We start from the raw sequence: 141427 nt of genomic DNA, 5'->3' as shown, positions 1-141427 counted from the left end.
ATTTTCTTCATTCTACATAAATGCCTTCAATAGATTACAAAATCGTGCTCGATTGTTTGAAAAACACTTCTTGCCAAAAATTATGTTAGATAGAAAATGTGGTGTCATTAAAAAAAGGAAGAATGCCTCAATTCTATTAAAGTAACAGCTAACAAATTGTGTAACGAGCTTAACCATTTAATTTGAGGTATGGTACGCCAAAATAATATGACCACCCTAAATAACATTTGGTCTAATAACTGGATCTTCACGTTCCTGAATTCAATCTTGATGATTTGAGGTAGTGACCTCAAATATGTTAATTAATTAGTGCTGCCTGTAATTTAAGTTACGAAATCAGACACAAAAACGTACTTTATCTGAATAAATATACCCTATTTGCAATGGATTAGGATTTATGATCCTCAAAATATAGGGGGTGGCTGCAATCCAAGAAATATGGTACCCATAGTTTTGTCAGGAGAGCGATCCAAAGTTTGAACTACTTAATGTTAATTTTACTTTTACGTTTCTCCCCATATCTCAATAACTGTTTAAGAGAATTGAAAAATTTTTGCCAGCAATTACAAAATTCCTTTTTCCCATGATAATTCCATGCAAAAAATACATTTTAGTAAATATTTTTTTATTATTTATTTTTTTTCTGTTTCACTTTATAGTAATCGAAAAAGTTTTGAATGGTATGGTATGCAATTTTTTAAATATGTAATTTCACCTGGCAAAATACGCAATTTGAGCGGATTCGGTCAAATAGTTCCTAAAATCGAATTTTAAAAATGCGACTTCTTCTCAGGAAACTATTCAACCGATTTCTCAGGAAACTATTTAACTGATTTCGCCCGAATTTTGTATTTCGCTTTGTAATACGCACTTTAAAATGGCTTAAAAAACGGTATACCTTACCATTCAAAATTATTTTGACTATTATTTTATAAAATAAAAAAATAATAAACACTTACTAAAATTTAATTTTTGCATGGAATTCTCATTGGAAAAACGAACTTTATAATCGTGTGCAACAATTTTTAATTTGCTGAAAAAGTTCTCAAGAATTGGCGAAATACGAGAAATACCCCTCGAGATACGGCTGAAAAGTTAGAATATATCAGCGTAGGCATGGATTTTAAAAAGCAGGATGGCACAAAATACTAACATCAAATTTAAGCACAAATTACGGAATGACGCAAAAGAATACTGATATATTAGAAACGAAAGAATAACGTAAACATTAAATTCAAAACATGGAATTTCTCAAACGAATGTTACAAATATTTATGAAGCTTTGAACTAAGACAATCTATGCTTTTGTAATAATTTTTATTTTAAGTGCGTGATTGCAAATATCGTGAAATGCAATCTGAAAAATTAGAATATGTAGGACAAAAGCAGTTATGGTCATTAATTAATTGTAATGACACACAATGCTAACAATAACATTAATCACATATTTTAGAACGACACAAAAGAATACTAAAATATTGGAAAACGAAAGAATAACGTAAACATTAAATACAAAGCATAGAAGTACACAAAAGAATATCAAAACTTTACAAATGTTTGAAAAGCAAATAACTAAGACAAACAAAAATTTTGCAATGAAATATTTTTCAATTGCGAAATTGCCATCAACTGCGAAACGCAAGTTGACAAATCACGAGACGTAGAAGACTGTATTCAGGGGTTTTAAAATAAGGACTGGAACAAATTATTAACGAAAACATTAATCACACATTTTAGAATTACTCAACAGCAAATTAGACATTAAATTAGACTCACTTTATAAAGCAGCTCAAACGAATGCTAACATATGAGAAACAAAAGAATAACTTAAACATATAACACAGAACATAGAATTGCATAAAGGAATATCAAAACGTTAAAAATATTTATGAAACTTGTAACCCTGGTATCAGAATTTACCAAATCAATCTGAAGCATAATGCAATGTGAAAAATAAATATAATATTTTCTAGTGTTTTAAATGCATTTCTAATGTTGAAAATACCATCTTCCAGTATTTTAATTCATGTCGCAAAACTTTCAATCCATTAAAGTCAAAGTGTATAAGAAGACAAACAAAATCCATTAAAAAAAATCACGGAACGGAAAATCCGTTCCGTGATTTTCCGTTCAAATCAGATATTCGATCGGTTTAATAATGATACTGTAATTGAAAAAATTCATGCATGGGAGCAAAAGAAATTTTATAAGTTAGAACAGAAGAAAAAAAGGCTATTTTTAAGAGATCGATAACGTTTCAAGGCTTCGAAATTTTTATATTGCTTCTAAGTTTTGTAAAATTAATCTTCAATTTCACTGAATTTAAATTTGTTTTAAATTTTGAAAAAAAGGATTTAGAGCTCTTGTAAATTTTTGGTGTAACCCCAACGGAGCACGAATATCTAAACCCTACGAGTTTAAAAACTGTTTTTTTTTGGGGGGGAAGCATCGAAATTAGAGTTGGGTACTGATTCGGATTCGAATCACTGAATTGACTCGATGTTTCGTTTCAATTGGTTAATTGATTACTAACGATCATTGATTCGAATCCAATTGGTTTGAATCAGTAATTCGAATCAACAAAGTGAGATGATTTTATTGATTCGAATCACTCAGATGATTCCTTTTGTCTAACTCTAATTGAAACAAGACGACTAGTTATACAAAAAATTACTACTCGATACCCAAATAAATATCAAGGTTTTAAAAAAAGAATGTGTGTTTAGATCATTGATGTCAAGAAAATATGGTGTCCAGTCCATAGTGCAAAAAAAAGAGAAAAATTTAATCGATGCGATTTCTCAAAACCTAATACCTCGTTCGTATTGAAATTTTGAATATTTTTTCATGAGAACATTAACTAGTTATTGAGTAAAGGATAGGATTGGAAGGGTATTCTTATTGGAGGGCAAATATTTCTACAATGCGTTGGTATAAATTTAACCCAAAGTCGTTTTTTTTTCCTTTCGATTCAAATTTTAATTTTTTTAATCTATCGTTCCACATCCAGTCAATTGTAATATGAAGAATTGTATACATGACTTCAATAAGTAGGCTTTTTTTTTTTCCTTATTAAAACTCATATAACTCACTAAGGCATTGTGTGCATCCTGTTTGCAGCCACCAATGTTATATTATTAAACCTCCCTGTGGAAGGTTTCTTCGCAAAGCTTTTAAAAAATGTTCAAATGTACTTCTATATGCTTAGATTTGAATGAAATAGGTGTTTATTAGATTGAAAAATAATAAACAATGTACTCTTTTGTCCATGCTGCATGCATCCTGTTTTTTGCCACTTATGTCATATGTACTAATAAACTAAACTATCGAAATGTTCAAGGCAACATTTTAAAATATGTCGTTTAAATGCTCTACCGTATGATTTAAGTATCATATAGGGGAAGCTCGGACAAGATGGGACCACCGGGCAAGACGGGACATCGCTTTTTTTTCTATGCGCATTCACGGTAGCGACATCTAAAGTGCGTATTCGGAAGGAAAAAATTATTGTTCTCAATACGCACAAGTTTTTTCATCAGTTCACAAGGTGTTACCAAAATGCAAGCATTGTTTTGTTTTTCTTACATCGTGTTAAAATATTTTTCCAGGTTTGTATGCTGACATTATTTGTTTAATACATTGCAATAAATTTTTCGAATTTGTGGGCCTGCAGTGTCATTATTGTAAAAACATAATGAGTAGTGTAAATTAAAATTTATTTGTTTAAACAAATTTGCGGATATTTTTTTTAAAAAATGTACAGGGTGTTCCAAAATTATCTTTACAACTTCAAAAATTCATAACTTCGAACATAAACGAGATATTTATATTCTGTCTTTTGCATGTATTACTGCAACTAATAAAGTTTTTTTTCAATAGGCTGAAAAGTTTTAAGTGAGGATGTGGACACCACAACAGAAAGCTCAATGCGTCTCATGGCCGTATTCGCTCCAAATTTTCTGGACTTGTGCTGGGTCGTCCGGCTCCACTTTTGTGCAATACTGATCCGTTGCTCATGAAGCTTGTGTGCCATGCACGGATGGAGGGTCTGGATGGTGGGTCTCTTTGGAAATTTGTCCTGAAGTTCCGTTGAACCTGTGTATCTGATTTCGTCTCTATGAACCATGAGACGCAATGAGCTTTCTGTTTTGGTGTCCACATCCTCACTTAAAACTTTTCAGCCTATTGAAAAAAAATTTTATTAGTTTCAGTAATACACGCAAAGGACAGAATATAAATATCTTGTTTATGTTCGAAGTTATGAATTTTTGAAGTTGTAAAGATAATTTTGGAACACCCTGTACTATCCGGGCAAGATGGGACAGCCATAGTAGAATAAAAGTGTAATATAAAAATTAAACTCTCCGGATTTGGCAAAAAGCATAAAAAATAGGGTAATATTAGCAATAAAAATATGAACTAGCAAATATAACTTAACAAATTATAAACTTATATATAACTATATATAAGTTTATAATATAAAATATAACTTAACAATTTATCTTACAATTTACAATTTATCCGCATCTTATGCAGTAACTGTGATGTTTGAGAGCGTTTTTTTGTCGATTATTCTTTTATTTTGACATTAATTTCTGTGATTTTTAAAATATAATTATATGTCCCATTTTGCCCGGGTAGCCCGGGCAAGATGGGCCAATGTTCTATTTTTGTTTATGTAAAGTTATTATTGCTTAACTTTATTATTTATTTATTTTCTGCATGAGATATATAAGAGCAATGTTCTCACTATATGTTTACAGTGTAAAATATATAAAATTGCTCTAGTTTACTATTTTTTAAGCCAAGTTTCCTTAAGCGGTTCATCTTGCCCGCTCTTCCCCTACTTAGAAAAATTAGTAAAGAATTTATGTTCTTATGCCCTCAACGTTTTAACCTATACTACCCTCCAATGAAACTCCAGCGCATGCATCCTGTTTTCTGCCATAGTTATAATTTTGAAAAACACAATAAAAGTTTTTTAAAAGTTCAAATATATACATATATCATACAATAATATTCAATATGCAATATTAACCAATAAAAGTTAAAATATATAATTTTTTATGTATTGTTTTTCTCTACGCTTATCAAGTTCAAATAATTAGATGAGATAATTATATTAGTACAGTAAAAAACATTAAAGAAAGTGCTCTTTTTCCTCCCTTTTAAAACTCATACAACCGCTAAAGCAACTCCATAGTACGGCTTCTTGTTTTCTGTGGGCAATGTTAGATTATTGATCCAAGTAATAAAAGTTATCGACTTAAAATTTTAAAAAAATTAGTATAGTTCTTCCATACGCTTATGCAGTTTATTTAAAACAATTATTTTTATATATTGAAAAAATTAGAGAAAAATCTCTTTTTTTTTCACCTTCGAAAATCTTACAACCGCTAACGCAAGTCTATAGTATGGCTTCTTGTTTTCTGTGGGCAATGTTAGATTATTGATCCAAGTATTAAAAGATATCTACTTTAAATTTAGAAGAAAAAAATATTAATGTTATTCGTCCGTATGTTTATAAAGTTTAAACTGAGATAATTAATTTTAATGTATTAAAAAATAGTTTAAAGAAAGTGTGTGTTTTTTACCCTTTTGAAACGTGTATTACCCCCTAAAGAAACCATTCCGTCGCATTGTTTCCTTGATGGACGCCCCAATAAAAGATTTCTAAATAAAATTTTAAAAAAATACTTAGAAATATAAAAATTTTATAAGCTTTTCACTAAGTTAATAAATGTTACCTGTGTAAAGAAATATTTAAATGTATGAAGAGAACACAAGGTAATTAAATGTTTGTTCATTTTTTTAACTGTGACATTCATTGCGTGATGGTATTGGTCATTTTAACATTGACTTAATGCCATTAATCCGTAAAAGAATTTGATAAGATTGCATCAGAAAATCAAACACAAATTATCTATAATAAGTGAATACATTAACCCGAAAATCTGATTGGTTTCTTTCACAATAATCTTTATTTTATTGTTGAAACATATTATATCACTCTTTTAATACTTGTCTCTTGAATGTGATCAATCAAGTGTGAACATATTTGTTTATTACTGCATTTTGATCGCATTGCGATCGTTTTGATTTATTCATATATAAATACAACTCTCATTTTCACACAGTACAATCGTTTGAACATTCTAGCAATCAATATGATCGCTCAGGTAATAATATTTCAACTTTTGTATTATGTTTCCTTCTCACATTGTTTCAAGTTTGAACATGGCAGAAATTTCAGTACTTATTATTTCACTGTATTTTAATTTCGGATTTAAGATTTGAAATATTCTATATGAAACTTTTATGGTTATTGATTGTAGCATTTCAAATTACTGAAACAAAATAATGTGTAAAATATTTAATTATTTATTTCACTTAATCCCTTGATGCACATTAAAATAAATATGTCTTTTATATATTTTTTTCTGATGCCCTAAAAACAAGCAAAGATGTATTTTGGTATTTTTTTAAACATAAAAAATCTAATAGTTACTAAAAAAATCCATTAGATTGTTTGACTTATATTTGTACTAAAATATAAAATCCAAAAAATGAGTTTAAAAACAAGCAAAAATTTCATTCCTACTCAAAAATGTATCAATAATTGATTTTGTAAATTAAATAAATTTCAATGATGAATAAATGTTTCTCTAAGTTCTATTTAATTACAAATGAGAATTACTAAGTTCTATTTAATTGAAAACTTGAAATGATTTTAACTTTAGCGCAGAAGAAGACACCGGTAATTCATACTGTAATTCATAACCATAAATTATAAAAATGCTAAATACAATATTTTTTTACTTATTTTGTTAAATTAATACAAAAAAAATAATTTTCTATATATTTTCGTTACCAAAATTGCATAAATTATAATCACTGATCAATTTGAAAGTTAAAATGCAGAGAATAAAATACAAAGAATAAAATAAATTATATAAAGGTTATACTTATTTAATAATTTTTTCCACACTTTTAAAATTTTCATTCTAAAATTATGATAAAATGAACGGCAGCAGTCTGTCCATTCAATTAAGAGTAAAGTTTACGGTAGAGAGCATTTTTTTTTTTACGTTTACAGTTTTGAAACCGTTTACAACTGGTATGAATACAAAAATTCACGTTTTTTTAAAACATTTACAACTAGCATGGTTTCAAAACCCTAAAAAAGAATTTAAATGAACATTGGAGATAGTTTAACAGCCTTATGGCGCTGTCATCTATGCGTGAATGAGAGTATCGTATTCTAATAGCCCAGGGTCACAAATAAGAGAGCGTAGGACACTGGAAATTTTTCATGTGATGAAAGTAATATTTTGATGTCATCGTTGGGGCTCAAACCCCAAGAACTGTTGATCATTAGATTGAGTTATTAGCCCTCTCTGCTATATAAGAACCCATCTGCAAGGAACAGAGTTGTTTCATTAAATGGGTCTAGTTGATGCGATGAATTCTAGTTGCTTAAACGTATTAGGAACAGTTAATAAACAGTTTTTCTCGCAGTCAGCAGTTTGAATACTATATTTATGATAATTTGACTGTTTTGTTTGAATATAGTAAAGTAACAATTACATAAATTGTTATTTAACTATTTTTTTCCGAGAAATTTCTAACAGTGCAGAATGTTTTTCGATAAATTTGAAGCATTTATACATTATATAGGTACATTATTTTTCAAAAAAATTTGGATCAATTTAAAATTGAAAAAAATTGGAAAAAATTGAAAAATTTTGGAATGATTTGATTCAAAATTTCAAATAAAATACATCACAATTTTTCTTCTAAGTTTTTGAATAAGGTATCGTATGTCATTTATGGAAAATAAGTCTTTCAATAAATAAATTTAAAGAAAAAAAAGTAATTTGATATTAAGTGAAAGAAAACTATAATACTTATGGAATGACAGTTCAGTTATTTTTTTTTTCATTTTTACCCTATTATTTAATCTTATTAAAGATGCACATTACCATCTAAATGAGAAAGAATATGGAAAAGTAAAAATGTATTGAACAATTTTATTTCAAAGGTTCAAATGCCTTTAAAGTGTGTCTTAGTTTGATCAAAATTATAACAAAAGATTTCAATGATATCCTGTAGTTGGTTAGTCATAATTTCTTTTCTTTTTTTGTCGAATTTCAGTTAACTTCTAAAAAAAAGATTCCAGTTATATCCTGTATCCTGTAGGTGGAAGATCATAGATTTTTTCTATCAAATCCATTAGTTAACATGTAAGAAAGATTCAAGTTATAACGCATCTCTGAGTTATAGAACTTGAAGTGAGAAGTTATAGTTTTCTTTTATCGAATCTATGATTCTAGGAAAGATTTTAGTTTTATTCAGTAAGTGTCAGGACATAACATTCTTTTATTGAATCTATTAATTTACTTCTACCAAAAATTCTAGTTATATCAAGTAAGTGGAAGGTCAGAGTTTTCTGTTATCAAATCTATTTATCGAATTGAATCTATTGATCAGATCTATTTATCGAATCAAATCTATTGATCAAATTTCGAATCGAATCGAATCTGACAGTTTACTTCTATGAAAGATTCTAGCTATATTCAGTAAGTGGGGGATCATTGTTTTCTTTTATCAAATCTTTTAGTTAACTTCTACGAAAGATTTGAGTTAACTAGTAGATTCGACAAAAGTCCAGTATGCTAGATATTAAAGGTTTCTCTTATAAAATATCTTAATTAACTCCTACGAAAGATTCTAGTTATATCCAGAAAGTGGGAGGTAATAGTTTTCTTTTATCGAATCAGCCATATTTTTTACGGTTTTGTAAGACTGTTTGTCCCAGTAGATCACCGAAATCAAACATCACTGGTTGATGACAGTGAGCGGTTGGGTAACCGCTTTCATCAGCCTGCTAAGGGACAGAGGATGTGTGGTATCGGTCCTGATTGAACTGTTATCTCGCAAAGTGATTGTTTTCAAGTGTAGAACGTCGGGCTTCCAAAGTGGGGAGCCATCCTCTTGCCGATTTCGTTTGTAGTTTGCTGGTTGGGAGTTCAAAGTTTCTTTTTTATCGAATCTATCAGTTAACTTACACAAAAAGATACAAAATATATTTTGTAGGTGAAAGGTCATAAGTTTCACAATCGAATCTATTAGTTAACTAGTACAAATGTTCTAGTTATATCATGGAAGTGGGAAAACATAGTTTTCCTTCATTTTTCTATCGAATCTATTCGGCTGTATTTCACAATTTTTGTCAATCCAAGAATTCGTATATTAATTTTTAAATATAACTTTTTAAAAACAAACTTTTGTCACTTTCAGGTATTTCTTCTGACTGCTTTGGCAACTATTTCTCTTGCCCACCTGCATGAGGTAAGTTCAATTTAATAAATATGGGTATTCTTAAAAACGTTATGTGTATACAGAAATATAACTGATCGCAAATTTTGAACGTTTTCAAATATTTAACATTCCTTTTGAACTAATCCCTTATTAATGCTTTATTTTGATAAGTAACCGGCATTGAAAAGTCTGCCCTATATTGAGTTCGCGGATTTTGAGTTTACGAATGTATTTATTAAGCCCTGCGTACTACATTTATAAAATTGAGTCATTCATTTTAAGTTTCTCATTGATGCATCTTTCAAACATAACATTTCGATCAATATATTTTTTAGTGCATAGATTTTAGAATTTGTATCAATTTCAGCCCATTCACCATGCACCAAAACCATACAAATTTGGATATAGTATCAAAGACAAACATGGAGAACAACACAGAGAGGAATCCGGTACAGGAGGACACGTGACTGGCAGCTACGGGTTCACAGATGATAGAGGCATCAAAAGACAAGTAAACTACGTTGCTGACCATGCTGGATTTCGAGCTCAGGTCAAGACCAACGAACCTGGAACCGCTAATCAAAATCCAGCTGCCGTTCAATTGATTTCCGATGCCCCTTACACCGGTGGTGAAGGATATTTGGGTGTCCCTGCAGCAACAGCCGGATACGGACTTGGTGGTCTAGGTTACGGATACGGAGGACTTGGTGCAGGATATGGTGGAGCTTATGGTGGATATGGCGGAGCTTATGGTGGATATGAAGGGGCTTATGGTGGATACGGAGGAGCATATGGTGGTTATGGATTAGGCATCTTAGGTGGTTTAGGCTACGCCAGATATGGATATTAAATCATGTAATAGTTATGTTAATTAAGATACTTGAAAAATAAATATTTTGAATTATTGAATTTTTCTTTTTAACTGTGTAGTTTATTTTTAAGTTATTTTTCCTAGTTCTACCGAATCCAATTTGGTGTGATTAAAATTCATTAAAAAAGGTTAAACTTTTCTAATAAAGTTGTTAAAATTGGAAATAATTTTCAAAACTTTTCAAAGTTTTACATCTAGAAGTAATTTCCTTACTTAAAATATTATTTACAGTATTTACGATTGAACACAGCATAATTGATCATCGGTTCTTAATTTTTATAGTGTTTAGTTTTTCAACAGTTTTCAAAGCAAAAACGTAAAAGTTTGAGGTGTTTGGAATAAGGCTAATTAAAAACAAATAATAAATCACGTGTAAACATTTAGTTTTAAAAAAACCATTATAAGATTCTGAGTGCATTGTTATAACACTCAAATATAAAAAACATTTTAAAAAATTTAAAAAAAAAAAAAAAAAAAAAAAAAACAAGATTACTGTGTATAAAAGTGCTATTAATCACACTAATCATACTACATTCTTGAAATAAGCAATCATGCTACAAATAGTTAAATTCCTGATACCCTTACAAACCATGGTGATAAAATTATTCATTGATTAGTCGCGTCAGAACATGTTATTTTCAGAAATATTTCGTATTTCCGTCATTCATACTCAGTGTATCATTGACATCTTTACTCACCAGGTAAAATAAACCTGCGATTACATTTAATTTTATAACTGGCGCTGAACATCTGACCGAGTTTGGAGTTTACGATTATCAATGTTCAACTCTGAAGCCTTAGGATTTTGAACCCAAGCAAGAAGACAAGGGAAATCCAGGATCAAAGACAAGGGAATTCCAGGGTGGAACGGCTTAGCATTCATGGAGAAATTTTTGCCAGAACTAATTCGTTTTTGCGCTACATCAAGAGGAGAACCATGAAATCCACCAACGGTTAGCCAGATAGCAAAAGGATTCTATAGCATAAACCGTTTACTACTAAGGATATTTTATATCAGCCGTGTAGTTGATCCAACGGGCTTTTTTGCACCACGTAAAGGTTAAGCTTTACTGCAGTTAACGCTTGATATCTATAGTTAAAATGAAAACGGACATTATGACATGGTTACGTTAGATCATATGTGCGCAAAAATATCATAATTAATTTCTAATATCTGAAAAAATCTAGAAGTAATACTGAACAATGAAACATATTTTAAGAAGAATTAGAAAACTAACAGTTTTATTTCGCAACTTTAATTTCTTTTATATTAATACAAGCGTAAAAGAAAAATTTGAAACAATATATTAAGGCAAAAAAAAAACATAAAAAAATAATATCCTGTTTCCAATACATTAATATATTTAATATTATTATGTATTGATATCAATCACTATATTAGCTAAACTGTATTAACTAAATAATATTTTTGTTAAATGACATTCGTCCAGATGACAACAGAGTCGAAACAAACTCCAGCACATGAAATGTAATTATCACTTGTCTCAATTCAAACAGAAACCACACAAGGGAACTAACAATTTAAACACAACAATAAATAAATGAATAAAATTTTCAAACAAAAAAAAGTACGATTGATAAATTTAAAACATCACTTGTTAATTTAAAACATCACAAAATTTACATGATTGTAATTTCACTAGATCAAAATTTTAACCTTGTGATTGCATGATGACTTTCGTCTGACTTTGCAAATTGATTGTGCAAATTAATTCATATTTCACTAACTTTTTGACCATAGATAATAATCGCTCACTTAGGGTAAAAATTGAAGAAGAAGGGTCGTGTCACTCTTTCTACATTCATAAGGAATTCCAGATATTACACGTTTTACATGTAACGTGCTGTGACATGGAAAGAAAAGTGGCTTAAATAATCCCTTTGAAACTTAGCTAAACCGAGAGACTTATTGTCAATAAGAGCATTTTGTATGGATTATGTTTTCTAGGCTAAGCTGCACAGCTATAGCTCTTTACTGCCTATACGTCTGGGTTACTGTTTCCAGTGTTTTGAAGCTATACAGCTTGGCGTCTATGAGACGTCTCATAGCATGATCATTGTGTGTATGAGACTCTTTTGAGTAATATTTCGTGTATGCGAGCATTTGTTACCTGATATATTACTTGTATTTAAAAGAATAATTATGATAATCATCATTTAAAGACCTTTCACTCATCATCATGACTCTTTCATCATGAAAAACCTGAGTTCAAATGATCATTTAATAGCATGTGACGCCGCCTCTGGACTGGATTCGATAAACGCCTAAATTTGGTTAGGAAATGTGTCCACAAGGCTTTGCAGGTACGTCGAATCCAGTATTAGCCACTCTTTGAGGATTTGATAGCTCAAATCCACCAAATTGCATGAAGGCTGACTTTGGCGTTTTACCCGTTGTTCCAATATGTCCCCCAAATTTTCCATGGGATTCAAGTCAGGTGATGATGCAGGCCATTTGTGATGTAATTGAGTGTCTGAGTGATCATAAAACCATTCACATATTCTTACAGTCTGATGAACTCAGCTGTTGTCATCTTGAAAAAAAGGGATATCGACAACACACTCTTCATAAAGAAGTTGACTGAAAGTCAACACCTAATCCTACGGAATGCTCAAATAAGTTTGTTGGTTCATGTTAGTGGCCTCTTTGCACACAGTCAGGATGGAATGCTTCATCTGCTCTTCGTAGCACTCGACGACGTACGTCCTTTGAATAAAAGCAAAAACGCGATTCGTCAGACCATAGTTTATTCCGCCAGCTAGCAACTGACCATATTTGATGACTTCTAGCTCACTGAAGTCGCGCAGCTTTATGTGCCTGTGAGAGCAATGGCCTCTTACTTGATGTTCGACTCCAAATGTTCATTGCATGCAGCTCCCGTCGCAATATTCTCTCACTAACAGGTTGGGATGGACCTATATTTACTAACTGAAGTAATTCCTATCGGGTTTGGAAGCGATTTTGATTGACAAGTCGTGAAACACGTCTCCGGTCCCTTTCATGCAGGATCTTTTTCCGACCACAATTCTGGCGTCATCTTTCATGACCACGTGTACTACATTACTGCTTTTTGACACGTTGAACAGTCCGCATCGAAATACTAACAAATAAAGCAACACTGCGTCATCTAACGAAACGGTGAACATAAACATATATATATATATATATATATATATATATATATATATATATATATATATATATATATATATATATATATATATATATATATATATATATATATATATATATATATATATATATATATATATATATATATATATATATATATATATATATATATATATATATATATATATATATATATATATATATATATATATATATATATATATATATATATATATATATAGGATCTAAATCATCTCTTTGAAAATATCGACCCGCAAAGTAAGATGGTTGTAAACTAAACGGCTGTATACTTTTTAACCGGAAGTTGAGCAGGTCAAGAGCTCAATAAATAGTATTGCTGTTTACATTTATATTGAAAACACCAACCATTGAAAATGCGCAGATGTTTGATACGTATTTTCAAAATAATAACCCAAGAAAAACCCAAGAAAGACCAGGGAACCCAAGAAAAGCTTACATTGAAAGAAATGGTCCAGTGTGAGGGTAGTGACAATAAGTGTAAAAAGATAAAAATTGGTAGCCAAGTTATTTTCTTACCACGTTAAAAAATTATTTGTGTCCTTTTCGCCAATCTGGCGGAGGAAAATGAAGTGAAATAACAACGGCAATTTAAAGTGTGAGAATCGCATTCAGTAAGAATGGCTTTAATAATTTTCGAATATTCGCGCCTGGCAAGTCTTGAAAATATGTGCTAATATTTGAGCTCTTGAAACTTTCTTGGGATTATTTATTTAACCATCCTTCTTCTTCCGCATAGATCATTATCCCTGCATGCGAGAAACTCGCCAATCAGGTTCTCTCTCGCAACTTCGAATACACATTAGTTTCAGTTCTTAATCCATGAAAGCTATAAGTGCCAATATGACTCAACAATAAACTAAATTAAACTGATGTCATATCACGCTCGAAATTTGACAGAGAAATTGAATTTTATCATACCTGTTAAACCTATATTGTTCCATAAAAATGGAACAAGATAATTTCTACAAGTCATTAAATCGTGTGCTAACATTGTTGATTGATAATAAGCTTCGAGAAGACATTGACGATACTTTGTTGGAAAAACTTTTAAATGTATTGAAAGAGGGCATGTCAATTGAAAGTATGTGGGCACAAATTATGGAACTTAAAAGGAATATGTATAATCTTTAATGTATCATAAACTTAGACAGTGATAAAATCTTTAAAGGTGAACTTGCGGGAACCGATATATTACTAAAATATTTGGTCTAAGTGACGAATCAGGTGCTTTTTGTATGATGCAATGAACGTCCCAGGTTTCACTGCGTATAAAACCTTCGATTTTCCTATTATTTCTACCTTTATTTTTTAATGGAATTTTAAGAATCTCACTTTTTTCCATAAGAACATAAAATAATCGTCAGAAGCAACCAACTGTGAATCTTGACCAAATATTTAGTGTAAACACAAAATGTATGTTCATTTACTAAAGATTTTAGTTTTAATAATAAAAAAAAATTGCGTTCGTACCATTTTTGAATTATAGGACCTTTTTTATATTCTTAATTTTTGTTGTAAATTTTATATTATTTCCTATTTCGATAATTTTACAGTGAATTTTACATCATAGAAAAAAAATAGGTGAGAATTTCTCAGAAACAGGGTGAGATTTCAAAAAAGTTAAGTGAGATTTCTAAAAACATAAAAACTCTTGAAAATAAATCATTTCTTTAATCATAATACATTTTTAACATCTTCTATTTTTTAAAGCATAAATCTATATTTTTGGTGCATCATCATAGAAGATTTTGCCTTTACAAGGTATTTGTCCATCTTACATAAGTGCATAAAAAATTTGAACGTCTTACATGAAGAAACCTACCTATGGTAAACATGTACATGGTTGCAGAGAAATCTGTTCTGAAAGGGGTTCCGTCAGGGCCGGATTATACCTTTCGTAGGCCCTAGGCACAGAGCCGGATTATACCTTTCGTAGGCCCTAGGCATAGCCGTTTTTGCCCCCCCCCATTCCTCCCCTCTTTCCCCGCTAAAATTTTCTTGCATATTTTTTTTTTTACATTTTTATTAATATGGGTTTTAATTTACGAATTTGTTTATCTAACTTTATCTGCAATACCGACATACTGCCGATATTGCAGTTGATATCGATAATACCATTTTTGGTGAAAATTTACTCTTCCGATTTAGAGGAAAACTTTGTAGATGAATTTTTACTATTTTCAAATTTTTATGAGCATAAATCTGCACAAGAAATGTTGAAGGCTCAAATTAAAGATAAACTTGTGAATACTTTTCCTAACGTTCACATTGCATTAAGAATATATTTGTCGATTCTTGGATCAAATGCAGAAGGAGAAAGATCTTTCTCCAGATTAAAATTTATAAAAAATTATTTGCGTTCAACAATGATTCAAGATCGTTTGGCATCTCTCGCACTTATGTCTATTGAATACGACATTTTGCGTAGTTTGGAATTCGACAGCATAATACAAGATTTCGTTGAATCCAAAAATCGCAAAAAAGTAATATATTAGATCATAAGATTCTGCAAAATAATTTATTACCGAAAAATATTATATTTTTATTTGTATCTTCATAATTTTGTGCAAAATACACTTGTTGTTTTTAAAGCTAAATTATTTTGGTCAATAAATTTTTTTCTCCCAAGTTTTTCGTAGGCCCCTGAATTTCGTAGGCCCTAGGCACGTGCCTAGTGTGCCTATAGGATAATCCGGCCGTGGGTTCCGTGGTTGTGTTCTGTTGTTCGAAAAGGTTCTGAACAAAACTGGTAAATAGGGAAGCTAGATAATGGGACAGATGTTGAAAAAAATGCCTATAAGCCAAAAAATCTACAAAATTGTTATAACATTTTATACTGTTTATTTTTTTTCTTGCTGAAATTTAACTTTGACAAAAAGTAAAAATTATATCTTGTAAAAATTATTCTTCTAAAGTAAAAATTATTCTTGTACTGTCAGAAATAGTTCAAGCATTTTGTAAAATAGTAAAGCAATAAAATTGATTTTTGTAAAATAAAAAATTATTTAAATGTTCTGTTTCTTGGAAATGCTTTAAACCTTGTAAAAAACCATTCCATGGATTTTTTATTTAATATACTCAACTATCATACTAATGTAAGTCAAAAAATATTTGAATATTTTTATATTGCATTTTTATTGATTTTATACTCTTTGTAAATAAAATAGGTGTCTCAAGGTCATGTGATTCCCCACTCTCCACATTTTTCCCCTACATTAACTTGGCTAGTTTAGGAGTGATTTACATAGAAAGATCCAGTCCCCCTTCTCTCGTTGCAAAGAACGTTGTCGCATGCTTCAGAGATGATTTTCCCTCAAGTAAACTCTTACCTTACTATAGAGGATAGAGGTGGATTACTGAGCTATGTCTTATGCGATAAAATTCAATTAAAAATGGTTGCATACTGCTGTGCATACAGATTAGAAGCAAAATTCATAAAAGATAGACTTTTTACATTTCACAAAGAAGATTTTTATTTTTTAAATTCGTTTTTGGATATTTATTTTAAATTTATATGTTAGCACAAAAGGTTATAGAATGAATTTAAATGGTTTTTAGCTTGTAAAATCGCTACTATTTATTTATATGTTTATTTAAATTTATAGATTATAATGTTTTTAGCATATATAGATGTTTTTATTAGAATTAAATTTCATATTGATTTAAAATTTCAGATATTTTTTCTGCTTTTTTGATTCCATTTTGATTTGACGTGCATTGGATTTGGCACATTGTTTCCATGCCAATATTTTGTAAACAAATCTCTTTTTATTTTCACTCTGTAATTTATATTGATGCTTAGAAATCAATTTTTTTTAATAATTTCAAGTGAATCTAATTAGATATTTTTAATTGTGCATTAATGAATTAACTTTTGGATCAAAATAAAATCATCGTTTGATAAATTTCATCATTAAAGAAAATTTATGGGCAAAGGAATATATATTTTTTTATTAAATAAAATTGAAAACTATATGATTATCTTGGAACAATTATTTAGATATTCATTTTTATATAGGAAATTTAATATTATTACTGTACATTTATTATTCAGGAAAATATTACCTGAGTGAAACTAAATTTGCACGACTTCTTAAAAATACCTTGTCAAAAGTGTGACTATTTATTATTATTATTATATATTTTATTTTCATTTTTGAACAAAAAAGGAAATATTCTCTTTTTGATTATCAATAACTTTTTTTTATATTAAATGTTAATTAAGTTGATAACTCTCAATATGTCAAACAGTTGCATAGTTTATTCTTATTTAGTATTTTGTAATCATAATTTACATAAAGAGACAAATAACAAAACTAAAATTTATTATTTTAGTTTAAATACTTTTATCATTTTATGGTAAGCCACGAAACTTTTTATCAGAGGCATTGGTTAAGATAAATTATTATTGTGTAACAGGCAAAACCTAAACTATGGTATGAACCATGGTAAAAAGGGAAACTGTGGAGAAATAGAAGCCTTGAAACCTTTTTCTATTTAGAAAGAGTAGATATAATATTATTAGACAAGCTTTTAACTTATTTTTGCATTTTTTTTTCAGGTTTTATTTATGATCTGCAGAAAAATACCAAAACTTTAATTCTATTTGACAAAGCTCTTTCTGATCTAATCAAGGAAAGAAAAAAACTCTCGTCAGCCATAACAGTATTCTCTTTAAAGCTCTTTGGTTATTTGCTTCAAAATAAGAATATATTTATGGAACTTAAAAATTCTCAAGTCATTAATGATTTAGCAATTATACCAAAGTATAATATATTTATTACTTGTTCACCATCTATTCAAGATGCCCTTATTACAATGTTGATGTCTATAGCAACACATAGCGAGGGAGCTTTGTGGCTAATTGAACAAAGTAAGAAAATTTTTAGAAGTCATTTTTGTATCGATAATATTTTTATTTGTGCATTAATAGAGATGTGCCACCTTATTTTTTCCTTAAAGAAAAAGAAGCAAGAAAGGCCACGGAAAAAAAATTTGACTTTTAAGAGAAACATTAGTTTAGTTTTTGTAATAATTAATATTTTTAGATTTAGTTTTGTTAGAATTAATCACTGAGCTGTCTTTGTGAAGAACTGGGATTTGATCCTCAGTACCAGCTGCTTGAAATACCCAGATTCGCATCATGGGTACCAGCTTATCTGAAAAGTTAGAGATTTATGTGCAGTGGTACATTGCCACAATCTTGGAATTTTGAATTCAGTTATTGAATTTTTTTTGAAAAACAGTTATGAAATTGCTTTTACTATGAATGATGTTTCTTCTAATTAATATGCAGTCATTTTTAGCCTTCATTGATTGGGCTATATGTGTACATTTAGAAAAGAGTTTTTCTACAAAATCAGCTAGTTTTAATAACAAAATTGTCATTATAAAAAATATCCTTATAAAAAGGCTGGAGTTTTTTGCAATTATTCAAATAAGTGTTAAAAAAAAGTGCTGTGATAATTTCAAAATCATATGATCATAACTGCATATAATAATAAACTAAAAATAAACTGCATACTGCTGTAGAAAATCTAATGTAATGTGGTACTTCAGCAAATCCAGGAAATAGATTTTTCTGGATATTAGGTCTTTAATGCAAATAAAGATCAAAATATGCAGTATTCCATGAAAAATAGTCATTAATGTTGATTAACCTTAATTTGTGTACTGTAAGGTTTTGTTATTAGTTAAATGGCATTAATATTTAATGCGATAAAATATATAATAAGAAAAGAAAACAGATTATTTGAATTTTGCAGTTTGCTATTTGATAAATTTTCCATAAACATCAAAAATTATTAATTGCCATTGATAAAGCCCTAAAACTAATAAGAATTAATACCCCCATAATGATTAAAGATCAGTATTTATTTAAATTATGTGGAAAAAATTTAAATAATATTTGTTCAACATACAGATAAGTTGGTCTCATGATTGATTAAGTTGGCCTCATGCTGAGGCCAACTTAATGGGGAAAGCAGTGGAAAGAAGAAGTAGCAAAATATTATCTTATCTAAAAATTATATAATTCTAAATTAAGTCAATTCTAAAAAAGCTACAAAAAAAATTTTATTGATGCACATTTAAACTGTCATTAGACTCTTAAACTGTCATTACATTCAATTAGATGAATGTAAAGCACTACATGTAAATTTAAAAATTCTATGTATATATATATATATATATACTATTTTGTAAAATCCGAAGCGAAAAATTTTTTGCACATTGATATGATTTTAATGTCATTTGAAGAACATTTGGCAACAATTGTTTTCATACTGACAGGAACTACAGTATGAACTCTATTTAAAGAAGTCGCTAAATCCCGATAAAAAGTCTGTTTTATGAAAAATTCACTTAATAGAAAATCACCATTTGAAATACTTAAACAACACAAAACAGGCTTTAATTTCATTAACACTAGATATAATTAAATAAGCAATTGATACACCTTTATTTGTAATTATTATCTACTATCAAATTGTTTCAAATGATTTTAACATTTTGTCAGATGAAGGTTTTGGGATTTATTCATCATTTCAGTCTTCCTCACAATTTATTGCTGTATTGTTTTCATTTTTCACACTATCCCAAAATATCCGATTCAGTTAATGTTTCTGTGGTTGCAGCTTCAGAATCAATAAAAAGAAAATCATTAATGAGTACATCATCATTAATTCCGTGTCTGGCTCTTAGCTGTACCCATATATTTTTAAGTTCTTTTAAAGGAATGTTATTCTTGTCCTCCCCACTTTCCAAATTCTCCACGCTGACTAGCAAGACTGTTAGGAATAGTATGATCTGTAACATCATAGTTCTATGCTTTAGAAATTTCTGTTGAAATGCAAACAAAAAGGGATTTTACCGCTTTCCCTTAAAGTGGGTGCCAAAATCAATTCAAGGTCATTTCCCCCGTAAAATGTGTTTACAGGTTTGAAATGTTAGGAAGTGGGAAAATTGAATCTTAAGGAAAAGTTGGTTGATTAGAAAATTCACTTCGCTAATTGGAAGTTATTTTACAAAGAAATTTCCAAAATGCTCTTGGTTCCTCAAAATAGAGAAATTCACAAAATGGAGGTTCGTTAAATTGATGTCCGATTATATATATATGTGTTAGAGGTCAAAAGTCTAAGAAAAGCTTATTATTCACAAGTTTTATAAAATTAAATATTTGAAATCATTTAGATATTTTGAAAATAATTATTCATCTTAGATCGTTAACAGTTGTTTTTTATTTTTAGAGTTCATAGAATTTGTATTTTCAAGTTATTCTTCAACAAGTTATTATGTAAAGAAAACTAGTTCTAAGTTTCTCTACTCAGTAGTTGTGTTATGGTCAACTCCTGAATTTTCTGTATCTTTGGAAGAACAACAAAAGGATGTTCTGATAAACACCATCCAAGACATTATGACAAAACTTATTTCTGGTATTCAACCACCCAATGACAAAGAAACTGAAAATTTTTGTAACTACTGTGTTTCAACTTTAAAGCAAATATCTTTAAGTGAAGCAAAGTTACCGAGTATGCATTTGCCTCTTATCAATGCAATACTTCATTACTTTAAAAATATGGACACAAACAACAAAATTAATCAAGATGCAGCAGAACTTTTTTGTATTGTAGAAAAGAGGTAGCAATTTTATGCATATTCATATATTATTTTTATTTAATTTTATATGTTGTATACTGTGATTATTCGTAAATATTGAGACTTAATCTAAATAATGAAAACCAATTTTAAAAAATGACTGTGGCACTGTTTGTCAGGTAGCTTTCGTTCCCTCTTTTCCAGATCTAAGACTGGACTTTTGACATCTGATACACTTGATTTCCCAATGCTATTCAAGTGTTATGTTGTTTCTTTTCTTTTTTTTTTCTTCTTCCTTTCGACAATCTTTTTTTAATCTTGATCAACACATGTTTGAAAACACCTGCCTCACCTACAAAATTTATTTTAAAATAATTTGAGTGCTTCTGAGCACACATGTTTAAAAAAGAATGATGTTGAAAGCTGTTCTTTCCTAAAGGAACTGGTTCTGCTTCTGACCCTCATTAAAATTTAACTGAGTAAAATTAAAGATGGGTCTCAGCATATCTTATATTTCAGTACTTAAAAATATTAAGTCCTTTAAATGAAGACATTATAAAATTAATATGTTCAAATAATATCAGTTACTTTCAGTTAAACCAGAAATTTAGTTGTAGAGCCTTTAAAGTTACTAAAAAACCGAATGAAAGTAATTGAATCTAATCTTATATTTTTAACATGTAGATGGTAGCACTGCTTAAAAATTCTGCTTCTTGTAAGTAATCGAATCTAGTATCGCTTCGCTGTACCCGTTATTCATATCAGTTTAGTAAGGATTAATTAGCTGAATAAAGTTCTTTAACTAGTATTACTGATACCAGATATTTATATCAATTCACTGTAAATTAGTTTGAAAACAGTTCCATTTTAAAACTGACTCGCTCTCATCTTAAGCATTTTGGTTTGGATCAGTTTTAAGGACCTTGATATCTAAGGCTGTATTTTTGCCTTGTTACTGACAATCATATTAAATTTTTTACTTTGTGTTATCTTTAATCCTTTCGCGACGAGTATTTTTTTTTACAACAGAACAATTTTGAAAGCATAAACTATGAGTAGGGCAGCATTATGCACGGTAGTGCCATGTATGTTCTGTGCATGAAAATACCTTCAAAAATATTGGCAGGACTGGTGGGAAAGTCTCCCATTAGACAGGGAAGGGTTTCTGTCCCAAAAGATTTTTTTGAAATTTGCTTGGGACGTATGTGTCCCGTTAGGCTCGAAAGGGTTAAATGATTTATTTCACGTTTTTCGATTAATCATGCTCAATTGTACACAGTTTTTTGCACAATCCATTTTGTATTCTTTAGACTGAATGTTAAAGAACTATCATGATTAGTAAGAAATAAATAAAAAATATTTTATTTAGTATTATATATGTAGTTTATTATACAGAAATAATACATAAATTTGTGATAGTTATATACTGCTTGACTTTATTATAACTCTTTTGCTTTATTGAAAGTGATGATAATAAGGGTATATTAAATATGTTATCTTTTTAACAAACTGGTTTTCCTTTTCGTATTCCACTTAAATCTATTATTGTTTTATTTTAAGACCAAAATAAATCTTAAATCTGCATTTTCAACCAATAAGAATGAATTAAAATTTGATCTAATAAGAGCAAAGTAACTTTATTATTTTTGCCTTGTATTAATTAAGGTTTAAATTAGTATTGATTTGTATCTGAAACAAAAAGTATCAGGTTTTTGTTACTGATGCCTACTTGTGTCAGTATTAGTTTATAGCTAATGCCGAAACAATGGTACTTGCCAATCTCTAGAACAAATGCAAGCAGTTAAGGGAGTTCTTTCTTATTAGGAATACCAAGGGACAAAAGAAGCCATTTTTAAGCCATCTTCAGAGAATCTAAGATAAAGGGCAGATCCTTGTGGGAATTTTGAAAGTCGGGGAAAATTATTTCTTTATCAATCGATATCATTAGACAAATTGATTAATTTTCATCCAGATAGGCCAAGCTCTACTGTTCTTATTTTATCATCAAGATCATTAAGAAACATAAGTCTGCTACTCGCAAGAAAATCTGCTGCTTAAGAGGAAATTTTTTACCGCTCTTTAAATATCTGTTAAAACTACCTTTTTTGTATCTAAATAATTGTCCGTATCTAAATTAATTGTGAATCTGCTAGAATGCTTATTGTGTTTTATGTATTTTTAGGTATCATTCTGATATAACAGTTATTCGACAAATAATGCATGTACTTGTAGAAAAAAGGAAGCTTACTGATGCATTTTATCTTGCCTCATCCTTTCTTAGGTACATTTCTATTTCTATTAATTTTATTTTTTATATAAGTGTACTATTTAAGTTTTTATATTCTTTGAAAAAAGCTTTTAATAATAATGTCTAATTACTATAGAGATTGTCATTAAGTCAACAAAATTCTTTGCAATTCTGGCAAAATAGGTCGCGAGAGGTTTCAGTGCAATTTTTTCATTAGGTAAAATTATTTATATTGACAAAATCCTTTTAAAAAAATTTTTCAGTGCATAAAGCTAATTTCCAATATTTAGCACTTATTAAATGCTGAAAACATTATTAAAGTTCAAAATATTTTTATCAAATGTGCATAAAATATTTTTGAAATTTTATTCATTTGTTTGCTGTTATAATGTTATTTATTTCTAGGTATATTTCAGTGATAATTCATAAGCTATTTCATTTCTCAATTTCTTGTAAATTTTGCAAGCAACTTAAACATATATATATATATATATATATATATATATATATATATATATATATATATATATATATATATATATATATATATATATATATATATATATATATATAATGAAGTTAACACAAAAACTACTGCACAAAACTGTAATGAAATGTTCTTGCTTTAAACTACTTTTCTGCTAAATGATACTAAGTGTGGTTTTATTGATGGCGAAAAGCCATTATCTGAAAGTTAGGAAAGAACCTGGACTACCATTAGAGGGTTAAATTAATTTTTTACACGCAAGGAGTAGACATCGTTTATGCCTTTTTTTAATGTTAACTTGTAACTGCTAATCAATTAGCGTAAAAATTTATAATAAATGTCAGTTGTATATCAACATTACATTAATAATGACTTCTGATTTAGCTTAACACTCACAAAAACAAACTAAATTTTAAAACAGGTTTTATAATCTCTAATAAATAAAAGTAATGTAAATAGTTTTGTATTCTTGTTATGCTTAAATCCTACAAAAATCAAATTTCTTGTTAAAAGTTTTATTCTCTTAAAAAAAAGTTCGATTGATGTAAGCAAAATTTGTGTTCTCTGAAACATAAATGATAATTAAGGGTGTAATAAATTTTATTTGTCGTCTGTACATTACCATTTCATTTCTGTATATTTATGGTTATGTTTTCATTTTTATTATTTGATCCTTGTAATTTCATGAACACTCATTAAATTCATGAACATCATGAACTTTCATTAAACATTCTGTATAATTCTATATTTAGTGTTTGTTACAAACGTTATTTTTTAAAGCAATTTATTTTTCTTTAATCCCAGAAATATTTTAAATTAAGTTTAAAAATTACTGTATTTATGTTTAAAAAAATATTTTTTTTGTAACTTTAATGTATGATTATTCTTTATCTATTGGTAATATTTATAATTTTTTTCTGATTTGCAGTGCAGAACAGCACCTTAGGCTATTTTCTGATCCTAGACTTAGTTTCTTTTTGATGCCATTTACCATTTTGGAAGATAACATACCTCCTAACTATGAGGAAGAGATTTTCCTTTTATCTTCAGATACATTGTACAGAATTTTAGTAGAACAAATGAAGACAAAATCTCAGGGTGTGTCCCTTATAATATCATCTCTTGCAGCTCTGTCAAAGCTGGCACCTTTCATAGGGAAAAAAGTAAAAATTGTGTTTGCTAAGTCGTAATTATAACTGAATATTTTTTTTAAAAATTTTAAATTAAGGAAATACGCGAATTAAAAGTATCTAGATTTTTTTCTTCAAAATTATTGTTAAAATATAATATCTCCTTATTATATGTGGAATTGCGTGGCGCATCAACTACAGAAATGCTACAGATAATTTATAAAATGTCTTTCCTATTGTTTTGTGTGTAATAACTCTTTTTTTTAATTGAATTTTTTATTTTTAAGAAATTAATTTTTGTTTTCTGGAAAATGAAAGACTAATTGATAAATATCCCATAGAAATTTCATGGGATGAAATCTAACTCAAATAAAATATCATGAAACAAAATCAGACACAGCCAAATGATCATAGGATGGAACCAACTGTGGAAAAACAAATAGTTGCATAGAATTTCATGCAGGCAAAATATTATAAGATAAAATCTCTTTCAAACAAAATATTACAAAATGGAATCTCATGCCAACAAAATATTATAAGACTATAATCAGATGGCGGCAAATTATTGTTTAAAGAAACCTCATGTGATATAAAAAAAATTTTAACCAGTGTTACGGTACTAAAAAAGGTTTTATCTAAATACACTCATTGAAATTAACATTAAAATAGAAATTTATAGTTAAATTAGATTAACTGTAACAAACATTTATTGTGTACAAAATGTCCGACTTCAGTTTATTTCTCTGAAAATGTTTATAGATCCTGATCAAATTTATTAATAGGCAAAAATGTCCATAATTCAATAATTTGTAACATGTAACGATAAGCTTATACATACTTGTGTAGTTTCAATTGACGCTTCTTATAAATTAGACAATGACAACTCAATATTAATTTAAAACATCTAAAAAATTTTAAGTCTGTACTACATTACACTTCATCTTTACTAAATGTACTTCCATATAAACATGGTGTACAATTTCTCCTTAAACAGCTGTTATACTCTCTTATATTCTTTTTCTTTTCCACGTTCTTCTTTAAAACATTCTTTTTCCAAAAGAATCAAATTTTATTTAAACCTTATTAGCACTCTAATTTTCCAAAAACTCAACTTACTTACAGTTAGCTCATTAATTATAATTGTCTGAACTAGTTAAAAATGTTTGACCTAGTACTATATGTACCAAAAATATTGAAAGATAACAGTTTTTCTCAATTATATGCATTATTTTCCTTGATTTATAAAATATATATTGTTTAATATTTTAATTTATGACATTAAGTGGATTGTTTAATTAAGATTTTTAGATGATACAACAGATTCATTTCCGTGTAAAAACTTATAATTATTATGTGAGGGCTACATAAAAACAAAATTGACTAAATAAAAGTCCAATACAAATTTATTGGTCAGTTGGAATTTTCAATAAAATAGCGATATGATTAAAAATGTATCATATCAAAAATGTTAAAAAAGAAAAAAAAGTTTTTTAATTGTTTAATAAACTTATGTTAAAAAACACTTATATGGGTGGGGGGCAATGGAAAAATGTTTGTTTTGTTAAAAAAGGTTAGGTACCTATGATCTACAGTAATGTCTGTTTTACTTATATTTAAAATAATCATTATTTTTTACGTAATAAGAATCCAAGCATATCATTCTATGATAAATTCAATTTATTATCTTTAATTTAATATTGAAAAAGTTTTATAATGAGATATGTGGTATAAAATATTTTATTATTATGAATTTTATTTATTTCCAGCTAATTGAATCTATCCTAATCTCAGTGGGAGTAATTTTTCTACAAGACCCAGAGGATGAGAAAAGACACTATTTGTCTTGTTTATGTTTGGAAGATAGGAAAATTTGTTTGGCTTTTTTAAAATTATTTTCATCTCTCCTCTCAAAAGAAGGTAAATTTTGAAGAAAAAATTTTTCTGTTCATTATCTCTATTGTTATTTTTGATTCATTGCTTTTTATTAAAAAATACAAACATTTTTTTAATTTTAAAGAAGGTTTTAAAAAAAATTAATTATCTTTTTCATTATTTATAAAAGATTTAGCTGTATATAAACTTAATTATTATTTTAACAGATTTACAAGCTGTTTAGTTTTTAAAAAAATTGTAGGATTTATTTATATTTAAAATATTAATGGAGTGCTAAGCGTATAAAATTATTCTTTAGACATGTATTCAAACATCAGTTATCAAAAATAAAAATATAATTGTCATTACAATAATTTGGTCTCATGCAATCATAGCTATTAACTACTATAATTTGCTGGGCTACTAGTAACTGATAGTCTACTGGTTTTATTAAAAAAATTTCTTGCTTTTGCATGTTTCAAAAAAAATTTTTAAATTGTAAAAAAAAACATTAAGATAGATTTATTTACTTTGTTCATTCATTGTTTGCTTAAATGTTTAAATAAGTATTACTGCTAAAAAATATTGTCAGTCCAATTTAAAATAATCAGCTAAAATTATTTCTATATCTATTATTAAAATAACTTTCTGTTATCAACTTAGACCCTACTTTCAATAATTTCAAAGTAAATGATAAAAAAATAATTCTCTTAGATTCAAAAATATCACATGTATTTTTTTTTACGCTGACTTGATTGCTTTTATAGTTCTTATTGTTGTGCATCATTTTTATTAGTTAATTAACAGTTGGTAGTTTCCTTTTTTCTCCCTTGCTTGCATTTATATTATGATGATGTATTTTTTTACTTTTGTAGCTTACAAATGTATGACTGATCAAAGTAAGATGTTGTTGTTTAAATATTTCATCAAGATTCTACAAAATCCTACAACTGATTGCAATGTAAGCATCACTTACTGTGGAATTTATTTAACATGTATAATAAAATTGCAATGATTCAATGTTAAAGCAATTATACAAAACTTTCGAAATAATTAAATAAATTATGCAGTTTTTATTTTTAAAAGAATTTAATATTTGTAATTTTTTTCGTTAAAATATTTGTCTTTCTTATAAAAATATTTTAATACATATGAAACAAAGTGGTGCTTAAATTAACAAGTTACACTGAAATAAGAAGCCTATTTATTTCTATGCAAAATTTATACTTAAAAAGTATAAATTTATAACCCGCAATTTATACTTTCTTAAAGTGTGTGTTGCAGCACACTGAGGTATTGTAGACAAGAGATGTCGAAAGGCCGAATATACCGAATATTTGTTCATGTGCACCATATTCATCAATTTCTATCAGGCTTCTTATACCTCTTTACTACTTCATACCTATAGAAAGCTGAATTTTCAGCAATTGCACTTGTATTGCTCCTTAAAAATAAATGTGTGTAGCTTAATTGCCATTTAAAAAGTTAAGCAATGAGCATCAAACTTACCCAGTGCACTAAGAAAATTTACAATACCCTCGAATGCAGATGATAATTTATTATTATTTATATTTGCCCTTATATTTACTTGAACCAAAATGGTTCAGTGGTTAAGGCACTGAGCTTTCATTGTGAATTACTGGGGCTGGAGCCCTTGTGGCGGCTTTAAGCCTCCCCCCCCCCTTAGCTTCTGATGGATGGGTGCAGTGCTGACCACAATTTTGTGGCCATCATGCTGTTGGTCATAAAATTGTGGGGCCTTCACCTTCATGACGCCCTGACCCACAAAAAGCTGCTGTGAGAATGTGTTACTTTAGAATAAATACTTATTAACATTCTATTAATTAAAATTGAAGTAGATCAGTGGATTTTAAATTAAGAAATAAAGTGCAAAATTTGACTATGTTTTTATCATCACAGCTTATTTTCATAACTTCTGTTTCATCATCTTACACATATAACATACATAATACACTATTTGGAAGAAAGTGACGGGAGACGGCATAATCCCATATTTATTAAAATTAATGGGAGGTAGGGTCTCCTTTGGTTGCGATCACAGTTGCAACCCTTCTGGGTATGCTTTCCACTAAATTAGCCATAGTGGCAAGAGGAATTTCCTTCCAAATGTTTAACAGGAAGTTCCATAGTTCATGCCTGCTTTTGGGGAGTGGGGGGGGCAGACCCTCAACCGACAGACCAATTCGTCCCAGAGATGTTCAATTGGGTTAAGAACAAGGCTCTGCGCTGGCCACTCCATGCGTTTAACGTTGTTGTTCAGATACCAATCAAGAGTCCTTGCAACATGGGATCTTGCGTTGTCATCTTAATACAAGCAATCATCCATACCGTATGTTCCCCTCAAGTTAGGAAGGACATGATTGTCGAGAATATCACATTATCCATCGGCGTTCATGATCGGCATCAATCCTCCTCCACCAAACTTTACAGTTGTCCTGTCACTTTCTTCCAGATAGTGTATGTATGTAATAAGTATTATACTGCAAATAAATGTTAATGACTGGCGTGTTGCAGGACAATTTTAAATCTTGTAAGAGTGCCACATATTGATACAAATTAAGAAACTCCTGATCTATGGTATATTTTTAAGCTTTTTTTTTAATTAAAAAATCTGTTAATTCTGTTTTTTTTTAGGATAGATATAAAAATAAAATTTGAAAAAATCCTAAAAGCATTTTATTGCAATTGAAAGTGATTATTTTCCAAATTTGTAAGATAATAATGCATAATAATTTAATAGTTTTGTAGTTTATTATAAATAGTTTACTGATAAATTTCTAGTTTAAAATAAATTTAGATTAATTTATTTAATCTTTTGCTTTAAAAAAAATTACTTTGTCGGAGCTATATATTTTATTTCTTATTTATTTCTTAATACAGTTTTATTGAAACCACTTTCTTTTTTCTTCATAAGCTTATATTTTGCAGACCCTGCTTAAATATTATACCTTCTGAGAAATCTTCAAAGAATTATGCACACTTTTTTTAATTATTTTAAAGAAATATAGTATGCTTTAACTTCTAAATTTACTTAATATTTCTGTATTATTACTGTTGTATCCCTATTTTAAACTAAAGTATTTTAATTTTGAATCAATTTTAATCATATTCCTACCAGTGACCAGATTATATTAAGTCATCAAAAGATCTTATTTAAAATTCAAAATGCTAATTCTTATTTTGATAATTGCAAAATTTTGTAAAGACAGTTGCTAATACACTAAACTAGACTCATAATCTTGTGTTTACACTTAGACTGTTCTAACAAAAATGTTTGATATTGAGAGTGAATTTTTTTTCACTATCAATAATTACTGATATCTTAAATATAGCTTATTTTCCTTAAAAACTTAATGTGTCCCGTCTCAGAAGTCATGTGACCTAATTTTCGGTGGCCTCCCTTTGATTGAAAAGTGTGCTTTAGGATAGCTAAAATCTGTTTTATGCTTAGATTTTTATTACGGGTGTTATGAAGGTCTGACTTTTTTTCCGTGCTATCATGACCTGAAACATTTATGGGTACAGCTTTACCTGATTTTAATAATATTAATTTATCTCTTTTTTTTTTTCCCCCAGATAGTCTCGGAAGCTTTACTCCTCCTGAAATCTTATATTGGTTTGAATGCCGAGCATAAGTTTGAGGTTAACTCTGTACTAAAGGGTGAAATTGTAGCACTTATTTGTAGAAAACTCTATGGAAATAAGGAACCTATTGTTGACAGTGCCTTACACATTGCTGGAGAAATAATGAATGGTGAAGGTGATAAAAAAAATTTATTAATAATTATTACTTCATTATTTATTATTACTTCAAATTTTTATTTGTCTCTGCTATTTGCTAATATTTTTGGGGGGGGATTTAATTATGTTAATCATGTATGAAATTAATCAATATGACATTTGATTATAATTTTTTACCATTGTATAATATTATTTGCTGTTGTTAATTTTGTTATTTATGATTTTGAGAAGAGTATGAGAAATTTAAATGAATACAATTATGACCAGTTTAATACAAGCATTCTTTTGGATTTTTATTTATCTTATTTGTTGCTTTTCTTTAAATTTAAATATCTGAATAACTTTTTTTAATATTTAAGCTGTACTATCCATAAACTAATAAGTCGCTGGTTTCTATAAATAAATAACAATTTATTATTATGAAACATTTACAAAAATCCAAAATGAAACATTGAACACACGAGAGGTTCAAATGCTTCAAAAGACAAACTACTACTACATTTTACAATTTATTTGTAACTAGAGGGCGTTGATCGCTACAACAGAAGAAGCTCAAACGTAAGCCTTTATTTTTTGTGATATTTCTGAAAATGGATTGCAGTGGTTTCTGAGCTCGATGCCTTAATTATGATATGTTAAAAATCTGAAAGCATATAGCTTTTATTAAAATTTAATAATCCACGCAGTGTTATTTTTGATTGTTTTTACATTTTTATTTAAGCCATGTGTGCTACAATTTCTATTTGCATTACTTTTTATGTGTGTAAAATTTTAAATGGAAACTTCTACTATAGATCACCAGTTATGGATGGAATTAGTCATGCAGAATTCTCTGCACACAATTGTATGGGACATAGCCATTGAAAGTAATCATGATGGCATCATAAAAGCATCAGCTTTATCTGTAATCACTGTAGCTTGCTCCCGGCCATACTATTTTGATAGCATCTACTCTGCGAAAGGTGTTTCAAAAGTAAGTATTTATTTTATGTATGAGGATGTGGATCCAAAAAGAAAAAGTCACAAGAGTAATAAAGAGTATTTATTAACAATACACATAAAATATTAAATGGAATTAAAAAGCATACTTACAGATCACTTTTCTAGATAATCACCAAAGCTATTTATAGAAACGCAGGATCAACTTGTTAGGTCCATTTTGGAAGAAAGCATATCCTTGCCTATTGATTCTCGTTTGCTTCTGTTTCCACAGCATTGTCTGAATTGAAACTTTAGACATTAAACAGTCTCCAAAACAGTTATTCCTTGTTCCAAATAAGTCTTTCTTCAGTTTCAGAAACAGAAAATATGGACAAGGCTACAAATCTTTCCTGTAGAGAGATGGCTCCACACTTGAAGTTTTGAAGCATTGCTTGAATTTTGGGCCTGGCATTATCCTGTAAGAGGATGATATTATGACATCCTTTTGCAGGATAATACACTATATGATGTACTATACTATGTCAGCCATGGCATTAGATTTCTAGCAACTGTTTGCTCCCAAAAATTTATTACTACTGGTACTTGCATGTGTGACTACATTTTCAGACCACCCAGGCTTTACTATCCAATCTCAAGACCTCAGGCCAACAAATAATTTTCTCAGGGTTCTATCTTAAAGACTCTATGAATCAGTGGATCCGGGCACACTTAATATACAGTTCCAAAACTCTTACCCTTAGATAAATGATTTTGTGGGTGTGTAGTCTATCATTAATTGCTTTTTCATTATTTTTTTTTGACAAACTTTTTTAAGAATGTTTGATAAATTGAAAAGGTGAATTTTCTTTTGGAAGTGATATCTTAATTTGTGCTAGTAAGTTTCAATTGTTTCTTTTTTGAGCATCAAGTTTCTCAGTTTTTCTGTTTTAAGAAAAAGATGTCAAAACTCTTTTCAAGTTTGTTTCATGATATTCTATAAACTCATTGTTCTTGACAGTACAAAAACATGTAGGATATTTTCATTCTATTAATGGAATTGATACAAAATGGTGTAAATTTTATTTATTTTGTAACTTATCTGTTCAGCCCCTGAAAAGAACTACATTTGAAAAAAAAATCCAAGTGTAAAAGGAATATTTATCCAATTCTTTCTATAATTTATTACTATGCCACGTGAATAATTAAACTATGACTAACACTAAATTCTTATAATTTTAGGAATACATTTTAAATAGCAGAATTACTGCATGCAAAAATTATTATAAAGTATGCAGTAGCAATAAATTAGTGCACCAATAATAATAATGGAGGTGCACATGTGAAAATACTGTAAAAATTTATGCAATTTTTAAAAATGAGTAATTAGCTGCCACTGTATTAATCTCACTCATTTGTAAAATCGTTCATTTTAATTTGGTTTTCATATATAGTTTAGAATTGATTTAGATGCAGTTAATCAGACCTACTTAGCATCTCAATTGAAACAGCTCTCCGCAAGACAGCATACCTATCAGCGAATATATACCAAAGATGAAAACACGTGACCTTCCCTTTAAGGAGAAGGCAATGGAATGAATGCCAACCTTGTAAACCAGTCTTTTAAAAGCCACGTGTTGCTACAAAACAGTCCGCAAAAGTTAACCTGAAAATGCACACAAATGTAGTTCATTCAAAGTTTGGTGTTGGAGAGAATATTTTGTTGAGAGTTGAAAATGCATTTAAACGCATTTTCAACTCTCAACAAACCTTTTTTTATCATGTTTTTTAACAGATGTAGTATTAAACATTCCTTACAACCATGCAACCTATGTGAGAATATTTAGCGATGCATCTAAAATCAAACTTAATTCTGTTCTTTCGTATCAAAAGAAATTCTGGAGAATTAGTTCACTGAGAAACTCTTTAACTGGGTTTGTTGACTTCTAAATTTTTTTTGGTTACAGAAAATTTAAGATTTTTTTAAAATGCTGAAACAGTTAGTCAGTCTTTTTTAGAACAGTAGATTAATTTATTATTTTGTAGTTTTATGGGTAAAAAAAGGTATACTTTTAATTTAAAAAATTTATAAACTTATTACTTTTTTTTTAAATCTTAATTATATTAGTGTTTTGCTAATTGCACTATGCAGTGGTAACAAAAGTATCAGGCTTTATGAATTTCTGAGGTCAGCCGGTCTGGTTGACATTAATCTCCTTAAATATTCAATTATGATCAGAATTTCTGATAATCGAAATCTTCAGTAACATGAACTGATAATAATTCCAATTAGTTAAGATTAGCAAGAATCAAAGATTTTCTTCCTCCTCCCTTGTCACAAGCTAACACATTTCATTAATTTTCTTCGCCCTCTACCAAGTATTACTTCATTTGTGGATGGCCCCTTGTCATAAAAATATTGCTTTCTTTGTTTTATAAACAAAATATAAAAATTGTTTTACATTAAACCTTTTTATTTTTAATATCTTTCATAATAATTTGTTAGTTTTTTAGAATTTATTATTCTTCTTCTTCCTTATCCCCAAAATTAGCAGGGCTAAACAATGTCCATGAAATTCATCACACGGAGGAAGTCGGCCACCATAAGTGTGTTATTAAGAGTGTCCCTTTTGTCCAGACCAAGACAGTCCAGGATATGTTGGGGGGAAGCCAGCATGTTGTGGCACCTGGGGCAGTTAGGGTAGATTTTAATACCACCCTCAAAAGAAAGGGACTTAAGGTGGCCGCTGATAAGCCTGGTATGTGCAGTCTGGTCCTTGCGGTTGCACCGAACGTTGAGTGCACCTCCTGGACTGGTGCTCTGGTACCAGTGATGTTTGGGGGGTACGAGCCAGGAAGCGAGGTCTTCTTTTTTCTTTTTTGATGCCAGCTCCATGAAGGTGAGGGAATTTTGACTTATCAGATTTTCTTTCGTCCCCTCCTTAGCCAGAGTGTCGGCGATGTCATTGCCCAGAACCCCAACGTGAGAAGGGATCCATTGGAGGTGGACTTCACGCAATCGTGAGAGGATTTTAATTTTTTGTAGGATTGAAGCACCTGTTTTGTCTCTCACCTTCCTCCAATGTGCTAAGTATTGTATGGAGCTGAGGCTGTCAGTGAGGATCCAGATGTTATTTTGATCCTGTAGTGTTAGAAGAGAATCCAGGGCAGTATCAATAGCAATGAGTTCACTTCTAAACACCGAGCAGAAATCAGGATTCCTTTAGAATTTATTATGGAAAGTTTATGGCATAAAAAATGAAAAGAAACTTTTTTTAAATTGTTTTGAGCATTTATTTTCGTTTTTAATTCATACGTTTTCGCAAATGTGAACCCTTTGCTTCATGGTAGTATATTTTTAAGTATATGTCCAATTATTATTTCAGGTTGACCTGATGAATATCCTGTGTAATTATGTCCTGGATGATGATTTCTTTATCCAGAGGGAAGCCATTTTATGTGCAAGCCGATGGATGCAATTGAATCATATCATTCTGCCTGCATCCTGTAAAGATAACTTGTACTTAATTTTTTCATCTGCCATCAGAAGTTTAGATTTAGACCTAAAACTTGCTGCTTTAAAAGAATGGCAGTGTTTCATAGAGAATGAAACATTTTTCCCTCCTATATCTGAATCCGACATTAACGAGTGCCTGACAGAATACTGCTCCTCCGGGTTCGGATCATCATTGTTATATGCCATCGAAGATTACGATGAAGCCGTGAAGTACGAAGCAGCTAGAATGATGCTTAAATTGAGACAGAAGCTGGTTGATAAAGGCATCACCAAAGATTTTATATCAGAAGATGCAAAAATGTCTGAAAATATTCTCATTCCAGATATAGCCGATTCTTTTTCAGCTATATCTGTTACAAAGAAAGAGCGTGATGAAGGTATAGACAATGTCATGGCATTGTCAACCACTGAACAAATTTTGAATATCTGCAAAACAGCAGATTTTCAGTTGCACAATAATTACACTTTCACTGTACCTGATTTAGGGTTAGAAACCCTTTCATGTTCAGTAAAAGCATTCTGGAGTTCCTTGTGGTCTGGTAAATTAGATGTTATAGTTGAACCAGATGAAAAACCGACTTCCGTTTTTTCAGAATACTCATTTTCGTTGTTGGAGGACATCATTTCAGCTGAAAAAACAGAACTTATTATTTCTGTCAATGATTCTGACTGTTATTAATTGAAGATTCATCTTCAAAAGTAGATAAAATTCCTGCTACTTTGGAAGACTAAAGACTTTTTAATATTTTAATAAAGTAATAAAAGTTTTCTATTAGTGAGCTAATCAAGTAAAACTGAAGAGATTTTTATAAAATTAGTTACAATTTGTTTAAAATTAATACACAAGTATAATATATAAGAGACACCCGGTGGCTGAGCGGTAGCGCTTCGGTCTGTCGTGCCACAGGTCCCTGGTTCGAGCCTGGAGCCAGGCAATGTTGACTCAGCCTTTCATCCCTTCAGTGGGTCGATAAATTAGTACCAAGCATGCTTGGGAACTAAACACTGGGGGTTCCGCGTTTGGCTGACCTCCTGACCGGAACATCTGCTCCTGCACACCAGAGCCGAAGGTCAAGAAAACTGAGATGGGCACCGTAGGCCTTGGCCCTCTGTGGGCTGTCGCGCCACTGAGTTTAGTTTATAATATATAGGGTGCCAACTAAGTGTAGAACCACTCTTTTTAACTTTAAACGGCTTCAGTTGTAATTAAAGTGGTGTTTATGTGTAATAAAATGGCTGTGTTGAACTTGCTAAGACCTCTACAGCAGTGTTATCCACACAAAAAACTGTTTGAGAATAATTTAACTCCATACTTCAAAACCAAGATTAGATTTGTGTATTGAACATATTTAATTATGCATTCTAAAACTATTGATTGAATATTTAACCAAAAAACACTTTCACATTATTTCCAACTTTTTTATATTATAGGTTTCTAAGGTTTTAAAAATATATTAGTAAATAAAATATATTGAATTAAAGTTTTTTTTTTGCTATTTAACAGTTGGTTCAAAATTGACACTTTCATTGATGGCATGAAAAAAAAGTCCTTCCTAGAGATGTACTAGGTACCCAGAAAATACCATGACCAGGCAAATAAAATTTACTACTTGCTACCAGGTACCCGATTTTATGTTTGAAAACGGAGAACTCGGACACGCCCTATATTATGAGGTATTCAGTGCCGAAAAGATCGAGTTTATGTTCAACACTACCATACTCAGAAATTATAGTAACTTCAAAATTAGTGATAAATTCATACATTCCATCTGTTTCTAAAAAATCAATTGGAAATAACTGTTAAGACACAACATATTTTAGTTTTGTTCAGAATTCCTTGTAAAATAGGCATCTTTGGGACAAAGAAAATCGTTTGCTAAAAAGAGGTGTAGGGGGAAGAAAATGCTGAAATCTAATTTTGAAAATTATCTTTAATAAAATATATTTAAATTAATACAAAATTAGAAGTAAGGAATTTTATTAATCTTTGAACTTAATAAAATCATAATGAATAAAAATTCAAAGATAACTAGAAAAATATGGTCTATTTGTTAAATTTCTATAGAAGGATCACAGTTAAGATTTTTTTAAACCAGTAATTATTATATTTACAGTGAAATCTCAACTAGGTTGACACTCTTCAGACTGAAAATTTTTTCCGTTTACAGAAAGGGCATACTAATAAAGTAGGCTGATGCCATAAATTACTCTAAGAATAATTGCAATAATATAGAAATAATTTATGATAACTTTTTACATTAATATTTATATAAACTCAATAAAATTATAATATTTTTTATATTAAAATTATAATATTCCTAGGAATGGATAAAAATTTGATATATACATACAGCCCTTCATTTTATATTAATCCAATTGAAAAGAAAGGTGTAATAGAAGTTTGTATTTAGTCTTACTTCACTTCTCAGATTAGTTTTAATCAATAACTTTACATCCCATAACACCTCCTCATCACTTGATAGGAAACAGGACAATATCTTATGGAAGGTAATACCCACCAGGCTCCATGAAATTGTTGCATTCACAACCAATTATTTACCATGTTTGATTTATATATGAACACTTGATGACTTTTGTCTTTTTCTAACCCAGCTGTGTTAAACAGGAGAAGGGGGGGATTGATTAGAGAAAAAAAAAGGAATTTTCAGAGGGGATGGGGAATTGAGAGAATTTAATGCAACATTTCAACTTCTGGGAACTTTTAACCTATGTAGTCTTGATAAAAAAAGTCTTTTGATACAGCTGTGGGAAGTATTTCACAGGAACAGTATCACTTTCTCTTCTTTCTTTGCAAAGATAAAGGAGAGTGACATGAGAATCATTTTGTAGTTGAGAAAAAACTTAACAATATTTTTAGTTATGGAAAAGATAAAAAAAACTTTTCATGTTTGTACATATTTTATGCATGTTACAATTATGCATTTACATATTTTTTTTTCTAGAATTTAAAGTAGAAAAGTATTTTTTTTAATTCAAATTTAGATAAAGTGGGATTTGTTTTGAAGAGATTGAAATTAAGATTTTGGAGCATAAATGACTGTTCACATCCCGTTATGGAAGTGTCCGCTTTGCTAAAATGGTACATAATGATTTCACATCCTGTTATGGAAGTGTCCGCTTTGCTGAAATGGTACATAATGATTTCACATCCTGTTATGGAAGTGTCCGCTTTGCTGAAATGGTACATAATGATTTCACATCCTGTTATGGAAGTGTCCGCTTTGCTGAAATGGTACATAATGATTTATTCATAGAAGATTTACTGGAAATTAAAAAGTGTTTGTTACGTGAGATTTCACTGCATATCTAATCCAAAATTTATTCACTGTTTTATAAAAAATTTCAATGCAAAAAAAGTGTGGCTAAATTTAAACAAAAAAATTTTTTCAATTCCAATATATTGAATAAATTATGCTAAGGATAATATTTATAGAAAGATCCATAAGTATTTCTCAACAGATTTTTTAATTTAAAATATAACCAAATTCAGAAATAAATAATTATGTTTCTTTGATGATTATACACAAATAAAAGGAGGGAAGCCTCTTAACTGTTTTGTTTTCAATGTTTAGATGGATATATAGTGAGATCTCCTTATAGTGAGATCTCTTGTGTGCCTTATAGTGAGATCTCCGAAGCCAGAAAAGAGGCTCAACCGAATTTATTAACAAGCTCTGCTTTGTGTATGTTTGATGCTTCAGAACCAGCTTTTGTTTAATTCAGAGCAAAGATGAGGCCTTTATGAGAAAATTATTTACGTTTTAACTTAGTTTTGTTAACATTTAAATTAGCTACAAAATAGAAAATTGACTTATTGTCCATTCTCAACAAATATAAGTTTTTTTTTTACTGAAAACCATAATATAGCTTATTTTAGTCATTGTCAGCACCTGCATAAGTTGAGAACAAATTTCCAACAAAGTTCTGCTAGAAGTAGATGCTCAATCATTTAGGGTTCCATAGCTGAAAACAATTTGGAACTGCTATATTAGGGGACAGTTTTTATGTATATGAAAAGCTTAATGCAATATAGTAATAAGCCATATATTTTTGCATCTAACTCCAACTTACTTTCAGTACTTTACAAATTTCTAATAAATAAAAGCAGAATTATTTCCTATTCTGAGAGCATGCCGTTCAACAAAAATGTTCTGATAATTTTGTAAAAGTTTGTTTATCATTATGAACCAAATTGTGATTAATTCTATTATGTAATCAAAAGTTGTTCTTTACATTTTATCATGTTTCAATGCTAACACACCATAGTGTATATTATCAAATATATATTTTGTAAATAAAAGACTTTTTAAAATTATCTTGAATATCAATAATCAAAACCACAGACTCAATTTTAGTACTGAAAAAATCCAAATAAAAGCTACCAACCGCCTAATATGTACATTTATAATAATGCACATAAATATAACATTAATAAGAATATTATAATCTATAACATTAATAAGAACGTCTGACTAAGATTTCTGCTTTAGTTTGAGTAATAAAAGCCTAAAATGTAAAAAAAAAAAAATTTTTTTTTTAATCTGAAAATTTAATAAGTATGCTAAGAAATTTTTAAGAATAATTATACACTGGTAGAAGAAAAAGTCCTAACAAATTAGGAGATAGAAAATATTTCCCATATTACTCTAGTTTACTGAAGATAAATAAATAAAATTATGTATGGATACAGTTTATTGTGTGACAATGTGTACAAAACAACAATTAAAATAAAATCACAAGCAAATCAACAAAATTTTTGGCAAATGCCTATTAGCTCGAGTCCACAGAAGTTCAATTTTCAGGTCAAAATGGCTGTGAAAATGCTACTAGCATGGTATTTGGTCTCCTCTTACAGCATGCACAATGAGTAGCCATGTTAACAAGTTGGTTCTGAAGTGCTCTTGCTCCAGAGCAGTTTTTAACTCCTACATTGTTCTAGAAGAGGGCTGGTGTGCTACTCTCCCAAGAGCATCCCAAACAGATAGCATTAAAGTCAGAGGATCTGGCTGGCCAATCCATTCACTGAATATCCTTTACTTTATAGATAGTCAATTACCTGACAGGTGCTCCTGTGTATAAAAATGAACTGAAGGGTAATGGCACCCCTGTTCAAGGATCTCTTACCTGTAACTCTGTATTCACAAAACCAGCGTCAATCACCCTTCGGGCATTTTACACGATACCCGCCCAGACCATCACTTCTCCACTAACACATGTCCCTTTCCCTGATGTTGCTGGGACGATATCTGGTTCTGCCTTCCCTCCATATGAATACTTAACGGGAATCGGTTTGTAGTCTGAATATGGAGTCTTATGTGAAGAGGATATTAAGCTCTGAGCGATGTTGGTGTTGTATTGTAAATGTTCTCTTTTATCGGAGGGAGAGAGTAGGATGCGAAAAAGCCAGCTTTCTGGCAAAGTCCTGGATCATGGACCTTATGTCTTCCATGAAACACATGTTCCAGTGGCAGCAATGAGATGACGAGAGAGTTGTAGGCGCGTGACTGCAGGTACCAAATACTGATTGTCATCTGCAGTTGTGGTTCTCGGAAACCTTATCCTGGTTTTCTGGACACTATCCGACTGTTTGTTGTTAAACTTCTTAAACTCATTAAAATGACACTTGGTGTTACATTCAGTTACTTTGCAACCTGAGCTTAGGACTGCCCTACTTCAAGTTGACAGATGATCCTCCATCTCACACTGTCATCTTAGCAATGTGTACCCATATCACATAAAAACAACAAGACTAATCAAGAAAGGCAATGAAAGTCACTACTCTATTACAGAGTGGAAGTAGCTGAGCAGCTGGACAGACTTTTATATCTACCTCCTGCTGCCATTAATCACCCCAACTATGACACCCATCCGTGTAATGTTTTCTATCCCTTAATTTTGTCTACCAGTGTATTTTGTAAAGACATACCAAATACTATTAATCTTCAGAAAGCTCTTGAAAACAATGAGGAAAAAAAAATTTTTATGGTACCTTTATTTCAAATATTTATATTTACTTTTTAATGATTCATTGATTTTAGAAACTTTGTGCAATTTAGAAGACAAATCCTCACTCATTGATAGATAGATATGTTCTTATTTCTTCTGAATTTAAATTCTAAGCAATCTTTTCTAAGCTTTTGTATAATGTGATTGTTAATTTTAAAAAAATAAATGCTTATTTTGTTTAGAAATAGAATATGTAATTAGTTGAATATTAAGTGTTTATATGATTTTAAAAAGTTCAAAAAAAAAAATCTTATAGTTAGATGTTAATAAATCTATACTGAGATGCCCAATGTTGCAGTACTTTTCTGTAATTATAAATATAATTAACTTTTCATGAAAACAGCATTAAAAAAAAGACAATTGAAGATCAATAGGGAGAAACGGTTTATTTACAAAACCACGGATGAGAACCATTTTTCTATAATATGGCCCATTTTTACTGTGTATTAACTATCAGAAAAATTTGGGAAATCTTAGTTATAGATAAAAATCCAACTGTCATTTTGTGAAAAATGGATATAAACGATTGATCTTCAATTGTCTTTTACTTTTAAGAATTTTCTTTGTATCATATTGAATTTTCATGGTTCATTCTTCTTATTTTATATTAACAATGCAAATATTCATGAAATAGTACCACTGTTTTGTACCTAAATGGAAATGAAAGGAATTTTTTTTTCATAATGAAACTCTTTTTAACAAATTAATGACATGTCTTAACTGTTCTAGCAATAGTAGTTTTGGGAGCAATAAAACTAATTGAAAGTGTGCTAGATATTTCTTATCTCTACTAACTAATGTTTGTATTAATTTTTGAGATAAAACAATAAGCCATCTTACAATCTGAGTATTTTAAAATTATATCAGCATTTATATATCTTTTAAAACTTAGTTTGATATTTACGCATTATCAGGGGTGATTGTGAGCCCAACTCAAAAATCCTGAAAATTTCGTGAGTAAAATCATTAATGACGCATTTTAAAAAATTGTCTTTAAAAATTTAAATCATTGATATTTTCACAACATGAAATTCTAAATAAATTATATGCAGCATAATTTAAATTAATAATTTCTTATAAGTTTATTTTTATCTCTAATCACATTTATTATTCTACCAAAAAAAATATAATAACAAATGAAAGAGATGCCAAGCATAAATTCTAGTTCCAATATTTTTAAATAAAACATATAACAATTTTTATACATAAATGTGATCATTGATTTCTTGATTCTTCTGGAACTTGGATTTACGGATCGCTGTTAGCGAAAAATCCGGACTTTTTCTGGAGCACAATCACCTCTGCATTATCACAAAACATTAATCACAAAATTGATTTTAGTGACTTATATAGTTATATTCGCATAGTTATAGATTTAAAATAATTATACTAACATAACTTAACGCATGCAAGAATTATATATCCAATATATTTTCTCATAGACAAAATGGTAAATAAAAAAAAAATTACATTTTCCAACTGCCTTGTATAAAACGAATTTGACAAGGCTAATCCAGTGTGACAATCTAAAATAGGTGCTAAAGCAATATTTTGGAAAAGATGGTCAGCTGGAAAATCTATAAGTAACCTTGTTTTTAAATGTTTCACTTTAAAAATGAATGATATCAGCTTAATAATTTTGAAAAGAACTTTAAAATAGACCTAATATTAAATTATGTATTTAAAATTTATAAATTGTATTTTGTTAACTGTTTAAAATTTTCAATAGAATCTAGAAAGATTTTTAATCTACAAAAGTGAAGATTTTTGTGTTTAACTTAGAAAAATCTCATCATGCAGAATGATGCAAACAAAAAATAAATAAAAAAAATAATTTTAAGCTGAAATCCAAGATGGCAAATAAAGAAGATTTTTAAGGAATATACAAAATTTTTCATGTAGGTAATAATATAAGTGTGAAATTAAATACAAATAAGGATGTTTTAGAGAACATTTAAGAGATTTTTTAAATGACTGTGAATCATAAAAAGTCAAACTTATAATCTGGCTGCTTGATTCTATTTCGTCGCTACAACAAAGACTAACAGTTTCCATTAACTGATTTGCAGTTGCACCTTCTTTTAAAAACTGAACTAAAAGTGAATTTCAAAGAAATTTCTTTTGTACTTTACTAAGAAACTTCAGTGTTTTTGAACTAAACTATGTTATCAGTTAATAAAAAAGTTCCTCTATGCTTAGTTTATTTGTTTTTAAAGTATATTAATTTCTGTTCTTTAAAACTGTGTAAAAGATAAAAAACCTATACATTTATTAATTATCAAACAATAAATAATTTAGTTTTATGTTTTAATTAACAGCTGCTTATTATTTTTCTAAAATATTATTATTACAAACAAAAGCTTATAATAATATTTTTCAAAAAAGAAAAAAAATTCTTTATAGTAATTTCCAGATTGGAAATATCAAAGTTAAATGTACACCTTTTTTAAAAAAAAAACTGTTTAACACATGGAAATGTTACACAAAAATGTTTTTGGCTTTATTTTAATTGCATAATATTGAAGAGAGAAATGTAAAGTGCCTATAAAAAAACTCATATTTTGAATGTTGAATATTCAGCCAAATGACTATTTCTTACATATTAAACACTAAAAATGTATTACATTGCGATGTACAATAAATGACTATTTATTGCATAACAGCAAAATGTTTAATGTACACAAAATAACAGCTTTCAACTCACTAGGGCTCAGCAAGAACTTGTTTATTTGCAAAACTGCGAGAGGTAATATTATTGCCACTAATGCAAAATAAACTAGTTATGAATGTAATATCAGTATTAAAAGCATATTTATATTTAAGGGATTAGGTATTCACTTTTGTTGTTCAATGAATTGTGGAGCTTCAAAAATTATAAACCTTTTCCTATTATATTATAATTTTTTTTTAATAAGTTATAGTAAATTGCATAAAAAATATCAAATATTTATTTATACAGTTTTATCCAGTTTAAGAGAGTAAAACCCACATGTCCTGTCCAAAACCAGTTTAGGACGTCCAAACCCTGACTAACATTTTCCTACAGTTGAACAGTTGGTACCACAAAACGGTAGTAAATTTGCTCTAGACAGACCCCTGGCAACACAACAAAATATCAATATTTGGAGAAAATGGAACAGTAAGTAAATGATAAACACTAACTTAAGAAAAATTTCTGATATTATTATTATTATTGCAAAATTAAGTTACATGAATTGATGACAATAGCAGAATTTAACATAACAATTTCATTTAAATGTAATTAAATACTTTCTTCTTCAGAGTCATTATCTTCAATAGACTTTTTAGCATAAGCTTCAGCTTCTTCAAAAACCTTTTGTGGCACAAACTGGTGTTTGCGGTTCGAGATGTCACCTACCCAGCTTAGTTCGAGCTCAAAACTTTTATCCTTCACATCATCGTGCACAACATAGATTATTCTAGCAGCTTCTTTTATTAATTCTTCGCAGGTCTTATCTTTCATGTTGGTAAGCTTTTCTATCTCTGTTTTTGCAGCTTGCTTGGCTTTCCCAATAGCACAACCATAATATCCCCAAGATGTACCTGAAGGATCGATACAAAACATTTGCGGCCCATCAAATTCGTAGGCCCCCATTATCACACTACATCCAAATGGACGGAAGGCACTGTACAATGTGTACGCATGCATATACATAGCAACACGATTTTTGAGATAACTAAGAGGAATAGCATCGTGAAAGTCGGATCTATATGAAGAAGCTTCAGACCTTGCGGTTTCTACAATTTGTCTTGCATCTGCAATCAAACCAGCTACAGCTACACCGACATGTCTGTCTACGGTGAAAATTCGTTTATTTGCACCAGGCTCGTATAATTTCGAAGTGACGAGCTTCTCGACGGCGAAAACAATACCATCTTTACCTCTCAGACCAATAGCTGTTCCACTATTCTCTACTGCTTTTTGAGCGTATTCAACTTGGAAAACACGGCCATCGGGAGAAAATTGAGAAGCAGATAAATCATAACCAGTACCGATTGAACTCATAATTGTAAATATGAGCTATCAAAAATTAAGCTCAAATTTAAAAATCAAGAAAACAACTGTGTTGTTTTTAAATAGGAAAATGCCGATGTCAGGAAGAGAAAGTTGCGGTTAGAAGTATTGTGTAAAATATTGCACGGTCATTTTATTTTTTTTAAAGAACTAGAGTTGGTTTGTTTTAGCAGCCTGCATGAATCTATCACGGTAACCCTATAAATCAGCGCCTGTATCTGAAATTGAAGCGCGCCAAGGATACTCTTACCAGAAGAGTTGTCCAGTAGACGACAACTGAACTGGAGGACAGAATAATTTCAGGATTAAGTTATTTTTGTTTTAAGAAAGGAACAACTCTTCTGTTATCCAAAAATTAATATCGATTTCTCATTCGCAGCGTTTTTTTTTATTACTATTGATGTTGTGGGTTGTTCCAAAAAAACTAGGCTCATGCAATCGCTATTTTCCAAAACTGTGGCATTTTGCAGAAAAAAGAGAATGTGAGAGTTCACATTCAATGATGGAAAATAAATTTTTCAATTTCAAATGATCGCAGCATTTTTTTTATAAATAAAAAATTGGCAAGAAAAATATTACAATCTTTCTTTATTTCTGGATTGTATTTCTTGTCCGGAAAGTTGTGAAGAGGTGGATGTAGCAGTATTTTATTTCACACGAGCTAATTGGTTTCATATAAAAATTTATGAAAAATTGGAGGAAGAAGAAACTAATCAATTCCTGAGATAAAAACTAATCAATTCCTGAGATTATCCTGAAATACCAATGAAGACTAAGTAGCCAAATGTGGCAAACCAAAATCAAGAATAAGGCAGATGAGGATATAATAAACCAATGGGATTTGTCTATTTATTATACGTGCCGGTTGCGATACTCTGGTCAATTTGAAGAGCACTAGTGTTAAAGCCTACTACATTTATTTACTTGGTGTTTTACATACACAAAAGTTAACAAACGGAAGCGTTGCTTAAAAAAAGTTGAAATCATAAATCGGCTTTGTTTACAACAGTCTTACCATACATTATTTATTACGGAATAGGAACATTTTCTCCCCCATTCATGGGTTTGTGGGATTTACCGTCGAAAGAAACAGATTCTATTTGTTTTTTTCAAAATTGTGGCATATTACCAAAAAAACGAGTATGCTCCGATAACCATCCTATGAAGTTACACATTCCAGAATGCGGTTTTCCAGTTTGGAAATGTACTGCTCCTAATTGCCCAAAGTACATTTATCTAAGAATTGGCAGTTGGTTTGATGACCAAATTAATAAAATCTTATTTACTACAGCTGTTCGTTTTATTTATTGTTGGTCGAGAAAACTAACTACTGCAAAGTTCTGTGAAGAAGAGTTGGACATGCGCATTAACTGTTCTCTTCATTGGAATACGAAACTTCGTGAAGTTTGTGCTGTCGAAATGCATACAAAAAATGATCGGATCAAGCAAACCTTGAATTCCCTAGACTGGAAAAATGTGGAAAACAAAACCTCTCCCTGCGATCGAATGACGTGTATTGCAGAATTTACGTGGCGTAGAATGCAAGAAGAAAAAGGAATGGATTGCTTTGATGCTATTTTAGGAGCAATTGTTTCTCAATATCCACCGGAAATTAAAAATTGCATAGCTGAACCATGTGAGCCTGTTCTGGTAAGGAGTCCAGTAGGCAATGAACCAGATATAGAAATAAAATCTGAACCAGAAAGTGATTCTGAATAGTGAGTGATAAGTGAGTCATTATAACCTTTTCTGGAAGCGAGGCAAGTAAGCAACAAACAGGATAATGAAGTAAAATCTGAACCAGAAAATAATTCACAATAGTTTTTTGTGAAACATACTAGCCTCTTTCTGGGAAAAAGAGGCAAGTACGCAACAAATAGGTTATGGAAATAAAATCTGAGCGTGAAAATGATTCAGAATACTTTTTTAAGTGAGTCATTTTATCCTTTTCTGGTAACAAGGCAAGTAACTGATGATCAGGATATTGCTGAGATTAAATCAGGCGTTGAAAATGATTCAGAATAGTTTTTTAAATGTGAATTACTGGAAAATTATTAATTGTTTATTTTATTTGCTAAATAAATTTTTTTAATCATATGTTGCATTGAAAGACTTCATTTTTATAAATATTTTCTTGTAGTAGAACTAGGGCTCGAAAATTCAGAAATTTTACCCATCCCTGAGGACGGCTTGTCCGACAATGTACCCGTCCTCCTTTGAAACTAATCTGTCGCTTCTAAATAAATAAAAATATAATTTTCTCTTATTTATTACTAACAATTATATAAATTGCACAATGAATTAGTAGTTACTAGGATAACATTATACGGTAATAAAAGAAATACTAGGTTACTAATAGTAAAACCTAGTATTTCTTTAATGAAATAATTTAAATAACAAAGGTCAAGTTATGTGTCAATTATCATGTCAATTTATCCTATGTTACTGCGTTTTTTAAATGAATCAAATACGACGTTTGCCAGTTCCACAATCAAACCAATGATTTACAGAGGTTTCTGCACAGAAATCTGAAAGAGGTTTTTCATTTGGGTAGATGTTCATAATTGGGGTTGATGCTTCTTGTTTAAGACCAGTACTTAATGTGTTTTTTTGTAAGTTCATTGCTGAAAAGCCCCTTTCAGCTGCTGCAGTACTCCCAGACAGAGAAAACATCAATTCCACCATGCACAGTATGTTGCTGTATTTCGAGATTAGAGGATCATTTTAGAAGGGAAGAGCTAGACACTTGTAAGATAACAAAAATTGAAAATATATCACGAACATTAGCGGGAAAATGGCCGTCCGCGCGGACGTTAGATTCGAGAAATTTGTTGTCCGCAGGGAATTTTTGACCGCCGAGGACAGGTGGTTTTTCGAGCCCTGAGTAGAACACAGGTATCATAAATCAGGTATGGCAAGTTTCTTTCACAGTGGAAGAAACCATCTCTGAAGAAACAGGCCTCTTCTATTCCAAGTGTCAGAAAGAAAAATCAAATATTTAAAAATTGCAATCAGCTTTAAATAGTAGTATTAATTTTAAAGCTATTATATCATTTTTTAATAAGTGAAAATTTCAAAGCAACAACTAAAAAAATATACATGTTTAACTTAAAAATTGAAAATAACTAAATTTTTAATATTTTATGTTAATGAGTTTAGTAACATTTTATTTTATAACTATATCAAGAAATGTTAAAATAACATAATAAAATTTTATTATAACCACTAAATTAACAAATCACCTGCTATAAACATAGATGCTACTAAAATACACAAATTAAATTCCCAATTGCATATAGCATACTAAGTTTTATAATGAAATACTGCTATGTGTGCGCAATAAGTACCTAATGGTGAAAACTTAGAATTTTCTAATTCTTAATTTGTTTACATTTTAGCTATTTTTACAATACTTGATGCTAAACAATTTTATTGGTCATTTTAAATCTGTCCCATTTTACCCAGATTCTTCCAAACAAAATGCTAATTCTGTATATATTTTAGGTATAATATGTGCTAGTAAAATCATACATTTTTCAGAATAATGAACAAATCTGCTCCTCATATTGTTCTATAAAAAAGTTATTCTAGAAATCTAGCCACAAGTACCACATTGATGTGTTTAAATCTTTGCTAAGTCTTTTTTTTTTCTTTTTTAAGTGTTTGAAATATGTTTCGTAAATTGTTTATAAATAAAGAAATTATTGCTTTGAGTATATGTCTTGCTCCAACCTCAATAATCTTTTAACATTGTTATTTTTAAGTGATTATTTTATAAAAAGGACTGAAATTGGAAAAGTTACTCGATTATGGGTGAATTTTTTCCTTTTGTCATTCAAATTTTTTTTATATGACCTCCTTATTATTATCATATTTGCCTGCTGTTCTGATATGATGTAAAGTAGCAATTCTCAAAAATTCTGCGAAAAATGTTGCTACTAAGAATTTTGAAATGATTTCATGAACTATGGAAGAGAAAAGTTTAAAGAAAGTGCTATATTGAATATATATTTTTTCTTAATATTTATATATTGTTTTGTTTCATGATTTATTTAAATAACTTATCAGTTTGTAGGACTTTAGTGTATAAAAAACTTTAAATAGGTATGTAAATAATTTTAATGTTTTCTTTTTGTGCAAAATATGTTTCATACCCTTTTTCATTTATTTTATCATGATTTGAGTTGATAGGAATTTTCAGATTTTTTTTTTCTTCCTCATTCTTATGCCTGTTTTTTATGTATATATATATCATAACTCAGTATTTTCACTACAGCGCGAGAATCACGCTTATTTTTTTTCTTTCCTTGCATTAAAAAATTATTAACGCGAGAAGATCGCACACTCTATTAATCAATTTCAAAATGAGCGAATTTTGGAAAATAAATTAGTCTTCTGCCGGTGCGAACAGCAGAACACCTTTCAGAACACATTTTTCTGCAACCACATGTTCACGGAAGGTAAGATTTCTTCATGTAAAACGTTTAAATTTTTTTTAATGCTACAAATTTACTAAGTGATTCCGAATTGTTCAGCATCTGTTGCAAGGTCATTTAGCACTCAAAACCGAATTAAGACAAAATATCGTATACAAATGACTGATAAACATTTGAGCAACCTAATGAGAAAAGCTGATGAAAAAGTAGATATAGAACGTTTTCGATATGATGATGCAGCAAAAATATTCAATGCAGGGTTGGGATTTTGGACGTCCTAAACTGGTTTTGGACAGGACACGTGGGTTTTACTGTTTTAAACTAGGTAAAACTGTCCTAAACTAGATAAAACTGTCCTTAACTGGGTAAAACTGTCCAAAACCTTGAACTTTGGTAAAAGGTAAAAATTCAATAGGTCTAACCATTATACACATAATAATTACATGTATCAATAAATATTTGAAATTTTTTGTACAATTTACTTTAACTTATCAAAAGAAAATAATATAATAGGAAAAGGTTTATAATTTTTGAAGCTCCATAATTCATTGAACAACAAAAGTGAATACCTAATCCTTTAAATATAAATATGCTTTTAATACTGATAAATAATGTTTTTACATAAGGATAAATAATGCAATATTAAAAAATAATATTTTTTTTAAAAAAATACTAAATTCGTTTAAAAATTAACCTTTTATTTTTCACAATATTTTTTTAAAAATGTTATAATTTCTGCATTACAGGGTGATAAAAAAGATATCTATTTTTTAAAAAAAATTGTTTTCAAATATATTAGTTTAAATTGGAAATACAAAATAACTGAAAAATGTATTAACAGTTTTGAAGGGCATGACATCAGTTTCAGTTACTGACACATCAACACTATGCTAAAGGAATTGAACATGAATGAAATAAAAGTACTCTTGTTTAGTATTATAGATAAAGGGGCCGTTCAAAAAGTACGTACATCCCGAAGGGGGGGGATTAGCTATTATGTACGGTTTTGTACGATGGGGAGGGGGGAGGTATTATACAAAGTACGTACTTTATAAACATACACCAAATTTAAATTTGACTTTATCCTACACCCTCCGTAAGTAAATATTTAATTTTATTTAAAACATAATTATTTTAATTTTTATGAAAAAGGGGGGTAGACTAATAAAATGTACGTACTCTAAGGGGGGGGAGTAAGACCTTATGTACGGTAATGTACGAAGGGGGGGGGGTTAAAATTTCTCCATTTTTGTGTACGTACTTTTTGAACGGCCCCAAGCAAACCTGTTTATGACTTATCAAGCACTTAGTCCCTAATAGCTTAACCTGTATGGCAAGGTCAAACTTCAATTATGTACTATTGAATGAGAGGACCAATTGAACTTGATCACTGATTAATCTTCCTTTGTTTAATGTTTAAATTGAAGAGTCAAACAATATTAATAAAATATTATACTTTTAAAAACAAATATTCTGTAGTAGATTTAAATATCAATATGTTATTAGTTCTATGTTTATTTTACCTCTTAAATATTGTTCAGATAAAATTGTGACATAATTTGAGTAAAAGGGGTATTGGACAGGACGGTTTAAACCGTGGATTAATCCATTCTGTCCTAAACCTTGCCAACCCTGATTCAATGCTTTAAAAATTAGAAGATGTTAAAAATGTATTATAATTAAAGAAATATTTTTTTTCCAAGCCAGGGGTCTGTCTAGGGTTTTCTGAGAGGTACCTATTTTGTGAAAATTTAGATATCATTTGTGAAAAATTAAAAATTATGTTAAAAAAATCAACACAAAAATATGGACTTATGGTTTCTTAAGGGATACAAAAATATAATTTTAAGAAAAAGTATTTTGTGAAACTACCGTTTCTCCTAAAATTGAATTTGTGAAACTACCGTTTTTCCTAAAGTTGAATTTGTGAAGGTATCGCTAAACGGTAGTAAATTCGGCCTGGACAGACCCCTGCAAGCCTATTCGCGTTTTTTTAATTTTTAGAAATCTCACTTAACTTTTTGAGATCTCACCCTGTTTTTGAGAAAGGGTGAGAAATTCTCTCTCATTTTTTTTTTCTGTAATGCAAACACTGATAACTGGTGTTGAACAGCAAACCCAATTCTGAATTTAAGTCTACCAATGTTCATTTTGTTTCCATTTTGAACCCAGAAAACAAAGTAACTACTGGGTGAAACATTGGAGCTATCATGGAGGACTTTTCAATGGAACTAACTCACATTTGCATTAGTTGAAGAAGAAAACCTTCCATGATTACCTCGATAGAAAGAGGATTTTAACCCAGGATCAGTCTACCTCTGAGGATATTTTACTACAACACTGGTTGGAAGAAAGCCAGGAGTCTTTTACCTGTCTTTTCTTTATTTCGCAATTACAAACCTTACAAATTTTCATTCAAAAATAATTATTTTAGATGTTTTCCTAAAAATTTGATATAGAAAGAGTAGTAATAAAAAGTTTGTTTTTTGATATTTCTATGTTAACTCATTAGACGTGATTATATATGTATGTTATTGATATTATTTTGCAATGACTTTTCGTGGCTTCATATCAGCGCCGTAACTTAGAAATTTATAAGCCAGAGACAAAAAATACAATGCTCCTTGAGCCTTGAACTTTAAATTTTAGTTTGTAAATTTTTTTAGTGAAGTGCAAAAATTTTTAATGTTGTTTAAAAATGTGGTCTTAAAATTCTGTCTAAATTGGTGTGATTGATTTCATGCTAATAAAATATTATTTAGTTAACTAATAAAATTAAGCAAATATTTTATTAATAGAAATTCAAGAAATTTTAACATTAAAATCTAAAAAGCCTAGTAAATGAAAGGAAATTTCTTCCTGAGCTTTTACCAGATATCTTAATATAGTTTGTTTTGAATTGTACAGAAAAAAAAATTTATTGTTCTTCTGGTAATATGTGCTGAGTTCTTTTTAAGTCCAAAATTTTGCAATTGAAACTTATCATAGTTTTTCCAATTACTTTTTTGCAAAATTTATGCCTAAAAAGTAGCTGAAAATGAGTAAAATTTTGAGCAAAAAAACTGTATAAAAGCTAACAGATGAGAAAAACTCATGTTGTTAATGATGTGCTTTATAAAGTCATAAATCAAATAGAAATCTATTCCATTAATTTTAAAACAAATTAATCTAAATGAACAAGCAAGAAAATTTTTATTAACAACATATAATTAATAAAATTAAAAAAAACAAGCATGTCAAACATAAAATAAGTAGGAAAACAAACATTTTTGATAAAATTATTATAAAAGAAAACAAGATTCTCCCAAACATATTTGTTTATACTTGATGGTTTTAAAAAGGAAATTAAAAACAAAGCAAGATAATTAATTACAAAAAAGACAAGTTTTTTTTTCTCAAATGTTTTTTTGCTGCAGCATATAAAATTTTATAAGTCAAAATCAATTTTTAATAAGTTATCTGTGATAGTGTGCTTGACAATTTCATAAATAAATGTCAAATATTTAATAACCATTTATTTCCTTTTTATAAAAAAAGAATGAAAAATAGTTATAATTTTAAACATGCTTGTGTGTTAAAACATGTTGTGTGTAGTGTTAAGACATAATTTTAACCATGCTTTAATTCTATGATCAGATAAATCTACGTTTGATCATAGAATTAAACTAATGTATTGGAAAGTCCTCAGTACAGAGATTCAACTTTTTTTTCTAACTTTTCTTGAAAATAATGTGGGTGCTTAATCCTTTACTGGGCATAAGCTTGGAAAAAATCTTAAAACTATAATTTGCACAATATGATTTCAAATTTTAAACAATGTTTGAATAAGATGTCTAAAATAAAGTAAAACCAAATAAGAAAAAAGTTATAACTTCTCAAACAATGATAGATGCTAATTTTTTTTTAATTTATGATAGTTCTTAATGAATTGGTAAATTTAACCATATAATTAGTCTTTAAAACAAATAATTTATGCTTTTAAGTCCATAAAATTTATACAATATCTTAAACATCTAAATTACACAGAGGTTATACATTAATTTGAAAAATTGGATTTTTACTTAACTGAAATTTATTATTTTAACTGAAATTTATATTTGAATTTGAGTATATTATTCTGTTTGTGTGATGTTCACTAATTTTAACAATTAAACGATTCTTAATTCCGTAAGTATTCATATTCACTTTAACTAAAAAGTGATAAAAAAAATATCAACAATTATTATGAAATAACAGATAAATTAATAACAATTAAACAAGAAAAAAATAAAAAATAGCACTGATTGTAGTTATTAAATAGGACACAACACAAAAATACAAGGAACTAAAATAAAAAATGGCACATAAAAAAAATGCAAGTTTTGTAAAATATATTTTTAAAAAAAATTATTTTAGAATTGCCTTTTCCAGTTTTAATATTTCATAAAAACTGCACCTAACTGTACCGATGCTTAATTAAGTATAAACAATAACTAGATTAAAAAACTGGAACGAAATCTTGAAAACTTCTGGTGTATCCCTTCGTTCGTGTTATGGCAATGAGATATGTGAAACAGATTGGTATTTTTGGGATCTTTATTATTGAGATTGCATTTACATGTTATTTAATCATTTATAAGATTTTTTTCTTGTGATTTTATAACTTTTACGAAGTTACTAGCCATATATTGATTTAGGGAAATTAACATCACAACACAAGTGTAAGGTTTGCTCTGATTTTAGTGTTATCTTCAGTTTTTTATACTTATAGCTTAAGTAAAATGAATTTAAAGATTGAACAGTATATAGTTTATCATAGTGTGAACAGTATGAATACAATGATAATATAGGATGACATGTTTTCTAAGCTTTGACCTATAAATAAATCAATCGGAAGAAGTAACCTGGAACTTGTAAATTTAGGTAGGACATAAAAACCTAATAAGAGATAGCAAAGAAATTTTAATTAGTAAAAGTACTAAATAAATTTTATCATTTTTTTTTTATTAAGACCTTTTTTCAGCTCAATTCCTCCAGCAGTGCAATTGCTATTAAAGAGGTGGTTGCTTTGTTTGTTAAGCTTGCTTCTTTCACTTATTTGATTTTTTTTATTATATGTCTGCATAAATTAATGATCTTTACTATAATCCATAATAGCAGATCTTCTAAATTAAGAAATATTACATTTAATTAACATCTTCTCAAATTGGTAGTAAAATTAGCTGTTTATTACTTAGTTTCATACAAAGAAATGTAAATATTTTGTTACAAAATATGTAATCTAAACCTTTCCTAATGTGTGATGGAAAATAAAATTTATAACATTGTTAAACTGTTTTTATCCTGATATTTAAACAAAAATTAATTCAACTTTAAATAAATTTAATTTTCGCACAAATAAATATTGAGAAAATAAAAAATTTTAGAACAGTTATATAATAGTACAACTGAATTATTTCTGAATTAATAATTGAAGAAATATTAGCTTGTAACTGATTAATAAAAAGAAAAAAATTGAAGCATTTCAAGTGATATAACTCATGGAAGATAAAAGATAAATTGGTTATATTGTAATAGTATAAACATTTTTTATTATATGGCATAGAAAATTTAATAAGGCATTGGAAAGTGTTTGCACAATGCTACTAAGTTTGTCTGCTGTCATTGACATTACAGCATTGGCATTTTTAAAATTTATTAAACAGTTATTTTACATAAAATATGAAAAATTACTGCAGGAAAATATATACATAGAGAAAAAAATTCTGTTAGAATATGATATTCAAGTTCCATACTTAAAAATTGCACAAATGATATGCCTGTGTTGGACACTATATCTAAATGACTATGAATTAATAATTAGGATATGTAATGTTAGATTATTGTTCATACATCATAAATCAAAGCTCTATTTAAAATTTGATACAGTCTTAAATATTAAACTGATATAGTACAAGATAAAAAAAATAACATAATTTGAGCTGTACATTAAGTAGTTTATTTTAAATTAAACTCATCTGAACTATACTAAAAGTAATAATGGTGAATATAAACGAAATTGTAACTTCAATGTAAGTGACTACCAAAACATTCTAAAACAAAATTTTTCAAGAAATACAAATAAAAAATTTCCAGTATTTTGAGACTTTTTTTAGAGCATTACAAAATTGTCTTTATACTTTCCACAATAAACCAGCTAACAATATCTGCCACTCCAAATTTACTTTTGCACCTTCATAAAATACCACAGATTTGTGTATATACATTATACATAAACTATTGATTTATGTATAATACATAAATTACAAATTTATATATAAGCATTATAATATACTTTCACAGAAAAATTAACGACAACATTTAACACACTAAGATTTTATAGAAGTGAATTTACATTTATACTTTTATAAATATTTTATTAATTAAATTAATCTTATAGTTATTATGATTATGTACAGTTTAATCACAATATTATTGATGGATATTAATTAAGTAGTAGTATTTTTACAAAGAAAAAAAACTATAAAAACAGCCATAAATATTTAACATTTTTTTTACTAAACCTAAATCAGGTACTTTGTATGTAACAAAACAAATGCATTTAATTAAAAAAGTAACTGCTGGTATTGAAAATTGGTTAAAACCAGAATTTTCTAGCAAAATCTATTTTTACATATGAGTATATTTAAATTTTATCTTCAAAATTTTAGTTTTGATTCATAAGTCAGGAGAAACTAATTTATGCCAAAAAAGCTGAATTTTAATAGGTTCAATTTAAAATTCAGTATTTTCTCGAAGGGGTTGACCATAAATAATTCTTTAACTATGTTTTGATGTTTCTGTTTCTGACTAAATGCCATATTTTTCCCACACCTCCATGCTCTCGCCATGTCACACTATATTACACAAACACATAATACTTACAGTTCCAAAACAAAGCATTACCTGGTAAATCATATATCAGATTCAATTTTTAATGACATTTTTGAGCCATAACAATAACAATGAGTATGCCTTTAAAAATTTCCGTTTAAATATAAAAGTAGGACTAATTTAAATCTTAATCATCATTGATTTTTTTTTTCAAAACTAAATAAGAACAACAAGAAAACCAAACAAAATCACCAGCATATAACATACTTTCATCATCATTAAATGAAAATATTTAATCTGATGCTCTTAATGTTTGTAATTTAACCAAAATGTGTGATGTCACACCTCTTGCCACAGACTGTCAGAAATCTTTTTCCTTCCCTTTAAGCATGACATCATTTATAGATGGCTTTAAATAGAGATGCAAAGAGGGTAGTTGAAGTGTTAAAATTTTCTGAGAACAAGATTTATACTGGATCTTTTAATCCAAATGTTTAGAGAATTTGTAATCCAAACCCCAATTACGAATTCTCCAAATGAAAAAGAAAGGCTCACCGAAAATATTCATATTATTACTAAGTAAATGCTGATTTCAAATTATATTCAGTTTTGCCTTTTTTAATACAACTAGAATTAAAGGTATTACATTTTTATATAGTAGTTGAAGAAATAAATTCTAAAAACTATATTTGTACAAAATATAAGAATTTTGCACTACCATTATTAGAAAAGAGATAGATCTTAATATCTCATTTGCACTTATAAGCATCTTATTGCAAGAAAAGCATTAACTAAGAAACTGTCACGCATGATGCATTAAATTTATTTCCATTATCTTTTTAATTGACTGTCTTCTTAACTACTTAATAACTAAATAAATTTGATTTAGAATTTATGAATCAAAGATAATATATTAACAAAATATATATAATTGAATAATTTGTAATTGCATGTTATTACCAAAGAAAAGCTCACATATTTTTTTCTTAATTGTGTCCAGAGTGGGACTTAAAAAAAATTTCTGACTTTAATGCTTGGAAAATAGTTATCTCCATAAATCCACAGCCCTACCCTGAAATACTCATTTCTCCCACAAAAAACTTTGAGTAGAAAATTCTATTTTTAAACCATTTCTTCTTCTACAGAAACATTCATAATAAGCAATAAAAAATTACAAAAAATAAGCTTAAATGCATCAATAGACTTTACACTATGCTTTTATGAACACAACAGTGAGACTGGAAAAACAAAAGAAAAGACTTTAAATATTACTCATAACAGCAACAAATATTACACATACATTAAGCTTTAGATTTAAAGCAAAAGCAAGTTGAAAAATATTTTCACTAATATTTCATTTTAAATAACATATTTACAAATAAGTACAAAACTGTACAGAAAATAGTTTTTGTCATGTGACATTATTTTCACTTTTTAAATCCAATATGATTGACTTAGGGTCCTCAGCCAATGAGCTCCAAGAAGTTAAATGACAAGGGTCCAAATCCAGATCATGGCACACAGCTCCACCTGTTGGATGCTGAGGCTGATGGATGAAACAAGTGTCTTGGGTACTCCAAAAATTTCCTACAAGCATATCGGTCCACTCTTTCAAATCTCTGCCAAAACGTCTTGAATTAGCTAGAGCTTGTCGAAGCTGAGTACTTTTGTTGGTAAATCCCAGCAAAGTCTCGACATTACTGAAATCATGATCGACATACGGTTGACCAGGTCCGTTATGAAGGAACTTCACTTGCTCACTGGACACTTCTTGACCATTGTAAACTGATAAGGGTGTGACCAAGAAACGAGTTTCAGCTACTAATTCCCACTCGTATAAAAGCTTTAAAGTCCAAGATCCTGGACGTAGGGGAGTTCGGAAAACTGGTTTATGATATAGGATCTGCAAAATCAAAACCAATCATATGGCACAAGTTAATAGTAAAATAATTTAGTCTTATGACGTGAGGTTTCTAAAATTAAAAACTCAATATGTAATAAGATCTGTAGAAAGTGAAAATAATTATATGACAAAGATAAATAGGAATCATAAGTGAGAAATTGAATCCTAATATTAAGCACAAAGTAAAATATAATTCTCTAAAAATTATTAATTACCTTGTTAATTATATTTTAAGTTTGTTAAACAGAAAATTATTTTTGAATCTGCTGTTTTAAAGTATTTTGCATAGAGTTTACAATTAAAATTGAAAAAAATTAAAAACTTTATAACTAAATTTTAATTGTGTTATAATTTTCTGGGTATAGAAATTAGTTGAAATGTTGCTTGATGCTTAGTTTGTGTTTTTAAGGAAGAATTAAAACAAGTATAATTAAAGATTTAAATAAACAATGCATTCAAAAATGGGCTCCATCAGCTACCTTCTGAGTATTCCACTTTTCTTTATAGTTCAGAAAGACTCTAAATTTCTTTAACCGAAAGACTTTATCTATGATACATAATTAATATGTTTGATTTTATTTCTAATATCTTGCCAGGATCTTGTTTTTGATATTATTTCTTTGAAAAATACATAAGCTGGTTAAAAACAATGAGAAGTTTTGTGAAAATTATTTTTTTTTAAAAAAACTAAGATACTATTTTAACAAATTATATATAATTTTTAAAAAAAATCATTTATATTAGACTACATAAACTTTGTTAGTAAAAATAATGTAAACCACAAAATATAATGCATAACTTCATAGCTTAATTTTTGTAAATATCAAAAGAACATATAAGATGAATTAATATCAAAGAAACATTTATTATATATTTAAAAAATAAAACTTTTATTTACGCTACTTACAAGAAATTGAAATATTTGCATGGATAGTAAATAAATAGAAGAAAACAATGTGTGCTAAATTTGCAATGTACAATCTAAAATATTATAAAATTGTTCGAATGGAAAAAAAATACCTGCAGAATTAAATAACTTTTACTACCAATTCTATTATTATTAGCTATATTAGTGAAAATTATTTACTTAATGCAACATTCTTATTCAATATTTGAAGATCAGCTTTAACAAAATAAATAATAAATAACCTTTTATGGATAGAATTAGTATTCAAAATTTAATAAATGCACACCTGATTGCCACTTTCTATTTTAACTTCATAGGATCCAGCAACGGAATTAGTAGGATCTACCCAAACAAATGTAGCAGAAAATGACGTGCCAGGTCCCCACTTATGAATAAGCCCTGGCTCTGAGAAGGGTCCCAAGATTCTTCCAAAATTTCGGAACACTTGCTCTTTCAGATCGTAATCGGTGCCAACCTAGAAAACAAAAAAATATGCAAAATATTACTAAACAGTTAAAAAGTGTTGGTTAAGAAAAAATATTTAGCATTATAAGATATTGATTCAGAAAATTACCAGTAAAAACTTCAATCGTCCAGTTGGTCCTATGCTTTTATACACAACATAATGTTGAATTGGACGAACTTGAGTTTCTATTATCACAGGTTTTTTTTCTTTAGCTAATGAAGCTTCATAAAGAATTAAAAGTCCCTAATAAATGAAAAAGATAAGACCATTTTAGATCAATTTGATTGAAAAATAAATAAATATGTTTAATATATGGGGGAGTAGTGTATAATTTTCCAGATAACCTTTAACCGTTCCAGACTAACCCAACCCTTTTTATCAAAGACTAAAGAGAATTTATTTAAATCAATGTTCTTTAATATTAATTTTCTTTCTTATAATTAAAACATGGTGAGTAGAGTTTGTTAGTTGTAAAATATTTAACAAATACAACATTAATCAAACTATATACCTTAAAAATCTTCAACATAAATGGATTAATCTACACAAATATCTATTTCACAGTAAAGAAACTGAAATTTACACATATATATACACTCATGTTCTTAAATAAAGGATAAAAAAATCCTGCAAATAAAAAAGTATAAACAGTTAAAAAGTTATGATATAAATCAGAAAAGCAAATGCGACTTATTCAAAAAGCCTATTTATAAAACAAAAGATAAATAACAAGAAATATGGTGTCAGTATGATCCCATTCATCTAAATTTTCATTTTCTAATTTAATAATTACAAGTTTATTTAAAATTTAATTTTATTTTTAAAACAATTAATTGCAGTTTAATTAAACAGAAAGATTTTCCCAAAAATTAGATAAGATTGACTATTTTCAAAACCAAAAATCAATTAAAAGTAAGAATAAAATAATTAAATATGAGTAAAATTGTTAGAAGAACAAATTATTTTATTTACAAAACAATCTATTATATTTTATCTGAAAAAAAAAGCAAATTAATTTAAATCTATCATTATACATAAATCAATAAGGAATATTATTTAAATTAAATTTTTTTAAGAAATTATCTTTAAATATGAAGCAATTTTTTAAAAAACAAAACTAAATGAAAAAATATGCTTTGAGTGCTGTACACTGTAACTGCTGTATGCTGTACACCAGGCTCGCGGCCCGCATGAGGCCCGAGATGAAAATTTTTACGGCCCAGTCAATACATCTGACGCAAAATAAAAATAAAATAGAAATGTGAATTAGAAAGGAAACTAGCATATAAAATTATAATATACTTTATTTATAAACTATACGGATCATTTTAAATTGTACGTGCGGAAATGTAAAATTCTAATTGGCTTGCGGCACCTGCCATTCCAGGGATACTGCATCGTATCAAAAATAAGCAGAAAAAATTTCAAATCTTAGAACAGAATTTGAAACAAGGTTTAAAGATTCTAATTCTTTGGAAGATAAATTTTGTTTGTTTGTTTTCGTCGATTTTCTCAATAAATATAGACTCTGTACCCAGTTATATGCAAAAGGGAGTGATTAAGATTCAGTGCGACTCAAATTTGAAGGCAAAATTCATTGAAGTGGGTATGCCTGAATTTTACAAATATTTACGGGCAAGGTTTGAAAATACTTGAAAATTTGCATATGAAATTATTTCCATGTTTGGAAGTACTTATCAGTGCGAGCAATTATTTTCTGTTATGAATGGAAATAAATCTTCTGTTCGAAACCGTATTAATAACGCTCATGTTGGGTAAATTTTTAAAGTAGTCTCAGCCAATAAAATTTCTCCCGACATCGGAGAGATAGTAGCAGAGAAGAGATGTCAAGTATCAAACAATAATTTAACTTTATATATGTTTATTACAATGTACTATTCAGAATAAAAAATATTTGGTTCTATGAACATAGATTTTTTTTTTTGCAGCTCACCAAAAGCTAAGCATTGTTCATTCGGCCCAAGTTAGCTTTTGAGTTTGACACCCCTGCTGTACACTGTAAGCCACTACTGATTACTTTTATGAAACAATTTTATCACAAGGAAAGTACAGGTACCATAAATATAATTAATTAAATTAATAAATACTTCAATATACCTTAAATACATCATTTACACTATATATAGTTGCTTCCTTTAAGGAGAGAAATTTAACCTTGCAAGGTTGATGAATAGCCTGAAGTTGCTTTAAGCCTATCCTTGAAAAGCTCTCATATATACTTATGCGGGAGTCATCTGAAACCGGTGATTTGTCAAGGAAATGATAATCATTTTGCCAATAGCTGTCCATGTTGATAACCCCTAAAATAAATTTAAAATGAACTCTTCGTGCATAAAACTAAATACTTTTATGAGTTTAACATAAATGACACAGCTGATGATATAGGAATGAGATTGGCGAGAAGTGAAAAAAAAAGTAGAAATTCCACAGGAGTGAAAAATAAATTAAAAAAAGTTTAATTAAATTTCACAACTATATATGGTAAGAATTAAAAATGAAATTATGTACGAAGTACAAAAAATGGAAATAAGTGATATTTAATAAAATAATTAATAAAACAAAATGTTATATTTTCACTTTTATATTAACAGTCATATTAATCACCAAGTTTCTAAAATAAAATAAAAAAAGAACAGTTTGTGTAAATAAACAGTAACAAATATCCAATACAAATAAGAATCTTGCTTTTCTTTAAAAATAATAAAAATTTCAAAAATACATTTTAAAATGTATATAAATAAATCTGTACTATATATTTTTTAATAAAAAAAACAAGTAAGCAACATTCACAGGATAATGAAAATGTATTTATTGCTTGAAAAAATTATTATTATTCGGGAGAAATGAATATTTTCAGATTAGTTAATACACAAAAATGAAAAAGTTATTAAAATAAAAGGGTTGATGTTTCTGAAATTTAAATTGCAGGGTACATCTAAACTGCTACCATAATGTAATCTGGTTCTTCCTTTTTCTCACATCATCCAATTTTTTTTTTCATTTTATAGCTAACTATAACTGATGCATTTGTACACATACATATTATATAACAGCTAATTATATAACTAAGATGCTACGAAAAAAACTATTTCATTTAGATTGTCAAAAGTTAAAGAAAGTTTAGGTAGCCATAGCTTATAGAGTACCCATAGTCAAGCTTATTGAATGGTTTGAATATCTATGGCATATTTAGTGAAACTCTGAGTTTTAGATAATGTATTATAATTTTAAACCATAAAATTTACAAATAAATTAGTTAATTCCTAAAAAAAACAAGAAGATAACAATTTTCAGCAGCATAGAGCTTTATTTTTTTACAATTGATATATTTATATAAATTGCTACTTTGGATCATTTATAAAAGAATACTAAAATCTCATACTTTAATAATAAATAAAATTAATACTTTTTGTACAAATTATATAATGGAAAGCAACAAATACACTTAGTCTATCATAAATTAATATCCCATTTCTTAAAAAAATAAATAACTAAAACATTATTTTTATATATTCATTAAAAACAATCAGGTTTTTTAAATAATATAAGATACAAAAAGTATCAAACTCAAAATACATATATATACAAATAATTAGTTTTTTTTTCCAGAAAATTTCTTTCATGTTATATGACTTTTGTGAGCCTTATTTATATAATGGTAATAGCACTTCTAAAATGCGCAGATTACACAAATATTTACGAAAATTAATGATTACCTTTCCTAGCTCCATGAATCCACGTTTCCACTTGCTCTATAATTTGTTGATTGATAATAGGTTCAAATTTTCGAGCAAAATAATATGGACGGTCTTCAGTGGCCTACAAGAAATACAACTTAACAATGGTATGATTAAAACTTAACAGTTATTTTTTCTATTTTAAATAATTCTAACTAGAATGTCTAACTCAAATGGACCAAATATTCCAATAAGGATGTAAAGAAAGCAGCTAATAAATTGCTCCGAGATAATTTTATTTATTTTTCCATTATTTTCATAAAATAGAAAATCCATGTACAAGATGAGTGGCTTTTATTAGTTAATTTCATAACTTTGAAAATTTGAACCCAGTTAAAAAGATAACAAAAATAATCTTAGATTATTATTATTTATTTCACTTCATAACTGGAGTTGAACAGCTGACCCATTGTTTGGTTTACAACTATTAATGTCCAACTCGGTAGCCAAATAATTTTTTATTCAACTAACAAAACAAAGGAGCTCCTAGATCATGCAATCAAGCATTGGGACAAAATAGCCTTAGTGGAGGACTTTGTGATGAACTGACTGCCACATGCATTACATGGCAAGAAAAACTCTAAAATCCACCCACAGTTAGCTGAATGGCAAAGGGATTTTAACCTTGGATCAAACACTTTATTTTATTTTATAACCGGTCTTAAAAAGCCTGCCCATTTCTAAGCTTACAACTATCAACGTTCAAGTCTGTGACCTTGTAATTTTGAAACTAACTCAGAAGACAAGGAAACTCCTTGATAAAGCATTGGAACAAACTAGTCTTTGTAGAAGACTTTTTGATGGAACTAACCTACATTTGCATTACAAGGAGAGAAAACCACGAAAATCTATCATGGTTCGTCCGATAGCAAGAGAATTATAATCCATGCGTCAGAACTGTGGTCAGTGTAAACCAGAAGCAGAATTCGCATCAACTAGCTACTGCTGGAATTCGAACCTGAGTCACCTCATTGGGAGAACACTCTAACCCCAGAGCCACCATGCTTCTGGGATCAAGCATTAAGGGAAACTGAAAAGAATTTTGAAGTGAAACAACCTTTTTTTGCCTTAGTCTGAGTAGAAAACTTTTAAAAATATTGAAATATGCAAAAAGTTAAATTATTATTAACTTTCGACCACACTCCTGACTAAACTATTTTCCATATTGACGCTACCGCATAAAATTTAAAGGGTTAAGAAATGCAAATTAGTAAAAAGAAGATTATGTTTATTCGTAGAAAGTACACTTGGTGTTTGAATCAGAAACATAATTAATTAGCATATTCAAGTTTAACTCTTTAAAGTTAGGATGAGTGAGTACCATTTTTTCCAGAATCAATTACAAATGAATACTGATACAATGAAGTATTAGCAATAAAAAGAAACTTTTTTTTATCAGACACTTATCAATATAGACCTTAATACAGTGAGCAAAAAATCATCTGTTGTTTTATTTCCTCGAAACTGAAGTTTTATTGTTTTCATTCGAATGCAGATTTAAGAATAATTATCTAAAAATAAAACGGCAGAAAATAAAACAAAAACATTTTGCTTAAAATATAACATATTTAACATGTGTTTATTATTGTTACTTTTCATAAAGTAATAAAAATATAATAAATCTAAATACTCAAATAGTATATAACAGTATATCACAAATTCATATATTATAATATATGATGTCCATAAAAATTAAATGTAATACTATTCTAAAAATTTTTTATATATTTCATTATAGTCCTCTAATTAGCTGTTAAAAGAATATTTTAAAAAAATTTCATGAAATTGAGCAGGTGGAATTGAAAAATGTTATTTAAATTACACAATCAAAAATGTGATGTAAGAAATGTAATACAATTCTCTGTGACAAAGCAAAAATACAGTTTCAAATATCAAGGTCCCTAAAACTGATCCAAAACAAACTGCTTCAGATAAATGCAAGTCTAAGCGTAGATCAAGAAACCAGATCCAAAATATACTAATCTAAACTGACCCGAACTACTTTAAAGCGAGTAGATATTCATTGTTACTCATACTGAGCTGGAGAAACAATGAATAATGAGTATGATAGGAATATGGTGTAATTATTAAACTGATACAGCTACATAAAACTAATACTAAGCTCAATTAATTGGCATTATTCTGGAGAGGAACTTTCAAATGGTGCTTCCATCTAGATGTTAAATATAGAAGTTATTTTCATTTGATTTTTTATACTGAGTTCTAAAGGCTAGGACTAAATTTCTTGTTTGAAACGATACCGCATGAACTCCATCTCCTTCATTTAAAGTACTTGATACTTTTAAGTATTACTTGATACTCTTAAGTATTAAGTACAAAGTATCAAATATCTTGATAGAGACCCATTTCTACTTTAAACCATTTTGATTAACGCTTAGTTTAAGAAAATCCGATCATCAGAAGTTCACAATTCAACCAGATATAGCCTCAATGGAAAAGTTTTTTTTATCCAGTAAACCATTCTGCTTAGACGATATTTTTTGTTCAAGATAGACAGCAGACAACAACTCAGAAAAATGTCTTAAAATAGTTTAGAAAAAAATGAGAGCTTTGACTTACCTGAAGGCGGGGCCAATCTTCCGGTTTGAAAACATTAGGAGAGCAGCCACACCAATCAACGATGTGCTTATACTGACACTTACAACCCTGTTTTCTTTTCCAATTAGTCACATGAAGATTGTTATCAATGACGGTTTCACAAAACTCACTATTCTGAAGGACAGTATGAAAGAAAGACTGAAAAATAAAACATCACTCTGTGAAATAAAACCTTCCTAAGTAAAGAGTCTAGATTTTTATTTCCTTAGAAATCCCCTTTATATCTTTTTTATCTTATCTATTTTCATTGTATCTAGTCTTTATATTTATCTTTGTATCTTATTAATTCTATTCTTTTTTATATTATCTGTTTTCTTAGAAATTTTCTTAAATTTTCTCTGAATTTTTTAGAAATCCTCTTTGTTTTATTGTCTTCCAAGTTAATTCATTGGCTAGACAAGCATCCTTATACTTTTGTTATACCATAATTATTAGAAATAGAGTTACAGTTTTTTATCAGTTAATCAAATAACATACTGAGATTGATTAAAAGAAAACATTTTAAATAAGGATGCCCCATTTTTAGTCCCGAAACCTGACACTGGATTCCCAGACCCAACCAATTCTACTAATTGGATAACATTCATTTATGCTTGTCACAACCATACTTGGTCTTACAGTAACCTTAAAACTACTCATAAAAACAGTAGTAGTTTTGGAAATCTATGTATTCCTTCAGTTTCTTAATAATCAAGCTGAAAAAAAATCGAATTTATGCGTAACATATTTTACTTTTGAGAAAAATATTAATTAAGGGAAACCTTTTTAAAATGAATGCCTTCAGGACGGGACAGAGAAACATGCTCACTGAAAGTTGTCCATTTAGGAGAAGGACATGAAAATTTATAAATCTAATGCTATTTTAACTAATGGTATTTAAATCATAAATCATCTAGCTATTTTAACTAAACTAATATAGTTAAATAAATACAAAATTAAAAATAGGGAATTATATTAATATTTATTTCAAGTGTGGTGATGTTCAGTTCATCACCACACACATTAAGATAAGAATAAAAATGAATAACAATTAAAAATATAGCAAGTATAGCCCTACTTATTTTGTGATGGTGGTAACAGCCAATAAGAGTTGAGTATGCTTTGGGGGCCTGGTTAGAGGAGGTGAGAGAAAGGAGAGGACATGGTTTTGGAGAGCTGAAGACACAAAAATATGAGGATCCTCAACAGCTAAGTTATATTATAAAATTTTCTATCACCCCTTAATTAATTTTTATTTATTTTATATATATTAGCAGTGCAGCTTCATAATGTATAATTTCATGTTAAATTTTTCTATGTACCTATTATTAATTGGAGTGAATGCCTTCCTGGAACAAAATTTGTAACTCTAAATATCTTAAATGATCGATATTAAATAAATAGTTTTAACACCTTGCAATTAGTGATCATTCTAATGATCTTGTTCTCTTACTTAAGAGTATATTATTTTTAATTGTTATTCATTTTTATTCTTATCTTAATGTGTGTGGTGATGAAAAATGAATAAAACTCAAAGATAACAGCAGAAAAATTGAAACTCTGAAAGAAAACTTAGTATATGCATATACATGCATATTACTCTTATACTAAGTTTGCTTTTATCATATGAGTAAATTAAATAATATAATATGTTTTAATTATGTGGGTTTGAAGACTGAGCATTCTATAGAAGTAAAATGGAAAACTGCTGCATTTTGAACAAACAATGTATTTCAAACAGGGATTATCATTAGTGTTTTGATTTTCACTAGATACCTGGCAAAATTTTAGGACTTGGTACACCTCTAATATTTCAACTCCTGAATGTTAGTGCGGAGAAGGTTGATTTAACCCACGGTACTGAAAAAGCTTTAAAAACCTACTCACTATTTCAGAAATAATAAATATTTTTCATGAATCATTATCAATTCAGCCATGTTAAAAACAATTTAAACAAAAAAATTCAGCAGACTCAAGAAAAACTTTTATTTCTTTATGTAAGAAATTTAGAGAACTATTGTGATAGTGTAATTTGAATTTTTCTCCCATCACCCCACAAAAAAATTGGACCAGTTCTAAAATCACCTTTTTCACAAATATTCCTGAAATTTACCAAGTTAAATATTTTAAATAATATAAAATTAACTATATGAATTAAATCTTATCTTAGAAAATGCATTTAAACTATTGTTTTTCTATTTTTTACTGCCTCAGTAAAAACTCTCATTATAGACTAGTTTATTTTATTTTGGGTGCAAACTTGAATAATGTTTTTCTATTGTTTTCTTTTTTTAAAGTCATTTAATTTACATTTTGACTGTTTGAACAGAATTTTTTTAAATAAATAATACATATACTATATATATTCTTTAATAATCAACATGCAAAAAATATTAATAAAATAATAACTTTTTCAACGCGAAATAAACACATGTTATTATAATATACCAGAAAAAACATACCCTATAACATTTTTAATAATGAAAGAATAAAAAGGAAATAAACAAATTTACTTTATTAACAAAAAATTATGATACAGGGAGACATGAAATTTACAAATTTAACTGAAAACCGGAGAGCTAAAATTGCAAAAAAAAAATTTAAACAGGATGTGTTGAAACTTTCCATTCAAGACTGAGTTTCAATTAATTATTATTTCAAAAAATTAAAGAAATTTAAAAAAATTGATAATAATTGGTAAAGAGGGTTTTTTAAAAGTGTTGTGATTAAAACAGAATTTCTAAGAATCAGAATGATAAAAATTCTCAGGAGACAAGGTAAAATAAACATTTAAATGTAGAATACAATTTTTTTAAACAAATGACAAGGGTACTTAATAACATATATTAAAAAAGAAATATTGTGAAGCATTTCAAGAATTGAATGAAAATCCCATAGTGAATTTTGATATCCATGACTTTTCTCAAATATTATCTATTTTCCTGACTTATCCATGAGCTAATTTCAATTTCTTTTCAAAGTTTTACAAGTTACTAGACATCCTGATCGTCAGTTAAGATTGTCAGTTAAGAGACAGTTGATGACTTTGTGGTACAGGTAACCAGATTTGTTACAAAGCTCTATATTAAGATCAGTTATTTGTAAACAGATCTTAAAAATAAATGCTGGAATTGGAATGGTACCAACCTTCAAATGAAACTACCTTATTCTATACTAGCTGCCCTCACTTGTGGCCACAAAAAGAGCGGACAACCAAAGAGAAACCTTCAGGTAGGTTAGTTGTAAAGGATGGCATAGGAAACCCCAGCACCACAAAGGCATAAAGAGATACATGTCACAAACTAGCTTCATTTTTAAGTCTCTATCTTTTAACAGCCATTGGTAGAAATGCCGTGTAATTTTGGCCCTAGTCAGACAATATAGACAGCGCTTGAATTGGTAACCTTTCTTTTAAAACTTCCCCACCACAACCAAAAAAAAAAACCTTTTTGCCACAACAGATTTAACATGCACCTTGCTGTGTACACATGCCAGTTGTTTTGTTGGCTGCCAGGATAAAAATTGCAATTTTCGAATCTCCACCAGCGGCATGAACACGCCTTAACCAACTGCACCACCAGAGTGCTATGATAAAGTTTGTAGGGCAAGGCAAAACACATTTACTCTACATTTAATATTTATAAACTATACTTTTAAACAATAACTTCGTAGGTAAGGAACATTTCCTATAGAAAATATAGCAGAAACTGAAAAGGTAATAAAATTTGAGCGAAATCTATAATTTGTAAAATGTATACAGTACCTCTGCAGGTAGTAATGTATAACGGAAGACTGTCATAAGGCCATGTAGTAAAGAGTTGTTTTGTTGAACGACATAAGAACAGAAGCTGCGATGTAAGCCAATCCAGTCACTCCCACCATCCACACGTATACCCCAAGGTAGTGTCCTGTCTCCCAGCCTCCACATGTGAGTATCACATTCATAAAATGTTTTGTCAAGGCCTTGCTTGGCAATGAATCTGAAAGGAATGATAAAAATTGCCTTCATGTCTCTGATTATGTATATATTACCCTCAAAGTTGAATAGACAGAGAAGTAAAAATCATTCGGTAAAGTATGAAACATTTTACATATTGCTTCTTTATTGTATTAAAGACTAATGACCAGTAAAGTATGAAATATGATTATCTATTTTGAATTAGTATGATTATGATTTACTGGTATTAGTTGACAGTAATTTCTTGGTGTACCAAGTAGATTCATATTTTTCTTTTCTTCAATGTTTTCAATGACATTTAAAGCTACTACAATAGTCTTTTATATAGCTATTTTAACATTAAATATGTAAATTTGGTCTTAACGACAATCTTGCTACAACAATTTCATCTGCTGTTGTGAATTGACGTTATAACTGAGTTTTACCATATGTACAACTATATTTATCAATTCTTAACAATATTTTTTAATTCCTAATGGCAAGATTTAAAGCCAGGCAAAAAACAGGCAGAAATAACCAGCAAAAAAAACATAACACATGCAAAAAAAAAAAAATATATATATATATATATATATATACAAAGCGCTATATAGAGAACAAACATAGAGAGAGGAAAAAACAAAGAACATGAGATATGCAGTTGTAGCTACATTCTATGAATCTAAAAGTCTTATGGTCTCCTAATGGTCTTAATAAATGTTAAAATATTAACATTTCAGTGACTAAACTTCCAAAAAACAAATTTACTTCTTATAATTTTATTTTAAAACAACTAAAACTTCCACTACTGCTTATTATGTTATAACTTAAAGCAATTGTTGAAATAAAATATAGTAAATTCGTAAATGTGTAACTTTTTGCCAATAATACAGGAGCTAGAAACATTTTTCAACAAAACTTATAGAACAAATGCTTGAATTTATGGATGAATTTATGAATTGTTAAAACATGAATTTATTTTGCAGCAGAAAACTGTAAAGTATGAATCAATTAATCATACATTGCTAAAACAAAAACAAACCTTTGAGTGTCTTGACCATGAGATTTCACAAAGTTCTTTCCATTATTTGCCATAAGGAACTTTTCCAATGAGGATAATGACCTATAGTAAGAAAAATACATCCTTTTGTATTAGAAATAAGCTTACATAATAATGTTGAAAATAATTAGGAATTCAATTTTTTTAATCTATCAGATTTAGATCCAGTATTGCAATACTGTACAAAATTTTGTATTTGGAATAGTCAAGTTTTTGAACTAAATTAAACAACAAAGTCTGTCTGTTAGTGTTTTTTTCAAACATTATAAACATTCAGCTTCATTAACATTTATAGTAGATTCCACTCACTGAAGTTTATTTTTCTTTAGCTAGCTACATCATGAAGCGAAATAACCACATGAGATAAAAGTCTATTACTCACTTAACCCTTCCTTCTCGCTCCCGTGAAAATGACAGGGTGATATTTCGCATGCTATTTCTCGCTCCGGTGATATTGACGGGCTGGAGTGTTCAGTAGTGACGCACCAATAAGAATTAAATTAATTCATTTCTTTTGCCCGGAAAACATTTTATTTCCCATTTTACACACCTGATGGCAGTAACAGGATATTTTTAAGGTAATTGTAGATAGCTAGTTTATTTTAAACTAGTTGTAGCACTAATCAAATGCGTAATACAAATACAAAAGCCAAAAAAATAGGCACTTTTATGACCGTTTTCTTGAAAATTACCCGATCATTAGGGGGGTAAAACAGTCAGAAAATGTCTGGAAGTATCCAGAATGTTTTTCGAAAAAAAAGAAGTAGTGCTTCTCAAAAAGTTCGTAAATATTATTATCATTTCGTACATGAGTATGTTTGCTTGCTCTAAGAGCATCGATTTTTTTTTTTTTAAGTATACAGTTTTTTAAGTATATAAATTCTTAAATGATAACCATTTCGCTTTTTTGTTCACTAACACTATTTGTTGTTGTCTCTTTGAAGTGCAACATTATAGAAGATGTGCAGACCTGGTTTAAAAATTTTTTTTAATTACTACCTACAATTTCTTTAATATTAAGAGAAAATGCTACATTTTAAACAACCATAAATCATATAAAAGTGAGATATTTACTTTATTCAAAAAAGTATATGCAATAGATGACTCACTTAATAGGAAAATCACTTTCACTGAGATTGATAACATAATCCCATTTCCAGTCTTTAATGAGCAACAGCTCAGAAATGCAAACGAGCAACATCTGCAAGAGGCTGGCACCACCCCATATTGTAGAAAGACGGACTTCAGACAGACGTATATTAGAAAAATGCTTTTCTAAAGCTTTCAGCTTGCGGTACATATAATCTTGTCTCTATATAAAGGGAAATTTTTTAAGAGTATTAAAAATGAGACTTATTAAAGATTCAGTTTCATATTTATATTATCAATCTTACATTTTTTAACAGATTTATAACTGTTGAGGTTACGAAATATTTATTATATTGCTTCAATAAAAAAATAATAAAAAAGAGACTTTCTTACATTTTTAATTTTTAGTTTTATGAAATTTTTTTTTATTTTTTATTATTGAATTATTTTTTATTATTTTTTTATTATTGAATGAAATTTTTATTATTTTTTATTTATTTATTTTTTAGTTTGTCATGACACTTAAGATTAAGTTTATATTTTACATTTTAACAAATACTAAAGACATATTTTATTTATTATTTGTTAGCTAAAATTTAATTTGGAAAAAATTTGGTTAATTATAAAAGGAAAATTACATTAAATAGTGATTATGCAATGGTTTATTAATGGAATAGGAATACATATTATGGATATTTGTATTGGTCCATTTGTACATAATTATTAATTTTAATGAATTTTTTTGTGTGTGCATTAAAATCTTAAATTATATACTTTAAATGCTTAGAAAATAAATGTATAAATTTTATTAGCATTTTTCATTCATTTCAAAAGCAAAAAGTATAATAAAGATAAAGGTTGATAATTTTGGATATAATAATTCATGCATATAAATGATTCATACACTGAAAAATACAAACGAACATACCATATGCTTAATAAAAGATATGTGCATTTCATTTCATGAAAGTATACAATTCTTGAAACTCTATTTATTAACTTGAAAGCAAATAATATGCTCATTTAAAATTGATTACGTAGCATATTATGCTTCACATTTTTCAAAAATCATTTCTGTAACTTCATCATTATGCAATTCATGGAAAGAAGAAAACTGAAATAGTCATTGTCAGAACCATTTCTTTTATTAATCCCTTTTGTAATAATCAAGCAATATTTTTCCAGTATATACTATATTTTAATCTTATATTTATTACATATAAATATGCATACAGAATGTATTTGAAAAGTCCAAATTATCTCAGTGTGAAATTAGGTCTTTTTATGAAAAAACCCACTTATCTCAAACAAAATTGAGTTTCAAGAAAAAACCCAAAGTTAGACGAATCCTGACACTTGCACATATATAAACGTCCAAAAACAAAAGCCTTTCTTAGCAAACATTCACGAACTAGGTAACTAATATATGTGATACATTAAATTCATTCACATATTTTTCTAAATCAACTTTGTAAATTAACTAAATAAATTTGTTTTAGGAATTTATGAACTAAAAGATAATTTATAATTCATTTATTAATCTGAAATTTCAAATAATTACAATGAATTTCTGTGCTAGTGTTTTATCCATAGTTTGATTAAGCATAAACTTAAACTTATTTGGTTAAGCAAAAATATTCAAAGGTCATTAATTAAGTTTTTTTATAAGCAATTATTTAAATAATTGTAATAATACTCATTAGAGTAATACTTTTGTGAAAATAAATTTATTTCAGAAAGGAATTTTTATTTTGGCTAAAAAGAGCAATTTTTAAATTGATTGGCGGATTTCCACCGCATGACAAAAAAATCCTGCTTATGTATAACATTCCGTAATTCAAAGGACAGAAGCTTATTATAAGTACTATGAATTTTTTTTAAGTTCAAACAATAAGAAAATAATACATACTGAATCAACATGAATATAGAAATAATGATTGTGACTAAACAAAGCTTTGATAAGGCGATAGACTTGACGGACGGCACGACCATTAACAGTGAGGAGAAACACAATTCTTACTGGATCACCCTCTATGACTTTTACAGCAGGTTTGGGATCAAGTTTAACCATAGCTACAGAAAATAAACATTAACAAAAATCAATAATAATTTTTAATCAGAAATAAATAATGCTATCTACAAGTTACTTTTCAATATTTATTAATACTTGTTTCTAGATTAAAACGTTTTATATAAACGCTTATTTTAACGTTTTATATAAACGTTTTAAAAATTCCCAACAATGAGTTCTCAGAAGGTTGTAACATTACTAAATGTTTTCATTATTTGATGTAATGATATTTATTGTGCATGCTATTTTAGAAAGTTGAAGCTTTAAATCTTCTAGACCCAAATAAATAAATAAGGAGAGCATCACTAAGTAATTAAAACTACTTTGAATTATATTGATATGATAATTACATATTAGCCATCTTGTAGTCAAACTTATGTCCAAGGCAATACAAACCAGATAGTTACATACAAAGCTATTCATTATTTTGATTTTAATAAAAAAATAATTCAATTATTAATTCTTATATTAAATGTATAACACTTAACAAATTAAGTTTTAATTTTTGTTCAGGGTTATATTTCAATTGCCACAATAAAAAAAAAGTTTAAATATTGGTAACTTGGGACTGGCTAAAATAAATACCTAACTAATTGGACTTGATGTGCGATTGAATGAAACAAAGTGAAGTTAAGTCAATTATATTAATCCAGTTAAGAATTTGAATATGTCAAATGCAAAATAATGAAACAGTTAACATATTCTACAAAAAGAAAAAGACAAACAAAGTAATAAAAGTAAGTCAACTTCATGCGTATTGTAGTGCATAACTGATTTTACCTTTACAAATCAGTTATTATTGATACCTTTATTTCGACCTTAAAATATATTCTTATAATCTATTTATATTTAAAAGAGTTAATAGAGTGATATCTGGCTTTCTTTATCAATCAATAGAATCTTTCTTTATCAATCCAAAAGTCAATAGAGTAATTTTTGGGTTTTTTTATCAATTCAATTTAATAATAAATATAGGTGAAAACATTTAACTTTCTCTTAAGAAGAAACATAGTAAATAAAAACTGTAAACTGTTTTTTGCAGTAATTTAAAACTGATTTTTGCATGAAACATTTTTTTAAAAAAAAATATTGAATTCATAAAACAATAACACAGAATGTTTTAGTAACTGAGAGAAACAATTTGAGTTAACCAAATTCCTAATTCTTTTTAAAGAGATAAAAAATTTTATGTTATTATGAATAAGTAAAATTTCTAGCCTCACAGTATAAAAATAAATTATTAAAGATTTACCCAATCACTACCAAAACACTATTTTGGTACAATTCTACTTGTTTAGTTATTCAATATCATAGAAACTAAATGTTTATAACCTTAAAGGGAGGGAAAAAAATTATACACCCCATTTTTTATGTAAAAAGTTCTGGAGTTTTTAATACAATTTTTACATTTTATGAATAAATCTTGAGTATACAAATTATTTCTCATTCACTTTTCTTCTTAAAAAAACTTCCATAAGATAAATATAAGAGTAATTTTTAACACTTAATGAGCACTTATTATAAAATAGCACTTGTTTCAACAGATTATATGATCGCAAAATTCAATACTAGAGAATCTGTTACAATACTCAAAAAAATTTAAGATTATTCACTAAAAGTACCTAACTTACAATGTTTGCTTCCCTATTAAACAAAAATAAAATAAAAATTTAAATAAAAACATGCATACTTTTTTTAAAAAAAAAAATTTTATTGAAACTGTTCTAAATCAATTTAAATCTAAATTTCCAAAATAATTTTTCAAAAAATAAAAATGTTTAAAAGAAGTTATATAAATAAAAAAAATCAAACAAATAATAATAGTAAAATAAACTAAAGAAAAAAATAATAAAATAAAATAAAAATTCTCACTTGGCAACCCTGTATGGAAAACATTCATTGTGAAATAACCTCCACATTTTTCAAGTGGACTCTGAGGACATTCCATTTTACAAAACTCCTCACTTATTTTGAATTCACTCAGAGGCTTCTCTTTACCACAAAAGCATTCTTTTGCGTATTGTACACCCGCATACTGATAACCAGATTGTAAGCATAAATCAATACAATGTGTAGGAGAATTATTATTCAACTTTTTTGAATAATTTGACAATAATCTTTTTTTAAAGTTGTCTTTAAAACAACCTAAATTTTTATTTGGCACATCACCTATATAAATAAAAAATTAATAACAAAAATTATACAGGAAAAATAAGAAAATTATCAAACAAGAAAACAAAAATAACATTGAACTTTCTGGAATAATTGTACATTAATCTTTTTCAAAAGTTGCCTTTAAAACAACTTAAGTTTTTATTAATGCCTACCTTAGACAGAAATAAAAAATTTATGAAAATAATAATTAAAAATATGAAAATTAACAAGCATAAAATTAAAATGATTTTTTAAAAACTTATTAATTGAACTCATTAGCAACATATAAACATGCATCAATATTTTGGAGAATTACTATTTAACTTTATAATTCATCTCACTACAGAAATGGTAAATTACAAAGAAAAATTATTAAGCACAAAGAAGTAAACATTAAATGAAAATAATTAATTTTTAAGAAATTTTCTTAAATAACACAGATTATCATTATTCATTACAATGTTTATGAGAATAATTATTTAACATTTTTGAAGAATTACAATAGTACCTATTTTATAAGAGCTATTCATAAAACAACTTTTTTTTTCAGAGCATCACTTAAAAATTTAAAGGAAAAATATGAAAATTATTCAAAGAAATGAAACAAACATAAAATTAAAATACACAATATTTTAATTTCCTTTAAAATAATTTCAATTAACAGGACTGCCATAATAACAAATGCAGTGTTTTCATTACAGATAAAAAATGGGAGAGAATTTCTCACCCTTCTTCAAAAACAGGGTGAGATTTCAAAAAGTTAAGTGAGATTTCTTAAAATTGAAAAAAACACGAATAGACTTGGAAAAAAATTATTTCTTTAATTATAATACATTTTTAACATCTTCTAATTGAATATTTTTGCTGCATCATCATATGTAAAATGTTCTATATCTACTTTTTCATCAGCTATTATATTTCCATATTTGTTTCGTTTTGACCGTTTCTACCGACATTTGCTTCATTTTCATTTGTCCGTTACGGAGTAGAAGATGTCGCCTTAACAAGGTATTTATCCATCTTACATTCATGCACAAGAAATGTAAACGTCTTACATGAAGAAACCTTACCTACGGTGAACATGTGGTTGCAGAGAAATGTGTTCTGAAAGGGGCTCCGTGGTTCGGGGGGTGTTGTTCTGCTGTTTGCACCAGTTCTGAACAATACTGGTAAATAGGGAAGCTGGATAACAAGGAACGATGTTCAAAATAATGAAAGATCAAGGAAGAAAAGTGAAACAGATTTTATTCAAAATGGCAAAATACGAAATTTTTTCCAAAATTTGCGCATTTTGAAATTGATTAATAGAGTGCGCAAACTTCTCGCGTTAATCATTTTTTATAGCGAGAAAAGAAAAAAATATGCGAGATACTCGCGCTGTAGTGAAAACACTGAAATGTGATAATGCGCTCTAGTGTACCTAATTTCCTGAAAGAATTCCTTTTTTCTCTACAATATTTTTAATATTGTGGGAAAATATTCCAATAATATTTTTAGTTAAACCATCATAATAGTTCATTGATCAACAATTTCTCTTAGATAAAAATGAAAAAATAATAGGCTTACTTTCTTAACTTTAATGGCTAGAATCATAAGAAAGAAAAAGATTTTATTACAGAATATGCAGGTGTAGAAACTTTTAAATTGCATCTATTCAAAACTTTAGTTCAACTTAGCTTTTGAAAAATATGTTTTTAAAATAGCTCATACCTTTTAATGGACAGAAGCGAGGCAATCTCTTTGGATAGAGCATGCCCTGCTGCATAAGGCACGTTATGTTAGCAATCTCATGTTTGCACGCCTGTGTTGTGGCACGATGAATGGCAGTAACTGCCTCTTTTGTTGTGATATTGCACCATGGACGAAAATCTAATTCGTCTAAGTTTAAAGCTCCATCCAACTTATCCAGTTTCCTGGATCCATTCACACTGGCTATATAAAGTTTCTTTTTCACTTCGTCGTCCTCGGGGACAGAAATATGTCCATACTTTGGTTTATCACTATCTTTGGGAGATATGTTTCTACTACTGCTGTCTTTAAGGAGCTTCTCCCACATGTTTCCTTGCCTATCTTCATCATCTATGATATAATCATCAATACCAGGATCAATCTGATAGCTTTTATGCTGCTTGGAATTTTTATCTAAAGCCTGAAATATAAGGAAAAATAAAGTATAATTCTCAGAAAAAAATTTAAAGTACAGTAGAACCTTGTTGTATCATTTTCTCATGTAACCCTTAAGTGTAAACGATTGAGGTCTATATAAATTAAATGGCTTGAAAAAGCAATAATGAATTTAAAAATTTATGACAAATATAAAAAATTTTAATTGTAAAAACTATGAACCTAATGCAACCATATTTACAATACAAAGAAAATATGACTAAAAATATTTATTTACTTAAAATATATTGAAATTTCAGTTTGAACACACTCACGACAAATGTCTAAATTGCTTTCTCTGTACCCCAAAGGCTTCGCCAAAGTCCAGGAAGAGATTACAATACAAAATATAAAATACATAAAGCAAATACAAAAGTATAAAATCAAGATTAATACATAAGAATAATACGAACAAAAACTAACTTGAAACATGAATCCCATAACCAAATTACACAACTAACCGCCACACAGCAACTAAATTAAAATATTTTTTCGTTTATTTTAATTTAGTTGCTGTTTGGCAGTCAGTTGTGCAATTTAGTTAAGGGATTTATGTTTCAAGTAAGTTTATGTGTGTATTTAGACATTTGTTGTGCTCCAGTGTTTTCATCATAGAAAAAAAATGGGTGAGAATTTCTCACCCTTTCTCAAAAGCAGGATCAGATTTCAGAAAGTTAAGTGAGATTTCTAAAAACTAAAAAAACACAAATAGACTTGAAAAAAAATAATTTCTTTTATTATAATACATTTTTAACGTCTTCTATTTTTTTAAAGCGTTGAATATTTTTGCTGCATCATCATAGAAGATTTTGCCTTTACTAGGTATTAGTCCATCTTACATTAGTACATAAAAAATTTGAATGTCTTACATGAAAAAACCTTACCTACGGTAAACATGTGGTTGCAGAGAAATGTGTTCTGAAAGGGGTTCCGTGGTTCGGAGGGGCTGTGTTCTGTTGTTCGAAAAGGTTCTAAACAATACTGGTAAATAGGGAAGCTAGATAACGGGGCAAATGTTGAAAGATCCAGGAAAAAAAGTGAAACGGATTTTATTCTAAATGGCGTAATTCGAAGCTTTTTCAAAGTGCGAGAAATTCGCGAATTTTGAAATTTATTTATAGAATGAGCGAATTTCTTGCAGTAATAATTTTTTAATGCGAGAAAAGAAAAAAATATGCGAGATTCTCGAGCTGTAGGGAAAACACTGCGCTTTCTGGATAGAAAAGATTTTGCATTTATGGCTTCCGGAGCAGGTATCCCCTGAAGACGTCAGTTTGGTAGTCGTATTTTTTCATAATTTTCATTGTTTCAATTCCTTTTGGATTTTCAGCTGCATAGTGTGTTTTCGATCGAAAGTATTGCCTTTAATTGCTTTAATTATTTTGAATTCCTTTCCTTGACCTTGTAGCAGATTGCTGCTCTTTCTCATTAATTAGTAAGAAGGCTAAAGGGCAATACTGAGAAATTTATCTCGTGGCCACTAGAGGTCAATTTATTTGTGGGCACTTTTTCTTTCCACATGCCACCATTTATATTTGAAGTACCTTGATATTAATTTTTTTTCTAAATTGTTATTAAAAAAAATTCTTAACTTAAAAATTTTTTATTAATATTATAAAACATTATTATAAAAATATTATACTACACACAAATTATAAAATATCATGCTTTAAGGGAAAATAATACATAATAGGTTCTACTTTAGCCTTGTTTTTCTCATATTGAATTAAATTTAATAACTAACTCCAGAAAATTAATTAAGCCTCCTAATAAAACATTAAATAACCATTTTTTTTTCTACTGACACCACACCATAAATTTCAGCATTTTCATCGAATAATGCAAGACCATCATATAATTTAAAGCGAAACAAAGCTTCTCTGCTGGTATTCTTTTCAAACACTTTTAATATACAGTGTAGGAATGTTCACAGTTTATTTATCTCCCTTTTTTTCCTTCAGTCTTGCCTTTACTCTTTTATTATATATATTATTAATAACTTTTATTTTTTAAAAAAAGGAAAAGTTTTACTTATTTTGATTGCTAAAAGGCACCCTGAAAGTAGACGTTTTGGGTAAACTGACCTCAAAACATAATACTTTACTGTATTAACATTATAAGAAAAGCATTTGTGACACAACTATTAAAAGAAAATGATACATAGTGAATATGAAAGATGCAGAAAATTATAAATAAAGGATAAACTACATTACAATCTTATAAAAATACTAAACTTTAAAAACATGAGACAATAATTCATTCATGTAGTTAAAATATAGACCCTAAAAACATAAAATGTGACAGAAAAAAAACTTTTAACTTTTGATGAGTTAAATTGATCTCGGGAAACCATAAATTTTAGTGGTAGTTTGCCATACCCTAAGCAAAACTATGAAAGGTACAACAAGTTATCTTAAAAGGCATTTTGTCTTTTTTTCTTAAAAGTTTTATATAATTTGATTCAAACCTTTAACATCCTCATTCTAGCTACAATAAACTTTGTTAAAAAGAAACTAGATCTACAAATATTCAAAACAACAAATAAAAATGTGAAGATCGTCCCTTTTTTAATTTAAGAGGAGAGATTTTTGTATTGTGATCTGTTGAAGAATAATCGCCAAGTTTGGCAACTTCTGGGCAATGGCCCACAATAAACTTAAAAAAAACATAACAGAAAGGAATCAAGTTGAAAGGTATAACTCCTTGCCATCCTAGGCAAACATCTACATGTTTTTTTTTTCTTTCAAAAAATGCAACTTAAAACTTATTTGGCACCTTGGCGATTGTAGTTGGCGCGACAGATCAGGATACGGAAATTTCCCCATTTAAAAGATGTAACCAAATTAATACATGTTTGTGCAAATATGAAAATATCTCCATAATTGGGGGGGGGGACTGAATCGGAAAGAGTTTTTCTTTACCGAACAGTTTTTTATTGACTGATATTACCAGGATGGCGAAAGGTTTTTAACATATAAAAATTAAAAAAATTTAAGAGGCCATGAGTAAAATTTTTCAAGCTAGTTCCTTTCTGTTATGATTTTGTTGGTAGTACAAGTACACTAGCAAAAGTATCAGGTAGTCAAGAAAAGTTTTGTTTAAAAGTGAGTAAAGATTTTTTTTTTTTTTTAATTTTGCACAAACAAATCATCAGTCAATTAGTTATATTATTTAACAATTATTTAAAAATTACAAAAAAAAAACACATAAACTTATAATTTTATTAACAAGAAAATATTTAAACTATCAATTTCATATCCTGATACTCAGAATGTTGTTTAAGAACTGTTCAAACACTACACCTTAATTCACTTATTATAATAGAATATAAACAAATAGTAACCTGATTGTTAACTTTTTTTTTAAAAGTGGAAGTAAAAAAAAGTTCACTATTATCATCTTTATCGTTGTAAAAACTTATAGCTAAGATTAATTGAAGTATTAAAAAAGCCGCAAATATAACAATATAAAGCCGATATGTTCTGCAAAACAAAACTGAAAGCACTCGGTATGTAGCCATCGACCATTATGCAAAAATATGAAGTTTTAATAAAAGATTAATTGAAAAATAGGAAAAATTTCTAGACAGTAACCCCGAATTTAAGAATACAGATTCAGGCGAAGAGGAAAACACAAACAAAAACATAACATTTTAATAACAGATGGTCAGTTACAGTTATATAATTTTGATAGTAAAAAATATTTAAAACAAGTTAGTTGATTCAAAGTTATTTATAACCCATCCATCTTTTTTATAATTGATATTTCTTAACTTTTTAAATGATAATATTAAAAAATTAAAATTTTTCATTATTCCCCTTCGTAACTGTAACTGGCATGCAATTCTGTCATGGTGGAAAACTGAGCCAAGTTGTTTTGCTTTTCGTAAACACGGTTTGCTTCGGCACGTCCCGTATTAAATCTAAATTAATCCACAAATTTAGGAATTTTGTTTAATATATTTGATTTGCATTTTACACGTAAGTATTTTGTTTAGCCTTTTAACCTTTAATTTATGTCCATTTTATTAACATTTGCTTGTATCCGTACAAATTTAAAAATAGGTACTTGATTGGATTAAATGTATTAAAATTTTATGATTTCTCTATTAATGATTTTAATAATGATATCTCCGTTTTAATTGGCTTAATATTGTTTCAGATATAATACAAGATGGTTCGTATGAACGTATTGGCAGATACATTAAAGTCTATAAATAATGCAGAAAAGAGAGGCAAGCGTCAAGTCCTTATCAGACCTAACTCTAAAGTTATTGTTAAATTCCTTACAGTAATGATGAAGCATGGTAAGTTTATTGTGATCAAACCTATACATAAATTTTTAAACATATGTATTCAAGGATATTATTTAATAAGCCTCTTATCCACTATGATTCCTTAAAATGTTTGCCAACATTTGTATTAGTTATTATCTTACCTATATTTTGTACATTTAAAGCATCAGCTGTGGTTTTGCAATGTCTGAATAAAAAGTTTGAAATAATAAAAATATGCTGATCTTATAATATCCTTTCTAAAACCAGACTATAGTTCACTTCAGAATTGAGAGTAAAATAAGCTATGTAAGTTTGATAAGTATGTATTGCAAAGACATGATTACTTTTGTACAACTCAAGTACAACATTTGATATAAGATAATATATATAATAATTATATTGAAGTTAGTGTTCTCCATCAGTGTTTTGATCCCTCCCTTGATAACAAAGTTTTTTTACTAATATTCCATTTTTAAAAATACAACACGCTGTTTGAATATCAACTTGAAATTATTAATTTTTTTTTCTAAATCGCATGTGTATCTTTGCTTGGTGTTGACAAAGAGTGCTTAATTTCGATTTTCATTTTTTTTTAAGTGCATTATTTGGGGGGGGGTCTATTGTCTTCATAGATTACAAAAGGGGGGGGGGGAATTTTCAGGTTTTCTCTGTTATATTTATCAGAACAGTAACTAGTTATTTTATCTTGGTAATGTAATGTCTTATAAAATGTTTTTGCATTTTGTTGATTTCATGCTTATAAATGTTATTTCATGTTTTATTTTATTTTTTTACTGATTAAAAATATTTTTTTAGTGCTTACAATGTGCTTATTTTATTGTTACAAATTTTCTTGTTTTGATAAGGTGCGAGAGTTATTTAAAGATTGTTAAAGAATTTCTGTTATATAAAGTCCTGCCCTTTTTTTTATATCTTACGAGAACTCTGAAGTCGTATTCGTTTTAAAGCACCATAAAAGTTACTGTGTTCTCTGCACCTGTCACATATTAGTCTGTGGTTTATATGCAAATGTATTTTATGTATTTCATTTACAAACCAGATTGTAAATCAGATTTCAGAAGGAAAAATCTTTTATCCAAGTGCACTAATATTGCGAAGTTAATTAGATAATTCCAACAGAAGTGAAAATATCAGTAGGTGTTGCGAATTCATTTAGTTTTTTTAAAAAAATCTAATGTTTTGCTTTAGCCATTTTATTAACAAGATGGTATTTCATGAAACTAAACTTCTCTATTCTCTTTCTATCAATGTTTATTATTTCATTATTAAGTGGTTATTTTGCATGACTAATTTTTTTGCTGATGAACAAAAATCAGCTTAGTGAGATTTGAATACTGTTGTAATGCTGATTCGTGTGAGTTTGTTGCACAAGAAATAATTAAGAATATAATACCCCTTTGGCAGAATTTTTTCAGACTTTCGACATAACTATTTTCATTCAAGTCAAGAAACCCTAGCTGTAATTACCGAAAAACAAATTTGATTGTCGTAATAAATGTTGGGTTTTAAACTATGTGGAGGTCAAATACAGTAACTGCCAAAAAAATGATAGAAGCATTGCCTTGAAAAGTAAGTACTTGAATTTCCCGTATCGTCTGGAATAACAAGGATAATTAAAAGCCGTGTGGAAATCGCTAACTGCCGAAAATAAAATCAAACCACTCGATGGATTTACGATGTTATCGGCGTAATTTGAACGCTGCGGTAAGTTGTAATTTAAATGCGCACTTCAAATTTTACGCATATATATCTGCAGAAATGAAAACTGCAATTTTTTCTTCCCAAAAGAAAAATCTTTCTGCAAGAACTATGTAACGTTCTGCAACTGTGTCATCGCGATTCTACTACTGGGATAATGCCTAGCTTCCAATTGGTGTACTTTTCGCAAGATCATCATACTCTTTTTATGCAAGGTTCAGTATTTAACAATGACTAGATGGTTTCGCTCACCAACCCGTGTAATTCACATTCGTTATTGCAGACCTGCTAACTCCATTCATAATTTGCATACAGATCTGAAGTCCTTTTGATCCGTTTGATAAAGCAAGTATAACTAAGCATATACAAAGCAATCATACTGAATAGTAAATGATATTCAAGTACCAAATTTTTGTTGATAGTTTTTTTGGTTTTGTACAAGTTATGGTGGAAGATGATAGAGCTTAACACTTTATATGATATTCTAGAAATTCAGTTTTGTTCTTTTCAATGCAAAGACATTTCAGTATGTAAGTTTTTCATTCTTTCAATAGGATTAATACAAAGTAGCATAGCTGTCTACTCTACTTGATTTTTCAGTAGAATTCTAGATTCAGCCAGTTTCTCTGTATCTACTGGTTTTTATACCTTTTAGAGAATTGCCTGAAATGGAATTTTTGTGCATAATATTTCTTGCATGAATATTTAAATAAGTATTACTGATACATAAGGAAACAAACCTCATTTGTAGAGTTTTTATTTAGATATCTTTTTAAATTAATTAAAAAATTCTTTTAACTATCTTTGATGACCTATATGTCTATTGATATAAGAGATTATTAGTAAGAATAATACATAGCTGGAAAATATCACGGTTTTTCTATTTTTTTGACTAATCCCTAAAATTCCCTATGTGTAAAATAATTAATACATTATGCAATCACGAAATTTATATTATCTCGTAAAATCTACTGGATTTTTTTCCTATCTATGTTGTCAGCTATGAGAGTAGTAAAGGTCAAGATTGCTTGCCATTTTTTGCCCCTTTCTCTCTTGATTTAGCTGTCCTGTCTTTTGTTTCTGATGATTTCGCATAATCCTATTTCTGCATTGTTAGTGAGTTCTTGTTCTCATCTCATATTGGAGATTTGCGTATGACACACTTTTCTTATTACTGTCAGACTAAAAAGTGTGATTGAAATATCAAATCCAGTGTTTTAATTGTTAATATTTAAATGGTAACCAGATATTCAGTTGTTTGCTTGTGATAGTGTGTTTTCAAATTCATTGTGCATGTTTATTAGTAGTTTTATAAAAATAAAAAAAAATTATTTTTTCTGTAGGTTACATTGGGGAATTTGAAATAGTTGATGATCACAGAGCTGGAAAAATAGTTGTCAATCTAACTGGTAGATTAAACAAATGTGGTGTTATCAGTCCCCGGTTTGATGTACAGTTGAGAGATTTGGAAAAATGGACACGAAATCTTTTACCATCTAGGCAGTTTGGGTAAGTCAATTTTTAAATTAAATTTTGTTGTAAAACTGTGCCAGTCCATTTTGGTAGGAATTTATTCAAATTGCTGGAGCTCTTTTTACTGGCAACGATTTTACCAGTCTTGCACCCTATTTACTCGAGGATTAAATCCTAGAATAGCCCACCCCTTAGCGACTTTTGAAATCTCGCCAAGTGGTGATCATTACTTGGGTCAACGTTTTTTTTTTATTTTTAAAAACAATTTAATTTACTACAAATTTATGAAAATAGTTTAATATATTAAAATACAAAAAATAACTTACCTTTACTCTGATGGCTAATCTTTCGACTTAGCGTAAGTTTATATATCAATTCACCAACCCAGTTTATGAATTTTGGAGCTGACTCCAAAAAGTTAAGGCAAAGGGTAGTATGCCAAAGGATGAGTGGATGTTTCTGAACAGCCGCTGTGGTCGGCCGTTCAAAATTGACGCTCTTTTTGGTTTCGGCGTATCTCCTCTAAATATCTTCCAGGAACCTTGTCAAACTTATACCATTTCTGTCTCTTCCTTTAGTTGTCATTTTAAATAACTGTATAAAGTTTCATGAACCTAAAGTTGATATTTATGGAGGAATGGGCATTTTTATAAAGGAATGATTTTTTGTTATAACTTTAAAGATATTCAATAGATTCCATGATTCGATATTTTATAAATCTTGTTTAATAGTATGAGGTGAAATATGTATATTTTTTTAATAGTATGAGGTGAAATATGTATATTTTCCCTTATCGATTTGAGCTGGGTTTTAAAAAGTTCAAAAACTACTTAGGTTATTGGAAATTTATAAAATAATTTTATTGATTTATGAAGTATTATAAGAATATTTATAAAATTATAGCAGAAGAACAACAGAAAATGTCCATTTCTTCATAAATATTTACTATGGGTTTAATTTGTTACTTAATAATCTTAACAATTTTTTCCCTTTGAGAACTTAAGGGAAATACCACATTTATTGCCTGCCTGGTGCAGGTGGAAAAGTGATAATCTATAAAGTTAAATTTTCTTATTTTTGCAACCTTTTTGGTTTTTAAACTTTTGTGATAAGTTGATTTTAATATACAATATGTTAATGTCATTAAAGAACATATTTTGTGCAAAAATAGTTAGATGAGGATAATAATATGCCTCTAGCTATCAGTTATATTGACACAAACTTTAGGAAAGTCTTGTCACGTGATCCATCATCGAGTGTGTTATTCCGAATTTTATTTTTAATGCTTGCTTAATCTTTTTTGTTGCTTAGATTATCTGAACTTTTTGCAGTTCTTATTAGTTAGGCAATGTATCTAATGTAAATAAGTATGAATGTGTTTGCATATATATGTGTGTGTTGTCAGAGAATTATCTTCTGATGTAGTATACTCACAACATTCCTTTGTTTAATTCTGTAGTTCTTGATCTCTTTCCTTGATTCTAGTGAATTTTAAAAAGAATCATAAACTTATTCTGTTCAAAAAACATAACTCTTTTTCCTGTTTTAAATGCCTTTGTATATAATCAGTTTATTTTATCAATTGATAGAATAGTGAAAACAATCATTGTTTTGCTATTTGCTTTTCATTAGAGATAAGACTGTCGTAATTTTGGAGTCCTTGTAACTCTTTGAATTTCTTCTTCTGATCTCTGTATGAACACTGCTTATATCTTTTACTCAACAGCATTGTAATGTAGCTAGTGGTTGAGGTTTGAATTATAGTGAAAATAATATACGTATGGTTTGTTTCTAGATCTGTCTTTTGGAAAGGCATTCAGTGTTTGATTTATATAAAGTGAGATTAATTTCGTAATATGGCTTGTGAGTTACCATTTAAGTTCTAAGGTGCGAGTACATACTTGATGATGAAACTAGGAGTTACCGTTTGAATCATGATGAAAATAATGTATTTTGCGGCTTTGTTTCTGAAAGAGTACTATTAAGGAATGTCATATATACTGTTATATTTACACTTACATGTGATGAAGCCCAATCCATTCTCTAAATAGTCATTTTCTTTCTTGCGCCCTGTCACAAGCTCACCAGTGTATCATGAAGAGATGTCAGGGTTCTCCTGTCAGTCACTCTGAGTGGGTCAATAGGAAGAGTTGTGATAATTGGTGAAATAAAGGCTCTGATTAATTAAAAAATAGATGCCATGACTGAATTGCTGTATAGTATTTCAGCAATTTAGTTGTTTGTCAATTGAATTATTATAATTATTTGTGATGATGACAATAAATCCATTCTCTGATTCTATTCTTCTATCTAACACCCTGTTATACACTCTAACGGCCCATTAGTGTTTGACAGAGGAGTTTCAGGGTTCTCCTGTTATTTTCTTTGTCCAGCACCTTGGGTGGGTGAATAAATTAGTTGAAGAACAGATATGAATGAATGTAAGGCTCTGATTATGTTAAGGAAATAGCCAAATAGAAGTTTTGAGTATTATAGTATTTATTACATTTGGTTCTATTAATTAGCATGAGGTTCATCAAAGTTTTGTAGATTCCTGTGAAACTAAATTGGTTCTCTGCGTCTATTAGGGTGCATACAGACTCCTTATACTCCTTGGAAATAAAAAAGTCTCCAATGAGTACTTTGAACTACTTAGATTTCCAAATTAGTCCTTAGAAACTCCTTGGATTATTGCATTGCATAGATGAGCTTACCAAGTCCGCTGATGAATTTGCTGTCCAAGCAGGGAAACTAAGTTATATGATTTAGTTGTCAAGTTCTAATAGTTTAAAAAAAACTTTAAAAGAAAAAAAAATTTGAATTGCAAGAGTTAGAAGGAAAAAAATTAGCAGCAAATAATTTTAATTTTACATGTTATAAGCAAACTTATTAATAATTTACTGTTTTTTTTTATTATATATATATAGATATATATATAAATGCCTCAGATTTTCTTATGTATTAAAAATATAAGATTGGTAGGTTTTTATGTTAATCTTTAACATCTGTACTTTAACAATATTTATTAAAGTATTTAACGCTGGAAAATATATGTATTTGTAAAAGTGATCACTTTATTTATTTTTCTTGATGAAGTTTGACAATGTTAAAATTTAATTCAAACTGTCTAGAAAAAATGTGCATTTTTGTAAGCTCCTTATAATAAACTTATAATAAAACTGTCTAGTTATCAAAAATTAAAAAATTTGTGCAAAAGGATAGGTCCTTAAAATTTTGGACTCCTTGGATTTCTACATCTGATCTCTGTATGAACCCTGAAGTATGCAAAATATACATTTTGGCAAGTTCCTTATAATAACTGCTTTTTAATTTTAAAAAAAAAAAAAAACTGTCTAGTTACCTTTTGCACAAATTTTAGAGCCCTTGTAACTCCTTGAATTTCTTCATCTGATCTCTGTTTGAACCCTGCTTATATCTTTTACTCAACAGCATTGTAATGTAGCTAGTGGTTAAGGTTCGGATTATAGTAAAAATAGTATACGTACAGTTTGATTTATATAAAGTGAGATTAGTTTCGTAATATGACTTGAGTTACCATTTAAGTTTTTTTTTTTTTTTTTTTTTTTTAAAGTAAAGATTATTTATTTGCATCATTTATTCTGAAGGAATATTTTTATTTTCATTTAGCATTATATTTATTTTTACTTCAACTATTGTGTGCAACTGGCATAATGATAAATACAGACCAGATACTCATTTTAACCTTTATTAATAAAGTAATTGTTTTTTATTTATATGAGGATACACCATAGTATCTACTTTTGACTCTTAAGGGCGATCATTTCTTTGAAACTATGAGTTTGAATGATTGTGAAAATATCTATTTTGCTGCTTTGTTTCCCAGATGATTTTCTGTACTTCATTAGAAAGCTTAAATGGCTTTTAGATTATTTCTAAGGTGCAAGTACATACTTGATGATGAAACTAGGAGTTACCGTTTGAATCATGATGAAAATAATGTATTTTGCGGCTTTGTTTCTGAAAGAGTACTATTGAGGAATGTCATATATACTGTTATATTTACACTTACATGTGATGAAGCCCAATCCATTCTCTAAATAGTCATTTTATTTCTTGCTCCCTGTCACAAGCTGACCAGTGTATCATGAAGAGATGTCAGGGTTCTCCTGTCACTCACTCTGAGTGGGTCAATAGGAAGAGTTGTGATAATTGGTGAAATAAAGGCTCTGATTAATTAAAAAATAGATGCCATGACTGAATTGCTGTATAGTATTTCAGCAATTTAGTTGTTTGTCAATTGAATTATTATAATTATTTGTGATGATGACAATAAATCCATTCTCTGATTCTATTCTTCTATCTAACACCCTGTTATACACTGTAACAGCCCATTAGTGTTTGACAGAGGAGTTTCAGGGTTCTCCTGTTATTTTCTTTGTCCAGCGCCTTGGGTGGGTGAATAAATTAGTTGAAGAACAGATATGAATGAATGTAAGGCTCTGATTATGTTAGCCAAGTAGAAGTTTTGAGTATTTTAGTATTCATTACATTTGATTCTATTAATTAGCACGAAGTTCATCAAAGTTTTGTAGGTTACTATGAAACTAAATTGGTTCTCTGCATCTCTATTAGCTAAGTTTAAAATAAGTATGGATGTTTCATATGATGTATATTTTGAGTATGTTAATTGTTAAAACTTTTTAAAAAAAGAGCTATAGTAAAGTAAAGCCCTTAGTTCTTGCTCTGAAAAAACAATTTATGCTTTTTCTTTTTTAATAAAAAAATTCCTTGTATAGTCATAAATTATGGTATTCATTATGTGTGATTTTTATAGTGAGAGCAATATATTTCTGCATATATGCTGATTGAAAATAAATGGTGCAAACTTTCTTTTTTTAGATACCTAGTTTTAACGACATCTGGTGGTATTATGGACCATGAAGAAGCTAGAAGAAAACATCTTGGAGGGAAAATTCTAGGATTTTTCTTTTGAATGTGTATTATAAAAAAATAAATATTAAAAAAAAGCTTACCTCTTCTCTCTTTTTTTTTTTTTAAATTTGTGTTTGATTATGTTTATTTTTAAAAAAATAGTCATCTTTTGCACCATGCAAAAATAATCTGCTTGTTCTGCAAATCACTGTGCTAAATAACATTAATGCACTGCATGAAAAGAGATACTTTAGCACATTGCTTTTCGTGTCAGGGTCAGCTACATAATGACCAAAAAAAAAAAAAATTTGTATCCCATTTGTCTTTAAAAAGTTAGGCTTTCATAATCTATGGAATGGTGAATCCTTTTATGCATTTATTTCTGGTCGATTTGTTGTTAATTTGCAGTTGGGTATGGTGGAAATTTTGATCTAAGGTTTTAAAAAAATTTCACAGATCTTTCTGGCTTAAATGTATGATGAAAGTGCAGCATTGTTTAATAATTTGAATAACTATTGCATATTTACACAGTAAGCTTTTTTTTTTTTTTAGGATTTGTGAATATAATAGTCAGTAGATGGAAAAAAATTAAGGTCAGCTGGGTTAATACACATTAGAGAAGCATATATATATGTGATACTTAGTATTCAAAATTATCATATATTTTTAAGTAAGTTATTGCATCATGATATTAAATTCTATCAGTATTACTTTTTCAAAATATCAAATGTTGTAAAATATCTAGTTTCTTTTAAAGAGAAATAATTTAATCTTATATTTATGTATTTAGCACTAAATTGCAGCACCATTTAGGAAAGCTTGTTGCTAGATCCATAGTAAGATTTTTTTTTTTAAATTAAGTATCTCTGCTCACAAAATATAAAAAGTTATAAGCAAGAATGAAATTAATGAACTGCATTCGTATGAACATTAAACATATATTAACCAGCCAAAAGAAAACAGTTATTGTATTGTAAAGTGTTGAAACGTATAGTATTAAGTAATTCTTCACAGTGAAATCCATTTTTAACTTTTCATGTTAAACTTTGGCAGATAAGTTCATTTTTTATTAACAAGCAAAATTGCATTAAAAGATTTCCAACTGTCATTGTAATTGTTAATTTTCGTTGTAATGCGATAGTCATGAACAATTATTTTTGTCCGCTAACAATGGGATCACTCTTTTTGGGCTAAATGAACAGGTTTCTCTTTGGTAGCAGCATGCAAAAAACTAAACCTTCTACCTTGCATGAATTGTAGTTATAAGGTCATCTGTTTTTTGGTAATCTGTTGTGATATACCCGTGATTACAGATAAGTTGTAAAAAGTAATTTTAGAATATATCCTGCAGTTTAAACACGTGAAAATTTAGTTGAGTGACTCTAAAAAGTTCTTTTATCATTCGTTGCATAAAAACAGATTTATTATAAATCTCAAATTGTGATTTGATGGTACGTGCATCAACAAATAAAGTAATTATTCACCATCAATTTAGTTTTGAAAATTAGAAGATTATTTCAGTTCCCCTTCCAGTTATGTTGGCATAATGATTCACCTCACTTACTTAAAGTATCAGATAACTTATCAATCACATAGGCCCCTAATGGAAATGCGCATAAGAAAAAGCAATTAGAAAGAGAAATTATTGACTAACAAGTACACACAGTAGGTCTTGATTCAATAAATAAATCAAGTGCTGACCCCTTTTTGAAAAATAAAAGGAACAAAAAAAAATTTTAAATGTTACTTATTTTATCTTTTTCTAAGTTTTCAAATTAGTTTCATTCTTTGATTAGATTTGAAGTATTAAGAGTTGTTTATTGCTATCACATTCAATTCCTCAAATCTTTTTTAACCAGCCCTTTCAGATAATGAATCTAAAATTTAAGATAATTTGAATTTTATAGATTTTGTTTTGCCTAAAATCACATTTTTAGCTAAAGATTATCTCAAACATATAGCACATTTTTCTTTAAATTTTAGAAAAATGATTTCTTAGTTTATTCCAGAGGTTTGCTCAGGTAAGATGATTTATAATTAAATGCTATCGAAATGCAAGTAAAATTTTTAGTCATTTGATGAAAAACCCATATTTCTATTAATAATTGATTACAAATGAGAGTATATATCCTCTATTTAATTATCAGAAACAGGATCTTCCTCCATTTAGGAGTGACGACACCACCTATCTATCAATAAAGGATCTTTGCAATAGATGTTAATCCATATTAAGTCTAAATGAGTACTCAAGACCTGCCAACTCTCCTGCTGTTAGGAGTCTACTGCTTTTGCCTCAAATCTTCGTCCTCCTGACGTCAGGATGTTTTTTTCTATTTAGTGCACGATAGAGGAAGGGAAGAAAAAAAAGCGATCTTCCGCACTTAGGATACAATCCCTCTTTTTCCTTTGCCTATTGATTCAAATTTAGTGATTGGTACCAAAACTAAAGAAATTGTTAATACTTTATGCAGTGGTGACCAACAGATTTTTTATTCTGCTGTCAGAAATTATTTTGTTAAATGTTGCAATTATATTTTTCAAAAATGAAATTTTAACTAATGCTGAAGTAGTTAATTTAGAAAATATTTCCAATGCTTCTTTTTCTAGTATTAAGTTTTTCATTGATAATTTTCCTGTGTTGGTCAAGGTGTTAGGTCAAAATGATACTCATTCATATCTTGATACTCTGGAATCACAATTCTGTGCTCTTCAATGTGATGCAAATTCTCAAATGTCATTATCTACTGGTAGGGTAGGATAGACATGAAGTGATCAAAAGTAGGTTCTCTAAAGGGAAATGCTTATTCTGTGTAAGCTAAGTTTAGGCATGCTGTGTTTAACTATTCCACACAGCAATGCAACATGTGAAAGAATATTTAGCCGTGTTACCAAGATACAAACTCGGTTTTGATCTTCATTAACGACGCAAAACTTCAGAAACTTAATGACAATTAAGGAAAATCAAAAAGAGTTATGCTTCCAAAGAGATTTTGATAATAGTTTTTTAAATAATGCTAAATCAGCAACTTTAAAACAGTAGCAGTTAAAAAAATAAAAAAAAGAATTGTATTCATTATTGATATATTTTGTTAATTTTGAACCTCTTCCTAAATTTTAAAAAATCAAAAGATGTGTTTTGATATAATTCTAAGGAACCTTTTATTTTATAGTAAGAACACATATCCTTATTAGTCAGAATCTTATTGTGATCTATTTTATGTAATGTAAATAATATATTTTGAAATAAACTTCTTGTAGGAAATGTGAATCAGGTTTAATTTTCAATATTGTGCAGAAAGTCTCCTGCTCTTTTTTTTTTTTAAGGTTGGCAGGTCTGGTACTCATTTTCAATGATAGTTTAGCACAATTTCAATATGAAGTACAAATACATTTTGTTCAGATATATTCAACTATTAAGTTATGAAATAAAAGTGTAGCTTCAAATAAAATAAAATCCTATGAACTCTATCCCCAATTCAGTACCCCCAGAGGCTTTGATTTGTTATGAGGACTGTGACCCCCCGACAGATTTAATGTGTACCAGGCACCATTTAATGCACAGGGTATCTTCTGTCAGTGGGATTCAAACTCGCGAACATGAACATAGGATTTAATGTAAATTTTTTAATCCACACGAAAATATCCTTTGGGCTCTTCATATTCTTTTAAAAGCAATAATTTAGTTGTGAAACATTGCATTTTATTTTAGTTAAACATTCAGTGACAAAAATATTTTTCTTGGAAAAAAATTGCACTGACAAATCTGATTTTTGTTTTCCTTCCTTTTCTTGTATAAATTTAAATGAATTATAAAAAAAGTACCCTCAGAATTAACACATATCCGAATATATGAACAATTATTAAGAGCGTGTTAATTTTTTGTGTGGATATTTTATGAAGGAGCCATTTTAATAATTGAGTTTCAATTCATTCTTTAGAAAAAGAACAATTGCATAAAGTTACTTCAAATATTAGTCTTAAACAATTTATATTAAATTAAGATATAAGTATTAAAAAGTTAAAGCTTAATGATATACTGGCAATATATATTTATTCATATATATATTTAAATTAATTTGATTAAAGGAATGGACCAACATAAAATAAGTAATGTATGAAATATATAAGTTTGAAGGAATTTGCCAAAATTTTCTGATGATACTATTTTATAGATAATATTCAGCTGGAAAGTTATTTATTTATTTTTTTTTTCAAATGAAGAAATAAACTGCAAGCCTTTGATTGCCCTGTTAAACAAAAATAAGAACTATATCACTATTTTGACCAAAGTGACTTTGTCTTGTTTCTGCTTCGCTCTTAGGAGAAAATCACATTAAGTTATAATAAAGAAAAGGTCTATATAGGCTAATTTTCTTCAAAATATTTTATTTATTCTCTTCAGAATGAACAACAAAATGTTTCTTTAAATTACATTTGTGTCTGAACGTTTTATCACACACCTTACATGAATAAGGTTTTTCTCCAGTATGAACTAGACAGTGTTGAGCTAAGTTGGTTTTAGTCATGAAAGATTTATTGCACACATTGCATGAAAAGGATTTTTCTCCATAATGAACAAGATAGTGACGATTCAAGCTATTTCTTTTTGAAAATGTTTCCGCACACACAGAACATGAATAAAGTTTTTCTCCAGTATGAGAAAGATAATGCTGAATTAAATGAGTTTTTAATTTGAATGATTTGTCACACATACTACATGCAAAAGATTTTTCGCCATAATGAACAAGATAGTGACGATTTAAATTATTTCGCTTTGCAAAAGTTTTATCACATACATTGCATGAAAAGGGTTTTTCTCCAGTATGAACAAGATGGTGCTGAATTAAAGTAGTTTTAGCCTTGAAAGATTTGTCACACACGTTACAAGAAAAAGATTTCTCCCAATTATGAACAAGAGAGTGACGATTTAAACTATTTTTCTTTGAGAATGTTTTGTCACACACACAACATGAGTAAGATTTCTCTCCATTATGAGCAATAGAATGTTTATTAAAATTATCTTTCTCAGTGAATATTTTTTTACATACATTACAAGAAAATAGTTTCTCATCATTGTGAATGGCTAAATGTCTAATTAAATTACCTCTCTGCGCGAATTTTTTATCACACATATTGCATGAGAATGGCTTCTCTCCGGAATGAATAAGATTGTGTGCATTTAATGCAGCTTTCTCGATGAATGTTTTATTACATATACCACATGAGAATGGCTTTTCTCCCGTATGAATGCGATTGTGTCTATTTAAACTACCTTTCTGTGTAAATATTTTATTACACACACTACATGAATAAGACATCACTCTCATATGTACACAGGACAGTCGTTATTTAATTTGCTATTGTGAGAGTTTTTACATGGTTATTCAAAGGATATTTCCATATCGTGATTATTTAAACCGACTCACTGGGATTTTTACACATTACTTAAAAAATATTATCTTGTAGATTTCTTTTAATTACTTCCGAAAAAACTAATTTCTTAAATTTATTTAAATCATAGATACCAGCCTAACAAAAATAGACGAACGACAGAAAATATGAAAAAAGAACTTTGTTTTTTATTGATACTTTGAAAAGCTTTAGGCTGCTTATTTCTGTACGTAAAAGATACTTGTCTTAATTGATCGTGCTTATTACTGAAATTTGATACAGATGGCGCTACGCTACGATGACAGAAGTATTCTAACAGAATGTGTTACACAATAAACAGAGTGAGTTGGTGGTAACGTAGATCATGACGTCAATTATCATCCTCTATTTTTAAACAATGTTGTCTTGATTTAAATCTTTAATATGACTGTTCCCGTAAAACATAAAGTGCCATATTTTTTGTTAAATTTCTTTTAACCAAATAGTTCAATCAACTATCTTAATGAGTTGATTTGGATTGAAAATAATCGATTTGATGCATCCGAAAAAAATGAAGGATTGGTAATAAGTTTCGTTTATGAAAGATACTTTCGACTTTTATAGAATTACGATTTTTCTGTTTATTATCATTTGATTCGATCATATTTAATTAAAAAATAAATATTTTGTAGTAATATTGTCATTGTTCTTAATACAATCATAAATTAAAATATGTATTTTATTTGTCAATTTTAAATCATTTCTAACTTTGCAGAAATAATTTACTTATTTGTAATAAGAAGAATTTTTTAATGCAATTAGCAAGTTTTAATGCTAGGTCGTAATACCTTTTTTAAGATATCTAATACTGTACCAGGTAGACCCCAAAATAACCACTTGCCACCCGCCATATGGCGTGTCTACAAAAAAGTGGCGATTTAAATTAAATAAACAACTGGTCACTCTTTCCACCTTTTTTCTGAAAATTGTTTAAAGATAAAAGTACATCAATGCAGGAAGAGACACTGGAAAACAAAATTTTCTCTAAGTTGACCAATATCTCCTTTCAAATTTTTGTTCATTCGGAATCCATCAGTTTGTGGTGGAAGGATTTATATACTAAAAGGAGAGTTTTTTTTAACAATTCATATTAAAAGTATTTTGTCACCCCAAATAATTTTAAATAAAGTTTCTTAATGTCAATGTGTTTAACCAAATTTTGTCATATATTTATATTATTTCCATTTTTAATATTCGTAGATCATTTCTAATATTAATATTTCTTTTTAAAAAAATTTGTATAATTTAATGAAAGAAAAAAAATTTCCCAAAAATGTAGTTTAAATAAAAGAGACCTATCGATATCAGTCACCGATCTTGTATTCGCGATCGCAACGAACTATAGGGGGCGTTGTTGTATGAGACGCACCTGCGATTTCTATATGAACCGTCATTCAGTTACTCTGGAGACGTAAAAGAAAAATGTTTGATATCCTTTCTTATACAACCGAAAACAAGATGGTATCTCTTTTTTTTTAAAGAAGGAACATCCAAAACACATCTGAAAAATATTTGTAAATAAACAGAAAAAAATATGTATCTTCTTATTAGAGTTAAAATCTAATGCCTGAGAAATAGTTTTACTAAATTTAATGATATAACCTGAAAGGCCTATTTAAACTTTAAACAACAACATTAAACATTAACATTTAAACTTTAAACAAACATTAAAATAAGCAAAAAGCATACATAAGCTTCATAATTTTATGTAATTTAATTTTGTAAATAAAGTTATTTGACAAGTGATTTTATCAAAAAATTTTAAGTTTTAATAAAAATCATTATTCAGATACTGAAAAATTTAAAGTAAAGAATGCTTACGATACAAAAAAAAAAAAAAAAAACAATTCTAAAAATTCCTTATATTAAAATAAACAACTTTAATATTTTTTTCTTTTTTGATTCATAATCGGACGTAGCAAACCATTCTATAGAAAACTATCATCAAGAAAAAAACTGCTTAAAAGTAAATTTTTTTATTTTATAGAAATTAACACTTACCTGCTTTATAAATCAGAAGAATTCCAAAATGATTTGTTCTTCGATTTTTGTTACCATTTTTTAGTTCTACGAAAATGCGTCTTTGGGATTTGCCAAAAATAGAACAAGATGCAATTTTTTTTTTCTGGAGCGAAATATTTTGCCCATTGTTCACCGAAATCGGATAAACTACTTTGGTTTTAAATAAAGTATTTCGTTTTATGATTTGTCACAAAAATTTTAGTTGTAGATTGGCGGTACTTAAAAACAGCCAAATCTGTAGCTGCTGTGGCGTTAATACATAAGTACCGAATTTTTGTTCATACTTTTCTGAATCATATTACTTGAAACTTGAATATGCAAGAAGTACACATAAACACATAATGTTATACCATTTATGTTTTCAAAAAAAGTATTTTGACAACAGTTTTATCAAAAAATTATAAACTATAAAACGGAAAATAAAGAATTCTTAGGATAAAAAACGATTTTAAGAATTCTTTACATTGAAATAAAAACTTTCATATAGTTTCTTTTCTTATTATTCTTATAGTTATTAATCAGACGTAAGAAACCATTCTGTAGAGAACTATAATCAAATAAGAAAAAAACGTTTTACAAGCTAATTTTTTATTTTAAAAATCATAACACTTACCTTCTTTATAAATCCGTAGAGTTCCAAATGAAATGTTCTTCGTTTGAAAGTTTTATTTTCAAATAATGTGTGCATAGATTATCCCTTTATTACTTTTAGATAACATACCACACATCAAAATTTTATAATTGTAAGATATCGATATGAATTTGAATATGTAGCTTAAAAACAGAACAGCTGAATTCTAGTTGAAATTATCTATTCTTTCAAAACTAAGAAATACTTACCAAGAAAACGATAAAAAATGTATTAATCATCAGCACAAATGACACTATTTCAAGTAATTTGGTTGATTCTTTATTTTTGTTTTCCGAATTATATAGATACAGAAATATATACTGTTCTATAACAAAGAAGAATTCTATAACTATTGCAGTTCTTGACGTTCTGAATTCACATTTCTTTATTGGAATGACGAAAGTAATGTTGACTTCATTTTAATTTGTAATGAATTGAAGACAGAAAAAATTATTTTACCGTAATATACACATCTGTAACAGCAAGTGATCATGAAATTGTAAGTTATGTTGTTGGTAATAGAAAGGTAAAAATTATTGAGAAATTGTTCTTCAAATGCTTGGCGTGTTCTGCTTCAATGTTTGGCATGTTCTGGTTAGTTTTTTCAAGTTCTTCAGCTGTTCCTTAGGGAAATTTTGATTTTTATTTGCTGTTCAGAAAATGGCGTCCGTCATGGTCGATGATTTTGATGGAACTAAATGAAAACGTGATAAAGTAATGTCTGATATTTACAGGCTCCCGATAGAGGGCGTACTCGAGCGTTGCGATCGCGAATTAAGTATTTTTGTTCATTTATTATATTTAATATTTATTAAAAAATATGGTATTTAACTTTCTTTTTCGTCTCAGAGAATTTCATTATATAAAAATGCATATTTAATAATTTCCTCTAAAAATATTTTCTTTTTTTTTTTTGTCTAAAAAAACATAACACATTAAGCTTATTAGCTTCTTTGAAATTCTAATTGTAAAATATAATAATATCTATATGAGGAAAGAAATGAGTGGAAACATTTTAGTTTATTCATCTGGGTTAATGTGATTGTCAAAATCTTCGGTTATGCTAATAGTGTAAATCACCGAAACAATTAACAACCCATTACGCCATGGCTTTGTCAGTGACAGCTACACTTGAACTTCATTTTGTGAGTCATTTATTTTTTGTGTGCGTCAGTAAGTTGTTGGAGTACGTAGAGATCAAGGGTGCACGGTATCGATTCTTGTTAAACTGTTCTATCTTAAAATGCTCGACTTCGCGCGTATGTTGTCGGACTGCCGAAATAGAGAAACCACCCCCTCTGCAGAGAATCAAAATTGTGTTGTCCCGTCTTCAGGTCATCAACAGTGGTATGTTTCCCAGAACGTCAGCAGCAGCCTAATATACAGCTCTATTGCGTATAACAAACCTACCCAAAGATATCAAGAGTATAAAATCCTCCATTTTCAGAATCACTATTTTCAAGCGTAAATGCGAATCAAACATGTATGTGCTGTTCGCCTTACATATAATTTCTCAGCAGTCACATGCAGTGTGAATGACCACTTAATTTTTTTTTCTGCATTAATGACATTATCCTGTTTTAAAGTTGATTTTTGCTTTTATTTTAGCCCAAAATGATTTTTTGATAAAAATAATTAATAAACAAAATTTGAGACGTTGTTGTGTTAGTTTTCTTTCTTTCCTTTTCTTTCTTTCTCATTTTTTTTTTTTTTTTTTTTTTTTTTTTTTTTTTTTTTTTTTGCTAAGTTGGCTGATTATTTCGACAATCATGGATGCAAAATTGCAATTATGTTAAATATTATCAAGCTCTTCAACTATAAAATTTTATTTACGTAGTAAGATAATTAAATCCTTGTAAATGTGTATAATTGAAATGTGAAGGAGAAAGTTTCTTTTACTTATAATATTGCACAAATAGAAACAAAAAAAAAATTATCCACTCTAGTAAATATTCCTTCAGTAATGAATGTTTCATAGTTAAAACCATTTTTCTTTTTTAATTTTATTGGAGGATGGATTTTTTCTCTTACAGCAGTTACAATTCTGTAAGCTTGCATATCACTTACATGAACTTGAGTTTTACTTATGATCATTTAAATTAAATATCTTATATTATAAAGTAAGTATCTCCTTTAGTAGTTGGTATAAAATGATATATGAATTATACGTAAGAAGTTTAATCATATTTGGTTTTGTATAGTAAAATAAAGGTTAGTTTGTATGTTTCATTAAGGCATTTATTTTTTACTGTGCTGTAGTACATAAAACAATTTTAAATATTTCGTTTATAATAATATTTTTAAAATTTTGAAAACCCCTACTAACTCTGATGGAGCGCAAGCTGTTGGCAGTCAACAGACGATTTCTACTCAAATCGTTACGAATTATGAAGATTGCAAAACATTGTAAATTGTGTTATAAATTTTTTGCTCTTTAACTCCAGATTAAAAACAAAATATAAAAAAATAAAGTAAAAAATCTGATAAAATTGGAAGGTTTCTTAATTGTTTCATATCTTTCGATTTTTTTAATTAATAGTATTTGTTGTTTAACAAAATGAGGCATATCCAGGCATTTTTCTGCAGACAAGTTACACGTCAGTAATATTTTGTTATTTCTTTAAAAGTTGAAACGCAATTTTATCAATTTTTTTCTCACTTTTTCCAATGTTTTATTATGCCCCTTAACTTTCCTGAAGTTGGGGGGGGGGGCATTAATTTGAGCGACGGAATAAAATTGTAGTTTTAGAATTATATTTCATTCAACTATTTATGCATTTAAAGCAAACCGTTGTAATATTTTTTCGCATGAATATTTATTTTTCATAAAATAGACAAATAAGAAAGAAGTAAGCAAGTTATTAAATAATTTGAATCTTCATTCTTCGGAAGAATGTGCTCGAATTAAAATTTTTAAAATCACAAGCTACCCCTGTTCTTGCCAAGAACGTCTTAGAGTAGCCCTGATTGTGTCGAAAATTAAAATATCTATGATAATTTCGAATATTTTTTTTAAAAGAAAGCAATTTAATAAGATAGTGACTTTAACCAATGATTGCAAAGTGTAAGACACATGAATGATAAAAATTGAATTTAATACTTTCATTATAGGAATTCACAAGGTAATTTCAGTGCTGATACAGATCAATCTTTCCGTTGCACATTTATTTATCTACACTTTTATATTTGTCAATGAAGAAAACTTCAAGTTTTTCTTTTGCAATCATGAATTTTCTCCGTCTGATCTTGCCTAACCATACCATGAAGGATTTCCACAATCGATATCTTTGGAATGAAGGCATCTGAAACAAAATGCGGTTATATAGAACTTTAATGAAATAAATCTTGCTTTTTTTTTTTAAGTCAGAATGTAATGGGTGTGTAAATTTTCATTTTTAAAATTTAACAGCCAGTTCATTTACTTTAAGTTTCGTTATCTTATTTTGAGCATCAACTCGACTGTTTCTCTGCTTGAAAAGAAACATTGTTATTCATGTTAGAAAGCAGTTCAGCTCCTATGATGCTTATTGCCCTCTCATTGATTGTGGTGTGGTTTGGAGAGAGTTTATAGAGGGAGGAACCAACTCAGGCTCTAGCGCTATTCACGTTGTTCAAGATCCAAATTACGTGAGTTCGGCCTTCTCACTTACTCCCCCGTCCCAAGCTATATCCTCAATTTTTAAAGTTTAAAACAGTCTACCCATCTATGCCCAAGTTTGCTTCTCATAACTTTAGCTAAATTATTAGCCTTAATTTTTTTTTTCTGTAATATTGTTCTCATTCTTACATATTGCATGAAAAACCTATTTTATTGCTTGAATTTAAGAATTTCATTAAGATTCAATAAAAAAATTTACCAGCAGAATAGTTCTTAATATCTCTTTCTCATAGATCCTCGCAGATTTATTTATTTTGACATTGTCCATGTTCCAGATGGATAGACCTTATTGATTGTTTATAGAGCAATAGCTTAGTGTATATCTTTTAATTAGATTTAATTTAATTTCTTAGTCCAAAAATCATTGATTAGCCGCAGTGATTCTTCTCTAGAGTATTAATAACTATTTCAAATTCGGAAGGGCCAATTTCTAGATGCATTTTGCAATTTATTTCTTTAAAATAGTTCATGTAAACCGTAAAAAACTGTGACGTAATGCGTATCTAAATTTGGTGTCGAAAATCTAAAAAGAAAATCGCGTGAATGATAACTCTATTTTAAGTTAATACCGAAACAAGTATCCATACACATTTTAGAGGGTTTTAAATACCGGTTATAAATTGTTAACTAAATGTAAACAATAACAAGTTTCCTAAAAGTGGAAGAAATTCCAAAAACTTTCGGTCTTTTTTAAACTTAAAGAATTTTTGTTTCTGTAGAACGTTCAGTTGCGAACAAGACTTCAAGCTTTTCGTACTCGATAGTAAACAATTTACCATTGTCACCTGAAGGTTTCCAAACGTACAAAAAAACTAGCTGAACGAGTCCATGAATGGAGTAAATGCATTTGAGCTTGGTGTAAGCTTTGTCTATGGATGATTAACCGTGTAAAGCTAAGCACAGATGGCGCTAGGGGTTAAAATTTGTCGTAAGACTTCCTGGTTAACACTTCTGATTGATTTTTACGTCTTAACTTTTACAAAAGGTACTAATGATTTTAGCTGGTAAAAACGATAGTTATGCTCTTATATGGAAATTCACATAAATCTATTAGCTTTATTAAATAACTTTATAATATTTCATTTCTACCTGCTTCGTTTAGGCCTAGTTCGAATTCATCTTAATATCCTATATGCTGTGAGTATTTTTGATTTGCAAACTAATTGTGCTTTAAGAATTAATGTAGAAATGCAACCTAAATTAAATTATTGATTATTACTTTATAGTATGTTCACTAAAATAACCTTACCGACTCTTATATTGTATCATATCTTACTGTAATTATAAATTTTATTTTAACTGAATATCAAAAACAATGGCAGATACTTTACACCGAGTAGTATTAAAGAACAGGAACCAAGAGTTATGTAAGGTGTTTTTCTACATCACTTTGGTGTAAAGTTTTTGATCCCATTTTTGTGTTGGTTAGATATAATAAAATTCTTTAAAATAGTATATTTGGTTTCATTTTGAATAATTGCCTTTGTTTTCAGCGTCACGAGGGCAGTAGAATTTTTATCGTCTGCAAAAGTGTCTTGTCTTCCATCCTGTCAAATACATTCTCTTTTGCACTAGTTTCATAAGCTCACCTGACCAATAATTAGACAATTTTAGAAAAATGGACCACAAGTCCGGAGCCCATGGTGGGTCTATGATGTTGCAGAGTGTTTTTCTTATTATGGATTGGGCCAACTTGCTGATACAATCACTTAATAAAAATATACTTATTTTATTCTGGTTGCTCATTTGTTGTCTTTCAGTTTACTTCTATGTAATGAAAATGGTGTTTATATGCCTATTAATACCCTATTTTTCAAAATGCAACGAAGAAATTCAATGAGCTTGCAGAATTTTCGGCTGCTTTTATATGCACTCACGAATCTTATGACAGCTCAATAGGTCTACAAAATCACCTAACTTAAAACCAGTAGCTCGTCAATGAGCTTTTATATTCTGGACACAGCTGCTTAAGAAAATGGACATATCACTTGATTACGTTTTTTGCACTTCTCTAATAAATATTGTTTTTAAAAAAATAAAGTAATAATAATAACAATAAAGGATAAACTAACTCATCCAAATAAATCCACAATGAAAATACTACGTCTATTTGCCTAAGCCATTGCGTTTGCCTATTTGCTTTTTTAAAGTTAAGATATTTGTACAGTTCTTTTATAGTCAGCAGTTCTTTTCAGAAGGCTGTCACGGGTCGATGGCAAACTTGTAAAAATAATAGTGGTATTAAATTGAAGATGGAGGATATTATGTTTTTTAAAACCACTTTATCGTTCAGTATACTGATTAGGAAGATATGCATAAAATAATTTGTAATATACCTAAGCACTTCACGGAAGTTCGTCAATTTGCCCCGTAATGATTATGCTTAGCTTTCAAAAAAGCAAGCAAAAGTAAACACAAAATTCCTCCTAATTTTTTTAAATTTAATTGAAATATAAAAAAGACATTTTGAGCTGTGACAGCCTTCTTGCACGTACGTCGAGCTGTGTCCAGAATGAAAAGCTCATCGACGATTTATTTGCAGTTTGTGACAAAATGACAGTTTCTTGAACTTGATTACTCAATTTACCTCTTTTAATTTATTATAAAGCTCATATTCCACTTCAAGTCTGTCCAAAAGCAAAAAATCAGCATCATCATTGTAAAACTCCACCAAACCATTCGGACTAATCGATACATAGTTAGATTTATCTAAATCGTTATAATGACAGATTCTGAAAAGACAGAATTCATAATTAGTTGCAGTTCTACGCCATTTTTATAATCAGCATTATGGTTCAACAAAAGATTCTAAGATTCGTGAATTAATGGCTACCAACTCAACTCCCAACAGCAACAAAAATCGCATCTTATTTGTTAAAAAGAATTATTTTCGTGCTACCAAAAACCCTTCGAAGAACAGCCTTAATTGTCATCAGATAATCTTAACGATGGCAAAATTATATTATATTCACAGTATTATATTCTAGGTGAACCGCTTTTCTAGGTGGGCAGAACTAAGCAACTTCCGGTAAGGACAGAAATAAGCTCCAGTTGACTTTGGGTGATGACGTCACTTCCGCCGCACGGAGAGCGGCGCTTACTACTCCCTGCATACGGTGTAATTCAGTACAAAGATTTCAAACTTGGAGGAAAATAAGGTTCCATATCATAAGGATTGGGAAGCGCATAATTAAGATTTTATATTTAGTCACATTTCAAATGGTAGCGAAACATATGATATCGCGTTGCATATCATATGTTTTTGGTATGATACTTTGGGGGTTGGCTCGCGTCAGAGAGCTAGAAGGGGACCCCAATAGTAATAGCGATTTCAACATATAAAACAAAGCGTTCTCTTGTGACGTCATTGACAATCTTTCATTTGATTCGACAACTTCGACGGCTTCGTTGTGGATTTGAACATACTGCTTGTATAAATGCATTCTGCCAGTAAAAACACCTTAGTAAGATAAAATTTTACAGTTATAACATAAATTTACGAAACTGTTTACTTGAAAGGCGGGACTTCTCAAAATTATATGGTAAATGACCACGAATTGTAAAATTTTTGAACACAATTTTGAAAATCGTTTATCCAAAGATAATTCAATGCAAAAAATTAACTTTCAGTAAATAGTTATTACTTTTTATTAATTTTATTTAGTAATAGTCGAAAAAAATTTTAATTATAAGACAGTTTCTTACATCATTTTAAGGAATGTAATTTAGCATAATAGGATACAACGTTTCAGCAAAATCGATTAAATAGTTTCAGAGTATTAAAACTTCAGAAAGTTGTAATTTTAAAAATTTCTCTCTTACTATTCGACCGATTTCGTTCAGACTGTATTTTAGGGGTCTGAAATCCGAATACGTCGAAAAAAAGTATATTAATTCAGGAAGATCATATTTTTGTGTCTGATTTCGTAACTTAAAATATCGTCTGCACTAATTGATTTGCATATTTGAGGCCACCCCGTAGGATTATTAAGATTAAATCCTAGAACGTGAAGATCCGATCATTAGATCAAAATTTATTCAGGGTGGCCCGTTTTTTATTTTTATTTTACGCACTGTGCAATATTAAGGATCTTACGTGTATTGGTATGGCTTGTAATCATTGACGAGATCCATGTGGTCTCTCTTCATCGTCATGAAACCTACATCAGGATGCTGAAGAACCGCATTCAGGATGCTTCTCAAACTGGATACAGGGATGTGACGTTTTCCCTCTGAATATACACAATATTTAATCACTATCATAGTTACATAATCAATTATGAAACATAAAGGCAATAGGAAAGCAAGCCTGAAAAAATATTAATATCAGATGATCATTAATGAAAAAAAATTGCCTTTAATTGGAGGGTGGTTGTGAGGAAAAATTTCCCGTACGAGAAAACCCTTTTTAAATTTATAATTCAAACCTAACTATTATGATGCCCATTATTATAATGTCGAATGAGCATATGATCAGTATAAATCGTTGGGAATTAGCCGAATTCGCAAAACTTAAAAACACTTTTGTGTTATCTCAAAAAGTGAAAAATGCTAAATCTACGAAATATAAAGAAGGTGTCTTAATATCGGATGATACCAAGCAAAATATAGTAAATACGTTAGTTCTAATTTTATATAATCTTGAGCTATTATGCTTATTCAGGCCATAAATATTTATTGATAATTTTGTGACAAAACTTAATATATGTGATATACAACAATGTATTCACTTGCCATTGACGCATAATTATACATTTTGAAGACAAACGAGACAAAGGCAATAACTTCAATACATGGAAATGCATTTTACCCTGATTTGTGTCTCTCAGCCCCAATGGGTTCTTGTTTCGTCTTTATTTATTAAGTTATTTTTATATTTTGCTTCACTCTCGGGTTTCGCGGTATTTCCAGTTTTTTTGTTCACCTTCATTTTCCCTTTCACGTTGGCAACTTTAAAATTATTATTTCAAATCACTTTTGTTTTCTTCATTCATAATGGGCGCCTACTTTTGAGCGCTTGAAACACGTGTACTTTTACTTCCATCCTCATGCTTAGGGAAGCCAAAGTTCCTTAATCAAGTAGGTTTTTCTGCTTTTCAATCTTGGGATTAGTTTTTTGATAAATATACTAGTTTTTTGTTATTAACCCTCTTTACACTCTCTAATAATAAATTGTAAGAGTTTAGAAATATTCTCCACCCCCCCCCCTCTGAATATGAGTTTGTGATCCCTTATGTGCATATCAATATATTTTACTTAATTTTATTTAGAACGATTCCAGCAATATATATTAAGAAAAATGATTTTGGACCAACCTATATATTTTTAACCAATTAACCTTTAAAAAGAGAAAAAAATTTGTACTAAAAGTACAAAAGTTAAGTACTTAATAAGATTAAGAACTGGATATTAATTTACTTTTTAATTTTAATGTAGCTAAGTGATGAGGAAAACTAAAAGAGAAAAATTTTACCAAGAATAAACTTTTCAGGGTCCTTAATCTCTATAACTGACACATCTATTTCTTCTGAAATCTGTAATGTAATCATTAAAAATCTTAAAGGAAATATATTGTGATGGGATTATATAGACTTGATTATACTTATACTTGTTGAAATTCAATATTTATTCCTTGTATAACACCTGATGTTAATATCTAGGTTTTTCCTTAATGGTATACCCTCCAACTTCCACCGAATTTCCAGAGATTCAGAAAATATTTTTTTTTTCCATAGTAGCAAAGGTAATGTATAAATATGTTATCAGAATCTATCAGTCTACCACTATGTATATATAATTTAAACATGTACACTGATTGTCAGACAGAGAAATGGTCTAGCTTTAAAGTCTTGATGAGGGTTTTATAAAAATTATATATGCTTTAAAAATATCGACTTTGCAAAATGCGGAAGAAAGAAAAAAAACGGACAAATTAGTCTAAAGGACTGGTTTCTTAGGACAAAGCGCCTTATCTGGGCGTCAGCGGAAAGTTGACGTAGAGCTGACGCCACAAAAATACTTCTTTGTTAGCTCAGCGTGAGCAGTCGGTCCAACGCAGACATTATCTCTCATTGCGCATGCGTTAATAACGTAAACAAATACTTACTTCGAATTTTTATTGATTTTGTTATTGTCGACCAGTGTTTTAGAGAACAAATGATGACTTTGGATAAGAAAAAACACATTATAACTGAGCTAAATGAAGAGTGCTATGATTATTGAAGAAGCTATGTTTAATGTCAAAATCAAAATCTTGGCTGATTTCAATGTGGTGTTGGATGTTGTCCGTCATTGCTTCGGTGGTTAACGTCACGTTGTAATCCAACTGCAGTTGAGTTGGACGGCAATTGTAGTTCAAGATGAGCGTTCGATGGCGTATACTATCAAACTCACAAATATACCAATCAGAGGTTAGCGCTGATATCCAGCTGACGGCGTCCTGTCCTAAGAAACCAGGCCTTTAAGGTGGTCGCTTTTTGCAGCGATGCAAAGCCGCAAACGCTTATTGAAAATTTCAGCAATAAGCCGCAAATCAGCCAGCAGGGCTGTGGGTGGTTCCATTTCATTGATGAAGAGCTCTTTAACGTCCAACATGATCATAACTCCTAGAACGATAGGATCTGGCTTTTAGACGTTCCTAGAACCTTGTCAATCATTGAACCTTACCAAAATCCAAAGTCGTCATGTTTGGCAGAACATTCTGGAAGCTCTTGTACTGGCCGAAAAACACTTCATCAATGTAAACTAGACGTTTCAACAAGACTCCACACATAAGACCGAAAACATAAAGGTGGTCTCGCGTTAGTAGTCGATGGTCTAAATCCAAATATTAATTGTTTGTATGATATTTTAACCGCGCTGAGATGAGGTGAAATCTCTATATATTTAAAATAATTTTACTTTGAGGGTAAACCAAGTACAAGTGGAAATCTGTTTATAATTATTTAAAACATGAAGTTTGTCTGATTCCCGGATGGAATATTTTAGATCGAATTTAGATTTTTAAAAAACGTCTTTATTTTGAGCACAATTTTCATTATAATTCAAATCGGTGTTCGAGTGTTTAAAAGAAAATAAAGTACATTTCTGAAAAATTCTAGAAGCAGATAAATGTACAGTATAACAAACTACCGATTATATTTTTGCTTTAAATTTCTGAGAAGTACCTGCAGAAATTCTCAAAATTAAAATCTCTCTCTCACACACTCACACTTAATTGAATCTTTCCGGTCATTACCGGAGATTTTGATAATGCATATTTTAAAAGAATGGACACCGTTTATAAAGCAAGACCATCCAAAAATTTTCTTTATCAATATTAGATTTGAAAATATTGTATTGCCTGTATCTTTGAAGTATCCTCAGGAACATAAGGAGTTATTTTTCTGGATTCATTAACTCTTTTGTACTTCCGAAATTCTGTAAAACCAGCCTGAAAAGAAAGAAAGAAAATGAAGAATATTTATATAATCAAGAATAAAATTGTTAAGGTGCACAATAGCGGATGGGATACTCATAAAGAGCACATTAACAAATATCTGATTTATCTTATTTCCAGGTTCAGCAATTGCGGGTGCATGTATGGTTGATGACACATGCTACCGGGTCACAGTTTCTAATTTTTAATTTTTGATAAAAAATGTATGGATTCAAAGTATACTTATGCTTGTACAATAGGATATCACATTAAATGCATCTGTTTTTTAAAAGAAATAGATCACAAAATAGGAAGGGGAAAAAACTTATTTCATAATGGAAAATTTTTAAATTAATAAAGACATTTCTTTCTAAGAGATATTAAGCTCGGGCAAAACCACGGGAGATTTTTGTGATTTTCCTCTCCATGTAGCGCAAATACAGGTTAGTTCCATCAAAAGTCCTCCACGAAGGCTAGTTTGCCCCAATGCTTGACCCAGGAGTTCCCTTGTCTTCTAGGTTGGGTTCGAAAATCATAAGACTATGGAGTTGAACATTGATAGTCGTAAACTCAGAATTGGGTCAATGATTCAACGCTGGTTGTAAAATAAAATGAAATACTGTTAGGTACGTAGGTAATGTTTGAACGTAAGTACTCTAGGACATTTTAGGCAACGCACCCATGAAATGTAAAATCAGTTTTAAGTTTCGTCTGACTCTTATTGAGAACAATTATTGAATATGGGATTACCTTGCTTTAGCCTCGAGACCCTAACCCATTTTCGCTAAGCATAGAAATTTTATAAAATGTGGTATAATTTTCATTGAAATATACTTAAATTACATCCACTAAGACACACAACAACAAAAAAAGTTTCGTGCATAAAAAATAATGCTTTCTCCGAGAAATGGGATGGCACATAAATGGTAATAAAACGTATAAAGGTACTGGTGAATAAAATGGGAATTTCATTTACAGAACTGGCACCTTTAACTCATAATAAGAACATATGATTGATCTCAAGTGCAATAATTATACATTTACAAAAAGTCGAATTTGTTAATAACGTTTTAAGCTAAAAAAAAATATTACAAAAAATTATTGTATTTAAAAAATTTCTCAACAGAAAGAGGTTACTTCAGTTGAATTGCTAATATTTTATAGATGTCTTCACAACCCTTAAAAATAGTAAAAAAAAAATAATAATAATGGTGAAAAATATACATCACAGTGTTAATAAAAAATATTTATTGAAATAGTGCGTTTATGCACCTTTGACCTAAAACGGAGTAATTAATCTTTATTTTAATTTTTCCTCCCTTTATGAAATTTTTAAGTTTTTTCGGTGATCATGTATGATTACTGTGTACTATGAATTGTGACATTTTGTGTTTTTAATTCTTCATACCATTGACTTATCTTCAATGTCATCAAACGGATTTTTCTTCAAGTCCTGAGTAGATGGCAACGGTAGAAGTAAAGATGAGTATGGCGGCTTGTGTGGTCTTCGTAAGAAATTAGAAGATCCATCAATGGCTTGACTTTCTGGCTCGGAATTTCCTTCTGTTTCATCATTCTTACATTTTGAACTATTGCTTGTGTTAATTTTTGTTTCATTCTGTGACAAAGGGAAAAGTAAATTGCAATTTATTTAAATTACTCAAGCGAAGGACATGTTACGTAACTATTTATCCTTATATATTTGCAAAAACGATGTATGAAAGTATTAACAAAAAAAAAAAAAAGAAAGCTAAACGTAAAGCTTGATAATACTCGGACAATAATTTGTAAATGTGAAGCAAAAAAAAAAAACATTTAAAACATTTTTAAAAAAAATGAAAAATAAAAAAAGGCGCGAAAGATTTTATTATAAATAAGAGCGTTTTACGTTAATCTGTATTGAATAGTATCATGCTATCGTAAATCTGTTTAACTCGTTCAAGATCGTGATCGCGTATACGTGATCACGCTCTTCTCCCTCCGCTGTTTATGGCACCATATATGAGACGAGCCTTTCTAACTCCAGCAGCACATAGTCACATGATTGTGATTTCAATTTGATACTCACTAATTACAATTCGTATTAATTCGTATACGTATTTTTAGGTACGTATACTCTCAAAGCAAGCGGGCCTGCTGCAGCGCCTCTTTCTCCTTTTGCCGGTTTGAACCGGATAACAGCCAAAATTCCATTGAATTTACAAGAAGAAATTTTTGTAATAAGGACAACGATTTTGATTCAACTTTGATGAAAACGACTTTTGGTGAAATTTTTGGTACTTATACGTTACGGGAAACGGTACAAACCTATACCTGCAGTATCTATATTTTGTACCAATATTAAGGTACTTATATTATTGGTTACCTATTACCACAATAATAGTAGTACTTATCAGAATCAATTGAAATTATTACTTTTTTAAGCCTCTCCCTTCCCCCAAACGGATAAACTGCCTAATTTCCAAATAATTTTTTTTAAAATTTCAGACTGAGCATAAAAAATATTAAACGTTTTACTATTTTTAATTCTTTAGGGCCTTACGCTTTTTTCCAAAAGATTCAGTTTCTTTTAAATTGAATGAAAAATAAACAGTTTCATTTGATGAAACTGGCCACACTTATTGATTAAATATATATCAATGTTATATACGAGTATTTAATCAATGTAGACATAGTAAATGACCGAATTGACAGAAAAATAACTATTTACACTAATGTGAACATAAATAAACTACCAGTTTTTGTTTGTAAAGTCACTTTACTCGTCTACTTTTTTAGGCATTAATAGTTTATCCAATTTTTGAAAGAAAGCGTCATTCAAAATTTCCAAAACTAGTATTACTTTGAACTGGAGTTTACTAGAGTTTAAATCCTATAAATGAAAAAATCCTCTCAAATAATTGTGAATTCTGAAAAGTTGTTTCAATTTTCGAATCCATTTTTTTTTAATAACTATAATTTTTTAGAGTAAATTAAGATATAAATAAATGGATTTGTCCTTACTTCCATTTCCAAAAGTATTGATGAGATTCCAAGGGAAGACTGAACTAAATCAGTAACTTAACTTTCATGTTTCAGGCTGATCTCTAATTTAAGCCCCTAGGCTAGTCTAGTATCCTAGAATGAATGGAGCCGTTCCGTGCAACGTCTCAAGTCACGTGAGTCAGGTGAAACAACTCAGAGTGTAAGCTAATTTTATTTATTTATTTTTAATGTTTTACGTAATAGAGATTCTTTTGTGTCTATAAGAATATGTAAAAATTTAATGATAGTGTTACAGGATCCAATAAAGTCATTGATAATATGAAAGGCTTACGTCAAATGCGTCAAATAGCCAATCAGAAATAGGAACGTTTTTAAATCAGAAATTAGGGTTACTTTAATGAACTTTTTCAAATAGAAACTATAAATCATTGTATAACATTAAAATAGACTGATCCAAGACAGATTTACATTGGTGACAGCGGTGCATTTTTATCAACGGAAAATCAATAGTAGGGCCCACAGTTTTCTCACATTAATTTCCTTATGTATTTTTGGTTGGGCAGGAATTTGTTACTTTTGTAAATCATTTCGTCACAAAATCAAGTGATTTTCGGTAGGTTAGTGTAAATGTGGGTCTCCTTCAGGATTCTTTATTTTATCTTAAAACCGCTTTCTATGAATGACAGGAGGGTACAGGAGTTAGTACGCTCCAGTGGAAGAAATCATTGCGAATTTTTCGGAATCATGAACAAAACTGAACATGCAAATAACGACACAATTAATAAAGCGAAAATAATTTCGATTATTTCATTATGTATCATTATTTGTTGCCCGTCTTGGTGGTTACGCGTTAGTAAATGAACCAAAACACGCTTTTATAGTTCATCCCAACTGTATTCCAACTGTATAGTTAACTGTATTCGGCATCCCATTTGCCATGATGCTACTACTCGCGGTCAACTAATGATGGTCGAAATTTACCACTATCAAGTAATTTTCTCCAGTACATATTCTTTTTGTGCGAATTCGACCCAAACTAATTATCATTGGCTTCATAATAATGGTGGAATTTTTTGTCTAATAATATTGGTGTTCTCAATGAATTAGTTCTTTCCACTAATTTTGCTTTTCACTGTAAAACTTTTTTTTTAATTTCATACCGTTGATTTATTATTGTTTTTATTTTTATACACAAAAGAAACACTATCAGATAACCTTAGAAATTTAGTGACGCAGTCTTCCATGCTACCAAGTTATCGTTGTTCATTGAACTTATCTGACGTAGCGAGAAAAAGAACTCAGTATTAAAAGACGTATAAAAAACTACTTTATTGATCAAATAGAGCTATAAGCTAGAATATATCGCTGATGTTATCTTTGAAATATTTTCAAAGCTAGAATCGTCTATAGGTTGTATTTAAAACAATGGCTAACGATGTTACGTCACTCTCATAAGATGACGTCATTCATTTAAAGTGTAAATATTAACTAAAACGATTTTTTAGCCTGTGTATATATGAAAAGTGTGAGTGGCAACAGAAAGAATGTTGTGCTAGATGTGTTCTACGAAAATAAAATGGTTGCTTTTGTAAATATGTGTACGCAGGTATTTCTTGTAAATTTAAGTTATTTCATCGCTGGATAGATCGGGTAGATTTATCGGAAGCACGAAACATTGTGGTGACCCGGATTTTAAAGGTTAGTTTTCATTTGCAATATTAATTGGCGACTGTAATTATGGATTCTCTTATCGCCAAACGAATTCCTGTTCGTGGAACATTTACAAAACGTTATAATCAGTTATTGGCGATGTGTAAGGAAAATAAAAGTACTCGTAAAGATATTGAAATTAAATTTTCATCTTTTGAACGTATTGCAAACGATTTGGCATTATTAGATGAAGAAATCTATAAATTATTAGTTGACGCCAAATCAGAAAACTTATCTGAAGAATACGATAAAATTGAAGAGTACAAGGAAAAAACTGATGCAATTCGTATTGAAGTGAAAATATATTTGGAAAAATTTCTCACATTTCCCGAAACCGCTTTGTCTGTGGCGGCTGAAAAGACAAAATTAAAGCTTCCCAAAATAGAATTAGTTAAATTTAGTGGGGAAGTCAAGGATTGGTTAAGTTTTTGGAGCCAATTTAGTCGAATCCATGATGATGAATGTATGAGTGATGAGGACAAATTCCAATATCTCATTCAATGCATGGTTGTCGGGAGTAGAGCAAGGGAAATTGTGGACAGTTATCCGCCGTCTGCTGATAATTATGCCAAAGTGGTAGAAAGTTTAAAAACGAGATTTGGGCGGGAAGAACTCCTCGTCGAATATTACGTAAGAGAATTATTAAATTTAGTGGTGAAAAATGTAATGAACACAAAAGCAAAGATGAACATAATGCAACTTTACGATAAATTGGAGTCATATCTGCGTTCACTGGAGTCTATTGGCGTAACAAAAGAGAAATACGCAGCAATGTTGTTTCCACTTGTGGAATCATGTATTCCAGAGGATTTATTAAGAGTGTGGCTGAGAAATCCTGTAATTACTAAGGAAAATGATTCAAGTGATTCCTATGGCAATAAATTATCGCAGTTATTAACATTTTTGAGAGCCGAAGTCGAAGGCGAAGAACGTATTTCTATGGCGAAAACTGGTTTTAAAAATTATGACTCTTCGCATCGTAAAAGAGACAAAGATTTCGAAATATCAACTCCTGTTTTTACTGCAAATGATTTGCTCTCTGAGAATAGGCCAATAGCACCACATTTTAAACGCAACTGCATTTTTTGCGTGAAACAACATAATTCAGAAAATTGTTTCAAAGGTAAGAATTTATCATTAGATGAGAAACAGGAAATAATAAAGAAACAGAAGGCCTGTTTTTTATGTCTGAAGGTGGGACATCGCTCGAAACACTGCAGGGCTAATATTCGATGTATTGTCTGTAACAAAAGACATTGGCCTGTAATGTGCCCAGACTTGAGCCAAATAAATCAGACATAGGCTGTGGATACATCAGCTGAAGAAAATACTACTTTGTCGAATCAAAGTCAACCTGAAGTCTTATTGCAAACCCTTATGGTAGTTATTGAAGCCAATGGACAACGCAAAACTGTTAGAGCACTATGTGATACAGGATCTCAACGGTCGTACATCCTGAAATCAACAATAAATGAAATGGGATGGAGGACCAACAAATATGAAACTTTAACACACGTAGTCTTTGGTGGAGCTAGTTCCAGAAAAGAACATAAAAATATACATTGTGGATAAGAAATATGAAGAAAAATAAAAAGTTCGAAATTCAAGTTTTAGACCAACAGGTAATCTGTGGCTATATTCCAAGTTTGAAAAATGGTCCTTGGTTAGCTGAATTACGAAGTAAAGGAATCCATATCTCTGATGTAGGTAAAGATTCTCAACAAATCGAACTTTTGATAGGAGCGGATTATATTGGAAAACTATACACTGGTCAAACCATGCAATTAAAGTGCGGACTGGTAGCAATGGAAACGTACCTTGGTTGGACGGTAATGGGAAAACCAAACCATACTTATAGTTCCACTGGGCTTATCTCAACTTCACTTTTCATTCAAAATACTTCGGTTACTGACTTATGGGAATTGGAAACAATTGGTATAGCTGATCCTTGCGAGACAATTACTTCAGAAGAATACGATGCTCTAGCAACGGAACACTTTTCTAGAACTGTCAAAATACACCCAGATGGTAGATATGAAATTAGTCTTCCTTGGGTGAAAGATGTAAACGATATGCTCAGTAACAGAGATATTGCGGGCAGAGGATTGAAAACGATGACAACTAAACTTATCAAGGATAAGTTTAGTTGTCAAAAAAGTTGACAAAAAAGAACAACCATACTCATAAGTAAAAATTTGCTTGGAACAAATCAGTTTTTTTCTTATTTTTCAAGCTACACAAAAAATGTCAGAATGGTTGGATGGATTCTAAGATTCCTTGAAAATTGCAAACTGTCTGAAAAAGATAGGAAAAAGGGTGGACTAACTCTGGCTGAAGTAGAAAATGCAGAAATCAAACTTATAAAAGTTATTCAAATGAAGCACTTACTGCAGATTATATAAAAAGCTTAAAATCATTGAATGTCTTCAAAGATGAAAAAGGAATCTATAGAATTAAAACAAAATTGACAGAGAGAAATGAGACCGAGAATTTTAGACTGCCTATTTTGCTTCCAGAAAAACTTATGTTGGTTGATATGCTAATCAAAGAGAAGCATTTGAAATGTTTACATGCTGGACTGCAAATTTTACTGTCCAATTTAAGAGAAAATTATTGGATTATTAATGGACGTCGAGCAGTCCGTCGCATCCTCAAAACCTGTATTAGATGCAAACGATATAATGCACGAAGTATAAAAACGGTTCCCGTAGGTTTACCTGAAGACAGAGTTAAAGAAGCTTCTGTTTTTGAAGTGGTCGGGATAGATCTTGCCGGACCTCTTTATTTAAAGGAAGGTGTGAAAAGTTGGCTTGTCATCTACACATGTGCCGTTTATCGATCAATACATCTTGAACTGGTGCAGTCACTTTCAACTAAGGCGTTCCTTTTGAGTTTACGAAGATTCATTGCTCGCCGAGGAAGACCTCACATCATCTATTGTGACAACGGGAGTAATTTTATAGGAGCTGAGAATCTACTTCAGTCCTTAGATTGGAAGTCAATTGAAGCTGAAACATCAGTATACAAAATTGAATGGAAATTTAATCCACCGTCTGCTCCCTGGTGGGGAGGCTTTTGGGAGATTATGGTGAAATTGGTAAAAAATATTCTTCGAAAAATTTTGGGGAAAGCATGCCTTTCATACGAAGAAATGATTAGTGTTCTGTGTGACTGCGACTCCGTTATCAATTCAAGACCTCTCACATACCTCTCAGAAGATCTGGATGACTTAATACCTCTTTCTCCGTCCATGTTTTTACAAGAGATCTCGACGGTGGGAGTACCTGATTTAGATCAGATGGATACAATAGATCTTAAAAAACGCTATAGGTATCAACAGACGTTAAGAGAACAGTTGAGAAGAAGATTTCGCCGCGAATACCTAGCGACACTCCTTCAACCGCGCAAGAAGAATAACTATTATGATCTAAAGGTTGGCGAGATTGTGTTAATCGAAGATGACTTAAAGAAAAGATTACACTGGCCGATGGCTAAAGTTATTGCCGTCTATCCTGGTAAAGATAAAAGGATACGCGTGGCTCGACTTAAAACAGCACATACCGAGTTGTTGAGGCCAGTGCAGCGGATTTAGCCGCTGGAAATACGTTCGACACCAAATGAAGGTTCAACTCCAAACGAAAGCGCAACTTCAAATAAAGGAGACAAGCATAATAATTTCTCAAGTACCTTACGAAACATCGTTACCACAAGAAGTGGCCGAACTGTTAAGATACCATCAAGATATTTGGGCACATAATTTTAAATTTATATTAGATTTTTTGTTATTTTGATTATTGGAATACACATAATCAAAAGGTGGGAGTGTTACGTCACTCTCATAAGATGACGTCATTCATTTAAAGTGTAAATATTAACTAAAACGATTTTTTAGCCTGTGTATATATGAAAAGTGTGAGTGGCAACAGAAAGAATGTTGTGCTAGATGTGTTCTACGAAAATAAAATGGTTGCTTTTGTAAATATGTGTACGCAGGTATTTCTTGTAAATTTAAGTTATTTCATCGCTGGATAGATCGGGTAGATTTATCGGAAGCACGAAACAAACGAATAACCAATCTGATCGATCATCACCGTGCTTGGAACTAGCAATACACCAAGTTTTATCGCTCCCATTCGCGATTTTCCGATCCAGTGGCTTCTAACGACTTCTGTTAGTCACTTTGTAAATAAGTAAATAAAAAATAAAGATATAAAAAAAGAAACTTGATTCCTGTTTTTTTCTTTTTTCTTAGTTCAGGTGACAAATTTTGAGAGAATTAAAAACTTGTATCGTAATATAAGTTCAAAATGAAGATGAAACAAAGAAAAATTATAGACATATGAAGAAAAAAAAAAGGGGGGGGGAATAATAATTGAAAAAATAACAAACTGATTTAAAAAAAATTATATATATATATATATATATATATATATATATATATATATATATATATACTTTTTTTGGTAGGAAAAATGAAAAATTGTTTTAAGGAATACTAATCGTTAAAATTAATTATATCATTAAATTATACAATTATTGCATATTGGTTATACTAATAATTTCCTATTGTGATAATTTCATTCACAAGTTAAAGACAGCATTCATCTGTGCTTTAATGGAAATGTTAAAATTTAAGTTATTACCCCCACATCTGTCACGATGAATGACAAAAGAGGGAGGGGGTATTCCTCGCCCCCTTCTCAACACACGCCGTAATTGTGTACTAGTTATATGACATGCAACTGCATATAATAGCGTTACTTTAATTCGAATAGTACACGTGACTGATATACGAACGTAATATTTTTTAATAAAAAGAACTGAGTTCTCTCTCCAGAACAGTGACCATATTTCCGTGAGGGATGATTATAATTTATATTAGACGGTATTTTGCCGCATCGGTTATTAGGAAAAGTTAATTGTGGGGAAGGGCAGATGTTCTTTTGCGGTTACGGGTAATATAATCTATTCTTCATAACATTATTAGATTCATGTTGAGAATCATGTTTTAATATGCACACCAAATGGTATGATGTCTCTATATAATATTCGAAATATGAAGAATCGCTGCAAAATTGTGAAAAGGTTGTTTAACCAGTAGACAATTTTGCACGATTAAATTATATCATATATGAAATTTATGATAACGTTATCATCACGATTAAAAAATCGCTTTTATTATTTACATCAGGGAATATTCATCAGGGCTATTTAGTAAAATAATTTAAGACCTTTTATGAAATACGTTTATTTTATGCAAACTCCAGATTACTGTTTTTAGCGATTCCAATATTTATTTATGAAAATCTTTTAGTCTATAAGTATTATGCTGAAATTTAATTTAAATTGATCTCGTTTTTTTTCAAGAGAACTTTTTTGGGGATCATTCAAAAATTACGTAAGCACCTGAATTGGAAGGGAAGATTTACGCAAAATAATAAATTTTTTTGCACTGTGAAAACTGTGGTATAGTGTATTATCAAATTTAGAGTTGAACAATCCAAAGGATTGTGTTAAGAGGACGCTATACCAGGCGAGAAACTTTTCATCACAAATTATCTTTCAATTCCAGAACTAATTTAAAAAAGAAAAAAATGAGTTCAGGCAAAACTAGAGTAAATCATGAAGTTTCAATTACCGAAAAAAAAATTTTAAAATATCAAAATGCAAGCAAATTATTGAAAGAGAGCTTCATCGCGTATTCCTTAATTTCACTCTCAGAATTTGTTTTCATTTTGATGTTTTTAATATTTGCTCTTTAATATTGGAAACTCCATGGTTTTTCTGAATTCATCGTTTTCCACACTTTAATTTTATTATGGGCGCGAAAGAGAGTTAGCGATGAAAACTTTTTTCCGTGTTATAACGTATATACTTAAGAAACATCTTTATTTCTAGATAACTCTAAATTAAACTGTCATATACTACTGTCAAGAGTCAAATCAAAACACCAATATGGACAATTTGTAAGCCAAGCTCCGCTCAATCGCAGCATTTGTGAATTATTTTCGCTTTTGAAAACACCAATTTCGGCATACTTTGGACATAGTCAGTTTTGCCATGTATTGTTTAAAATTGAGTGCGAGATGGCGTAAATTTGTTTTTCTCTTCCCTGCTGCTAAACATCTTCAGCGACCTATTCATAACCATACATGGCAGTACTTTTACTTTCGTTACTTGTACCGCCGGTACAAGTAAAAAGTACGTACTTTTACTTGTACTTCGTTACTTTTTAAATGTAGTAATTTTACTTGTACTTTCGTTACTTTTTTAGGGAAAAAGTAAAAGTATTTGTAACGGAAATATCGAATGAAATCGTTACTTTTTTCTAAAACTCGGTAAGCTTTCTAAAATTTAAAAAAAAAAAAAAAAAAAAAAAAAAAAAAAAACTGTGAATGCAATATATATGCATTCACAGCTAACTTCGTGTTTAAATACCTTCTGTTTCAACTTATACTGCACATTCAATTATTTTTTACTAGCTCAAAGATCACAAAGCTATCTGAAACCCCGTGTTTGCTTTGTTTATGTTTTTAAAACGCGTTACTAAAGAGTGAAACAATTTTAAATTAATGGTAATTTAAATAAATAAAAATAATAAGCTAAAAATTAAAATCAATAGACAAAATTTCTTTTTCGTGCAAATCCACAAAAAGTTTGATATTAAAATTATACTTGATTTTAAAATTATATTATACGATTATATTATAAAATTATATTATAATATTCTTCCAAATTTAAAAATAAATTAATGTCCATAGCTTTCAAAATTAAAAATAATTAAATAAATAACAACAATTTTGCAAAAACATTGAAGAACGTAAGAATATTATTCAGTAAAATTTTAGGTTACTTTGAATTTTCGATTTCCTAGAAATGTACTTTTGAATCGTTACTTTTTTTGTTTAGTACTTGTACTTTTACTTGTACTTTTTACTCGTTACTTTTTAAAATAAGTACTTTTTACTTTTTACTCGCTACTTTTTTTAAAAATACTTGTACTTTTACTCGTTACTTTTTAAAAATAACGTTGCCATATATGTTCGTAACGTATGTATAGTTCATAATGCCAACATGTACGTAATATAATGTACGTAATTTTATATTCGCCTATTCATAATGCATGCATGTTGCGTAATAAGGATAATTACATTTTATTTTTTGAATATCAGTCAATTGTATTGCATGATTTTATAAAACTCTGCTTCTATGTGCTTCTGTTTTGTTAATTTATCTTAGTATTCTCTATACGCTGTGTGTATGCTTGATTAACAAACTTTATTTATTTTAAGTTGTAAAATAGTTGCCTCCATTTCTGATGTGAAATAAAAACAGTGATGTCACAATACAGACATCTAATCACAGAGGGAAGTGATGTCACAGTCACTAAAATTCTCACAGTGATGTTTTCGAAATTTTCTTAAAATGAAAAAAAAAAAAAAAAAAAAATGTAACAAAAGTGAAATGTAACAAAAAATTGAACATAGAAAAATTTTTAATTTGGCTTGTCAAATTCGGAGTAGGGGTGGAAGATAAAAAAATTTTCCAAAGAAGAGTTTCAGCGGTAAAAAGCTTTTATCACACAAAAAAAAGATTCCTAAAGATTATTATAATCAGAGTATTAAAAAAGGAATTAAAACGTTGTTATTTGATATTCTATCTACTTACCAGTATAGTATCTAGAAGTTAGTGTTTGTTACAGCTAACTTCTGTTACTGTAAAATGTTTGGCAGCGTTCGTAAATGACAGCAAACATTGCATCTTCTTGTGCTCGACTGTAAACAATTATTCTTTGTGATCTGACAGCTTACGAGGGCAAGTTTATATTGGCTAAATTACTTTATGTATAAGGCCTCTGAGCTTGATGTAAGCTATCTCCATTATTGGTGTGTATATTTAACTACACCTTTAAATTGTGTATAAACGCTCGATTCGATATTAATTTAAAGTAAAGTATTCTGTAACAAAATTTTTTAACACCAAATTCGGATTGGGGATTCGGTTCGGTCAGCACAGTTTTTACAGTGTTGTGTGGGAGCTGCTATAATTTACTATAGCGAAAGATTATTTTAGGATGGCTTTCTTCAGAAATCTTACTACCAACTCTTTTTTTTTTAATTTAAATAATTCATCCATTCTTGCAAAATCGTTTTTCATTACTTCTTACGAAGCATCGCTCGTAACTCCGCTCCCCAAGAAACTTTGTCTGAAGAAGTGACTACTTCCGTCTACCGTGGGACATGACTGTCACCTGTCTCACTTAACTCTTACCAATAATAAAAGAATTTTTGCGAAATTACGATAATATTCCTGCTAATATATTATAATAATATTCCATGATGACTCAAGAGATAGAGCGTTTCCTTCCATTGAGGTGAGCCGGATTCGAAACCCAGCGATGGCTTGTCGAGACGAACTCAGCATCCGGCTCACACTGACTACAGTGCTGACGTAAAATATCCTTAGTGGTAGACGGATTATGGGTTAAAGTTACCTCGCCGTCACGCTAACCGTGGGAGGTTTTGCTGATTTTTCTCTCCATGTAACGTAAATGTGGGTAAATTCCATCAAAAAGTCCTCCACGAAAGCAAATTTCTCCCACTACCTGATTCAGGAGTTCCCTTGTCTTTTGGATTGGGTTCAAAATTACGAGGCTACAGTGCTGAGCATTAATAGTCGTAAACCCAAATTATTAGGTCGGCTGTTCAACGATGGTTATAAAATATAAAATAAAATAAAAATATTTCTGAATATTTTTTAATTGAAAGTTAAAAGATGAAGTCATCTAAAAATTTAACAAATCTTAGGCTCACACCTGGGATAAAAAACAGTAGAGAATAACAGATATAACAGCTACAGAATAATTCGACAAAAAATATTCTCTGACTTATAATGTACTATTAATGTGCAGCATACATGGTTAAAACATTTAAATTCACGATTTTAATTCGTTCACCGAATATGATTATTTTTACGACGCTGACCCTAGATAATCATTGTGTAATATCCCTTTAAAAATGAATTTATGCATTTGACCTTCAACACATATGTGATTCTGGTTTTTTTTCAATGATTCAAATAATGCTTTACTTAATATTTACCAAGTAATAAAAAAGTAGATTTCTGACGTAGATTTGAATAATTAATGATTTTGTTTATCAAAAGACGGGAAAAAAATAAATTATACCGAAAATAGAACGCAGTTCTCTAAACAAATTGCGAAAGCCGACTTTCATTTCCAACACGAAAGTTCGAAAAGGGGGTGGAGCAAACGATGAGAAAAAAGACCTTTACAAAATGAAGAAATAAGTGTATTCAAGGGGAAAGAAAAGTTTATTCTGAATTTTTAATCTAATTCTTCTCTCAAACACATCGGCCTCACTTTTTATTTGGTCGCGTGATACAACTGAGTGTGCTGCCATCCAGAAGATAGAAATAAAATAAATAATAGAACGCTTTTAGTTGATAAGGTCAACAATGGCATTGGGTCCTTACGTCAACAGAGGGGACAACGTAAGTTTGCGTGATTCAGACACTAGAGGATTTCTTTCTATCTTTGGGTCAGCACACGCCAAACTTTCAATAATGTTATGTCCTCTCCCGCCGGGATGAATTGCATTCTGCGACCAACATGGACCGGCCAATGTCCATGTCCTGATGACATGATTGGACAAGGGTATTAAATTAGAACAGAAAGTAATGCGGCTGATATCTCCTGGCCTTAGAGTACGTTTGTTGGTCTTATATTACTGAGTTGCCAGGAAAGCCACGATGCCCCTGTCCTGGTCTTAGATCTGACATTGATCTTGCAGTACATTTGTTAACTTCATATTGAATTTGTTGCAAATGAAACGACGCATTTCTTGTATGTTTTAAATAACGTGCCTTTATTTAATAAAACATGTCGCACTCCTTCATAAACTGTCGTCCCTCTTACGACCTCGTGTCGTCAACTTAAAGGAAGATGCACAATTCTATAATTGATACGATTTTATAGACGAATAACAGAACGGAAGGCTGATTTACAGCATCATCTAAATTCAATATCATAATACATGGGGATTTGAGGAAAAAAAAGCTAGCGTCACTTACTCCGGCCAGTATGCTCAATAGGAACATAAAAGTTGCAATTGGTCAGTATTTTTGACATTCAAAACCACTGTTTCCGAATTAACTAGAATTCTATGTTAAACTATTAAGTTGTACTTACTTAAAAATCAACATTTTTCAACAAAAAAAAGATATTACTTTGCTTTAAAGTTTAAAAGTAAAGTTTATGACTCGTGAGCTTGGCGAATTCTATGATCAGATGAGGTGGATTTTTTTTTTCTAGATGGAGCTATGAATAATCAAAATTGTCGCGTGTGAAGAGTTTCACCTTTTAATGTCCTGATCATTTTTTTCTTTATTTTATATATTTATTATTTTATTTTGCTAACAGCACAGAAGTTTCTTTTCGTTTCATTTCTTTAACTATCATTTAAGCAAGTTCACTGTTAATTTTCATTATTAGTTTATTTCATTTTCAGGAAAATTTTTAGCCATGTCCTCCTCCTCTTAATCACTCTTCATTAATAACGGCAAAATCAAACGAAAGGGAACAAAATAAACTTCTGTAGTTGCTGCAGAAAAGCCTGTAGTTGCGATATTATTATCCCATGGAGAAAAAAAAAAAGATCATAAAAGGAAAACGCTTGCACTTAAATTATCTATTAGATGGTTCTTATTCTTTAAAAATACCCCAAAACTTTTTAATTCCCATTCCAACTTTTTTGTTGCAAACTTACAACTTTTCGTAGTGTTGTAGTGCTGCAAGGAAATACCTTTATGGAAAAAGTGGAGGGCAGGAGCATTTGAGAAAATCGTTTGATATTTGTTTTAGCTGCCATGGGAAAAATAGAATCATGTGGCTAGAGATCAAATAAAAGATCATTGGAAAAAAAAATCGACGAAAAAATTACTTCTGTATGTTTTGTTACCATTAATAATGTGTTGAACTTTATTAGGTTTTAAATCGAGTACTAACTTTTGCAACAACCTGATATTATCCCATTGGTACCAGCGCTCGTTTGTTGGGATAGTTTCTCTTAAGTGTGTAATTCAACCTTCAAATTATTAGGAATGTTTATGAGGATTTGTTCACAATTTTCAAATGAATTAAAGAAAAACTTTCCTGAGTTTCAATAAAAACTATCCTTTTCTTCTTTCCCTTTGTATTTCCTTATTTGTTCAATTATTTCATGAGTACTAGCGAGCTGCGCCCCCTGCTCGCTAACGCTCGCCAATCCCCGAAAATTGCTACGCAGTCTTATATGGTTTGCTTCGTAAACCAAGCTCGCTTTGCTCGCTACTAACTTCGGTACATTGCAAATACACAAAATTCTAAGAATTCGAAGCAATCATTCAAATCCATATAAAAGCATTAAAAAAAATTACATCTTTTTAGTAAATACTAACTCATTAAAATAAATTTAAATCCAAATAAATGACATGTAATTCGTTAAACCTATTAGAAATGTGCTATAGTATAAAATCTTAAAGCGTAACAGCACGACTGAGACTCATTTTTCAATGAATAACTAATAACAATAATAAAACAAATAAATTCGTGATATAAATCAAAAATCGTCAAATAAATTCGTAATATCAAATGAATTCGTGAAAAAAAGCTCTTTCGACAAAATACTAAAATAAAGATCTATCGACAAAGAATACTCACTTCTGCCTAGCTTAAGGTTATTTCAGTTTCCGTTTTAAAAAGCGCTATATGTTGAGCCACCTCAGCTAGATTTGGCATGTGACATTTTTAGTAGCAATCATCGGTCGATTTTCTAGCGTTGCCATTCGGGAGTTGCAATGAGGCTTTTTTTTGTCGCCGTGTAAGAGAAATATATATATATAGATTATATAATAACGTATTATGATTGTGAAGTTTGGTAAGTAAATAAATAAGAACAGCTGTGTTAACAGTCGCCATGTGGTGCAATCTGAAAACTTACTTCAAATCGTGACTACTTTTAAAAAATGATTTCGCGTAGTTCTCGTGTAATTTCACGTTGATTGTTGTATTTTAAAAGCTTACGGGTATACCCGTATTACGATATACACGCATATTCTTTATTTCATTATATTTGCAATTTTTTTTTTATTGTTAATAAGGACACAGCAATCCTTGTTGTTCTAACAATTTCAGGCCAAAATTTTTCAATTAAAGACACAAATTTCGAATTTTTATTCGTTTTATTAATTTTTTTTATTATATATATTTTTTTTTATTTTTATATGTTTATTTGTTAGGGATAAATAATTAAAAATTTCTTTTTATACCGATATCTAAATTTCTTTTCTCGGAAACGTGGTATTCCATTGGCAATTCAACACGCTTTGTTCGTTGTTGAGTGATTTTAGTGCCTATTGTTTTCTAAACAAGTGGTGTGCGCTTTTTTTTTTTTTTAAATGTGTGATAGATGCCTATTAAACGCGTGAACGGCGTGATTCAGTGGAGGCGATCATTGCGATTAGTTTGACGCTGCTGCTGGCCACCACCACTTTACGTGATTCATTCCGGTCTTCAACCAACCATGACTCCCCTGACAATGAGTGGTCCTCTTAAATATTTCCGCCTGGACAGTCCACCCACATACCTCGTCAGGAAAAAGAAGGATCATTTATGCTTCGGCCATTTTTTTCGGGAAAAGTACTGCCTAAAACAAAGCAGGTTGGTTGCAGTAAAAGAAAACCATCGTTCACACTTACTAATGTATATACTATCTACTAATAACAAATATTGTGAAAAAACGAGTATTTTTGGATATACCTTGAACCATACTATATACTTACTGCTAAATAAGAAAGAAATGTTGTGTTTCTAATGACACTAGCACAAGCCAAGCTTAACAAATTAGGTTAAGAAGGAGCGCGCTTTGCTTGACAAGGACACACTGCTAGGGTGAAAGTGCGGCTTAGCTCAGAACCCCTCCCAGATAAATGACATCAACACTCAGTCATGAGACCACTTCCACAATCTGATATCTGAAGGGAAAGGAAATTTTCTCTAGTTTCCTGTATATAGTATACTTCTCTGCGAGGCATAATGGCTCGGGGCTTCCAATGAGGTGAACCGGGTTCGAATCCCAGCGATGGTTGGTCGATGCGAATTCTGCATCCAGCTAGCACCGACCACAGTGCTGACGTAAAATATTCTCAGTGGTAGACGGATCATGGGTTAGATTCCCCTTGCCATCAAGCTAACCGTGGGAGGTTTTAATGGTTTTCCTCTCCATGTAACATAAATGCGTGTTAGTTCCATCAAAAAGTCCTCCACGAAGGCAAATTTCTCTCAATACTTGATCCAGGAGTACCCCTATCTTCTGGATTGGGCTCAAAATTACAAGGTTATGGAGTTGAACATTAGTAGTGGGGAAACGGAAAAATTGGATCGGCTGTTCAACAACGATTATAAAATAAAATACTTCTTTGCGACCGACCCCAGGACTTCGTGAGGACGAATATCTAAGCTGACCTGCGTGTTCAAGAAATTTAAAAAAAAAAAAAGAAGAAGAAGAAAGACTGGTAGAAAATTTTCTATACGAATATTTGAAAACTAACTGCTTTATCCTTCGAAATTAATATTCTTAGAATAGAGATCCCTCGTAGAGATTGGCTGACAAAAATAATTTTTTTTAAAAAAAGGCAAAGAGTTCTCATGCTCTTTCAGAAACTCTGCTACAAGTTTTTAAGGCGCTGGTGATCTTACGTACATAGCATGTAATCGGTCGATTTCAGCGGCTGTGAGTATCGAACCTCTATCTTTCTGGCCGGAGTCCGAAGCTCTAACCGCTGGGCTACCACGGCAATGGCACTTAAATTATTATTTTACCAGACAATTTGTTGAATTGTTGTAGTTGTTGTAGTTCATTTACGTCGCAGAAGAGCTGCACAAAGGGCTATTGGCGAAGACCAGGGAAACATCCCTGAGTATGATCCGAAGACATGCCATCACAATTTTGATCCTCTGCAGAGGGGATGGCAGCCCCGCGTCGGCAGCCCGACGACCTGCACGCGAAGTCAAGCACTTCACGGTAGAGCTGTTTAACAAGGACCACTACCGCACACCCTCGGTCCCTACGCAGACTGACCGCAGCCAGTGATGCTTGACCTCGGTGATCTGCGGGGAACCGTGTCTTCTGCGGGACCTAGTTGTTGAAATTTCAACACTTTTGAAACTTATTAGAACCTGACTTTTCATTTTCTCATTCACAAGTTCTTCGTTTTTTTCTCCCAAAATTTTAGGTTTTCAGGCAAAGATATTCGCAGAAAGTTCTCCTGCTGCAATTATTGGGCAACTCTTTCGCCATTTTTTTCCCTTCCAATGTACTTTAATTTATAGTTTATTAGTAAATAGTTTAGCAATTTATTAGCTTTAATTTTTTTCAGTATATTTGATTTCAATTTATTTCATCACCTTCATTGATATCCGCTAATCAATGAACATTCGACACGTACAGTAGAGGCAGTTCACAGTGTGCAACTCCATATTATTGTATTTTTGAATCCAACCCAAGAGATACTTCTAGGTACTAGTACTGAAACTAACTCGCATTTGCGTATTACACATAATTTTTTGTTTATTAAGAGTTAATAAAAGGATAGCAGTTGAAAATTTAAAAAAAAAAGTAATAGCAATTATGAGAATATTAACGCTAATAATCATTTGTTAAAATATGCACTAAACAAGAAGAAAAAAACTTTTTTTATTTTTAAAGAATAGAATTTTTTGCTTCTTCCTTAAATAAAAAACCTGAATGATTTAGAAAGGTGAATTATTCATTATTATATTGTCTAAGCCCTTGGACAATATAAAAATGAATAAGTCACATTTGCATCCCTTTTCGGAACAACAAATTTCGATCAAAAATTTTCGAAGTGCAAACTTAGGCAGCAACCGACATACTTTAGCTCTTTAGTTGTTTAAAGAATAGTCTTTGATAAACATTTAAAAGCAATTAGTTTTACATTTCTAGCAGTTTGTAATATTTGTTGTATTAGTGTTACCAGACTGGCTACAGTGCACAAGAAAGAGTTAAAAATACGGAGTGTTAATTAATTTCTACTTAATAATACTTTTCGACTTATAAACACACAGTAAAAAATTTTCATTCTAAAATTGTGGTAAAATAACCGGCAGCAGTTTGTTCATTCAGTTAACCGTAAAGTTTACAGTAAAGGGCATTTTTTACCTTTACGGTCTTGAAACCTTCTACAACCTTCTACAACCTTCTTATGGATAAGAAACGATGATTACAAAACCATACTATATAACATTTACAACTAGCATGGTTTCAAAACCGTAAAATTCAAATTTAACTGGACTTTGAAGATAGTTTAGCAGATTTATAGTGCTACCACCAATACGTGAATGAGAGTATCATATTCTAACAGCCCAGGGTCACAAATTGAGGAGTACACGACACTGAAAGCCCTCCAACTGTGCTGAAGGGAATGGAAAATATATTGTGGTGTCAACGCTGGGACACGAATCCCTGTTCTATCAGCCATCATGAGATTAACAGATTAACCTTTTCGGTTATAATAAGTAGGTGGGTTTAGTCGCTGCAATAAAATTCTGGCTGCTTAACTGTAATAGGTGAACGCAGTTAATAAACAGTTTTTCTAACAATTTATTGTTTGAATACTATCTTATTTATGGTTACTTGACTGTTTTGTTTGAATGTAGTAAAATAACAATTAAATAAATTGTTATTTAACCATTTTTTTAGAGAAATTTCTAACAGTGCACGATAAAAAGCAAGTAATTTTAAAGTTTATTTCTCATTATTTTACTATATAACCATAGTTAAACAACCGACTGAATTTTGAAATTACAACTACCAATGCTCAACTCCATAGCCTTGTAATTTTGAAACTAATCCAAAAGACAAGAGAACTCCTGGATCAAGCATTTGAAAAATTTTGCATCATTGGCGGTCTTATTTATGGAACTAACCAGCATTTTTGTTACAGGAAGAAGAAAACCAGAAAAATCTCCAACGGCTAATCTGGCGGCAAAGGATCTCTTAGCCATGATCCGTCTACCACTGAGGACATTTTATGTCAAAATCATCATTTATAAACTGTGCAAGAGGCCTAACATTTATTTATAATGTTTTGATGAAAATTATCATCCAGATTATAAAATAAAATACATAAATAAAATTTAAGAATAGAAAATTTATAATTAAAAAGTCAAATGTTTTAGTTATTGTTATCACAATTTATTAATATCATTGAATTAACGTAATTTAAAAATTAAATCATATTACTACCTTTTTTGAATTAAATTTTCTTACAATCAGTATTTTGCCTTTTTCTAAAAATTGGTCGACAAACTATTTATTAATGTGCTACTTATACCTGAGTTCATCTAGCAGAAATCTTAATTAAATTAGCGCTACGTAAAATTATTAATCGTATCTTCCAAAGGTGGTTTAAAATATATCATAATTATCAGTAATTCTAATTGCGTGACAAAAAAAATCTCAACAGTCTTGACCGAATACAAATAAAGGTTAATGACATGGTGAAAACCCATAAACGTAAAAACAATTTTTTATTCTAAAAAACTAAATCAACTTTTTAACCTAGCGAATTACCTACTAGCGAATGGCAACAGAGATGCAGAATATCTGTAGGGAAAAGGGGAAAAGTGTAGGGGATTCTCAAAAATGAATATGTCTGGGAAGCCGAATAAGAGCAGGGAAGCTCTCGTCTTGACTGGGATTGGTTTCTTGGGCATCCAGAGGTTGCAAATGACGAAAGGGATAGGATGACGTCGAAAAGTAGATGCGCGCGCATAAGTAAAGCTCATTAATATTTCTCCGCAGCGAATCGATGCTCCACACGCGAATATGCGGTCGATGGCTCGCAATCTCATTGTTCTCTTTCTACCAGCTCATTAAGATTTCTTAATCAGATATGGCAGAGATTTTTCTTTTTTGTTCTCGAAAAAAGAACTGTGGACTGAAAGGATTAATATGTGAATTTTACTATCAGTTGATCAGCGGTTACTTTTCCTAAATTATACAATGTTTTCGTCGAATTGGCGATTAAAAGGAAAATGTTAAGGGAATTTTAATAATTCGACGTCATATAGAAATTCAAAAAGCAGAAAAATATTGTTGTATGAGAATTTTTAAATTATTTTTTAATGTTTCAATTATAGTATGTATTACATAATCGAAAGACTAAAAAATAAAGAAAAGGGAGAAAAACAAAGAAAATTAAGAACTGCTCCGATAAAATAAGTTAAAAATACAAAAAAAAAAAAAAAAAAAAAAAAACAAGGGAAAATTTTTTAATAGAAAAGGAAAAATTATTAATAATTAAAACTTTTTAAAATATAAGAATTTAATATTTTTCATTAATTGCGCTTAAGCTTCAAGTAAGTCGAACCCAACATTAGATAAAAATTCAAAGAAAAGAGGAAAAAAATATAAAAAGAAGAACATTTTTAAAGAGAAGAGAGAAAAAAATATGTAAATAATAAAATTGATTAAAATTTTAAAAAATAGAGACATGCATTCTACCTTCTCACTTTATATGTTCCTGTATGTTCCCATTTGGGTTTTATTTTGTATTATTCTTTATTTTTTTTTTAATTTTTACTTGATAAAACGCTATTTTCGAATCGATTTCTTCTCTTTCTCCCTCCTCACTTTTGTTGCTCCTCACATTATTGTATTGATGCATTTGCTTTGACTGTATTAATACAATATTAGAAAGCACTTAGTCATTTTTATTTTTCTTCTCTTCAAAATTTTCCTTTTTTCTTTCTTTCCCCCTGACTGTAATATATATATATACAGGTATAGGACAAAATAATAGGAGCACCTGTGAAAAAATGAAAATATTTTATTAATAAGGAGTTGGGCCACCTTTGGCCTGAATGACGGCTTGCATTCGACGTGGGATTGACAAGTAAAGGTCTTGAACAAAGTTCATTGGAATTTGCAGCCATTCCTTTACGGATATAATCGTGTGGGCTGATGAAAAGATTATATCTTTCTTTTTTTTCCCGTTTTTGTCCGGTTTTTTAAATAAAATTTCATCCTTTTTTCTTTTCTTTTTTTTAATTGTTGTTTGTTATTTTTTTACTTATTGTTTCCCCCTTTTTTCATATGTCTTTAATTTTTCTTTGTTTTATTCTTCATTTTGAACTTATCTAATGGGTTCTGTTTACTTGCAGCTTAAGCGCAATAAATGAAACTTATTGTTTTTCTTAACTTTCTTTGTGTTTTCTTGTATCTTTTTATTTATTATATATATATATATATACATATATATATATATATATATATATATATATATATATATATATATATATATATATATATATATATATATATATATATATATATATATATATATATATATATATATATATATATATATATATATATATATATATATATATATATATATATATATATAATAAATAAAAAGATTTATTCTTTATATTAATTTATTGTTAAATTAACTTATGCTTTGCGACGGGTTCATTACAAAGTTAAAAAGCATGATACATAAGCCTTGCACTAAAAATTTTTTTTACTGTATCTCAACACAAAACATGCTGTACAAAAACACAGTACATAACTCTTGGTTCTTGGTATCGTGAAACACCAAGAATGTTCTTTTACACTACTTGGTGTAAATTAGCAGGCAGCATTTTAATTAATGCATGTTACTCTTTGTGTTCTACTGCACCAAGAACCTAGGATACACTCTAAAAACTGTACCTCTGATTTCAGAGGCACATTTGAATCATTTGTGCCTCTGAATTTTAAGGGCACAACGTACCTTTAAAAATGAAAGGCACAATGTACCTCTGATTTCAGAGGCACATTTGGATCGTTTGTGCCTCTGAATTTTAAGGGCACAACGTACCTTTAAAAATGAAAGGCACAATGTACCTCTGATTTCAGAGGCAAAATCAGATGTACCTCTTAACTTGGAAGGCACATTGTACCTTAGATTTTGCTTTTATGTACCGCTCATTGAAACAAGCATTTAGTGGTACCAAAACCTGTTATTTACCAGATTTGAACACATTTTTTTTTACCTATTTGTAATTTGCTAGCTCTTTATATAAAAAGGGACTTTCTGTTTGGTTTACACTATTACCAAGATATTAATTATAAAAATTCTTAATGAAAAATATTTCTCAATTCTTTGAATATTGGCCACTTGAAAGTGATCATTTCAAGAGATTTCATCTAAGGCTTTTTCATAGACAATTATAAAATATGTAAATTTGTACCATTTCTTTAATTATGTAGCGTTTAATGATACTTCAACAACTACAATGATGATTTTCTAATCAGATATAGGTACAAAAAGATAATATTTATTTCTGTTAAGCCAAGTCAATATAATTCATGGATTTTTTTTCTTTTCCAAAAAGCATCCTCAAAATGGAAATTTATTATAAATTTAGATATTTTTTAAATATTTAGAGATTTCATAAAATAGTTTTATAAGGATCAAGAATTAAACACTAAATATCATGAAATCTAATATCTTTTATTTTCACACATAAAGAACAATTTTACATAATTTAGTAACAGTTGCAATATGATGTATACAGCTGCACAAATTTGGAAAACATAGAATATTTTAAAATGATAGATGTAGATTTTGACAACTTGGATATTTTATAACATGAAATATGCTTAAACAAATGACTTAACAAGTGTAAAATAAAAGATTTCTTTCCATTCAAATGAATTTTTTTTAAATCCAGATTTTGGCGAAACATATTAACCCGTTAGGCGCCATCATTCCCATTTTGGGAACATTAGTTTTCAATTTTTTTAGAACTAACTGTACTTAATATTATTTAATCGATAATTTTATTTGAACTCAGAATATATGAAAAGCCTTCTGCAATTTTTTTGGAAAACTTGTTTCAGAATTTTTTTTTATTGTATTTTAAAAAACGTGAAATTCTGCATTTTTGCCCCAATCGTTAAACATGCATTTGTTTTATAAATATTATTAAAATAAAAATTACTTTCGTGCTTAAACTTGATTACAACAATCGGATATAATTCTGTTTTCTATAATCCGAATTTCGATGTCTACAGTATTTCTTAAAATGTCCTATTTCACCACAATAGAAACATTCACGTTCAGATCAAAATTTCTTCACAATACTTGGCGAATTCCATTTCTCATTAAAATGTTCTTTCTGGCGATCGTTTTTTAACGGAATAGCTTGTGGATCATACTGAAAATTGGCAATGAGATTTTCTTTAAAGTAATAATAATTATCATCATAAATTTCTGACCTTTCAGCAGGAATAAGCTGTAAAGCACACGAAAACCAAAGATCGAAATTCACACTAAATCTCTTCGCTTTCAGTTCAAAGAGTTCGAAGTACCGTCGAATTCCACACTTCTTGACATCAATTTTAAACATCTTTTTCACTAATTTTTTCTAAAGTAGGAAATCCTTAATAACAATAATATTTGTCACCAATTCTTTCAAAAACTTAATAAAACATTTCTGGAACGGATCCCGACGCTGCCACCAATTAATACATAGCTGTAGCGTATCAAGCTATATTAAAGAACTGTTCAGTTTTTTTATAAAAACATTTATTTCACACCACAACAAATACAATAACAAATATAAAGTACCCGTAACGGGATAGTTAAATCTTATAAAGGAAACTAGAAAAAGTGCCCGTAGCGGGATATATGAAAACTCACCCGTAACGGGATAGATAAAATATCATAAAACAAACTAGATAAACCCGTAACGGGTAATATGAAAACTCAAATTCCACACAAAACTAATTCTAAAAAATCAAAAACTTTCTGGTGTTCCAATTTTATCGTCTGCTTTTATTATTTGTATTTCGTCATAAAATATTTCATTGATGTGCGCATGCGCTTCTTCTCCGTTACATCGTACCGAAGAAAAAAAAGGGAAGCCCATTTGAGAGGCACAGGGAACCGGTAAAATCCTTTCGAACCGCGCATTGACTCGCGTTTGCTTTGGTGCCTTTCATTTCTTGTGGTGCCTCTCATTTTTAAAGGCACATTAGTTATGTGCCTCTAACGCGAGAAAATAAAGGGTACATTTAGCTTGTGCCTTTTATTTAAGAGGTACAGTTTTTAGAGTGTAGCTTCTTGTGCAGTGAAATACCAAAAATGTTCTTTCACACAACTTGGTGAAAAGTAGTTGCCACCATTTTTGTTATTCAGTAACACTGAAATTTATAACTACAATAAGATATGATGCTTATAATAATAGTCTGTAAATTTATATTTACGAAACAATATAAAGAAGGATCATTAATTTAAGATGACTATATATATTATTCTTTAAAATAAAACTGTTCAGCTATTTAAATATATATATACAAAACATGGAGATAATATTAAGATGAATTCGAATTATGCTTAACAAAACAGAAGCGAATGAAAAGTAAATACTGAAAATTACTTAATACAATTGGTTGATTTGTGCAAAACTTCTTATGTAAACATCATTATCGTTATTATACAGTGCACCAAAAAAAATGGACTACACTGAAGTTTGAGAGAAATTGACCTTAAGAAAAGTCAGATATTAAAAATTCGATTTCTCAGGAACTATTCGGCCAATTTTACTCAAATTTTGCATTTTACCGTGTGAAATTATATAATTAGAACTGATGTAAAAATTGCATACCTTACGATTTAAAATTTTTTCGATTGTTTTTAAATAAAATAATGAATATTTACTTAAAACTTTTTTTTCTGCATGGCCGATTCGTTTATATCTTTAAATAAACGAATTTTCAAATTGTGTGCAGAAAATTTTCGCTTCGATTACGAATTTCACGAGATATAGCTGAATACGCAATTAGTAAAATTAACAATAAGAGGGCCAAACTTTGGAGCTCTCTCCTGACCGAACAATTGGGACCATATTTCCCAAATTGCGGTTACCACCTGTATTTTGGGGGTCAGAAATCCGAATCAATCGAAAAAAAAGGCGTGTTTACTCAGAGAAAAAACTTTGCATTTCTGATTTCGTAACTTAAAATATAGCCTGCTCTTAATAATTAGCATATTTGAAGTTAACTCTCTTAGCCATGAAGATTGAGACCTAGAACGTGAGGATTCGATCATTAAATCGAAAATTATTGAAGGTAGTCAGTATTTATTTATTTATTTTTTTGCACACTGTACAACTAAAAACATACATGCCTTTTAGAGCATATAATCACTGTTGGTATTGCATCTTCAGTAGCATGCACACAACACGTATTCGTTTTCCAAAAGTACGCCAAAATTGGCGAAAATAATGCATTAATCTTATAACTGCACCTGAGCTTGGTGCAAGCTTCCCAGTCATTCGTGTTTAGATTTATCGATAGGGGAGAGTGGGGTCAATTGTAACAGGGTACGATTGTAACAGAGCAAAAATTTCGAGTGTTGGGTTCTAGATTTGGATCCTAGGTGGCGCACAAGGTGTATTTAATAAATCTACGTGTACACCCCTGCTGGCAACCATTTTTATGTACTTTTGAAAGAGTTACATCACAAAAGATATTTTCACGCTACGTAAGTACTTTTTTTGGTATTAGAATATTATATTGTAACAAAGTAATTTTGTTTAAACAAATAAAAATTATTAACCGAATATGTAAGTGGACAACCTTAATTAACATTTCAATAAAAAAAATTAGTTTTGTTAATTAACTAGCATTGTTTTTAACAAATGAAGCTGAAGTGGCTTCTTGGGGACGATTGTAACAATAAGTAAAGGGACGATTCTAACAGCTGGAAATAAATAATCTTTTGCTTACAAACCATTACTTAACTCTTTAAGAACCACCAATAGTTTCCTATATCATTTATATTATGTTGCATATGCATTATTTATTTGTCACCTTTTGCAGCATAAATTAAAATTTTTAACCCCTTAAAGTTAAAAGTTTAACCTTTAGGTCTCTGCTCATTATTATTTTTACTCCTAAAATATCACTACTATTTTTATCAATAAAAAAATACATCACAACTATGATAATATGTATAATTAACTATGTTTTAGTTGAATTTATGAACTGTTACAATTGACCCCGTAAGTGAGGACAATTGTAACAAGTGCACGACTGTCAAAAATTGTTAATAACTAATATAATAACTTTTAAAATAAGTTTTTTTTTTCTAGTTGAGGATAGTCTACTTTACTCGTCTGTCAATTGATACTAATAATACATTGGATTTTTTGCTAGTTAAAAATAGTTAAGTAAAAAATGTTACAATTGACCCCACTCTCCCCTACTCTTTAAATCGCGTATGAACTCTCTTCTCAGTATTAACTTAAAATAAAGTATTCAATTGCACAATATTAGAAGTTTTTCAACAGCAAATTCAGATATAGTCACTACTCCACAGTTTTTACATAGTGCGTTTATCGTATATACGCCCTCATTACCAGTCAAAATGTGAAATTTCATTTAAATAATTTTGCAATTGTATAAGCATTCTTAAATGTGCAAAATTTTTATTTATGAGGGTTTATTAGAAATAAAATTCGTTTTTTAAACCTATTTAAAACACATTTTTCGGTTGTTCAATGAATTTTTCATCTATATCATGATTGTATATTCTGGAAAAAAATAACAAAAATAAAAATCTTAATGTGATGCTGTATTTAAATAATTTTAATACTATAATAGGGGAAGACAGAATGTTACAGGGAATAGAGAAAACAGCGTCTTGACTGTAGGATAAGCTCAAGACGTAATAAGACGTTAAAAATTGTAAAGGAATGAGTAAAGACCTTCTCTGTATTTCTCAGTTGGCCCTTTGATAGGTTGAAATAATGTAACAAATTAAATATTTATTTGTTAAATATAACAAAACATGTAGTAAAAGAATCTGAAAGGAAATAACGCAATAACGTAAATAGAGTAATAACGTTAGAAGCAGAAATAACACGTAAATAATGCAGAAATAACGTAGCGTAAAATAGATGTAAAATAAAAATTCGATTTTTCAGGAACTATTCATATTTAAAATCAGGAGAAAAAAATTAGTTAGCATATTTAATGTCACCCCCTCGAATCATTAAGATTGAGTCCTAGAACGTGAAGATCCAATCACGAGATCAAAAGTAATCCAAGGGGTCAATCTCTCTCTCTCTTTCTTTCGTCTTTTTTTTTTTTTTTTTTTTTTCCTTTTTGCGCTCTGTATATTTAAGCTGCCAAAATCTTGGGAAGTTCAATATTTCGATAACCTAATGTTTTTTTTAAAAAAAGCTAATTAAAAGAGAAAAAAATTATTTTTAATTAACATTTCCAGTTTCGTAACTTCTTCCTTATAAAAAAAACATCTCCCGAATCTCTTTCCTGCAATCGTTCTACTTTTTGTTCTCGAACAAAAGAAGTAAAGAACATTCCATTTATCTTCCATCACTTTGATAACAAACCAAAAAAAAAAAAAGTTCTTTGGAAGAACACGAAAAAGCAAAAATGGTGTGGAAAATCTGAGGTAGCTCAATCGATGAATATCCGATGAGCCCCCTCAGTCCCTCCCCTTAAAATAAAACACCCCCGCACTGCAAGCCGTTGTGCCCCCAGTGAGATGCAGTAGTCAATAGGGGATACATATCCGACTTGTCGGGTTATAATGGTCTTATTGATCCCCCTCGTCGTCGATAACGCTTTCGTCACGGAACACCAAAAAAGCGGAGCACCTGGTGCAGCGTTCCTGCGTCCACCCCCACCCCGTTAATGCATATTGTATAGGTGAGGCACCGGACACTGGTACGGTTGCAGTGAGAATATAAGCAGATGCGAGGAAACTACTCTGAATGGGAGATTGTTATTATTATTGTTATTTTAATGTAATTTTTTTTTTACAGCGCAACTCTTTATGAGGGAAAGAAACCAGAACTGTAATTTTTATTACAGTAATGAGAACTTTTTCCTAAAGTGGAATGACAGGATTCCCCCCCCCCTTTTACTTTCGGAAGGGGAGGAGATAGTTTGCGTCCAGGAAAAATGCAATGCAGTGATCTAAGATGAAAAGTTCGGAGACGTACGTTACTTATTATTTTTATTTTTTTAATTTTTTACAGATTATTATACTTTTCTGTTCATTCTGCGATGATAGTTATATCTAGTCGTATTATGACTGAATTGATCTTCGATTATTCGTGGTCGTAATTATGGTAGATGAAAAATTCCATTTGACGATAAACTGGCCATCTAAATTAGATTTGAAGTAGTTAGGAAATGGTTTAAACTAGTATTGTCTTGAATCATAGACATCCAGGGGGGATTTGAGCACTCTTGTTAATCGGTAAGAGGTCGGAATTTTGATTGACGATAAATTCTGCATGACGAGAAAATTGCAATATAAATTATGTTTACAGGGGTCAGGAACGGTTCAAACTTGTATAGCCGTCAATCTCGATCATCTAAAGGGGATTTGAGCACTCTTGTTATTCAGAAAGGGGTTGGAATTTCGGTTGAAGATCAATTTTATTTGACATAAAATGGTGATTTAAATTATGCTTGTAGTGGTCAAGAAGCATTCAAACTTGAATTATCCACCACCATTTGAGCACTTTAGCTTGTCAGAAAATGGCTAAAATTTTAATTGGTAATAAATTCTATTCGCAGTGGTCTTAAAATGATTCAAACTTGCATTGTTATTAAGCACAAACCTCCAGATGAGATTTACGAACTCTTATTAATCTGAAAAGGCTCAAAATTTCAATTGGCGAATTGGATTTTTCTATATGGTGATAACATGACGATAAATTCGGCTTTTAGTGGCCAGGAGACAGTTAAAACTTATGTTTCCATCAATCATGAAGCTCAGGGGCCGGGATTGCCTGGTTCGTCGGTCAATGGGTCCATGTCCAACAGGTCGTGGGTTCGACCCCCGCCGACCGAAGACTCTCCGTGTAGTAAGTGGTGACTGATGCGCGTTATATCTATCGAGTCGCAAATTCCTCAATGATAATAACAAATCAATACCTCTAGGGGTGCTGATCCAGGAGTGCCCTTGTCTTTTGGATTGGTTCAAAATTACAAGGCTACTGAGTTGAACATAAGTAGTCGTAAACCCAAAATTTTGTCGACTGTTCAATGACGGTTATAAAATGAAATAACATCATAAAGCTCCCCACATCCGGCTCGCACCGAACACAGTGCTGGTGTAAAATATCCTTAATGGTAGACGGATAATGTGCTAGAGTTCCCTTGCCCTCAGGCTAACCATGAGAAGTTTTTGTAGTTTTCCTCAACGAGCAACGCAAATGCTGGTTAGTTTCATCAAAAAGTTCTCCACAGAGACAAATTTCTCGAAATAGACTTGATCCAGGAGTTTCCTTGTCTTCTGGATTGAGTTCAAAATTACAAAACTATGTAGGTAGACATTAGCACTCATAATTCCAAAATTGGGTCGTTGTTCAACGATGGTTACAAAATAAAATCATGGAGCTCCAAGTCTCAGTGGCAAAGGCGTTCGCCTCCTAATGAGGTGAACCAGGTTCAAATCCCAGGAGAGGCTGGTTATAACGAATTTTGCTCCAATCTCACTCCGACCGTAGTGCTGACGTAAAATATGGTGAGTGATATACGGATAATTAGAATTCACTTGCCGTCGGTCTAATTGTTAGAAGTTTTCGTGATTTTCTTCCCTATCTAACTCAAAAGCTGGCTAACTCCATCAAAAAGTCCTTCATAAAGGCTAGTTTGTCCCAATGCTTTATTCAGGAGTTCCTTTTTTTCTGGATTAGGCTCA

At 29.6% G+C, this 141427-nt stretch overlaps 9 protein-coding genes across 10 annotated transcripts; 5 read left to right on the top strand and 4 right to left on the bottom strand.

The window, feature by feature from the left end:
- The first annotated feature begins 6115 nt into the window (after window positions 1-6115).
- Window positions 6116-10243, top strand: LOC122270092 (uncharacterized). The gene is made up of 3 exons (XM_043046201.3): window positions 6116-6179; window positions 9301-9351; window positions 9689-10243. Exons 1-3 carry the CDS (start codon window positions 6168-6170, stop codon window positions 10169-10171), a joined length of 546 nt encoding a protein of 181 aa, XP_042902135.3. The 5' UTR covers window positions 6116-6167; the 3' UTR covers window positions 10172-10243.
- A 4018-nt stretch (window positions 10244-14261) lies between these two features.
- Window positions 14262-36399, top strand: LOC107447861 (uncharacterized). The gene is made up of 10 exons (XM_043046208.3): window positions 14262-14469; window positions 17950-18261; window positions 20636-21026; window positions 23167-23265; window positions 24648-24882; window positions 26616-26766; window positions 27597-27682; window positions 30319-30502; window positions 31278-31456; window positions 34788-36399. The coding sequence occupies exons 1-10, from the start codon at window positions 14334-14336 to the stop codon at window positions 35595-35597; spliced, it is 2583 nt and encodes an 860-aa protein (XP_042902142.2). The 5' UTR covers window positions 14262-14333; the 3' UTR covers window positions 35598-36399.
- A 7708-nt stretch (window positions 36400-44107) lies between these two features.
- Window positions 44108-45725, bottom strand: Prosalpha7 (proteasome alpha7 subunit). Its single transcript, XM_016062894.5, has one exon. It carries the CDS (start codon window positions 44970-44972, stop codon window positions 44208-44210), a length of 765 nt encoding a protein of 254 aa, XP_015918380.1. The 5' UTR covers window positions 44973-45725; the 3' UTR covers window positions 44108-44207.
- A 10547-nt stretch (window positions 45726-56272) lies between these two features.
- On the bottom strand, window positions 56273-82030 carry oxt (Xylosyltransferase oxt). Of its 2 annotated transcripts, XM_016062891.5 has the most exons (13): window positions 81719-82030; window positions 77923-78361; window positions 75931-76227; window positions 73897-74060; window positions 72008-72210; window positions 70881-70961; window positions 69665-69881; window positions 65884-66060; window positions 63283-63385; window positions 61664-61866; window positions 59654-59788; window positions 59366-59554; window positions 56273-58172 (listed from the first exon to the last, which is right to left on the bottom strand). In XM_016062891.5, the coding sequence occupies exons 1-13, from the start codon at window positions 81893-81895 to the stop codon at window positions 57681-57683; spliced, it is 2877 nt and encodes a 958-aa protein (XP_015918377.3). In that variant the 5' UTR covers window positions 81896-82030; the 3' UTR covers window positions 56273-57680. The 2 variants fall into 2 exon arrangements, with proteins under 2 accessions (XP_015918377.3, XP_071033432.2); XM_071177331.2 differs by lacking the exon at window positions 75931-76227 and having other exon boundaries at window positions 81719-82024.
- Window positions 82031-82233: 203 nt separating this feature from the next.
- LOC107447864 (small ribosomal subunit protein uS8A) lies at window positions 82234-90857 on the top strand. Its single transcript, XM_016062895.5, has 4 exons — window positions 82234-82355; window positions 82537-82681; window positions 85714-85879; window positions 90725-90857. Exons 2-4 carry the CDS (start codon window positions 82549-82551, stop codon window positions 90816-90818), a joined length of 393 nt encoding a protein of 130 aa, XP_015918381.1. The 5' UTR covers window positions 82234-82355; window positions 82537-82548; the 3' UTR covers window positions 90819-90857.
- Window positions 90858-95126: 4269 nt separating this feature from the next.
- On the bottom strand, window positions 95127-96359 carry LOC139424969 (uncharacterized). The gene has a single exon (XM_071177325.2). It carries the CDS (start codon window positions 96082-96084, stop codon window positions 95143-95145), a length of 942 nt encoding a protein of 313 aa, XP_071033426.2. The 5' UTR covers window positions 96085-96359; the 3' UTR covers window positions 95127-95142.
- A 5560-nt stretch (window positions 96360-101919) lies between these two features.
- Window positions 101920-113027, bottom strand: LOC107447853 (dynein axonemal heavy chain 6-like). The gene is made up of 7 exons (XM_087155761.1): window positions 112919-113027; window positions 111324-111533; window positions 109841-109930; window positions 107972-108032; window positions 106595-106730; window positions 105086-105230; window positions 101920-102142 (listed from the first exon to the last, which is right to left on the bottom strand). Exons 1-7 carry the CDS (start codon window positions 112922-112924, stop codon window positions 102005-102007), a joined length of 786 nt encoding a protein of 261 aa, XP_087011887.1. The 5' UTR covers window positions 112925-113027; the 3' UTR covers window positions 101920-102004.
- A 1610-nt stretch (window positions 113028-114637) lies between these two features.
- On the top strand, window positions 114638-115912 carry LOC147814887 (uncharacterized). The gene is made up of 2 exons (XM_087156528.1): window positions 114638-114713; window positions 114798-115912. The coding sequence occupies exons 1-2, from the start codon at window positions 114638-114640 to the stop codon at window positions 115910-115912; spliced, it is 1191 nt and encodes a 396-aa protein (XP_087012654.1).
- Window positions 115913-117146: 1234 nt separating this feature from the next.
- LOC147814886 (uncharacterized) lies at window positions 117147-118202 on the top strand. The gene has a single exon (XM_087156527.1). It carries the CDS (start codon window positions 117147-117149, stop codon window positions 118200-118202), a length of 1056 nt encoding a protein of 351 aa, XP_087012653.1.
- The last annotated feature ends 23225 nt before the right edge of the window (window positions 118203-141427 follow it).

The sequence above is a fragment of the Parasteatoda tepidariorum genome, chromosome 2 (genome assembly GCF_982258835.1).
Source record: "Parasteatoda tepidariorum strain Cologne lab strain chromosome 2, Ptep-v5.0, whole genome shotgun sequence".
Taxonomy (NCBI): Eukaryota; Metazoa; Arthropoda; class Arachnida; order Araneae; family Theridiidae; genus Parasteatoda; species Parasteatoda tepidariorum.
This window is presented reverse-complemented; position numbering and strand designations above follow the sequence as displayed.

What these genes read in the sequence shown, in the direction of transcription:
- LOC122270092 (XM_043046201.3), top strand. An exon ending in CTCTTGCCCACCTGCATGAG is followed by an intron (nt 9,352 to 9,688) that starts GTAAGTTCAATT and finishes TATCAATTTCAG; the next exon opens with CCCATTCACCATGCACCAAA.
- LOC107447861 (XM_043046208.3), top strand. Translation starts at nt 14,334, where the DNA reads ATGGAACAAGATAATTTCTACAAGTCATTAAATCGTGTGCTAACATTG. An exon ending in TTTTGTATTGTAGAAAAGAG is followed by an intron (nt 21,027 to 23,166) that starts GTAGCAATTTTA and finishes ATGTATTTTTAG; the next exon opens with GTATCATTCTGATATAACAG. An exon ending in CTTGCCTCATCCTTTCTTAG is followed by an intron (nt 23,266 to 24,647) that starts GTACATTTCTAT and finishes TCTGATTTGCAG; the next exon opens with TGCAGAACAGCACCTTAGGC.
- Prosalpha7 (XM_016062894.5), bottom strand. Translation starts at nt 44,972, where the DNA reads ATGAGTTCAATCGGTACTGGTTATGATTTATCTGCTTCTCAATTTTCT.
- oxt (XM_016062891.5), bottom strand. Translation starts at nt 81,895, where the DNA reads ATGGCTACATACCGAGTGCTTTCAGTTTTGTTTTGCAGAACATATCGG. An exon ending in CATGGTCAAGACACTCAAAG is followed by an intron (nt 69,882 to 70,880) that starts GTTTGTTTTTGT and finishes CATTCCTTTCAG; the next exon opens with ATTCATTGCCAAGCAAGGCC. An exon ending in AAGATTGGCCCCGCCTTCAG is followed by an intron (nt 63,386 to 65,883) that starts GTAAGTCAAAGC and finishes TATTTCTTGTAG; the next exon opens with GCCACTGAAGACCGTCCATA.
- LOC107447864 (XM_016062895.5), top strand. Translation starts at nt 82,549, where the DNA reads ATGGTTCGTATGAACGTATTGGCAGATACATTAAAGTCTATAAATAAT. An exon ending in TACAGTAATGATGAAGCATG is followed by an intron (nt 82,682 to 85,713) that starts GTAAGTTTATTG and finishes TTTTTTCTGTAG; the next exon opens with GTTACATTGGGGAATTTGAA. An exon ending in TTACCATCTAGGCAGTTTGG is followed by an intron (nt 85,880 to 90,724) that starts GTAAGTCAATTT and finishes TTCTTTTTTTAG; the next exon opens with ATACCTAGTTTTAACGACAT.
- LOC139424969 (XM_071177325.2), bottom strand. Translation starts at nt 96,084, where the DNA reads ATGAGAGTGATGTCTTATTCATGTAGTGTGTGTAATAAAATATTTACA.
- LOC107447853 (XM_087155761.1), bottom strand. An exon ending in TACAAGCCATACCAATACAC is followed by an intron (nt 105,231 to 106,594) that starts GTAAGATCCTTA and finishes CTGTCTTTTCAG; the next exon opens with AATCTGTCATTATAACGATT. An exon ending in TTTATAATAAATTAAAAGAG is followed by an intron (nt 102,143 to 105,085) that starts GTAAATTGAGTA and finishes ATTTTGTTTCAG; the next exon opens with ATGCCTTCATTCCAAAGATA.
- LOC147814887 (XM_087156528.1), top strand. Translation starts at nt 114,638, where the DNA reads ATGGATTCTCTTATCGCCAAACGAATTCCTGTTCGTGGAACATTTACA. An exon ending in TAATCAGTTATTGGCGATGT is followed by an intron (nt 114,714 to 114,797) that starts GTAAGGAAAATA and finishes TGGCATTATTAG; the next exon opens with ATGAAGAAATCTATAAATTA.
- LOC147814886 (XM_087156527.1), top strand. Translation starts at nt 117,147, where the DNA reads ATGCTAATCAAAGAGAAGCATTTGAAATGTTTACATGCTGGACTGCAA.